General features: G+C 41.4%; 2 protein-coding genes across 2 annotated transcripts; one reads left to right on the plus strand and one right to left on the minus strand.

Annotated features, from left to right (window-relative positions):
* Positions 1 to 15,942: 15,942 nt before the first annotated feature.
* On the plus strand, positions 15,943 to 31,690 carry ASIC5 (acid sensing ion channel subunit family member 5). Its single transcript, XM_072144413.1, has 10 exons — positions 15,943 to 15,979; positions 17,485 to 17,806; positions 18,381 to 18,612; positions 20,070 to 20,192; positions 21,843 to 21,992; positions 23,083 to 23,230; positions 26,533 to 26,589; positions 28,556 to 28,724; positions 29,839 to 29,930; positions 31,366 to 31,690. The coding sequence occupies exons 1-10, from the start codon at positions 15,943 to 15,945 to the stop codon at positions 31,545 to 31,547; spliced, it is 1,512 nt and encodes a 503-aa protein (XP_072000514.1). The 3' UTR covers positions 31,548 to 31,690.
* An 18,066-nt stretch (positions 31,691 to 49,756) lies between these two features.
* On the minus strand, positions 49,757 to 99,623 carry GUCY1B1 (guanylate cyclase 1 soluble subunit beta 1). The gene is made up of 14 exons (XM_072120803.1): positions 99,478 to 99,623; positions 90,537 to 90,610; positions 78,353 to 78,453; positions 74,905 to 75,023; positions 72,977 to 73,174; positions 68,726 to 68,956; positions 66,981 to 67,097; positions 62,328 to 62,461; positions 59,615 to 59,812; positions 59,209 to 59,446; positions 55,986 to 56,126; positions 55,461 to 55,615; positions 51,733 to 51,859; positions 49,757 to 50,792 (listed from the first exon to the last, which is right to left on the minus strand). Exons 1-14 carry the CDS (start codon positions 99,478 to 99,480, stop codon positions 50,787 to 50,789), a joined length of 1,842 nt encoding a protein of 613 aa, XP_071976904.1. The 5' UTR covers positions 99,481 to 99,623; the 3' UTR covers positions 49,757 to 50,786.
* Positions 99,624 to 144,179: the final 44,556 nt, after the last annotated feature.

Here is a 144,179-nt window from a genome sequence, read left to right on the forward strand (position 1 = left end):
ATGCCCCCAAAATCTATTGTGCACTGAGGTAATCGGAGGAACTCTTATATTTGTTGGTTTTATTTAGACTATCTCCTATAACTCTTTCTAACTAACTGTATATGCCTGAGCGTGTCTTGAAATCTTAGTAACATCTTAATACAGATTAATTCTTTGTAGTATTAATAAGGGAAACCCTACGCAGCTGTTAGATGTCTAAATTAACCCCTTTAATTTCTTCTAAGGGATTGTAATAGTGATTTTGCTCAGTAATATATCAATAAAACCCTTGTGCTGGATGAAAATCCACTGCTGTTAAAGGAAATGTGGTGCACTTTAAAAAGGATGAATGGGACATTATCAGAGCTAAACACCTGAAAATTCTGCCTGACACAGCTCGTTTGATAAGGGGATGATGTGCTGTATTTCCACTCGCACTCCAGCGTCTGGGGTATAGACAATTGAAAGTTGCGCATGGAGACATTGGTGGACGCTGTGGAGGATCGTGGAGGCAAAATGGACAGGAAACAGCAGGGGCAGTATGCATGGATGCCTCTGAGGCTGCCTAATCTTGGGATGGAGCTGGCGCCTGTCCAAGCCGCTGTCTCTCGCCTCCTCCCCACCCGCCTGGGGCCCAGAAGCGTTTACTTTTAAAAAATTATAATTTTCGAAGCAGGCGGGGGCTACAAATAGCACTTCTAAGAACCTTTTGTATAAGATCAAGTGTAGTACTGTTCTTATAAGTAATTGGCTTGGTTATGGCGGGTGAGGTGAATGTAAACAAATGTGCAAGAAGCGCTGAAATAATATCGGTAAATGATAAAAGTTTGGCAGTATATTTTGTGGCTAACACAGCAGGGTGGCGACAAAGTTAACAAGTTTCATGTGGAAGCCATGAAAACAACCCAAAACTCTGTCTGACACAGCTCGTTTGCTAAGGGGATGATGTATGGAGGCAGCTATATGGACGACTTTGGGAAGCAGCTATGGAGATGATGTGTGGAGGTAGCAATGGAAGCAACGTGTGGAGGCAGCTATAAAGACGACGTGTGGAGCCTCCTATGGAGACAATTAAATTTGGATAGTGCCTGTATGTGGCAGTCCAAAAAGTTTTCAAACAAGAGGAGCAGGTAGGTGGTCCTCCAGAAAAATTAAATAGATTGAGTGCCTGTATGTGACAGTCCAAAAAAGTTTTCAAACCAGAGGACCGGGTGGGTGGCCCTCCAGAAAAATTAAATACATAGTGCTGGACAAGCTGCCTGCTTGCCTACTCTCCCTCGCTACTTGTCCCGCAGAAGTACACCCTCTGCCGCTGGCGCTGTCAGAAGGGAAATACTGTTTCAGCTTGTGCACCAGGGCCTGCTGGTATTCATGCATTCTCACACTCCTTTTCTCTCCAGGGATGACAGTGGAAAGATTTTGCTTGTACCGTGGGTCCAGGAGAGTGAATACCCAGTGATCGGTGCTGGAATAAATTCTTTGAACGCTAGGGTCACGGGATAGGCAGCCTAGCATGAAATCTGCCATATGCGCCAGAGTCCCAACTCGCAAGAATTCACTCCCCTCACTGGCCTGACTGTCCTTTTCCTCCTCCACCAACTCCTCCAACTCCTCTTCTTCTGCCCATACATGCTGAACAGTGAAGGACTGAGTAATGCTCCCCTCTTCTGTCTCGCCAACATTCTCCTCCTCTTCCTCCTCATCCTCCTCCACCTCCTCCGATATGCGCTGAGAAACAGACCTGAGGGTGCTTTGGCTATCAACAAGGGAATGTTCTTCCCCCGTCTCTTGTGACAAGTGCAAAGCTTCTGACTTCATGCTGGCCAGAGAGTTTTTCAACAGGCCAAGCAGCGGGATGGTGAGGCTGATGATGGCGGCATCGCCACTGACCATCTGTGTTGACTCCTCAAAGTTACTCGGCACCTGACAGATATCAGACATCCACGTCCACTCCTCATTGTAGACTTGAGGAATCTGACTGACCTGACTACCAGTTCTGGTGGAAGTTGACATCTGGCAGTCTACAATCGCTCTGTGCTGCTAGTAAACTCTGGATAACATGGTTAATGTTGAATTCCACCTCGTGAGCGCGTCGCACAACAGTTGGTGAGCGGGCAGTTGGAGGAGGCGCTGCGCTGCCCTGAGAGTGGCAGCATCTGTGCTGGACTTCCTGAAATGCGCACAGATGCGGCGCACCTTCGTGAGAAAATCAGACAGATTGGGGTATGTCTTGAGGAACCTCTGAACTATGAGATTTAACACATGGGCCAGGCATGGCACATGTGTCAGTCTGCCGAGTTGCAGAGCCGCCACCACGTTACGGCCGTTGTCACACACAACCATGCCTGGCTTCAGGTTCAGCGGTGCCAGGCACAGATCAGTCTGCGCCCTGTAATAGCTCTTAGGCGGTGTGCCTTTATCGCCTAGGCTCAGCAGTTTGAGCACCGCCTGCTGTTGCTTAGCGATGGCACTGCTGCTGTGCCTAGAGCTACCGACTGATGGCGCCATGCCCACGGATGGTAATTCGGAGGAGGAGGTGGAGGAGGAGGAGGCATAGTATGCCTGAGAGACCTGGACCGAGGTAGGCCCTGGAATCCTCGGCGTTGGCAGTATATGACCAGCCCCAGGGTCAGACTCGGTCCCAGCCTCCACCAAGTTAACCCAATGTGCCGTCAGCGATATATAGTGGCCCTGCCCGGCAGCACTCGTCCACGTGTCCGTGGTCAGGTGGACCTTGTCAGAAACGGCGTTGGTCAGGGCACGGATGATGTTGTCTGACACGTGTTGGTGCAGGGCTGGGACGGCACATCGGGAAAAGTAGTGGCGGCTGGGGACCAAATACCGAGGGGGCGGCCGTCGCCATGAGGTTGCGAAAGGCCTCCGTCTCTATCAGCCTATAGGGCAACATCTCCAGGCTCAGTAATTTGGAGATTGAGGACGTTGAGGGCTTGGGCGTGTGGGTGAGTTGCACTGTATTTCCTCTTGTGCTCCAGCGTCTGGGCTATAGAGAGCTGGACGCTGCACATGGAGACATTGGTGGATGCTGTGGAGGATCGTGGAGGCGAAGGTGTGGTTTTCGCACGGGAGGTGTTTGGGCCGGGGACCTGGGCAGGGGGCTGACTATCAGAGGCAGCAGATGATACAGGGGAAAGAGCAGTGGTGTGAATGGCCTTGGTTCCATTGAGTGGGGTGTTTAGCATTCATATTCCTGCGCATACTGGTGGTGGTTAAGCTGGTAGTGATGGAACCCCTTCTGATCCTGGTGTGGCACAGGTTGCACACCACAGTCCGTCGGTCATCCGGTGTTTCTTTAAAGAACCTCCAGACTTCCGAAAATCTAGCCCTCGCCACGGCAGCTTCACTACGTGAAACATTTGGTGCTGATGCACCAGCTCTGACCCTGACTCTCCGTCTGGCCCCACCACTGCCTCTTCCGACCTGTTCTCATCGAGGACTCGCCTCCATCTCAGAAGCACTGTGTTCACCCGGCCTATCAACCCAGTTTGGGTCTGTCACCTCATCATCCTCCGATCCCTCAGTCTGCTCCCCCCTCGGACTTCCTGCCCTGACAACAACTTCACCACTGTCTGACAACCGTGTCTCCTCATTGTCCGACACCTCTTTACACACTTCTTCCACTACGTCAACAATGTCATCATCACCCACAGAAAACCTGGGCATCGGGAAAGAGCTCAGCAGCAACTGGACAAGGGGTTTGTGACTCTGGGAAGGGTCCAGAAAACAGTTCCTCAGAGTATGCCGGTTCAAATGCCAAATTTTCCTGGGAGGGGGCAGACTGGGGGGAAGGAGGCTGAGGTGGAGGAGCTGGAGGAGTGCTGATTTCGGTGACATGGGTGTACTGCGTGGAAGACTGACTGGTGGACAAATGGCTAGAAGCATTGTCCGCAATCCACGACATCACCTGTTCGCACTGTTCTGGCCTCAACATTGCTCTACCGCGAGTCCCAGTAACTTGAGACGTGAACCTAGGGAGTGTAGCTCTGCGGCGTTCCCCTGCTCCCTCATCAGCAGGTGGTGTCTCACCCCGCCCAGGACCATGGCCTCTGCCCCTGCAGTAGTTGGACACCCAAGCCCTCGTCCTCTACCCCTACCCCTAGCCCTTGGGTTCAACATTTTCAAAATTGAAGTGTGAACAGTAAAAAATGTTTGTGTTTTTTTTGTGTCGTTTTTATTTTTTTTCAAAATGATCAGAAGAAATCACACAGCAACCACAGAAGATGATGATGATTGCTATGGCTAGTTTCTAACCTACACTGACGGCACACAACAGTATTTTGTGCTGTGCCTGTGATGACTTTCAGTTTAAAAAAAAAAATAGCGTCAGACTGTGCCTAATTCAATCAAACCCCTAATAAATTGTCCCACTTAGGTGTTTGAGATGGATATGTGTGTCACTAAGAGCTAAATAGAACGTTCGCAAGTCTCCCTGCAAATTCGTCACAATATGGTACTAGCTGCACTACTAGTGCCAGCAAGGCCAGTCACAAGCAAAGAAAAAAAAAAAATATATATATAACGCTATTGTAGCCCTAAGAAAGCCGGTTGGGTTCTTGTATGGCTAGTTTCTAACCTACACTGACAGCACACAACTGGATTTTGTGCTGTGCCTGTCACTTTAAGTTTTGAAAAAAAACCTCGGCAGATTGTGCCTAATTCAATCAAACCCCTAATTAATTGTCCCACTTATGTGTTTGATATGGATATGTGTGTCACTAAGAGCTAAATAGAACGTTCGCAAGTCTCCCTGCAAATCGGTCACAATATGGTACTAGCTGCACTACTAGTGCCAGCAAGCCCAGCCACAAGCAAAAAAAAAAAAAAATATTCTAGCCGTAACAAGGGCTGTTGGGTTCTTGTAAACTCACTCCTGCCTAACAGTAAGCTAATATAACACCCTAATGTTATCCCAGCAGCAGCAGCAGCTCTCTCCCTAACGGCATCCAGACAGAGAATGATGCGAGCAGCGGGGGCAGGGGCTAGTCTATTCCAGGGTCACATGATCAGGCCAGCCAACCACTGCTATTGACATGTAAGTGTACCACGTCATGCTGGGTGGAGTGCAGAGTCTCCTGGCTTGTGATTGGCTCTGTTTCTGGCCGCCAAAAATCAAAAATCATTTTCTCGAGCTGGCGAAGTATTTGTCCGAGCAACGAGCAGTTACGAGTACGCTAATGCTTGAACGAGCATCAAGCTTGGACGAGTGTGTTTGCTCATTTCCAGTTGCAACTTCATATAATTTATAATTGTAGGTTTTCAGATACTTCAATGAACAAGAAGAACTAGACATTGCTGTCTTCTCTCTCCCCTTTTGTTTGTTATGTCTTAATGGCTGATTAGGAACTATAAAACTATAAAGGGGTTTGATTACAGAGGGATTGAAGAAAAATGAATCAATAAACGCAGATGAATTTATGGAGGTATGCTTCAAGGTTGTGATGGATTGGGGAAAATTTACTCTCAATCCAATTGGAGATAAACATATTGAAATGCACGATAAGGTGAAGGAAAGTTTTTAGTATCTAGGGATTTATGTTAATATCTATCACAGTAAATAAAATAAAAAATTTGAATAAAATAGGGCTCTCTAGTGTAGCAAGGAAATGCCCTATAAAATGTTGGTCTTACGCCAGATCTTTTTGCTACTACAGACAACAGGGTTGGGAACAAGATATTTGATTTATTCAATTTATATTAACAGATTAATGTGAAGTAATAAAATTCCAAGAATGAAATGTAGGAGAATAGTCAAAAGTGAGAAGTAAGTGAGGTTGAAACTTGAAGACATTGGGCCACATTTATCACTTGTTTTTTCTGTTGTTTTTGCGCCTTTTCGTTTAGGCGCACCGTTTTTGCGCCATTTTTGCGATTAAACGTCAAATTAGCCGCGCAGCTAAAATAACCACCTTTCCCTCATCTATCTTACCAATCCAGATGTTTTGCTGCGCCTAATGATATTCATCACGTGCGACTTTTGCATTTAGGCGCAAAAACGGGCGCAAAAACACTCCAGCCCGAAGGTGGCGTTATCTGAGAAGAAAGCACTGAGCCCCTTTGCAGAAGAGCTCATTTCTAGCAGCAAAGCTCAGCCAGACACTGGAACATATAATAGATACAATTAGATACATTACAGACAGGAGCTGCAGACTATTTACACTTCATCACCTTCTATTTACAAAATATTCTGCAAAACGCTGAGCTCACAGCAAGAGAGAAGAGAAGTTTGCACAAGTTTGCAGAAGTTTGCAGATACGACATACAAGTGTCCCCCATGTAATTCTGCACAGTGTCTGAGGGGGATACTGTGCAGAATTACAGGGGTGCAGCAGGAGACCAGCACTGGGGGATCCCCTCCAGGAGAAGCCACTGCTGAGGAGGTCACTGGGTGCTGGGTGTCACACACCTGGGTGCTGCTGTGAGTGTTATCTTCATTCTGGGATGTGGGAGAAGCAGAGAGGAGCTTGTAGCAGGATGACATGTAAGTGCCCGAATCTAACATTACGCCTAAACTGCGCCTAAACTGTGTTAAAGTAAAGTGATTAATAAGAGGCAGAAAATATACTTATCACAGATGGTTGTAGCTTGTGATAATTCTGGCAAAACAGTGCGCCCGAATTTAGGCGCAACTACTACACTTAGGCGCACAAAAGTGATAAATGTGGCCCATTATTGCTTATTTTATTGCAGTTCGGTTGAGAAACATTGAATATGATTATACTAGTTTGTGGAAAAGCAAATATGAGGAAAAAGTGTGTGGAGATTTCCTGACAATGTGGGAGGGAGGGGATTAAAAAACTCTGAAGACAGGATGGTCCCATAGAATGATGTATAAAACATGGGAGAATGTAAGGACTTGGTTGGATTTAGAGGGATGCACAATGTCTACTTCACTGTGGAAAAAGGAAGAAATTTGAAAAAATTGTAAAATTGAAAAAACGGTATAAACTCGATTAAGAATTATGGGTATGTGGAGGGGTCATTAAAGGCCTTGTAGTACCTCCATTTAATCCAGAGACAGTACACTATTTTTTACAGTAATGTATGACTCCTGCACAAGTGAGCAGCCTATTACTAAAGGAAGGAAATTTTGTGGATCCAGCACTCGTAGTTCGTTGATTAAAAAGGCATATACTTTATTGGTTACAAAAATGTAAAAATCTAATATTTTGCTTAACGGAAAAAATCATGGAATGCACAAAAGTGCTATGTGCATATTATAGTGCCTGTTAAAAAGTGCATAGTAGCAGACCTACGCGTTTCGGGCGTAACTTAGTCTGTTGCCCTTATTCAGACCATGAATAAGGGCAACAGACTAAGTTACGCCCGAAACGCTTAGGTCTGCTACTATGCACTTTTTAACAGGCACTATAATATGCACATAGCACTTTTGTGCATTCCATGATTTTTTCCGTTAAGCAAAATATTAGATTTTTACATTTTTGTAACCAATAAAGTATATGCCTTTTTAATCAACGAACTACGAGTGCTGGATCCACAAAATTTCCTTCCTTTAGTCCCACACCTGTAGCGGCACAGGTATATTGCTGTCCAAGGACCCGGGCACCGTTCACACGACTCAAGTGGAAATCGCATACAGGACTGCCTCACACAAGAACTTCGGCTGATAAGGTGAGCTGAAAGCTTCTACCCTTTCCAACATCTATATATATTTTTTCTATGTTATGAAGCAGCCTATTACTACCAGGTTACATACCTCCCAACATTTGGGAAAAGGAAAGAGGGACAAAATGGCGGCACGCGTAGCGTGCCGCGGCGAACCCCCTAAGCCACACCCCCAATCACTCCCTGGCCACGCCCCAAATTTTAGCCATATTAAAAATAATAAAAATCATAATTTAAAAAAAAAAAAAATATTATCCTCATTGGGATTTGAACCCAGAACCTGCAGTGTCCATGTACAATAATAACACAGCGCCTCAACCCACTGAGCTATAACCTCTGTGATTAACAAGTGGAGAATTTTGGTAACTAAGAACTATGACTATATACTGCCTTGGTATATAGGGAGGGATCTTCTCAGATTATTGTAATTATTGAGACTATTATTATTATTATTATTATTATTATTATTATTATTATTGAGATGATTATTATTATTTTTACCATTATTAATAATCATCTCCATAATAATAAAATTTATAATAATAATAATAATAATAATAGTCTCAATAATTACAATAATAATCTCTGAGAAGATCCCTCTCTATATATCAGTGCATTAGTCTGTGTCACAGTGTAAATGGCAGATAACATGTCTTACTTACCAGAAATCCTCAGCTCTGTATCACTGGGCTTATAGCTCAGTTAGTTAGGCTCCTGTCTATGGTGCAGAGGGTCCCAGGTTCGAATCTCAGCCTGGCCAAAACTTTATTTAATTTAATTATATAAAGAGCTTGTGTCTGGGGAAGACCTGGAGACCATATATGGACAGATGGTGATCTGAGCTGATGACGTGGTCCCTGCTCTCTCCACTAAGCCGACACTTCTCTGAAAAGGATTCCCTGCCCGATGTCTGCTCTGGGGAACCCTAGGAGATGCAGTGACCATATATGGACAGATCTGAAGCTGATGACGTGGTCCCTGCTCTGCGCTAAGCCCGACACTTCTCTGAAAAGGATTCCCTGCCCGATGTCTGTAGAAGCCATTCTGTACTGTGAGTTCAGACTTTCAAAGTATTTACTATGCGGACACAGCAGCGGGACACAGCGGGACCTGGGGGGAGAATCCGTGACAATATCATAGCTGCCCGTGACGCGGGGCAGAGGTACGAAAAACGGGAAAGTCCCGTCAAAATCGGGACGGTTGGGAGCTATGAGGTTACATCAACTGCAGTTACTACTCCAGTCCCAGCACCAGCAGATAATAGTGCCAGTATTTACCTCCACCAGCAGATAATGGTGCCAGTGTTTTCCTGCACCAAAAGAAGATGAAGTACTGAGGAATTCGGAGCAATGTACCATAGAAATTCAGCCTTCTCGCTGCAGAGAATGAAACTATATTATTTTCTGATTAAGCTACCACAGTCTTACAATATTTATATAACTTTTGATAAGAAACCAGTTTAAGCTATTTGCTTGGCTGCAAGCTGAAAGCTTCTTTATGCACATAAGATGGACTACGATTCTTTGCACTATTCTTTTTTTTTTTAAATTGACTTTATCTAATTTGAACTAGGAACTTCAAGATATACTAGTGGGTATCTATAATTGCTTAAAGGGACTCTATATTGTATGGTAAATGTTGAAAAAATCCTGTTTGTTACCCTACTCTGGGGCTCATTTACTAAGGGCCCTGTGGACCGCACTTTCGTCAGACATCCCTACAATTTCTGTTTTGCACCGCTGGTGACAGAGATTTAAAAGGGGTTTTTGGCGCACGCAATTGGAAGGATTTAACTTCAAAATTGTGTCGCAAGCCAAGCAGTTACATAAAGCGGGAAGAAGAAGGTGAACTCCGGCGGACCTGATTGGGGAAGTGACACATCCACGTTGGAAAGTCCGGATCGGGGATCGCGCAGGGACCCGGTAAGTAAATGTGCCCAATTGAGTCTAATTTCCACTCCTTTGGGTACAACCTACAAAGAATCAGTGAGTACCACGCTTCTTAAAAGGGGAAGTTTGAAGTATGCCACAACCACCTCCTAGCTACTGCAGCGTATACCTTATGGGGTGGCTAAAGGTTTCCACAACATAAATTAATATGAGTGCATTACTTATTGTTTTCTTTGAAACAATTGTACTTGATGATTCCAGGTCTTTCGGTAGCTCTCCACAGGTGGTCCTTTGTTCTTGGATAACTCTGGTGATAATTCTTTTTACAACTCTGTCTAATATTTTATTTTTTTTTATGTCTGGTTCCCTAGTATCATTAGTTAAAAAAACGGAATATTTTTTTGGGCGTACCCATAGACTTCTATAGCATTCCATGATATGTAAGCGTGAACTAAATAGGACAAGTTCTAAAAGAAATTCCCCAGACAATGGATCAGTTGAAAAAAAATGGAAATGTGAAAATACACATAGAAAAGAAAGGTTCAGTAAAGCTTCGATGAAAATCACGGGTGAGAAAAACAATGCCAATGTGATGCAGCCCTAAAGTTACAAAGGTATTGAGAAAGTTCATCATTTACCCATTATGAGATGTTTCCAGTGTGGCACCTTACCATTGAGACACTTTGCTGATATCATTTAACACTTAGTAGCAGACTTGCTGGATATATACTTATAGATTTCAGCTGGCGTCATGACTTGCCATGGCTTTTTGTCCCCCTCTTTCTTCATGGGTGCTACGCTTTTCCCCTGCATAATTTTTTTTAATATTACTCAATTCATGACTATTTATAACTAGATTGCCCTAGCATTGTGTGTCGCTTTGGATGTCAATAGCATCTTTAGAAATATATTTACTTAGAAATATGGTGATTAGTTGGATATTTGTTTCACCCTTTGTATTTCATTCATTGAACTCATTTGGGCATTGTATTTTAGGGGAATAGTTTGAGCTTATCAGAGTCTTCTTGTTTTGTGTCTCCCTTGGCAAATAACAAACTCATTATATTCTTCTTGTTACTGATAATCTTCAAAACATGTATAAGGGCTCAATTTAGGTTCAATTGTAGATTTCTGCCATATAATGTGGACTAGCCAGATTATTCAAGATATCAATGAGACTGTCTGCAATGATATCTATCCTAGGCATTCAAGCTGAGGAGTCTTAGACCGAGGTATTATTTATCTGTCTACAGTACATTCCTACATCACATATATGCAATCTCTTTGTGATGTACATACATGAGCTTTTTAGCTGTTTTTTAGCTGCAGTGAATGATTGGTGCATAACATGTCCATGTTACTAATACTACTTGTGTGTTTGGTGGGTTGTGGGTTTGAGGATAGGAGCAACACCCATTGGATGAATTTTTATTTTTACCAGTCATCTATGACCAACTATTGAATGCAAACTGTAATAGTCTGCAGCTCTGTGTAGATGTTTTATATGCTGTGTTTTGTTCATGTTTCATAACCAGGCTTTAACAGTGTTAGGTAGTGTAAATTTATGTGTAACCATATCTTTGTGTGTGTTAGCATAGCAGGGCTATGAAGAATGTATTTATGTTGCAGGATTTTAGCTGGATTTGCGGCACTGTTAGAGTCTCCTTGGGTTGCACCGATACCATAATCTTGAGTGCAATATGATACTCAGAGTAGGATAACGATACGCAATACCGATACAGTACTTTCAAGTAAAGAAAAAATTATTATCTGAATTCAATGTTAATGGTGCGATCACATGGGACGTTTACATTGCATTTAGAAATGCAATGTAAACATCTGGGGGCTTTGATTATTCTGCCACACTCTGAACACTCAGAAACTGTGTATGGTGTAAAAACACCATATATGGACAGTTCAGGGTATTTTCCTGATTACATGGTCCCTTCTCTACCGCTTAAAAACCTCAATGCTCATGTTTACGCCATGTTTACCTTTATAAACTTTGAAAATTTGTGAAAGATCCAGAGAATGAAGTCGATGTGTGATATGGAAGGCAAAATTAAAGCCATAAAAACAAAGACCATACGAAAATGCTTTTTTCAGCAGTTCCCTCATTTGGAATTTTACTTCAGCATTCTACTACATTTCATGGAATATTAAATAGCGCCACTGGGAAGAGAAATGTGTCCCACATGCCGTTATATGGAAGTCTATGGAAAACTGAAAGCTATGGTTGCCAAACAGTTGACACATGGGTACCATCCATATTTGCCGATCAGTTGCTAATCTGATAATCATGTGACTTCTCAAGTGGTTGAGATAGGGAGTGACATGATTTGCCAGCCTTAGGATTTTTATGGTGGATCTGCAAAAACCAGTGTCATATAACTAACAGATGGAGATGGTACTGAAGACATAAGCAAAGCAAAAACAGAATGCAGTTTTGTTTTGTGTCCCAAGAAAAGCAGATGTGTGTCGTATTGAACAAGTGGTAGAGCTCCGTCTTGTGATCATTTTCAGCATTGCATACATTATCAATTTTCCAGAACTTCAAACTCATGTGTAACTTGTCCAACGCCATGTAACTTTAACTCTCGCTAAGCATCCCTGTTTAGTTCTCCCATCTATGTAACCCCGCTGCCATGAGTGATTCAGTGATATTATTTCTAATATTGGTCTTTGTATAGAGGTTTTTTTTTTTTACTAAGAAACAATAGGTGTTCAGGATCTGTTTGTAATTATTTACTGATACATGATTTTGGAGCAAAATTCTACTGATATGGACCCCACCCACTATTCCCATTTCCCATAAATAAGGCCACACAGCGGCCTCCATCTATTATGAAATAATATTGAAAAGAAATGATTAGAAAACAGGAATTAGGAATCTTTCTCAAGTGTCACTTTAGACTGTTATATCTTGGGTTGTTTAGCACCATTGTTCTGGAATCAGATTGGTTTTGGTTCTGTGAGCTACAGAACTGAAGAAATGTGCAGATAAAGATCAATTTCACGCTTTTTAACTACCTGCATCTCCAGTTCTGTAGTTTATCAATCTGAAAGATAAAATCCTCTCCAATAATCTGATACCTGAACCAAGGTTCTAGCTGCTATAAATGCTAAAGTGACTATCCCCTCCAGCCTCTGAGCCTGACTCATCTCTGACAAAAGATGGCAGTTTTCTGCTTATTATAATGTGATAGTCCAGAATATGTCCCATTGTGTGCACGTTCATGACTTTAATAAAACCTTACTAACCTTAATGTGTTTTTCCAGGAATGCTAGGTAACCAGATAGAAAATGCTCCGACAGGGGGGGGGGGGTGATGGAACACCCTTAGGCCATTGAGTGGCCTCAGCATTAAACCAAGGACGTGACTTGTTCTATGCCACAAGACTCTGGGCAATGCAGAAGTCACTAACTAGTGAAGAGGGTCCCATGTCCCCTGAACTTCCAGCTGGGTCAGAAGTACCAAATACCGGGGAACCACCTTGTCCCTGGAATTTGGTAATCATAGCATGGTAAGTACGCCTGCAGATGAACTTCTAGGTACGTCTTTCGTGCTTCTTTTTTCTTTTCTACGACTCTTTTTTTTGAAGGGCAAGAGGAAGGGCTGTCCTGCTTGATTTTTTTCTTTCTACTACTTTGTGTCAGGCAGCATAGACAGAAGAACACAACTATGATCCTGATTCACTGAGAAGTTATTTTTCTCTAAAATAACAAATGGTTTGGAAACTGCATAATGGTCATTTCGTTTGTTGGTGGGTTGGGGGACTTGGACTTTTATGTTCTGGGTTTCTCAAAAACGAATATAAATGTTTCATTTAAAAAAACAGTCCAATACAATATTGTAGAACTCCCCGCTATATTTTGTTGTAGGGATGTAACTACAGTGGTAGCAGCCATAGCAGCTACTATGGGGCCTGTAGTGTCAGGAGGCCCTGGCACATTGAAGAATGGAGGATGTGCACCATTATATACAAATTTCATTGTACATTGTACAGCATAATATGTATATAACAGTGCACATCTCAGCTAAATCCCCAAACCCCTGATGAAGCCCAAATCTTGGCGAAACATGTTGGGGGGCTTCAGTGTTAGGTTTTAATATGCAGATACCGCCGCTGTGTACAGTGAACAGAAATCCTGTTACAGATACTAGTCAGTGATACTAATTCAAATCAATCAGTGTTGTACAAGGGCCGCACGGAGCTATAGCTAGTGAATGTCACAAACAAATATGAATATTGCCGTTGTCAGAAAGCGAGTACGAGAGAATAGAAGAAATCTGTCGTTGTTAAAGAGGACATTCACCACCCCAAACTGAACATACCATAAAGCAGGCTCTAGCATCCTGATTCTGGGGCACTTTCCTTCTAGCCCAGCAGCAGCGGCTGCGTGCTCCCGGCATCATGTGTCTGCAGTGCCGGGTGCGCTTTAGATTGGAACACAGCGTGATCTTGCGAAATCACGCTGTGTTCGGTGTGCTGCCAGGGACAAGCAGCTGCACTCACTCGGGCACTGCAGACACATGACGCCGGGAGCGTGCAGCCACTGCTCAGCGCACGCTCACCCCAATACAAAGGAGTCTCTTATCTGACACCATCCGATGCTGATTGGATGGTGTCAGAAGATTTTAGCATACTCACACCCCCACCACCACCACCACCCGTGCTGCAGCTCCTCCTTTCTGACGATACAGACCTCGGAATCGTCAGATCCCGGGGGTCATATCTCTGGAATGGAGGGGGTTAGAAGGGAAATTCCAAGTGCCCCAGAATCAGGATGTTAGAGCCTGCTTTATGGGGTCTGGGGTGGGGAAAGGTCCTCTTTAAGAAGGACAGTTAGCCAGCGAGACTATACATGATATTTGGTGACAACCAGTGTATACGCTAGATAACGTGTGTGAATGCGCCTCTAACTGGTTCATGCAGTGGCCAGATGGCCTGTGACCTAGGTGAACACACTTGGGCACTGTCCTTACACTGGACCCTCTATTATAAATAAATGTAGGATCTTTGACAGTTATACCTCTGGAGCTCTTGAATGATAACAGAATGACTTCTATAATGCGACATTAGGTGTAATACAATTCTGTATGTTACTATAGTTGTACTTCTCACTTACCATACATATATATGTTGTCACACTGAGCCAGTAGAATACCACCAATAATATCTATACAAGGTTTTAAATAAAGAAATATACATTTTACTGTGGCCCGTATATTGCCGCAATCTGACTACCATCTGACTCTTAAATATATAAATAGGGGGAGATTTCCTTTGGCATACCAACTCATTGTGATTCATGTCACTGCACAATGGATGAGGGTAATGTGTTTTAAATATGTGTGGACTTCACTAATAAAAAAGAAAAAAATGGTTTATTAATAAACTAGCTGTAGATCCCGGTGCAGCCTGGGATAGTAAATAACTGCTCTTAGCTACAACAAAATAGAATGGGTTAACAAAAGATATTTTATATGTATCTCTCTCTGACTGTCTCTCTTTATCTCTCTCTGTCTCTCTGATTGTGACTGACCATCTCTGTCACTGTCTGTTTTTATCACTGAGCATCTCTTTCTCTGACCTTCTCTGCTTCTGACCGTCTCTCTGAGTGATGGTTTCTCATCGTCTCTTTGAGTCTTTTTCACCGACTGCCTCTGACCGTCTCTTTCAGTGATTGTCTCTCACTGTCTCAGTGAAGGTCTCTCATTGTCACTTTGTCTGGGGAGAGCTGCTGTCGAAAATTTGGTGATTGTTAACGCAACAGTGCAGATTCCTTTAGCGGACATACACACATAAATACACACACATACACTCAGCTTTATATATTAGAAGTTACATTTTAGTACTTGGATTTGGTTAATTTGGGACTGACCAGTCCTTTTTGTATAAAAATAACAGGGCACATCTTCCACAGTACACAGCATGAATCTGCAGCTCTGATAAGAAATGTCAGAGGAGGGAAGGGGACAGCAGAAGACAGGATTAGGGATCCCTCATCTCTAATACCTGCTGTGTACTTCCCCCATGTGATCATAATTAAAATGTTTATATCAGTGCTTAAATATGTGCGCTTGGGTGTATAAATGTATGTATGTGTGTAAGAGTATACAAATATGTATATTTTCTGAGGCGGTAGGGGGCCCCCATTCAGAAGTCTGCTATGGGGCCTTCCTCTACTAGTTATGCTGCTGTTTTGTTGCTTACACTTGCTCATAAGAGAATATTTTATTGACCTTACATAAGTGTTATTAGGCCTGTAATTTTAATATGTGGACTTCAGGTTAGCAACACAGGCAGGTTAGCGACTGGGTTATGCAGAGGCAATAATTTCTCCACCCACACTGAACTTTCCATAAAACCTACTGTATACCTGCTCTATACTTACACATTGCATGGATTCATCATTTTCGTTTAGCAAAATGGATCAACCAAACAAATCGGATATGTCTAAAAGTGGTATGTACACAATTTAAATGTAGACATTTTTTTACATTATATTTATGCAGTGATTATGCCTTGTATGGCTAATCTAGAAGATAGCAACTGTAGATTCTTTCTAGATTTTACATTTTCCCACAGCAGATATATAATATGCACTATAATAATCAGGTCTACTAGTATTTGCATCTGGCATTTGAAGTATACATCAATTGGTTTTAAGGGATTTTTTTTAAATAGTTTTTAGTTGTACTATTTATCCTGCACAATTCCTATTCCCAGCTTGTTTACATGTATTGTTATAATAAGATTGTGTATTTTTATTTGATGAGAAGAATATAGTGTTCTACAAAAAATGTGTAGAGATTTTCTATTATTTTACTATAGCACAAATGTTTGCTCTTACTTTGTGTTACTCTGTGCCCCAATTCTCCAGGGCACTACAGAAACACTTACAGTCCAATATCACTAATACACCCATTGTGTATCTGAGGGTGATGCATGTATTATATTCATTTCAAATACTAAAAACAATATAAGCAAATACTGCCTATGATTTGTATATCTTTACCACAATATATGATAATACCTCCAACTTACTCATGTTCAGAAAGCTCCCAGGGTCCTCTGAGGTTCAGCACTTAGAGTCACAGTGTGCCATGCTCTGATGTCCTTGTATGGTACTATACTTTTCAAGACAAATGCTACAATAATACAGAAGGCTTGGGAAATGTTTACTTGATTTTCTTGGAGCTACACAGATCACTCCTGCACAGGTCTGGACTGGCTTAACAATGTACATGAGAAGACTCAAGCTCTGACACAATAATGAGCCAAAATATTTACGGCGTTGACTGTGAAGTACTTGGATTTCTAAGATTTGGCATTAAAAGTAATTTAATCTGTATGTACAGATATAACAACAAAGATTATGATCCTAGTTTCTTGTAACCTTAAACACCATTCTTGAACATACCATATGTTTCTATTGGGCTCTGGGTTTTTCCATTTACGACTGCAGCCCATATAAAGTCCAAACACTAAAACCCTGCACCTGATCCAAAGGCAGAACATAAGCTGCTGGGCTTGATGCTAAATTAGTACTAGGCCCCCAGAATTAATGTATAATCTTAGTACTGTTCTCTTTAAATTGGTTAATAAAGGGGTAATGATCTGAGGTCCACCCTTGGACCTTCTCAAGTTACTACTCTGACCTCTGACAATTTAAAAATACCAGTTATTGAGTGAAACACCACCTATCCTCAAAGACATTTAAATCAGATGGAATATAAAGGGCATCATCAGCAGTAACCTATTATTGGTCCCGTGCTTTAGCATTTTCAAGTCACAATAAAAATTTGAATATTACATGGAGAGTTAGTGGCCAGAGTATTTTCCTCCAATGAGCCCCAAAACAGTCCTAGTGCAATGCTATGCAGAGCCACCTTTGTGCATTAATCCTGAGTACATCCATATTAACTGACAAATGCTCAGAGTAATGATGATTATCCTTTTTCTTGTAGAATTGTGGTGTAAAATACAATCTTATGTCAGAAAACATACAGCTCCATCCATAGAAGAACGTCGGAAATATAATCACGAGTTTGCTGTTTCTACCTCCTTCCATGGATTACATAACCTTGTGAAAAGCGATACTATTGGAAGAAGCTGCCAAATCCGTCGAGTGTTATGGGGTGTTGTGGTCTCAGTTTTTGTCATTGCAGCCTTTTCACAGGTCTGTATGCGAGTTGTCAATTATTTCAGCTGGCCGACAACCACTTCTGTAATTGTCCAATATGCGGATAAGATTGAATTCCCTTCTGTGACATTTTGTAATTTAAACAGGTAAACATATTTTTTTGTTCATATTTACCTCCTTGTGTCTCTAGCTCCATATAGATTTCAGGAGAAGAACATTGTAGCATGTTCCATGTTATGTTATATTTCATGTGTATTCACCCCATGGGGCATATTTATAAGGGCCTCTGCACCACGTCGGTGGCGTAGAAGCCCTGTAATAATCGAAAATGCTAGCTTAGTGCTGCACTTGTGATTATTTTGCCCTCTCTCCGCTGTGAAGGGCAGGGCATGGCGTAGAATAGACGCTGCGCAGAACCCTGGCAGATACGTCAAGATGCTTCAGCCTCTTGATACTGGTATGCTTCAGCCTCTTGAAGTATCGCGCTGCGAAAATACAGCGGCGGGGCTATCATACGTATGATAAATATCCCCCGATGTGTCAATTTTAAACATATTCCTTATCATTTTATTTTTTGACCATTATGGGCTGTTTCAGCAAAAAAATCTTGCCCTATTACAGAAAATTACTTTTTGTTCAATTTGGACAATTCCTTATCAGCACATCACATCAGCGTATCAGCAATACTTTATTTACCCATATCTCTCTTTGACTTTTTAGGTACCAAACACATGCTGTTAACAATCTGAGTGTTGCTTTTTTCATGTGGAACATTGTATCTACAGTTCTTCATTTTTCAAATTCAAATTCTGATGATTTACAAGAAGTCATTGATTTTTTGCAACTAAACCAAAATTTTAGCATTAAAGAGTTCACCAGAAACTATGGATTTTACATTAATAACAGCACATTATTAAAGTGTGATTTTTTTGGCAATCCATGCTACCCAGAGGTAATATTTTTAATTTTCTATTAGTAATTTATAAAGAAGCAAATAAAGAAATATACGAAACCAATTATGTGGAAGTTTTTATTTAGCAAAAATAACCGAGCATTGTAGATTACAAACATAATAACAAATCAAGAACCTTTTGCAAAATTTGCAGCTCTTATAGCCAGTGACATGAAAAAAATCTGGCTGTGTTATAGGCGAGTTAGCAGAGCTGAGAGTGTCATTGCGTTTTATATCCATCTCATGGATCTCATCATCTCTGTGCTAGATACTGGCAGAATGTTAGGAGGCTAAAAAATAGTATAGATAAACCCTGATAATCTAAGCACATTATCAGCACACAGCATCTCATAGCACACACGAATCATGAAGTGTCTGCTCAGAGAGTTTCCACCCCCACTCTGGAATTTTACACTGACCATCACTGACTGACAAGAGCTAAAACAGCAATAAAAATGAGTAATATTGTAAAGTCAGGGGTTAAAAATTATCTTTCTGGTGTAAACACCACTAGGGGATTAAAATTTGAGAACTTTCTTTCATGGGCAAACCCCTTTAAATTAAATTTGTGTGTAAGTTGTAACTGGCATATATCATAATTGTAAGGCTATATTCACACTAGCGCATGCCCGCTGTACACTTCGGCGCTGGGGAGAGGAGGAGGGGATGACCGCCGCTCAAACCCGCCCCTCTCCGTAGATAAACATGGTTCACGGCGCCGTATTCTGTATTTCCACTGTAATGGGAGCAAGGATTATCAATAAAACTTCATTACAGACACCTTACCACTATACTGGGCTAAAGTAGAGAATATAAAGAGCTTCACCAGAGGTCACAATGGGCAGAGAGCTTTGTCTGTATTTAGGAGTCATCAGTAAGTCGGGTGTCATCTGTATAATGTAATGACAATGTTTTACAATTAGCATGATCTTCTTGTTTGTTGACAGGAGGCATTCTTTTGTCAGCATTCACATACTGATCCCGAGATATCAAATGGGATTTGCAACCAAATTGGAACCAACTTAAAAATCCAAAAACCCAAAAATTACATACTTTGCATAGGATCAATTATACTCAAAGAAAGAAATATATTCTATTATTATATCAAAAATTATATCAAAAATAGATTTTAATACTTCATAATTATACTAAATGAACACATTAAAAAACATCAAATCACTGGACACGTTAAAAACATGACAATGTAAAAATCTTTTTTATTTCAGACAGAATATAATGAAATATGGGGATATATATAAAGAGAACTATGTATATATCACCATATACAAGTACTATTTGTGGGGTAATAAAGAACATTCTATGAGGTTTATAGGAAAGCAGGTAATCTTGTGTCTCAATAGACTATGTTGAATTCTGCAAGGTTTGTTGAAATGCTTGGTAAATGTTAGCATTTGTAAGGGATATTTAAATAATTTCTTTTCATTTTTTTCCTAAAGGACTTTGAACATGTTTTTACAGAATATGGAAACTGCTACACTTTTAATCATAATCCCTCTAATGCATATTCACGAATCAGTTCTTCTGGAAGAGGGTTAAGTGTGCTCTTTGATATAAAACAGGTACTTGTAGTTCAGGATTAACAGTAGGCCAGATTCTTGCACAGTACATAGCACTCAAATATAGCATACTCTCCTTATATATTTTATTTGTGTGCCAAGGTTATTAAAGAGCATTTATGTATCCTAATTAGCATAATAGCGGCTCGGGGATTGTGGGTGGAGTTGTGTGTCTCCTGGAGGCCAATTGTCAACACCTCAACCCCTCCTTTTTTCTGCCTGCCCCATCCTGTTCACCTCTAAAGCAGAGTGACCTGCATCATGCTCTCTGCTGCCCCTCAGTAAAAATGTTCTCCCTTATGTGACCACTGAGGCCACCATGACCACTGACTTCTTCCTGCTCACTCATTTGGCTTTTCCAATGACACTAAAAAAAAGACTTTAAAAGAGGACTTTTTACTACCTTCACCAACCCCACATCTTTGCATATTTTAATAGATGCTGCTGCACTGATTCTTTCATAGTTGGATTTTTCTTCTTCTAGCCCCACTGTTCCCAAGCAAGTAGTGTCAATATACTCAGCTCACTTCGGTCATATATGTGGTGCCAGGCCAGTAAACTCATTTTAATTACAATAATTTAAGGGTGGTTTCAGGATTGTTGTTGATGTGTAGACGTGTCCTGCTAAGAAGTTTCTCAGGAACTATGCTCCTCAGGACTTCTTTTATAAAAACTCTATATGCCATGATTGCAGCAATATAGAGTTCTAAAAATTATGCTAATTGGTCTGGTGTGCTTCAGCTACGTCCCCGGTGAGCCTCAGAGCACTGCGTCTTATAATTTATTCACTCCCCTGATCTGCTAGCAGTTCCGCCCATCCAAAGTGCATAGAGGTGTAAACAATGTCACCACCGCCTTGTACAAGCCATTGGTGAGGGGCATTCCACTTTTCTCTCTTCATCATTTAAAGTTTTCCCTGCATCCATATGGGAATAGAGCACCACATCACAAGAGAAATCACAGCATACTGGTCTAATTCCATTATAAAGCCGAATATTTATGAAAAATAATCAATATTTTAGGTAGCAGCCACTCAGTACCACCTTTATTTCTTACGGTTTCCTATATATAGCAAATTGCGTGGAGCAGCTAATGTGCAGGACCAGGCGGCAGTGCTAGCGGAACAGGGGAGTGAATAAATTATAAGACTAGGAGCTCTGGTGATGTAGCTGTAGCACCCCAGACCCAAAAGCATAAATTCTATAACTCTATATTGATGCAATAGGGGCGGGTATAGAATTATAATGAAAGAAGTCATAAGGACCATGGTCCTCAGGAACTTCTTAGTAGGACCGTCTACTATCACTATACTGATGGTAGATGTGCTTTAATATTATCTGAAAAAAAATGCATCCAGAAAGTGTGTGAACCCTTTGACTTTTCCACATTTTTCACATTGTTATTTTACAGTCACATTATTAATGTGTTACTCTTCTTTACATCACTCGACCTTAGCACAATACTCCATGACAGTGTGAAAGCAAATTTGTCAAACACTAAGAAAAATTAATTATCTTTATATGTTTATGCCAAAGCATATCATCCTTGTAGCACTGTTGTTGATTGATTGTGTGTGTGTAAATATCTATGAACGTGTTAGCTGTAATTTTAATGTACTTCTTGAGATGATGATTTATGCTTCTTTTAAATTAGGCAGAATTCACAGATGACCCATCATTGGGGTTTGTGGATGCTGGGATAACATTTGTGATACACTCTCCTAAGGTTCCTCCTAGATTTGATGGCTTAGGTCTCCACTGTCCTGCAGGGATGCACGCGCACGCTTCTATAAGACATTTCAAGGTACTTACATATTTAATGGAAGAGCAACTAAAGGCACTGATGTTATATTTCATTATGTAAATTTATGATTCCAGCAGAACATTTAACAGCAAGAATGTTTCCTAAGTACATGCATAGTCATTCCTCTAATTAGATTTACATACATAATGTACTATGTTTTAAAGAAAAATCAGCGGAAAAAGCAGCAGGCTATGAAGCCAATAAATGTCAACCTCAAGATATTAGCATCGCTTTGTAGAAAATTATGATGACCCATAGGGATTTAGATATTTTTAGAAGGCTTTTGATTGCTTTTAGGTTTAATTATACAGTAGATTGGTCTGACTAATACCTATACATGTTCTTTAGATGTACTGAAACACTAAGTAAATATTTATAAATTGTATCATATATATATGAATTTCACATCATTGATGATTTGCTGCATGTAGAAACCAGTTCATTGCAGGTTGGAATTCTTAGTGTAATGTAGGATGGGTATCATTAGTTATTGACCCATAATTGTGTGTGTGTGTGTGGGGGGGGTGTTATAATACTGTCTATAGGTATGTTCACATATAGTTTTTGGCAAGGATTTTAAGACTTTCTGCAATTAAATCCTCATAGAAGACTCTAACAAGAAGTCTCCCATTGACCTCACTGGTAAACCACACTGTCTATTCAAACAGTTTAACACCTCCTATCTGATGGCATAGCTCAGAAGGTGTCCCTGAAGTTGTGTATACTTTGCTTTACAATCTAAAACTGTTTCGAAAGTTTTGTATCTCTCTCTATTAGTCAAAAAGTAGAGTAGAGCCAACATGTCCACCCATTCATTTGACTCCACAAAGGGCTGGCACCAGTCAGTCACTGTGGGCTAGAAAATCCCTTGCACATAAACGGTGGCAACGCATTTCCCTCAAATACTGTAAGATAGGCCCTGGGAACAGTCAGATGACACAGACAGTGGGCCCTGATGCTAAACTCAGTCCCCCCTGTCCCTTCCATTTAATTAACCTCAGAAATGATTATTTTTTATCTTTTTCATAATGCAGACTCTCTCCTTTCAGGCCAGTGATTTCAATCACCTTTTTTTTCTTGCAAATTTCAGACCATTACACAGGAATATCCTTGGGGTGAATGTGATCCTAATTTACAGCTGGCATATAATGAAGTCTACAGCACTTATGGATGCCTTCAAGAATGCAAGTCTCATTATATACAAGAAGAATGTGGATGTCTCCCTTTCCTGCTGCCAGGTAAAACAAGAAAACTTTATTATTACATAAGACCCTCTTTAAGATGTCTGTCCCACTATACAGTTCAGATTTCTTGTTTATTTCCACCACATATAATCTGCATAAAAGTAATCTTCTTTGACCACCTTCCTAGAATACCAGTGGTGATCAAAGGCAAACTTTTGGGATATTTGGAACCACTGAACTGCCAACATGTCATTATGTTTCTAGCATGGAAATGTTCTAGTGAGGCCCCTTTCATACTTGTATTTTTATGCAGAACTTGCATTGCACTATGACCCAATGAAGTTTACACTGACCCCCTTTTTTTCAAGCACATACAGGCGGTTTTTTGAATGTGAATTAAAATCTCAGCATGCACTACATTAGCAAATCACACATGTGATAAACTCTCCATACAAGTCTATAGAGATGCATCAAAAATGCATTGCACTCTAAGACACGCGCAAGTGCTATGGAAGATAGACCTCAGTCGTACAGCGCTTTGTGTGCGTGTGAAAAACGCATTGAAAAGTGCATGAAAATCTGAGACGCTGCACAAAAAAAAATTCAAAGCTCACTTATAAACTCACTACTGCCAGTTGTCAGAATCCAGAGATAATCTAGGTGAAAGCTGCCAGGGCTCTGCTACCTTGAATGATTTTTTCTCTCCTGTGCATTTACATTGTACTTGGTAAAGCCATACATATCTCTTCACTTTGCATGAAATGTCCAGAGTATGGACAGACTAGCTTCAGCAAGTACAAAGCATAAGAGCAGAGGGCTGAAGTAGATTCAAGCAAGAGACTCATGTTCCTCCTGAATTTAGGCCTCTTTCACACTTGCATTGCAGATCATGTCAGAAAAATCATGTGTCATGTGTGATAAAACTGATTTTTTGCCTGTATTTTTGGTCAGTTTTTGCAAGGAGTCGTTAGCATTTTTGCATTTTTCATGTGCATTTTTTGTGTGTTTTCAATGCATTTTCAATTTGTTTTTCATGAACAAATGATATGTGTGAAAAAGACTCATGATTGTGGTCTATCTTTTCTATGGCAGCTGATCAGTGATTATAACATTTCACTCGCATTGACACATGTAAATGCAATGCTGTTCCATAGACTTGTATGGTGCATTTTTCATGCGTATGACTTGCAAAAGTAGAACATGCTGAGATTTTAACATGCTTTAAAAAAACGTGTGTGCATGTAAAACAAGGCAGGTCTGACCAAACCCATTGAATACAATGTGAGAAAAGAGAAAAACAGTCCGCTCACCTAATTACGCTTGTATTCCTCCAAGGTGTTGTTTCTGTGTGGTGGTGCACGCAGCCAAATCCGCAGGCTTCCGGCACTCAAAAGACAACCACAGGAATCCATAAAAAAATGTATTTTATTAGCTACATGTGCATCATAGATGGATAAAATAAAGCAAGATCGACGCTTTATTTGAACACACAAATCGCCCAAATTTACTACAGCCCCTGCACCCCTGCCCCTGTCTGACCTTGCACATTCTTTTATGTGTAAACTGCTTCCATATGTATTTAAGAAGTGTCAGAGACACATCTTTGGCGCACGCAACACTATACCAGAAACAACACAAAATTCTGCACTGAAATGGGTGTTCAGGTGAACAGTTGGACCATGCGCCATATTTAGAAGTCCAACAGAATTGTGTTGCACACCCTATGTTAGATGTGCAATTAAAAAAAATTGTGCACTTTGTCGGAGCAGTGCAGGGACACCAGATTCATGAAGAACAATTCCTGAATCTGGAGCCCCCTGAACACTACACAGGAAAACTGCACATAGTACAGATTGCTCTGTTTTTATTAAATGTGGGCCAAGGGGTCAGAGTGCAATGCAAGTTCAGCACGTCATAAACACGCACAGAACATGTGCATGAAAAATGCATGTGTGAAAGGGGCATAATCCATACTTGGGCAATCTCGGACCATAAACCCCAACTGCATTATAGCATGCTTGTGACTTTAGGGCAGTGATGGCTAACCTATGGCACTGGTGCCAGAGGTGGCACTCAGAGCCCTTTCTGTGGGCACTCAAGCCTTCACCAGAGATGATTACAGGTATCTTCCTGCAGTTCCAGACAGCCCAGGACTTGCTGTGCACAGAGCTATTTTAAAGTGACAGCTCTACCTGGGACTATTTTCTGCTTTATGGGTGGCTCAGGCTGCTTGTATCAATGAAAACTGTGACAGAGAAGGGAGTATAAATCACAAATAAAATTTCTGTGTTGGCACTTTTGCGATAAATAAGCGGATCTTTGTTGTAGTTTGGGCACTCGGCCTCTAAAAGGTTTGCCATCACTGCTTTAGGGTCTCAAACTTCCACAGGCCTCTTTCTCACATGCATTTTTCGTGTGTTCATTTGCACTCTTACACATTGGGGCACATTTACTTACCCGGTCCCTGATTGGGTATCACCAAGATCGTGCACCCGTGATCCTGCATGTGTGGCTTCCCCGCTGAGGTCCGCCGGAGTTCACCTTCTTTTTCCTGGTGTATGTGAGTGCATGTCTTGCGGCACAATTTGAGATGTTAAATCCTGCGGGTAGTCCGAATTCGACAGCCCACCAATTTGGGTCGCTTAAAAGCCGGCGCCGATGCGCCAAAATCCGATCATGTGTGCCAAAAACTCCAGTTAAATGCGGTGCAAAACGTAAAGATTTGGGAAACCCGATGGAAATGCGTTCCACGGACCCTTAGTACATGTGCCCCATTGTATTTGGTTTTGTCACACTTTTTTAATGTACACATGTGTGTTTTTTTAACCCCCGCTAAAACTCAGCATGCTCTACTTTTGCAAGTCACGCATCTGAAAAATGCACCATACAAGATACATAGAGATACATCAAAAATGCATTGTACTCTGAGACACTTGCAAGTGCAATGCGGTTTTCACTGATCAATTGCCACAAAAAAGATAGACCGCAGTCATGAGTCTTTTTCACATACGTTGTCTGCACATGAAACATGCATTGAAAATGTACAGAAAACACAAAAGACGCGTGCGAAAAGCTCTGAGACAAACTGACTGAAAACTGATTGAAAAATGGCAGTTTTTACTGACCGAACCCTGATTGCTCTCTGATCAGATTCTGACATAATCTGTTATGGTCACAAATATTGAATCAAATATTATCTACAAAATGAGTAGCTATGACATCCCATCTCTCTTTTTGCTGTGGGAATTTGTGCTGGATTATAGGTAGGATGAGAATCCCAGATTGTATTTTTCGATCAGCATCATTTTTATAAAAAAACAAGTAAAATACATGTTCATGTATGTTCATGTTTACAGGTACAGGCAAAGAATGTGATATTCAACAATTTTATAACTGCGTCTCCCCAGCAATTTGTAAGTATAATACGAGTTTAATATATTTATTTGAATATTATGGTATTTTTATATTCTTACGTGTATGTACCTCCCCTAAAGAGAGGATCTCTTATACATTCATTTCCAGCAAGAGGAACGTTAGTGAAAACGGCAATTCCTCTTTCCCAAAATTGTACTATAGCCTTCTAAGCAAAAGGAAATATGGTATTGCCACAACTATGAAATGTTTTTTTTCATAAAGAAAGTGGTGCTTTTTATCCCATATAAAATTCATATGTATATATAACCAACAAGAAACCGTATAAGAAAACCGGACGGCACTCGTCAATCTTCTTTATTTATTATGTACTTACAAACAGGAGACATGGCATAAAATGGGAAAGGGATGACATGTAGAAGAAGCGCAAATAGCACGAAGTGGCCGTTGCCTCAGTATTGGCACCCAGCACATCCTCCCTTCCCCATTTCATGTCTCCTGTTTGTAGAAAGTAGATAATCAGAAGCTTGGTGAGTGCCACCCGTGTTTCCTATATGGTTTCTTGTTGGTTACACATTCATTTCCAGCAGACAAGTACAAATATTTGGTGTACTAAAAGGGAATTATACAGTAGGTGATGACCAATGATATCACCGGAGCCTCCTAGTAGATCTGGACTTTAGAGTGCTGGTGGGGACGATATTAAGACTGGCATTCAAAACCGATGCAAAGTGGTCAGCTATTCACATAACCTTCTTAAAGGAAATCTACCACTAGCTGGTAGACATATTAAACTACAGGAGCAAACAAGCCAGATGAAGCGCCGAGAGCGCGAAACAGCTGTCCTTTTTGCCTAGTCGTGAGTCCCTACGTCTTTCCCTCCCTTTGACTTGTACCACATGTCGTGTCACGTTGTGAGTATGCATCAATAAATTTTTCAAGGAAGATATCCACTTGGTGAGTGCCATTCCAATTTTTTCTTGTAATTTTTGCCATATTAAACTACAAATACTTACCTACACTCCTCTTAGCTCAACACGCCAGGATCACCTAGAAAAGAACCTTTAATTAGCAGCCTGTAGATATCCAGCACATCGGGCTCCTGCATGACAGATGCCTCCTTCTCCCATGTTTGAGAGGGAGATGATGTCACGCAGGAGGCGTGCATAATTAGCAGCTTATTATAAGTTTCTTTTCTACTCAATCCCAGCATGTCAAGCTTAGAGAAGGACACTGCCAGGATCAACATCAAAAGGAGCATAGTTAAGTATTTGAATTTTAATGTCAACCAGCTTGTGGTAGATTTTTTTTAAATAGAGTCTACCATTTCCTTAAACATTATAATTCCTTATGTTGGTTGTACGTTCTAGAGAAATGCATTATGATTTAAAAAATATCTTTTTAATGAGGCAATTGGTGCACCAAGGTTACCTTTACACCTGGAGCACTGCTATTTCTGTCTGGACCGATCTTGTCAGATAACATCGACATTGGAAAAAGTTGAAAATGATTTAGGCAGGTATAGCAGTGCCCTGGTGCTGAGGACACAATGTTGGTAAATCAACTACCTTATTAGCATATGGAATAAACTAGGAATATCTTGTTAATGACATAATTAAGGTAATTTAATGCAATTACTGCAAGTAGATTATAAGACTTGGTGGAAGTGGTGGACTCCCTTTAACGTTGAAGAGAAATTTATAATGGAAATTTGGGAATGTTTATACTTTTACTCTTTTCATTTATTAGCTTTCATTTCTCAGCAGTATTAATGTTAATTTCTACAATGCAGGGAGGTCCGTGAAAAAGGACAATACATGATCCGTGATTCATAAACTAACCACAGTAGTGTGAACCTGCTCTTTGGAAGAAAATCTCAAAGTAAATCAAAGAGCTGGAGCTGTAGTACATGTTGTGTAGTTAAATAAATGTAATATTGTAAAATGACATCATTTTTCTTATACTTTACCAGTGACTATACTATAGGTTGAGTTTTTGTATCTGCAGATCGAATTGAGAAGGAGATGCTATGTAGTGTAGGAACTTACAATTCTACATGTCCAGTTCCTTGTGAAGAGACAGAGTATCCCGCAGGTCTCTCTTATTCAACGTTTCCAAGTGACAAAGCTGCCGATTATCTCTCTACTAAACTCAACAAAAACGCTTCGTACATGAGGTATAGCTGTACCCAAGTCTGAATTAAAATTCTTCTGTTGTCACCTCAATACTAGCATTTATCCACGTTCTCTTATTGATCATAAAGAAATATCTGAACTCATCTATGACCTTAGATTTTCTCAAGCTGGATTTTATTATTGGCAAACATAGGAAGCCCATGTGACTCTTGTTCAAACATCTTAATGCATAAAACATTGTTCTATCTCTAAGTACTTAAGCAACATAAATCATATACAGCAAGTGACAAAACATCAGCTGCTGTTTTCTAATGAACAGTCTATTGATTTTGAATGTGTAACCTGAGGAAAGAATGCTTTGTACCGCTATTTCCTAGATAAGGAAATGGACCATCCATAAAGGTCTCATTTATAAACAGTTATTGATGACAATATGAACAATAATATAGTTTATGTAATTTTTTTTTGTTTTTGATTTGTTTTTTATTACTGAACCTGCTTACCTAAAGGGTTTTCCCACTAATGACCGCAATATAAGAACAGAGCCAACATGTGCCCCATGTGTATAAAGGGGTGGTGCACATGCTCTCCAATGTTCACAAGCCTCTCATTTGGCACAATCCATTACAGCTTGCTGGAGGCATGCTGTAATCTGTAATAGATTACATGAGAGATCAGACTCCCTAGGGCTCAAACAACCTAAGGGGCCCAAATAGAGGAATAAAACAAAAAAGATTTCAAAATAATAAAATTCTCATTTAGTCTCTCTAGGCTAATGATTTGTTGGCATTTCGGGGCATTTCATTTGTACCTCATATCTATAGGGGATCCAGAGTGATAGAACCAGATTGCTTTGTATTTTTTCATTCATTTTTTAATTCACCTTTTATTGTTTTATAACACTACTGCACAGCATTTATAAAGAGCTAAAACACAATTTCCTTATCAGCATCTATTAAAATGAGTGCTTATGATCCCACAGGAAAACAGAGATAATTGTTCAGACAGTTCCACATTTACATTTGCTTGAGTACAGACACAACAGAATGGTTTCTATAAATATTGTAACTTGTACAAAGGGCATAAAACAATCTGCACTTAGTTTTAATAGTTATAAATCCAGTTGATGCATTTGATCCAATGTTCTCTTTTCAGGAATAATTTGGTGTACATTGACATTAAATACGAGGGGTTGAATTACAAAATAACCAAGCAACAGAAAGCTTTGTCATCCAGTGAACTACTATGTAAGTAGTAAGAAAAAAAAACCCATAAAATTATTCTACAACTAAATAGTGTTCATGTTAAGAACCTTCCTATTGGTATCCTGTATACCTGTTGTTTCAATCGAAATACTTAACTTCTAACAATATTTTCCAAAATGATTTCAATTTGATGTCATTTTGCCACCCCCAGAAGTCTTGCTCTTGGTAGCTCATAATATGTTTTCTTGTATAGTTTGGTGTTTCTTTATCACAAAGCTGCAGTTTTGTTATATTTCCTGGTGATATCTCAAGATAAGATTGTGTAGCAGAGTTTTATTTGTATTCATAAACTGTATATTCACAATTCTGGTGGCCACTTCAGCATGGAGCCACTTAGATGATAGATAATTAGACAGGATGCTAGGCAACCGGCAATAATACACCCAACAGAATAAACTTCACGGAAGAAACATTAACATGCAGTGGAGTGAATGTAACTGAACCTTTAAAAGAAATCTACCATTGAAATTAAGCCTGATAAACCAGGGACACTTACTTATAGATCCAGGCATCATGACTATTGTAATCTTCTTGCATTCGTTATCCATGTCCTCCTTCCAAAATCAACATTTTAAAATCAACCATAAGGGCTCTGGCAGCCATTACCAAAGAGTCTATGTGCTCCCCCAGAGCTTACACACTTCCCCTGCACTTTCTGCACAGTGTAACAAACAAATGAGGTGGGTACCATCTCTACTCAGGGCCGTATTTAAAGGGAATCTGTTGATTTGGGACACTAGGGTGATTTTAAACCACTATAGGTGGTTTGGGTGTACCAAATCGCCCCCTACACCGTTGCACAAAAATAAATATACTTACCTCCTGTTTGGAGCTCCCAGTGCCTGCAACGTTGCCGCTAGTGAAACCAGTGTAGTACAACCAAGAGCAGTACTGCACAAAAGCTGTAGGTACGGTGTGAGCACATTTAACCTTGGATATTGTTACGGATTCACTTCCGGCATGCAACAGGATCTTCTGAAGTGAGTCCGACGTGCCTCCTCAAACTCACTTCCTGGAACGTAAGATTTTTTTTTTTTTAATGAGGCCTTGGAAAGATGATATATAGGTCAATTTGGGACCCTAAACCACTAGTCCACACAGACCTATAGTTGTTTAGGGTCATAATTCGACCTGAAAGGTCAGCTTTAACTTTTAACATAACTATTCACCATAAACAGTAGCTTCCAAAAACATAGGAGTTCTGCCTATATAACTAGAGGTAATGTTATACCCAAACATGTTATGAGTTTTAACACTACATATTCAAAGGCTAGAAAGAAGCACAGTGCATAATACATGATTTTTTGAAATAGATCAAAGTCTGTCGTTTTTAATTTTATGTAGATGTTATAGGGTGATATTTGTATCCTAACATTGAAAGTTATTTCAATAGAGTCTTCCCTTTTGTTTTTTGTAGCTGAAGTAGGTGGACAGTTGGGTCTGTTCTGTGGAGCGAGTATGATTACTGTTATAGAGGTTCTGGAGTTTCTATTTACTAACTTCTTTTGGACATGTGCCTTCCTGATTCTGAAAGTTCCCAGTATCTCACAATGGACTGACAACCAATCAAAATATAAACAGGAGAGACAAGAATGCTGAAGACCCGTTTGTTATGTATCGTAACATCTCTGATGTTATTGTCATGTACATATATTGCTGTGGTAATGTTTGCCAAAATATCAGCTAAGAATTTTTTTAAATTAGAAGTGGTATTTAATAAAAGTGGTATTGTCTAGATATAACTATTTTTCAAGTACTGGTATGTGCCAGATCTTGCAATATAGATGTAAGATAACACGACTGGGAATTCTACATAAATGCAACCTAAGAAGAGTAAACCATGCCATTATTTAATTAAAATACATAAAAAAGCCTTGAAAAACTGAGAAAAACAAGGAACACCCCATGAAACAATGGATTACGAAACCATACCACCAGCAGTAACCGAAAGTAATCGTTTTCTGTTTTACTTATAAGGGTGATGCCACACATGGCGTTTTTGGCCCGTTTTTAAGCATGTGTTTTCAGTTCGCGTTTTTAAAATGCATGCAGTTTTTTACAATTTTTGACTGTTTACCATGCGTTTGGCTGCTTACAACTTGCTTATTGAGATAATTGGGAAAAATGGTCAAAAACGGTCTAAAACGGATCCATTTAAAAACACATGCATTTTTAAACGGAATCAAAATGCATGCTTAATGGACCAAAAAACACCATGTGTGGCATATCCTTAAGGGGTTGTCCACTTTGAGTAAACAATTGTTACTGTTTTTATAATGAAAAGTTATACAATTTTCCAATATACACTCACCGGCCATTTTATTAGGTACACCATGCTAGTAACGGGTTGGACCTCCTTTTGCCTTCAGAACTGCCTCAATTCTTCGTGGCATAGATTCAACAAGGTGCTGGAAGCATTCTTCAGAGATTTTGGTCCATATTGACATGATGGCATCACACAGTTGCCGCAGATTTGTCGGCTGCACATCCATGATGCGAATCTCCCGTTCCACCACATCCCAAAGATGCTCTATTGGATTGAGATCTGGTGACTGTGGAGGCCATTTGAGTACAGTGAACTCATTGTCATGTTCAAGAAACCAGTCTGAGATGATTCCAGCTTTATGACATGGCGCATTATCCTGCTGAAAGTAGCCACCAGATGTTGGGTACATTGTGGTCATAAAGGGATGGACATGGTCAGCAACAATACTCAGGTAGGCTGTGGCGTTGCAGCGATGCTCAATTGGTACCAAGGGGCCCAAAGAGTGCCAAGAAAATATTCCCCACACCATGACTCCACCACCACCAGCCTGAACCGTTGATACAAGACAGGATGGATCCATGCTTTCATGTTGTTGACGCCAAATTCTGACCCTACCATTCGAATGTCGCAGCAGAAATCAAGACTCATCAGACCAGGCAAAATTTTTCCAATCTTCTACTGTCCAATTTCGATGAGCTTGTGCAAATTGTAGCCTCAGTTTCCTGTTCTTAGCTGAAAGGAGTGGCACCCGGTGTGGTCTTCTGCTGCTGTAGCCCATCTGCCTCAAAGTTCGACGTACTGTGCGTTCAGAGATGCTCTTCTGCCTACCTTGATTGTATCGGGTGGCGATTTAAATCATTGTTGCCTTTCTATCAGCTCGAACCAGTCTGCCCATTCTCCTCTAACTTCTGGCATCAACAAGGCATTTCCGCCCACAGAACTGCCGCTCACTGGATGTTTTTTCTTTTTCGGACCATTCTCTGTAAACCCTAGAGATGGTTGTGCGTGAAAATCCCAGTAGATCAGCAGTTTCTGAAATACTCAGACCAGCCCTTCTGGCACCAACAACCATGCCACGTTCAAAGGCACTCAAATCACCTTTCTTCCCCATACTGATGCTCGGTTTGAACTGCAGGAGATTGTCTTGACCATGTCTACATGCCTAAATGCACTGAGTTGCCGCCATGTGATTGGCTGATTAGAAATTAAGTGTGAACGAGCAGTTGGACAGGTGTACCTAATAAAGTGGCCGGTGAGTGTACCTTCTGTATCTATTCTTCACGGTTTTCTAGAACTTTGATTTCTGTCCTTCTATAGGAAGCTTTATGGTTTACTTCTACTAGATAGTAATCTGTCTATGGTCACGTGCACGAACCATTATTATTATTATACACATCTGATGACTCTCTTTGATAATATCGATTTGTGCACCTGTGTGACATCACATGACCAAATTGTTACAGGATATGCTTTTATAGAGTTTGTCACACTTGCTGATAATCAATTGAACAATTCTATATGATAAGCAACACCTGGCTGCTACTTACCCTCTTAATTCACAAGGAAACAGGAAGGATGCACACACGGCTTTTCAATTCCATCCTAGTTTTTTAATAAAGGAATTCATTATATAAATAATATGAAAATCTGTTGTGTGTTATTGTTCATTAGAGGCTCATATTAAGGCCCCTCATAGACGACCACCATAAGAGTGCATTGTGCATGGCACAGTATGATGAGCACACACATGGGTCACTGTGCCGTGGCCAGAAGCTCTATCTTTTGACGTACATACTGCCCGGCAGCACCCCTCCCTAAGTAGAAGGCAGAAGAGAGGATATTTCATCCCTCAACCTCTCCAGTAGAACATATTCAGCAGCCTGTTCCTTTCGCATAAGGTACCGTATTTACTTGAGTATAAGCCAAGTTGTACAGCACCCCTCAGCTTATACTCGGTATATTAAAAAAAATAAACTCTGTACTCAAGCCCCCCCCCCCCAAACAGAGGTTGGTTCTCATACACCTCTGCCCTCTAGTGGACCTCTAGTGCCCGCTATCTTTGGACCCCCTACAGTTTGCTGGTATTGGGGTATCGGGCTGGTATTGGGGTGGATGATGGCATCATCCACCTTGGCATCATTCACCTTCTACATCAAGCTCTTTCTCACCTGAAGAAACCGGGGAACACTGGGCCGTGCACCAGTTTTCTGTCAGACTTTGCACATTCTTTGCAGTGCACACTGCTTGCATAGGTATTTAAGAAGTGTCTGAGAGACATTTCTGGCGCACACAACACAATTGTTAGGCATCATGCAACACAAATTAGGGGGCGTCCTGGAGCTCACTCCGACCGTGCACCAGATTTATTATGCAAAGCCAGACATAAGTGTATCGTAAGCCCTATGTTAACCCCTTAAGGACATAGCCATTTTGTAGTTAAGGCTTAGCCCCATTTTTTACATTCTGACATGCGTTGCTTTCACTGGTTATAGCTTTTAAAAACTGCATTTTAGTGTTACATTTTGGCTGATAAGTTTTGAGTTTTTTACAAAAAGAAAAGATCATAAATTTTTTGAAACATTTGCCATTTTTGCAATTTGAACTAATAGCGCTTTCAGGCAGATAGATTTACCACCTAAATAAGTTGCTGAATAACATTTCCCATATGTTTACATTTTCATGTTGTACTTTGCAACAGTATCATTCTGGAGTAAATATTTTTTTGATCACTCTTTGTTGCATTTTTTGTGCAATTAAATAGGTAAAAAATCATAATTTTTGGCGGGTTTTTGACAGTTTTTTTTACGGCATTCATCTTGCAGGTTCAATAATTATTTATGGGTTTTTACAGACGCAGTGATACTATATATGTGGGGTTTGTGTTATGATTTAGACTTTTTTGTGCATCATATGTCTCTTTATATGTTTTGGGGCTTATGGACATTTTTATTAATTTATTTTTATTGAATAACATTTTTTTCACTTTTTTATTACTTCCACGATGGGACATGAACAAGAAATTGTCTGATTGCTTGTTCATGATAATACTCTACAATACTGATGTATTGCAGGGTGTTACGGTGACATAGACCCTGGAAGGTGCCTGGGAGCACCAGTGGAGGAAATTTTCTATGGGAAGAGTCAGGAAGGAGAAGTCTGTGGACAGGTGGACCTTCTGGACCTCCGCGGGAGATGAAGATGGTGCTAGTTGCAACCGGGACCGGAGTCTAACTGGCACCTGGTCTTCAGCAAAGCCCGCCACAAAGCGGGATGGTCTTGCTGCAGTGGGGTGCCACCAGGTCGTTCCACTGGTGCGACTAGGCCCGCGGTGGCAGCCAGGGAAACAGGGAGTAGCAGGACACAGTCCAAACCTGGGATGACAGCAGGAATGCAGCTTGGAAGGATGAACTGGAACTCACAGCAGGCAAGCAGGCAGGTGCTGGCACAGGACCCAGACATGAAGGTAAGGAGAGGTCCTTGGAGGAGAGCTGGTGCCTAGGAGATGTCTGGGAACGCTGGAAACAGGAGCCACCAGGAGCGTATGGGAATGCTGAAGACGGGAGCGTCTGGAAACGCTGGAGAGACACAGGAAACATGGAGGCGTCTGGAAACGCTGGAGGAACACTGGGAACATGAAGGCATCTGGAAACACTGGAGGACAGGAGCGTCTGGAAACGCTGACGGGCATTCTTCTTCAACAGGTACCACTGTGGAAAGCGAATTCTGGAAACCTTGGAAGTTCCTTGGAAATTCTAAAGATCCGGCCAGGAAGGAAGGGAGGAGCCGAATTATAAGGGCGAGCCGGATTAGCCAACGCCAATCAGGATTTAAATCTTAAAGAACCGTTGCACGCACCCTAGTGAGCGAGGATGTGTGCGGCCTAGTCAGGCAGCAGGAGTGGAGAAGAACCAGGAGCCAGGAGAGGTGAGTACGGGCCGAGGGGACACCGCGCCACATGGAAGGGCACGAGTGTACCCGCAATCCGTTCCGAGGGTCGCGGGTACGGCCGTGACACAGGGTATTAGCAGTGTCAGCCTATGCACATGCAGTAGCTGACAGTATGTCCTTAATATGATGTCATAAACGCCATCTTACTAACACTGCCTACAGGCAGCCCTGGGGTCCTGATCGGAACTCAGGTCAGCCAAAGGAAAGATTGGCGCCCCCGGAAGACGTCATGTGGGGCTGTTCGTAGGGCAGAGACCTCAAGAAAGCAGTTTAAATGCATTAAGGCATTAATGCATTAAATTAAGGCATTTAATGGGTAAGACACCCATGACCGGTGCCCACTCGGACCTCAGGTTTTACTCTGGGGTGTCTGCGTTAGATTACTGCTAACAGTGCAGAGCGCTAAGAGGTTAAAGGTGTACCACAAAAAAGTTGGTGAACTTTGTCGGGCCAGTGCAGGGAAGCGCCAGATATTGGGGAAGCAGCAACTTAGCTAGAGAGAGGAGCAGCCTGGACAAACTGATTAGGAAAGCCAGCTCTGTTCTGGGAGATTTTCCTGACAGAGTGCAGGTGGTAGCTGAGAGGAGGATGCTGTGTGGGGGAAATCTATTCTGGAGAATAGCATCCATCCCACGAATGAGACTGTGATGGCAGTGGGGATCACCTTCCACGACCGACTGCTTCACCCCAAGTGTAAAAGGGAACGTTATCATAGGTCATTCCTCCCCGCTGCCATCAGGCTGCTCAACCAACAAGGCACAGACAGAAGTAAGCTGTGCTCACCACCTAACTATTCCCTGCAGGCCCCATTCACAGACTGAATACCAAACTGCAAATCATTGCTTGTCTTCTTTTTTGTCTTCTCATTTTTTCTTTTGTTACTTTATCCCTAATATTATTGTTCTGTCTATTGTTTATACTGTACTTTCTGTACTATCTCTGCTGCTGTAACGCTGTGAATTTCCCAACTGTGGGGCTAATAAAGGATTATCTTATCTAATATGGCAATAGATTCTTATAAAGTAGGGACTGGTACATGTCTTAATTCATCATAATAGCATTAGTGTAATACCCAGAAAAAGGATATAATTAGAGATGAGCGAGTATACTCGTCCGAGCTTGATGCTCGTTCGAGTATTAGCGAACTCAAAACGGCTTGTTGCTCGGACGAGTATTTCGCCTGCTCGATAATGAGCTTTCACTTAACGAAACACAGTGAAGAACAGTGAAGAACACAGTGAAAACAGGATCATTTAAGTGAAGAACACAGTGAAGAACACATTGCAGATGTTTCCGAACATCTGCTAACTTATCCGAAGACACGAGTGCCGAACGGTGTTCTTCACAATAGTATGTGAAGAATGATATGTGTGAAGAACACGTTGCAGATGCTATTGTGAAGAACACCGTTCTGCACTTGTGTCTTCAGTTAAGTTAGCAGATGTACGGAAACATCTGCAATGTGTTCTTCAGTGAAGAACACATTGCAGATGTTTCCGTACATCTGCTAACTTATCAGACACATTTTATGGCAGAGCCTTGGTCCCCTTGAAAAATGCTTGAGTCTCCCATTGACTTCAATGGGGTTCGTTATTCGAAACGAGCACTCGAGCATCGGGAAAAGTTTGACTCGAGTAACGAGCACTCGAGCATTTTAGTGCTTGCTCATCTCGAGATCTAATCATCTGCAATTGTAATGCACAATATGTTATTATGTGTATGGCGAGTAGAGTACATCCAAGATTGAACAGTTAGATAAAATAACTTTTATCAGTTAAACTTTCTATAAAATGTAGACACATTGGCCCACATGTATCAAAAACAAACTGCACTATATGTGCAGAAGGCGCCGGATTCATGAATCTGGCGTCTCCTGCTCTGATCCAGGAGAGTTCACCAACTTTTTTTGGTGCACCTTTAACATGGGGCGTGCGACACACTTCTGTCCAAATCTGCATGATACATGTGTTTTACGGTTCAACTGTACACCAGAATGCCCCTTTTAGAGCATACATTTGTGTGGCGATGGGAATAGTGCAGCCATGACACATGTGCGAGACATATGTGGCGCGGACACTTCTTTAATACATGTGCAAGCAGTTTGCACATAAAAGAACAAGCAAAGACCGACATAAAACTGGCGCGGGGGCTTTAGTAAATGTGGGCCATTGCCTCAAAATAAAATGCCAAAAACTATATAAAATACCATATACAGTAGTATAAAAGTGACTTGTTTGATGCATCATGTCTGACATGCATTATACAGTTTTTCCAGCAGAGGTCCTTGAAAACCTTTTTTCATTTTTGCCTTACAATAATATTCTATGCTGTTCTGTATGAAATTATCTTTCACATGAAGACAAGGTTGTATAACTAAATCAATGTTTGTCTATATTCACTTCTACATTTGAAAGAATGTTCCCATTTCAACAAATAAATGTTAGGATTGGTGTAATGAAAAGTTACACAATTTTCCAATGTACTTTCTTTATCATGTTCCTTACTGTTTTCCTAGATCTCAGTATTATAGTAGTTATATTCTTGTACATAGGAGCAGTATTATAGTAGTAATATTCTTGTACATAGGGGGCAGTATTATAGTAGTTATATTCTTGTACATAGGGGGCAGTATTATAGTAGTTATATTCTTGTACATAGGGGGCAGTATTATAGCAGTTATATTCTTGTACATAGGGGGCAGTATTATAGCAGTTATATTCTGGTACATAGGGGGCAGTATTATAGTAGTTATATTCTTGTACATAGGAGGCAGTATTATAGTAGTTATATTCTTGTACATAGGGGGCAGTATTATAGTAGTTATATTCTTGTACATAGGGGCAGTATTATAGTAGTTATATTCTTGTACCTAGGGGCAGTATTATAGTAGTTATATTCTTGTACATAGGGGGCAGTATTATAGTAGTTTTATTCTTGTACATAGAAGCAGTATTATAGTATTTATATGCTTGCACATAGGGGGCAGTATTATTGTAGTTATATTCTTGTACATAGGATCAGTATTATAGTAGTTATATTTTTGTACATAGGGGGCAGTATTATAGTAGTTATATTCTTGTACATAGGGGGCAGTATTATAGTAGTTATATTCTTGTACATAGGGGGCAGTATTATAGTAGTTATATTCCTGTACATAGGTGACAGTATTATAGTATTTATATTCTTGTACATAGGGGGCAATATTATTGTAGTTATATTCTTGTACATAGGATCAGTATTATAGTAGTTATATTTTTGTACATAGGGGGCATGTGTTAGCTGAAATCTTATATTGGTGTCCCAACTCTCCTTTAATGGCTAATGTCAGTAGGAAACAAATTGTAACATAGTTTACTCTTTGTTCAGCAAGGTGGTAAGTCCTGGAGGTCGCTGGCAACACAACAGCCACTTCATCCAATTGAGGAAACATACATGCTGAGCAAAATGAATTTTATGGCGATGCTTATCCTAAGGATAGTTTATTTCTAATAATTCATAAGTCAAATTCACGAACATCTGATTAAACTATTATAGTTCAGAAATACTATTCCTGGAAATAATATTTGCTAGGTTATTGGTGAATGATAGCGGAAATTTGGAAATATTTCCATTTAGTTAGATTTTATTTTAACTTTTCCCATAAGCTACACTGAGAAGAGATACCAGACAGTAGAAAGATGCAATGATACAGGCATACAGGAGATTTTACCTGCTTGCACAACCACATTTACAGCTCACAGACTTCACATAGAGGTGACAATAGCTGTGGATGGCTCTAAAATCTGATAAAATCCTATGTGACAGACTAATACATTATTGATTTCTGTCCACTCTGTCCTGTCCTATCTCCCATGGGCTGCCTAGGGTATTGACCCTGAGCACACAGCAGATATTGGAATGCTTTGGAATTTCATTAAAATGGCCACAGAAATGAACAGACAAATAACAACCAAATCATGGGGTGAGTGCTGGCTATCAGACACGGATTATTATCCCCCTAGGCTGATAATCTTATAAAGCAGACTATGTAATGCCATTATATTACAAGACATACACTGACAGTGATAGCAGCTCTAAAATCAAATGTAAAGCAAAATTAGAATAGCCTTCTCTCATACAAACTGTAATATAATAATAATTATAATAATAATCCTTATATATTGCGCCATCATATTCCATAGCGCTTTACAGATTCTGGGGAACATATACATGTAAAATAATACATTATAGTGTGCAAACAGTCATGAAATAGTACAAATGAAGGACCTGCTTGTAAGAATTTCCAGTCTATGAGGAAGAAGGGGGACGATATAAGAGCTTGTATAATGGTCCAGCCATTTTTATAAGAGACTGAATAAAAATAAATTAATAAATAAAAATGCTGCTGCCCGAACCAGCCATAAGCCACCATCTTATATACAAAGTCCAAAAGTTTGACTGCAGAGAAGCCTATAGCTTGGTTCCTGGCAGTTTCTGGATAACAGACAGAGGAAGTACCCAGAATTGATTAAGAAAGAGAGTTGAAGTTGCATGCAGTTAGGGAGTGTGATAGGCTTGCCTAAACAGATGGGTTTTAAGAGCATGTTTGAAGCTTTTGGGGGGTAGGGAATTAGTATGATAAACAGGGGTAGGGCATTCCAGAGAATTGGTGCAGATCGGGAGAAGTTCTGGAGACGTGAGTTGGAGGTTATAATAAGGAAGAGAATAATCTAAGATCATTGGCGGATCGAAAAGCACGGAAAGGGCGATAGACTGAGATAAAAGAGGAGACATAGGGAGGTGCAACATTATGCAGAGCTTCATGGATAAGGGTGATTAATTTAAACTGCATTTGGAAGGAAACAAGCAGCCAGTGCACTGATTGGCACAAACTGGAGGTATCCGTGTAACGTTTGGTCTGAAAGACAAACCTGGCTGCTGCATTGAGTATGGATTGTAGAGGGGAAAGTGGAAGACCGATTAGTAAGGAGTGACAGTAGTCTAACTTAGAGTGAATCAGAGTGACAATTAGTGTGTCAGAGGTCTTAATTGCAAGAAATTGTCAGATTCTAAAAAATGTTTTTCAGGTGTATCAGGCAAGAGCGAGCAACAGATTGAATATACAGTGCAAAGCAGAGGTGGGAGTCCAGCACAACCCCAAGACTTTAGAAAGAGTAGTTTTAGTAGAGTGCATAGTGTGAAAACCAGATCAAGGAGGGAGTTAGGGAGTCATAATATTCTGTATAGATAATGGTACATTCAGTATCTAATCTGCTTTATAGCAAATTAAAATGCATACCCCTTCCTTACATTTCCTTTTAGCTGGACATTTCCATATATTTGTGTAGTAAGATGAGTAGCATTCAAAGGAAGCCTCACGTAAACTAACCTATACTAAGAAAACTGCTAATATATAGCAGTGCAACTATCCCTACATTGTTATTGACCATGCCTGAAAAGTTTCACAGTATCAGGGAGAAAATGACCATAAGAATTTCTGAGGATATTCAATGTCTCTCTCAATCCTCTCATACACCGATCGCTCAGGTATTCTCTACATGGAGTCACCCAGCAAGTGGCTGTTGGCTCAGCTCAGAACATCAATATGCATAGATGCATATGGTAAGTCAAATTTACAAAGGGACTGTGGAACTTTCCTGGCATGGGGAATAACAATAAAGGGGTAATTGTACTGTTGTTTAATTGCAGTTTTCAAATATATGTTTACTTAGTGTGGGTTGCTGGGGAGGGGAGGGGCTGCTGCTCTCTGCTCACAGGGGAGGAGGCCATTTGACAGAGCTCTGTGTTTATGTAGCAGAGCTGAATGTTCGTGATGGAAGTCTTTTAGACATTCGGTGCCCTTCAGATGCCTTTCCCAGTACGGAAAGGTTAAAGAGTAACTGTAAAGGTTTTTTTTTACAGATCAATAGCTCTTGGGATGTAATACAACTTTGCCTATTATTTTTGTTACCTATGTGCAGCAGTTTCTTTGTTTTCCCCTTCAGATTACATCAGTGCTGCAATGGTTCCTCTCCATGTGCTGGTAAGCCCTATGACAATGATGGCGAACCTTTTAGAGCCTGAGTGCCCAAACTTCAACCAAAAGCCACTTATTTATTGCAAAGTGCCAGCACAGCAATTTAAGCAGTAATTTATTTCTCCTTGTTCTTTGACAACTTTCAATTGTTCAGCCTCCTAAAGACACCAACGCAGTTGAAAGGAGGAGGGCAAAGTCGCCTATCATTGTAGGAAGATTCTAAAGGAAGATTCTTTGAGTCCTGTCTGGTGAACTTCATGCTGGGGTGATGGCCTGGGTGCCCACAGAGAGGGCTCCGAGTGCCACTTCTGGCACCAGTGCCATAGGTTCGCCACCGCTGCCCTATGAGAACGTAGCTTGTTTACACTATGTTTCTCAGACGGTTTAATGGGAGGGAAGGAGGTGCTGCTCATAGAGGAGAAGGTCATGTGACAGTGAATGTAGCAGAGCTGGAAGTGTACAGAACAGTGAATACAGAGGTCTCCACCACAGAATAGTGAGGTACAAGATATCCCTGTCCCCTATTAGTCCCTCCATCACAGTCTGTGATGCTACAGAACTTTGTCTCCTGTTCTCATGCTGCTCACTTCCCCTACCTTGTCATCTGTGTATCAGCTCTGTGCAGATAAACTATTACCCTTACTGTTCACACAGCGCAGGCTATAGACCACATGTAACTGGATAACTTTTGATTTCTGCTCCCTATTACATGTTCCCTTCCCCTCCATGTGATGGAAGCAGCAAGGCTGTCACCATATACATCCTGTATGTGCACTCTACAGTGTTCAGTGGATTTATTGCTAAATTATTTTGAAAGAGGACACAAGGCATCATGAGATCTGTGGGAAAGCTAACTGGCCTCAGCTTAATGGCATAGACAGGCAGGGATTAGTCTCCACCCACTTCACCTCTGGTGAGAAAGATTTTTGTCAAACACTTTCAGAACAGAAAATTACTTCTTCAGAGTTGGCACTCCCAATAGGGACATGGTGGCCATTCACCAACCATCCACTACTTGATCGATCTGCACCATCCAGAGTTGAACAATACTCATCAGTAAACAAGACTGTTTGAAAATAAGTCTTCATGTATGTCTGGGCCCGATACAGCTGTTTCTACTTGTGAGCACTGGTTAGGGGTGGCCGATTAATAGGTTTATGCACCACAATAAGTCTTTGAGGGATCCTATGACTTGAGGTTCGTTCGACTCCAGAGGCACCAGCAACTTCAAATATCCGGTTGCTAGTTCGTAATGACATTTTAGCAGCTGCTCTCTTCATCCGATGAACAAACCCGGCAGAAACCTTCCTCAAGGCGACAGCCATTTCGCGCCGTCCGACACTTTCTCTAGCCTCAAAGAAAGTGGCGTCCTCACCTGGCATCTTAATTGAGCTGACTGGGCGTCACTGTTTTGGTAACCTAGCGACAGAGACGCTATTACATATAGCGGAAATGTCGTACATACTCTGGTCAGCAGCGTAATGGCATAAGCAAAAGATACGCATAAAACACATACATGTGTAAAAACAAAGTTATTACAGCAGGACTATTTCAGTTCTTATCCTCTATAATATTTTTATTAAATGACCATTAATCTTCAAGTTTTTGTGAAATCTAATGTTTTCATGCCTTGTTCAAGGCATTGAACTATTGATGCTTTTCAAAAGCAGAGAGATCCTTTTTCCCTGCCAAGTTACTTGAAACCTGTGGACTGCTTAATAATGTGGAACATCCTTCTTATGTAGCCTTACTTTAATTGGGCTCACAGGGTGAAATAATTATCACAGGTATCTGAGGTTTATTTCAGTGATCCAAAGATCCCTTAGCCATTATACCATCTATGAGTTTCATTGAAAAACCAAAACATGTATTTTTATAACACTTAAATCCAATTTGCATAATAATTTGGAACATTGGGGCATATTTACTTACACGGTCCCTTGGAGTTCCCGAAAGTGCATTGTCTGACCGGAATGCATTCTGCTGCGATTCACTAACATTGTGCATGCAATATCCTGCATGTGTCGCTTTCCCGATCAGGTCCACCAGAGTTCACCATCTTCTTCCTGGTGCATGTAAGTGAATTGTATGTGACACTATTTGAATCTTAAAACCTGTGCTTAGTCCGAATCAGTTGGATCGTCCGACGGCCACACCTCCCGATTTCTGTTGCATGAAAGCCAGCGCAGCTGCCCCAAAATCCGGTTGCGTGCGACACATTGTGTAGTGATGTCCTTTGGCCATCAATGTTCTGAAGTCATTTAAAGCAAAGGCCTGTGCACTTCCTACTGAGTGGTGACTGGTGTAACCTTCTGAAAATGTCATTATAATCTTCCTCTGTGCTACAGTCATTGCTGGTCTCTAATTATGATCATCACATGCTTTGCTAAATAAAGGTTTTATATTTATATTCTTTGGTAATTTTGTAAAACACTGTTCTAGTGGCCTGGTGTACGCCTTACAAAAGTCCATCAAATGTTAATCATTGGAGATTACATTATTTCGGGAAAAGTGATCATTCATTTGGCCACATTTATTAAAGCGTTTGCACCTGTTTGTGCCAAAATTACAAAGTGTACAAAGTGCACCAAAAAAAAAAAATGGTGCACACTTTCCGAGCACTGCAGGCGGTGAGAGATGAATGAAGACTGTGCTACAGTTTTGATTATTCTGGCGCCCCCTGCACACTCTGCAGGCAAAGAGCACGTAGTACAGTCTGCACTAGTTTTGATAAATGTGAGTCTGAGTTTTCTAATTTTGATAGCTGTCCTCTGGTAATCTGTGTGAATATGAAAAAGTTGGTAGTCTATTGGTGGGGCAGTTTTATTCACACTGCTGTATTACATGACTACTATACACTCAAATTTTTCTCATCTAATTTTTTTAAAACCGTTTCAGGGTTTCTAACCAGGAACTCCATTGAAATCACATAAATGTTGAAGGAAAACTGCAACAACCATCAATACATTCCAAGCAGTAGCCTCTATGCGTTACTGTAAAAACTTTAAAAAGTTTTTTATCTGTATTTTTTGTTAATAGTAAGCAGTTCATATTAATTATACAATAATACATTAATTATATATTAATACTGGCACAGTAAGTGACCTGAAGCTATGTATATGCAGCAGATTCTTTAGTAGTGCTATTTGACATCCTTGTATTGTTCAGACTGAATGTCTAACTTATACACTACCATGTATGGTGCTCACTAGATAATGTAGCCTAATCACATTACTGAAAGAAATGTAATGGCAGAGATTGTAAAAACTAATCCATGTGTTTCATGACTTAAGCTCCCGGTAATTGACAATTTTCCTTTCATGGGTGATTTACATAAGTGCTGGAGGTGCGTTTATCCAAAGAAGTATAGTCACATGTTGCTACAGCAGAGCAGGGGTGTATTATTATGACAAGACTACTAGAAGACCTTTGGTTAATAATCGTAGTCTAGTTGGTTATAATACTGTATCCATGTCATGTAGTATGCTTATTTATGGCACACTATCTACTATACGTAGTAAACTTGGTTCTGTTTCTATATCTATGTAATTAGCTTGGTTCTGGTACAGTTTTTATGTAGTAAGAATGGTTCGGGTACTGTATTTTTTGCACAAGTAAATATGGATCTTTTGCTGAATCTATTTAGTAAGGTTGCTTCGGTTACCTTACCTTGTCAGTCATACTTTTGTTACAGTATGTATTTAGTAAGTTGGTTCTGGTACTGTATCTATGTACTGTAGTAAATGTGATTCTCTTTCTATATTTATATAGCTTACTTGTTGTGTGAGCAGCTGCAACTCTAAATATGACATTGTATACAATGGTTTAAGGGGACATATGACTATATTCATGTTATATGTCTGGAGTTTTCCATATACAGTGCACTACATTTATGGTCAGATGGATATGTGAATGGGCCAGTAATTTGCTTATAGAACTGCTATTAAAGTGTAGCTTATACATCTTTGCTGGTGGCATTTAAACAGCTAATGCCCACAATCGGTGCCAGCACCAATTACAAGAGATACCGGTGGTTAGTTGAGCCAGATCTGAACCAGACCTCAAGTTCTATTGAAGTTCTATTAAAGTTTAGCATCGGATCCAGTGGACCTGAACCGCCAAAGTTCAGCATGGAGCTGAACATGGCACTTTAGGTTCGCTCAAATGATAAATTGAAATAGTTCACTACTTTCTTTATCATTTCATAACTGTTTGGATTACTTTATTTTGAGTGCCAAGTATTGGATGTATAATTCTGAAATGATTGGGAATTACAGTCTCTATCAAATAGTCAGCCATGACCAGACCTGTACAGTACTGTGGCTGAACCTTGCATTTCTCATTAGGTGTGTAAGCCCTGACTTGTATTTGGGATGATAAGTGAATACAGAAAGGCAGAGATTCCCTTTGTCTCAGCTTTCAATATAGCTAAATAGAGATGGCCAGGTGCCAGTGGGGACTAGGAAGGATCCCAATGTGCTCAACATTTGCCATGGGGAGGGTGAATAGTGAGATCAAAGAGTTCTTCTGTGTTATGGAGGAGAGTAAGTGGAATTATGTATAATGAATTGTTAGGTGTTTTTGTTTGGTGTAATGGGTGCACTTCCAGGTTCAGGCAGGAGTTCAGGTTTTCAGGAGAAGGGATAGTTATTAGGACCATCACACCTAATAATTCCTAATATCCTTATGTATGAGACAGTAATACTTGTGTACTTTACACCAGGATTGATTGTGGTCTGCCCACATAATAGACTGTTGTGGTGGTCAAATGCCCCCATTCCGCCTGTGCTATAAAACCAGCAAGTAGCTTAGTGCATTACAGTTAGATCAGACTGCTGTAATGTAATAGAAACATAGGGGTCATTTATCATACAACGGGATAGTCCCTGCAATTCCAGCACCACTGGATACATCGCGAGGCTCTGGCTTACTGTTGTATTCTGGGCGGTGGCTGTGGCAGTCCACAAATTGCAGCTCAATGCACACCAGGTGTCACCCCCTTCAATGCCTGGCAGTTTGTGTGGCATTGTGAATATTTCAGGAATTGTATGCCATAAAACAGGTGTATAATCTTTATGTTACAAGTTATCTGAACCTGAGTGAAGTTGACCCCTCATCTTGTTCAAATTAAAAAAAAATTGGTGTCAAATGTTTGTGCTATGTTTGTGCTGGTTTGTGCAGCTGAATTTTTTGTCTGTGCCGCTATTGTTTTTAAGATATTAATAAAAGTTTCCAGAGGTAAACCAGCCCCCCCAACACACATTATCCATATCAAACGAAAAATGGTCCCAATCAATTGTGCTACATTTGTGCTGCTTTTGTTTTGAAGATATTAATTAAATTGTAAAGGTCAAAAAGTCAGCCAGCCCCCCCCCCCACACACACACACACATTAAACAAATCAAACAAAACTGGTGTCAAATGTTTGTTCTATGTTTGTGCTGGTTTGTGCAGCAAAAAGTTTTGTTTGTGCTGCTATCATTTTTAATGTATTGATTTTTTTTATTTATTGATTTTTTTTCCAGACGTTAGCATTATTTCCTTCCAAAGTACTATGGAAGTGGCACAAATTAAAATTTCTGCTGCACAAACCAGCACAAACATTTGACACCAATTTTGTTAGATTTGAACAAGGTGGGGGGCAACTTCACTCAGGTGTTATTTGACTATGTATCAAAAGAGTCTCAATATTATGTAGTTGTAAATACTTTTGTTGTAATATTGGGATATATTCCAGTTATTTTGCAGAACAACAATCTAGGCCGGTGCCCGGCACAGCACATGCTGCACAAAATGCAGTTCTTTTTAATAGATCAATGTACTGTTATTTTGACCAGTTCATAAAATAGAGCAGTGATGGCGAACCTTTTAGAGGCCGAGTGCCCAAACTGTAACCCAAAACCCTGCTTATTTATCGCGAGGTGCCAACCAAAATTTAAAGCAGTAACTTATTGCTCCCTTTTCAACAACTTTCAATCATATTGGCCTCCTGAGGACACCAACACAGTAGAAAGATGGAAAATATTCATAATTTTAGCTTCTTTCCAGTTTCCCTCTGTACACAGATAATTCAGCCCTGTCTGATTTTCCCTCTTCCTTCAGTCCCAAGTAGCGAAGTAAGTATCAAAATATGACTGAAAGCGGCATCTTTTAAGTTCCTTGGAACTGCAGGAAGATTCTTTAAGTCTTGTCTGGTGTGCTGGGGCAATGGCCCGGGTGCCCACAGAAAGGGCTCTGAGTGCTGCCTCTGGCACCCGTGCCATAGGTTCGCCACCACTGAAATAGAGCATGTGGAGCCATGTAAAATGGATGCCTGACTAATGCAAATCGTAATTCCTTCATTCAAAGTCTTTGAGTAAATAAAAGTTTGTTTCACTAAATCTTCAATCTATTTTAACCCCTTCCCGACGCGCCCCGTACTAGTACGGTGCGCCGGGTCCCGGTGCATGGAGAGGCAATATGCAGCAAAGGCAAAGGCAATATGCAGCAAAGGCTTACCAGTAACACCCGCATGGGGCGCCGCCATCTTGTCGCGGATCGTCGCTCCCCGATGACGTGTTCCGAATACCCAAGGCTACTTTGTTTTAACCCATGCATTACAATGTGCTAATTGCACATTGTAATGAATGGGGAGTAAAATCCACATATACTGCCATACTGTAGTATGGCGGTATATGATAGGATGAATCAGACTACTTAGGGTTAGAGTACCCTAGGGAGTCTGAAAAATAGTAAAAGTAAAAATAAAAAAAGTTTGAAAAAAAAAATTCTGATAAAAAAACCTAAAAATTCAAATCACCCCCTTTCCCTAGAACTGATATAAATATAAATAAACAGTAAAAATCATAAACACATTAGGTATTGCCAAATCCAAAAATGCCTGATCTATCAAAATATAATAACGGTTTTTCACTGCATTTAACCCCGTAACGGAAAATAGCGTCCAATGGCATTTTTTTGCCATTTTGAAAAATATTAAAAAATTTATAAAAAGTGATCAAAAGGTCGCACAGTTCCAAAAATTATAGCAATGAAAATGCCATCAAAATTCTCACTACCCACAGCTCCGTACACTAAAGTATGAAAAAGTTATTGACGCCAGCAGATGGCAATATAAAAAAAATATATTTTCTACAGGAGGTTTTAATTTTTTTTTAAATGTATGAAAACATTATAAAACCTATACAAATTTGGTATCCACATGATCGTACCGACCCAAAGAATAAAGGAGACATGTCATTTGGGATGCAGAGTTAAAACTGTAAAATCCAAGCCCACAAGAAAATGTCGAAAATGTGGTTTTTCACCATTTTCACTGCATGTGGAATTTTTTTCCCGCTTCCCAGTACACGCCATGGAATACCATCACTATGAAGTGCAATTTGTTACGCAGAAAATAAGCCATAACACAGCTCTTTATGTGGAAAAAGAAAAAAATTATACATTTTTGAAGTTGGTGAGTGAAAAATGGAAGTGAAAAAACTAAAAAAAAAGGCCAAGTCGTTAAGGGGTTAAGATTGGATTTGGGAGGTGGTTCACTCCCTTTAACATGAACACAAGGAAGTATACCAGACAGAGTGTGATGAAAAAATAATTTATTATGGATGTCTTTACAGTACCTGGACAATTTACTCTGTACATATGTGACATGTAAAGATATAGATAAATATAATGAAGCTTCTTATACAAATAGACCAGCACAATACATTCTGTATGTCAACTAGAAGGATAATATTGTCTATAAAGATCCTGAAATTCACTATTATTTGGCACATAGTTAAAATATGACCTTCTATCTATATTTACAAGCATTTGCTTCTGTGTGTCAAAAGTAAAGACTTTTCTTCATGGGTTTATGTCAATGGACAAAAATACCCTCAAAATGACTACTATTAGCTAAAAATACGAAAGCTTTAAACATTACTATCATATACAGTATTGACATATAGCACTGTGACTCCTATCAAGGTACAGCTTATAACATAGAGGTAAAGACAGAAAATGCCACTTTACCTGTGATGAATGCATCTATACTACCAAATATACAGACACCAAGCAGGTTAGAAGCAACTTACACAGTATATAACATAATAAGTTATGTATGTCATTCATTTATTATGTATTATTAGCTAGTTTGGAAGTAGAAGGTTAATAGACATACATTTTGTATAATAAAATATTAAATTTATCTGCACACCCGGTTAATAGGTATACTGTGTAGTAGCCCCTGCCTATTGCCACCTATACATTTCTTTTCTGATCCACAGTACATACATGCGCACAGGTAGTATATGTGTCCATTAAATTAAGTGGTTTTAAACATCACCTCTATATATAGACTAGAATAGAAACTATTTTATTAGAGTGCAACAACCTTTGAACATATTTTCTCACAAATTTGGCATATAGATTACAGGTTATAGATTGCCACCAGGGCAACATACAAAGTACACAAAAGTAAAATTCACAGTAAACATTTACAGCTAGAGTTTATATATTTCTGTGTAACAAAGGAAGGGGTAGGCAACAAAATGACCATTTGCCAAATCAGGCTCACAACATTTCTGTGATTTTCCCTGGATTCTGTTCTTCAATTTTATTACTGTACTTATTCCTGGAAGACAATGAGAGGTACATCATTACATCACAATTATTAAAATATACAAGGAGTATTTCAAGCGAAAACTATAGGGGTTGTAGAAAGCATAAATACCAGGGGGTTTACAAAATAAGAAACAGGGGGCAATCCACAGAAAAAAAAACATAAAAGGGTCACTATAAAAGCAAAACTATTGGGACACTATAAAGAAATACTACAGGGGGCACTATAAAAGCAAAACTATTGGGACACTATAAAGAAATACTACAGGGGGCACTATAAAAGCAAAACTATAGAGGCAATATATAGAAAAACTACAAGGGGGCACTATAAAAGCAAAACTATAGGGCCAATATAAAGAAAAACTACAAGGGGGCACTATAAAAGCAAAACTATAGGGGCACTATAAAGAAATACTACAAGGGGGCACTATAAAAGCAAAACTATAGGGGCAATATAAAAAAAAAAATATAGCGAGTACTATAAAGTTAAAACTATGGCAGGGCACCCTACAGAAAAAAATCCGATAGGGCACTATGGAGACAATCTACAAGCGGGCACTTACAGCAGAGAGGGACCACTATAATAGACAATAAGTGAAGCAAGATGTCAACTGTAAGTCATGAGATTTAATAATAATAATAATAATAATAATAATAATACTTTATTATCCTGAACGGGAACTTAAAGTGTCATTTCATAATGACTTATTGTAATTTTTTTTCTTAAGCTCCAAGTCCTTACTTTGGAAAATACTAAAATGTGTTGGGGCATTTTATCTCAGTCAAAATAAATGTTGATTGTGCAAACAATGTTGAAGAATAGTTGGGCATAACTAGAGAGCAATATTTAGACGTACAAATCATTCTGCTAACTATGATTTATAGCTCCAGATTTAGCTCAACTTAAAAAGACTGTTTGGATAAGAGTAGAGCTCCATGCAGATTAGTCATACCTCTGTTTTTGCATTCTTTCTGGATAAAAACCACACTTGCATTGGGTCCGTTTTCCCCTTCATGCTGATTGGTCCTCTATACTGTAAATGAAACTGGGGGTCGGCATTTTCAGGACTCATAAGACATCTGTAGAATCGAGAATGTTATAAGATGAGTTCCTCTTAATTCCACAATCCATCATAAATGCACAAGCAGGCTTACATAAAAAAAAATGATAGTGGGGGATTATAAAAACAATCTAGCAGGAGTTTCAGGCCCCATTCGCATGGACGTATGCCTGGTTGTAGTCTGACGGGCATGCGCCTGGCACACTGGAGGGGAGGAGGGGTGACCGCTCCCCTCTCCATACGGATGTCCGCTGCAAGTCCATACAAATGGGGAAACATAGGGCATGTGTATATTCATATATACGTCCCATGTACGGTCTTGTGAATGTAGCCTCACCATGAAGCAGTGCACACTTTTTATAATTTTTTTTTTTGTATTTTTTTATATTCCAGGACAAACTCTTTAAGATACATGTTGTCTGTTTGACTGGTATGTTCACAGAAAAGACACCAGGGACCAGATCAGACATTAATGGAAAATTTAGGAACAGGCCATCCTTGTTAAATTTCTCTTTTCCTTGGAGTCTACCACCAATCACGACACAATGATAAAAGGCCCCTCACACAAATTACGCAGCGCTGCACAGAGCTTGCCAAATCTGTCCCTGTCCCCAATGGGGCTCACAATCTATTCTACCTACCAGTATGTTTTTGGAGTGTGGGAATAAGCCAGAGGAAACTCACACAAACACGGAGAAAACATATAAACTCTTTGCAGATGTTACATATCACACTCATATATACATATTATATACATATTATACTGTACAATGTGCAGCATATAATGTATATAATGGTGCACATCCTCTATTCTTTAGTGTCAGGTGGGATGATGAGGCCCCCTTTCAATGCGGCCCCATAGCAGATGTTATGGCTGCCACCACTGTAGTTACACCTCTGATTACAGTGAGGTTTACCAGCACCGCCTGATGTAGAGACAACTATGTGCCCGGGACTATTACCAGAGTCTCTACTGTATTTGCATTTGTTTTCTTTATACATAAGATATTGAAATCTATGAAAATGATATAATGATATTTTAATAAATATTGCTGCCCTGAGTTACATGGCTTGGAGTACTGTAGGTTTCTTGTTTTGACTGTTCCTTATTATCTCCTGTAACCTTGCCAATTCATTTTTGGAATGTCAGAATCTCCAGCTTTTAAATCATATGTGCTCAGTCGTTCAGATGAACGGTGTCGCCACTCATTTTACCACACACATATTCATTTTACTGCATAATTGTGCAATTCTCCATTCCATAGCTGGTTAAGCTCCATCTCTGCCATAAATACCATAAATCAATCATGATGAGCTTAGTATCTAGTTACATGTGTCCCTATACTCTCCAGCTGTAGCAGACGAGAAGTAAATCTTTTCATTCAGAGATTTCTGCACTTAAGATATAACACTCTATTAAGTTTTTATTGTGCATTCCTTTCCTTTAATCTAGATAGGTGCTAGACATCACTGACTGTCCGATTGAGAGTCCTCAAATGTCTGACTCATATATGAAAGACTAGAGATTTCTGCTTTATAATTCTATTCAGTATTTTTTATTCGTTATCTAGTTGTATCAAATATCATTTGATCTCTATGCAAATAAAAATATATCCCATAAACTTCCGATTCAGTGCGGTGAGTATTATGAAAACTTGTAAACTGATCAATCACAAAACACAATTGAAAATAGAAAAATGCAGAAAGCATAGATGATGTAAGTGAAGATGAGATTCAGACAGCCACAAGTCCAGAACATACATGTAAGAGTAGTTTCTACTTGTAGAGTGAGATTAATCGATTGTATTATCATGTAATTACAGCTTACAACTAACTTCTATCATACATGGAGCCTGTAAGTACCTGAGAAAATAAATCCTCCCCAGATCTGATGATCCATAAGCCTTATATAAAAAAAAGCAGTGGTGCAAAAAATGTGTATCCACAACCTTTAAGAGCTTCAATAGTGAACTGCTACAGCTTTCCACAGGACCCAAGTGGACATTACACCTGATACCTGATAAAGATTTGGGTACATGTTGTATTTCTAAATAACAGTCCATTCAAGTTCTATAGAAAATGTCCTATTTCCACTTGTGTCCCGCTGGGTCTTTCTCCTCAATGCATAATCATTATAAGATTAACCTTTTTTAGCAGTTTTTCTCTCTGCTGGCAGTCTCCTTTTTTCAGTCTTTCCTGAGCTGTTGGTTGGATACATAAATGTCATCCAGCTCTTGCTCACTGCAACTCCTTCCTCTCCGTATATTTCTTTATAATTTTTAAGTCTAGTATATTTTTTATCTAGACATCATGTTAGTTTAAGAGTGAGGGGAGTGGAAAAAAGAAACTAAGGGGGTCATTTATCTTATCCCTGTTTGTTTTGGCTAGTTTTTGGTAATTTATCAATCTCACTTTTTCCTTGTATTAAATTGGTTTCTTTTTTCAGATCACTTTTTGAGACATTTGTTACAAATGTCTGAAAAATGTTGCACAAATGTCTCAAGTCACTTCTTTCCATTTTCTATGTTTTCCTTAAGTATGGTTTGGTCTGGAGTTTTTTGTGCCCAAAAATGTCACAAATTTGAGACAATTGGAAATGATAAATGTCATTTGCGACATTTAGCACATCTGGAATATAAGATAAATGTGCCTTACTGACGAAAAACAAATGTCCGGTTGACATTTCAAAATGTCCACAAAAAGGCTAAAAAATTGTGATGCACCAAAAAAATGTCTAAAAAAATACAGAAAAAACAGGAAGAAAAATAAAGATAAATGACCCCCTAAGACTAGTAGGGACGAACGATTTGTCTTGAAAAGTTAGTGATCATTTAAAAAACTGCTGCCTCCTTAAAAGTATCATACAGCGTATTACTCCAAAACATACTGGTAGGTTGATTAGATTGTGAGCCCCATGGGGACAGGGACCAATGTGACAAGCTCTGTGCAGCGCTGTGTAATCTGTGTGCGCTATATAAATAAAGAATAAATATTATTATTAATGAAGATCTTGTTATAGCACGGATAGACCGCTACTCCAGTGGTGGAAATACTGCCCTTGTCTGCAGAAATCAGACCCTTGATCTTGCTTTAATAGACTTTTACTTTTTTAAAAATTGGTTAAAAATGTAAAAAATAGCAATTTTACCCCAGCCTGTAATTGAGCATAGACTGTGTCCAGATTTATTAAATCCCCTTGCGCCAGTTTTCTCTCAGACTTTGCATGTTCTTTTATGTGCAAACTGCTTGCACACGTACATCGCACTTTTTTGGTGCACAGTCAGACCTTGAGGCACTTTTATCATGCAGAGTCCAACAGAAATGTGTTGCACGCCCCATTTTTAAAGGTGCACCAAAAATAAGTTGTAGTAGAAGTGCAGGAGGAGCCAGATTCATTAAGTACAGGCACCACAATTGATGAATCTGGCGCACCCTGAACGCTACACAGGAAAACTGAACATAATGCAGTTTGCACTGTTTTTGAGAAATGTGAGTGAGTATTTCTTCTTTTACTTTTTTTTAGCCAAAATGACCATGTATTCTTTCTGCTAGAAACCCCATTTATTGTCATTTACCTGAAATATTTCATTAATATCTACTGTAGTAAATCATTGACTTACCTGTATGTATATTCAGAAACATTTATCTTCCCCTTCTCTCCAGTTGTCTCTGTTCTACTCGTCAAATTGACAGTATTTCCAAACAGGCAGTAGCGTGGCATTCTTTGACCTATAACCCCTGTCACCACTTCTCCTGTATGTATGCCAATAGTAATCTAGGAAGATAGGAAGAAGTGATTGTTAACTAATCAAATGACAGCTTTAGTCTGTAGATGGCCATGGAGTCCACTAATATCTATAATTCATTCCACTGCTTATAGACAAATCTTCAGGCATAGGTAAGGTGCTTCAAGTTCAATGCATTGTAAAGTACTCTTTACTCAACAAGTCAATGTTAATAGGCTATAGTAAGAGAAGTAGACAGATCATAGCATTAACTGTGCTGACTGACTCCATAGATCACATAGATGGAATATTGATGGCCCAGGTAAAGGGAATTAGAAATCACATAAGTCCATCAAATTTGCACCATTACTAATCAATTCTTATTTGTCAATATAACATATTCTGAATTATTTTTTGTACCTGTACAGATTCTCCATCTACTTGCACTTGTCCAGCAATCTCCATCATGTCTAAAGCCAAGTCACATATTGACCTTGCATGGTGAACACATGGTTCTGGGAGGCCACTCACTGTCATGTACTTGTCTCCAACTGTTTCAACCTTAAAATGTAATAATAGTACATTATTCTTAGCTGTGAAAAGAGGAAACTAAACTGTACACAAAATGAACAGTTACACTAACTCTCATTACACAACTGAAAAGATTTCCAGATTACACAGGGCACCAACCTACTGGGACTAGTTCACACCACAATTATCCCACCCAGAACTGGAAGGACTGTTTTTTCAATCCAATGTAACAGTAAAGGGGAAAATAGCTCCCAATTCTAAAGGATTCCAATGCCACTTGAAGATAAAATGCTCCATAACATCAAATAGTCTCTTAATTTATTAAACCTTAATTTGTTACATAAACTGAGTAGAGATTTTAAGCGTATAAAGCTGGATAGAAAGTCTGGTGAAGTTTAAGACTATCTAGTATACAGGGGCATAACCAGGAGAGGCAGGGCCCCATAGAAGACTTCAGAATGGGGCTCCCTTATGGCTTAAAAATATACATATTACATTCATATATGCACACACATTAATATACATAAACCTACAGTTTTTCACTCATACACACACATTTATACACTCATACACACATATATACACTCTAACACACATACAGGGGGACATGTATCATAGTTTTTTCTTTCTCTGGTGAATTCTTGAGGCATTTGTGAAGACATTAACATCGCGTTAATGCATGTATTTGTTAATTCAATGTTAACAATGTGTTAACACAATTGTTAACAGCTGTTTAATTAGGCAAATCTCAGCTCTTGCAATGCGTTTTTAAACACATGCGTTAAACATAACATGTGACTGCACCCTCCGAAGTAACCAATACATTTTTAAAAAATGTCAATGCAAAAATTTCTGAATTAAAAAAAAAAACAGGTTACTGTGCAAAATGTTAAAAAGCATGTGAAATAATTCCAATTTACATGTTAAAACAGGGTCCATGAAAAAAATCCTTCCTTCGCACCTGCCCTGGACCAGGTGCAGATTTACGCCTGAAAAGTCACAAAAATAAGCAAAAAAAGTGATGAATAAGTGAAAAGTCACACAGAACATCTGGAAAACAATAATATATAAAGCACTGCAGAAGGTCCAGACCAAGGTGTACTTGAAAAACAACAAGTCACAAAAACTACAAAAATGGCAAAAATGAGATATTTTGTCTAGCAGAAATAATGATACATGTTCGCCACAGTGTCATATACAGATATACAGCATATATACACACAAACAGTATATACACACATGTAGAGCATATATACATCAGATACTTGTTATATACAATGAGTTTGTACAATGTGCAGTATAATATGTATATATTGCTGTACATCCTACATTCTTTAGTGCCATGTTGAAAACACACAGCTCAGGCAACTTTCGGAGGGGACAGGTACCATATATATTCAGGATCACACAGCACTGGCTGAGGACATAACAGAGGATGCACATGCTTGCCCTTTAAGAGACAGTAGGAGGTTTCCAAATCATTCCCTGTCCCCATGGGGCTCACAATCTTATCAACCTACCAGTATGTTTTTTGGAGTGTCAGAGGAAACTGGAGGAAACCCGCGTAAACGCGGAGAGAACATACAAACTCTTTGCAGATGTTGACCTGGGTGGAACTTGAACCCAGGACCCCAGCGATGCAAGACTATAGTGCTATCCACTCAGCCACCATGCTGCCCATCAATGTCCTATAGGCCAGGGAGATATAGAAACCATAAGCTCAGTGTCTCTTGGCCTATAGCCCTGTAGTGCCTTACGAGAGGCAGGATAGGAGAGTTTTGCTGTGCATGGTAGGAAAGTGGGACTCCTACAGGCATAGGCCTCTGGAATGACAGCGAGTCGAATTACTGAATATTAGAGACATACAAATTGGTTTTTCCAGTTCCTTATAATATGGCAATGTTGTACAATAATGGAAAAAGCTGGTAATTCTCTATTTATAAAGTTTATGATGACACATGCAGAATCTTCTCAGCCAACACCATGTTATGTCAACTCCTTGTACATTGATCATAAATATATCTTCATTTTTATTTCACTTCCAGTCATCCAACTGAGACTTCATTTGATACTACAATTCCTAAAGTAGAGCTAGCCTGGGCACAGCAGGCATGTGATGATTTCACGCACAGGAATGTGTCTACAATTTGTGTTACATAACACGTAATGGAACTTCCATTACCCATTATCATGCATATCATTTAGATGTGAGGCTAAAGTATGATACATTAACTGCAAGAGAAATACTTCTTATGGAATAGACGTGCTTCTACTTAAAGAGACATTCATATAAAATGTATATAGTTAGAAGTAGAAGTAGTTATTTAAAGAGGTTGTACCAAGTCTTATTGTTATCCTCTATTTTTGCACTCCTTTTCGTTGTCTGTAGGAGTGCCGGAGATAGCTGAGCGCTGTACTCAACAATTTTGAAGAACACTCTTTAAGTATTCATCTGTCTCTTCTCCTGGCATAGTACAACACAACACAGAGTTTGAGAAGTAGGTATTTTAGACGGTTGTACCAAGTATCATTGTTATCCTTTATCTCAGCACTCCTGTTTCCTGTCTATGGAAGCGCCGGAGATAGCTGAGCGCTGTACTCAGCAATTTTCTACACTCCTTTAGTATTCAAAAGAGTGCAGATCACGTGGTCAAAGTGTGGCTCCATTTTATAAGTGAGAATTACACAGCAGAAAGTGTAGTAGAGCTCAGGAAGGAACAGTAGTTTCAGTGCAGGGCAAATTAAAAACCGTAAAATTATATATCTGGGTATGGTATTATTTCATAATGAAATCACTGTGAAGTAATACCCTCCAATCAGGGCTAAAACGTCCTGATAAGATATGAAAACATGAACAGCGTGAAAAACAACCACAACAAAACAACAAAAACCACAAAAAAGGAAAGAGGAGGGGAAGGGGGAGGACGAGAATGGAAGGAGATTTGTTATCTGTTTTACTGAGCTGGAAGGAAAAACCATCAGAACCATTTACAGATTGATCAGTCAGGACATCAAACATGTTAGATATTTCTAGCTTCTGTAGGATGAAGTAAAATATTGATACTAAAACAAATTTCTCCATTGTTTTGCTAATTTTGCAATAAATATTTACCTTATAGACGAAAGGATTTTTTCGCGAGTCAGTTAAAATATCAAATCTTGTGTAAATGTCATTCAAAAGATTGACAATCTTCATGGCTCCTTCCCCAGAAGCGTGTTTGCTGCAGAACGCATTAAACCCCACAATGCCACTGAACAGAATTGTGACATTGTCATATCGCTTGGCTGCAACAGGGCGCTTATGTCTGAGCTCATTAGCGACAGAAGGTGGAAGTACGGAGTAGAGTAAGCTGCAAACAGAAGGAAAATGTTATATTAAAATATGTTAGTGAGTAACCGGTATTGAGATTTTTATTTATTATGAGGTGACATAGGAAAAAAATGGCCGACCAATGGTTAAAAGGCACATCACGGATTTCATCATGGCTCATATTATAGAATGTGAAAGCATCTCTTACGTATCAGTCTTTTTCTTCTCATCTTCCAGGGCCCTTAGGGTGTGCTGCAGCTTGTCCGTCAGTATCTCCAGTTCCTGAGTCAACTTATATTCTTCTCTAAACTGTTCCCCAAGGAGTACAAGGTCACGGGTTGCATCATGGAGGGGTATGTCACTGAGATACAGTCCTCTTCTCGTTAAGTCATCCAAGTTCATTACACTGTAGTTAAGTAAATCCTTAGTGATAATTCTATATTGCATATTGCTTACAAACCAATTTATATGTACAGGAAAATTCATAATTTTTACAGATTTATTCGCTAATCTACTGGCTCAAGTTTACAACGCTCAAGCTATATACTGTATATCATGCATGTAGGGTGCGATTTTAGTTTATGTGGTATATTCATTTTCAACAGTATTTTCTGTTAAAAACTTTTGAAGGATTTTCCCGGTTGCAAAATGGTCCAACCCAAGCAAAAATCATAACAAGAGGCATATATTTGGTACCAGTTTAGCCCACTGATTTCAGTACTGTGACAAGGATGTTCTTGGCTGCTGCCACGACATGAACCTTTGAACCTTTTTCTTCAGTCAGGAAAAAATATAGCGCATGAAGAAATATTGTTTTAAAGGAATCAAATAAATATCATTCTTAGAGAAGACCCCAAAAAGAAAAAGCCCCATAAAAAAGGCAAGGCAAAAGGAATTACTATGTGGGGATTACTGGTATTAAGTCTTCTAATTACCTGTATCTGCTAAGAGGCTCTAGCGCAATCTCCAAGAGGTCGCACCTAAGACCAGGTCTGATCTGGCGGAGATGTCTGCTAAAGTCTCTGCCGGATTATATTAATAGTAGACTATAGTAAATATGGTGGTCCAAAAGCACACTCCTTTCCCGCCATCCCTCTCTATTCCCAAAGTGGGGTATGGGTTGGAAGGATGGGGAGATTTATTTGGCTTTTCTGGCTGAAAACTGTGGGAGAAGGCACAATCAATCTACCCCTATGTGTGCAATTTTTAAAGAGAAAGAAACCAGCGGCACATAAAAATGTGTAGGAAGTCAGGGAGGATGGGAGCGAGGGATGTCAACAAGAGCCACAGCAGTTAGGTGGCACACAAGTGCTTTTGGAGCTAGTAATAGGGTTTATATAGCATAAAACATGGTAACTTACCTACATACTAGGATGTGTGTGCCTCTGGTTTCTTTCCTGTAGAGGGTTATTTGCCGACTCATTCATATTGGTTATGGCGGTGCAACTTTTTTTTGCAACACACTTGTGTCAGACACTGCACGATAAATGTGGCACAAGGTCCCACTGTGCGCCTGAAAACCCGTTTCAGAGCAGAATTTTGTATCATGTTGGGTATAGTGCAGCCGCGACACAGATGACTTTAAAAATACATGTGCGATCAGTTTGCACTGAAAACATCAGACAGAATTGTGTAGCTCGCCCCATGTTAAAGGTTCACCAACAAAAGGTTGGTGCACTCTGTTGGAGCTGTGCAGGGAGCACCAGATTAATTCAAGATTCTGCCACACACCCCGTACACTTCACAGGCAAATGTTTTTGATATATATTCGACAATTTAATTGAACAGTGTAGTCCTGCTGCTGCTTCCGCTTCCACCTTGCTAAATGTTCTATATTACACTGCAGCTGCTGTCACCATAGCTGCCACTACTTCAACCATACAGCTGGTTATCTCCTGCCTTCTTCATCAGGCTCCATACTGTACAGCTCCTGGGATCGGGGGGAAGTATAGCTTAAACTGCATCTGCTTTCAAAGTGGAACCATATTTTGACTATTTTTTAATTATTGAAGCTATAAAAAATCCTCAATAAATTGTGGACCAGAGAGAAATCTAGGAAGTTCTGTATATCTCTAGTTATGACATTTTCCAGGGGCAATTCTTAAGTAGTTAGGAAAATTACATAAAAGTACAATTATACTACATAAACTGAAATACATAGTGGGGGTCATTTACTAAGGGCCCGATGTGTTACCCGAATATTTCTGATTTGCGCCGATTTTCCCTGAATTGCCCCATAATTTCCCCTGAATTGCCCAGGTTTTTGGCGCATGCGATCGGATTGTGGCGCATCGGCGCTGGCGTGCACGCGACAGAAAAGAGGGGGGCGTGGCCGAACGAAAACCCGACGGATTTGTGGGAACCCGCCGCATTTTTTTAAAAAAAGTGTCGCTGGGCATGCGCTTACCTTCACCAGGAATAGGATTGTGAACTCCGGCGGACCTTGCCGGACTTCAGCGCAGCAGCGACACCTGGTGGACGTCGGAGGAACTGCCTTAGTGAATCGCCATAAGACCCGAATCCACCGCAGAGAACGCGTCACTGGATCGCGAATGGACTGAGTAAGTAAATCTGCCCCGATGTGTCTATCCATAGCCCTACACTTAACATACATACAATGACTGGAATTCTAGAAAACATGTATCCCAACCTATAGAAGAAATAAGGGACTGCGAGTGTGCTGGAAGTGATAGCAAATGCAAACAATCTGAAGTGGAACAAAGTACAAGTTAACTGGTACACACATTTAGGAAATTAGATTAGTAGCCATTATGTTAATTTTGCTAACCTTCTACAATTACTACCTTATATAGTATCACAAGGGTAGCTTATAGTTTAGTGATATTATGTTCCCAGCTTCCTTCAGACAGCCATAATGTTACAGAACATTAAATGGTTCAGCATTCTGTATGTCTCATTACCTTGGAGAGCAGAGAAAAAGAATGTTGTCGGCTTCCGGCAAATAGATCATCTGTCCTTTCAAGCGCAGACAACTTATTTCAGTTAGAGTCAATTCATCTTCAGTCTCAGATTTTTCCACATCAAGCAAACCTTCCTTGTATTAAATAACATTATGTTAATAAAATAATTCAGTCACCTTAGCTATACAGATTGTATGACATAGAAAGGAAGTAGAGATTATAACAGGGAAATTATAACAAGCAAGTGACAACAGTATCACTTGCCCCCTATGTGTAGCATACCTACTACAGGCAGGTCCTGGGGTACGTACAAGATAGTTTACAAAAATTTGAATTTGTATGTAAGTCTGTAAGTCGGAACTGTATATTTTATAATTGTAGATCCAGACTAAAAAAAAAAATTTTCCCCAGTGACAATTGGAGTTTCAACATTTTTTGCTGTAATTGGACCAAGGATTATCCGTATAACTTCACTACAGACACCTTACAGCTGATCATTGCAGTCTGGGACTATAGTTACATCCAGAGAGCTTCACCAGAGGTCACAGTGGGCAGAGGGGTTGTCTTTAACTAGGGGTAGTCTGTAAGTCCGTTGTTCTTAAGTAGGGGACCACCTGTATATGTGTCATAACAAATCCCCTTTTTACAAGATAGGTGCAGGACCATATCTATGATGATGTCCATCTAACTGTAGAAAAAATGTAGCATTTAGCATAACTACAACTCAGTAGTGAGAAAACTTGACTTGGATGAAAGCCGTTCTCTGCAGAGTTTGCCTACTGAGGCTCATAAAAGGGTTGTACTGAATATATTCTCCTTTAAAGAGGACCTGTCACCCCCGAAAAATACCCCCACCAAATTAGTTCCCCCTAATCCTGTCCCGAACCCCTTTATATTTATTGAATTTTTATTAAAATTTGTGTTTTTAAACAATCTGACCTCTTGTCAAATAAGAGGTCGGATTGTCATACAGGTCCCCTAGCAGTCAGCCGTATTCATGAGGGGGCCTGCTGACACACCCCCTCACGCCCCTGTCAGTCAGGGAACTGTAAGAATCGGCGTCAGTAGCGCATGTATTGCAGAATTGCTACCGGCTCTATGCAATGCGGCGCGCTGACAGCGGCTGCCGAACATTTAACCAGCCCTGTGAATAAGCCCTCTGCGGCCACTGTTAGCCCGCCGCATCTCATAGAGCCGGCAGCATGTATTGCGCAAACGCTGCCGGCTCTATGCAATGCAGCGCGCTAACAGCGGCTGCCGAACATTCAACCGGCGCTGTGCTTACAGCGGCCGCAGAGGGGCTTATTCACAGTGCCGGCTGAACATTCAACCAGCGCTGTGTTAGCACATCGCATAGAGCCGGCAATACATGCGCTGCTGCCAGTGATTCATACATGTCCCTGACTGACAGGGGCGTTGAGGGGATGTGTCGGCCGGCCCCCTCATGCGACTGCCCGGGGACCTGTACGACGATCCGACCTCTTATTTGATAAGAGGTCGGATCGTTTAAAACTAAGTATGCACACACACACATTTTAATATAAATTCAATAAATATAAAGAAGCTGGGGACAGGATTAGGTGGAACTAATTTGGTGGGGGTATTTTTCGGGGGTGACAGGTCTTCTTTAAACAAAGTAAAAGATTGAATGCTGTCCTTTTTACACTTTTCTTTAAATCTTTTTCTTTAAAAACTTTGAGAAATGTTTTTTTGGAATCACCATATATTGACACTTGTAAAAAAATTTCCATGGTGCTGTGTAATGGTGATATTTTTGTGCAGAAGCTTCCAGCTGCCATCAAAATGGAACAATTCACCCCTTCGCAACACAAGGAAGCCTTTTTGGGGGACTTTTTGGGTGTGAAGAGCGGTCTGCCCAGTGGCAGAGTGACTCGGAGTTGGGCCCTGTGCATGTATCCTTGTTATAGCCTGGGTACATTCACCACAAGTTCATATGGAAATAATTAAATCTCTATTGACCAGCGGTGGAAGGGTGCAGGGCAAATACTTCATCTCTTTATTTACCCTGCATTTTTCGGATTATAAGGCTCACAAAAAAATCGATTTTCTCAGCAATCAAAGGTGCGCCTTATATATGAACCGTACTTACAGACAACAGCTGCCTTGAACTGCTGGTCATTCATCCTTATAATCAGGTGCGCCTTATAATCCGATGCACCTTATAAATAAACCTAGACATTTTAGCAGGCATTTATTGATGGCGCGCCTTATAATCCGGTGCGCCTTATAGTCCGAAAAATCTCACTTCACATTTGTAAAATCTAGATGTTTTTTGCACTGCATTAAATATTTTTTTTTAAATAAGGAAAGAAAGAGTTAACTTGTGGTGACTTGGGGAGTAGAGAACTTTCTCTGAAAAGAGCTTAACTGAGCTGTCAACACTATGTTGGAGATCTTATGTATCATGTAGAAAACTGATATTAAAAGAAAGTGAGCAATGAAACATCTGACCATCACAATAAAAGGAAGGGACACTTCATTAAGCCTGCTTGGCACTATGTGACATATAAACATTGTACGGCAGTCTTGGGTTGCTATGATCCTATGTAGTCCAAATAAAATCTTGCTGTATATTTTAAATGTATTTTCCATTTTGTTTTTCCTGCGCTGAGACATTTAAACTGTGGGTAAACATAACCTTATTAGGAAAGATTTCTCCTTGAAACATAGTATAAATGAGAGCTGGCTGTGAACTAGAGTCATACGTCGAGCCAATCATAAATACTGGTTTCAGATTCCAGAAAGACCGGGCAATGATTTCATTTATTAAAATGTAAATTGCAAAGATTTCCCTTGTGCTTCATAGAAACAAACTTTTTTCTCTGATCGTAAACATTCCTTGTATGTTGCCAACCGGCACATGAGAAATCTCTGCAAAATTGGAGCTCATTGAGAAGTTCACATACATTTACTTAATGAGTTTTTAAGGGATTGGATGAGAGACCTAAAGTTCAGACATCAAGTTTAACATGTTCCATCATCTACTGACCTGTATGTTTGAGTAAATCATTGCATTCTACATGCATGATAAAGCATCTTTTGTTATAATTCAGCTTCTTCAAGCCCTCTGGTATCCCACCCAACATTTCCTGAATAAACTGATGTCTATATGTAACCAGCTTGAGGTATGTTTTTACAATGAAAGTCAACTAGTCTAGCGTACCCGAACCTGAATATTTGGGTTGAACCACAACCGGTAACAACTGCAATCAGTTCTGGCATTTAAATGGCAATAGTGAATGCATGCTAGAATCGTTGCTCCCCAATACCGACAGCATTTGGAGGATCGGTAACATTCAGGGTTCAGCCAGGTCCACTCATCACTAGTGCCAACCTATATTTAGGGTCACATCATCTTTGACAAGAGGAACCATAGCATCCAACTGTCAGTTGGCAATTAATTAAAAATATAGAGGACCACTAAAGGAATAATGGCAGATGCACAAGGATTGCAGTGTTATAGAAAATAGGAATATATATTAACCTATGCTGTACAGCGCAGAACTCTAGGCAGGTCTTCTTAAGATTAAAGCATTCTTTACAAATACTATGACTCTATAGCCACAATAAGGTGTGTATGATGTAAACAGGCTGAACTGCAATGCCAAGCACAGCCATGTTTTACTATTTGAACACTATGGTCTCTTAAAACTCCAAGCTTAGCAGTAAAGATGTTGGGTTAGCAATCCTCACTGGTGAATGACTCAGTTCTCCCTATGAAGGATGCTTCTAGGAGCTGCATCTCAGGTCCTGTCAAAGTTAATAACAGTTACTAGAGCTAGCTGCTTTATGGAGAATAGAACTGGACTTTTGGCTGTGTTTTGGGAACAGCTAATTGTTAGAGGACAAAGTGTCATACACCCGCCAATCCAACTTTATAGAACTATCTGATAGAGTCATTAACAGGAGCATACCACCACCAACATGTTTATCTGGTAGCTGCATGTGGTGTGGTTTTTAAGATACTTTTATAATTTCTGTCTATTATGTAATTTAACATATACCCAGTTTAATCTGTATGCTAATGAGGCAGTTGGTGCACCCAGGTTATGTCTGCTATTCCTACCTAAATCACTTTCCTTTTCATCTAGTTACTCCAAGATAAATCTCCTACTTTTCTGATGGAGAGGGGATTCTCCAGGCAGTAGATGCAGTTGTCCAGGTACTAAGGACACTTGGTGCACCAAAAGCCTCATTAGCATACAGATTAAAATGGGAATTTTTCAGAAGAGCATAATGAAGAGATTCAATAAAGTTATATTTGGAAATATAGTGCATCTCTCTACAACATATTGCCAACAGATTATAATTCGTAATGGAGCTTGGTATTTAAGTATGTTAAATATGCCCCATGAATTGCAAAATAGTTTGCAATTGAACTGTTCTGTATATCTCCCCTGACAGTTAAATAGCAGACTACAAGCCTGCGTGTGTATGTATGGTAGAGGATAGTTCAAACATACTTCCAGATGTGGGGTCTAAGAACAAACAGGAAGTCTCCTCGCATTGTTTTTCATGTATCCTCATATTTTCCCATGCTACACTGTGATATATTCCCATCCTTTTACTTCAGTATTCTAAAAATTCTGAATCTTTATTTCACTGGGAAATTCAGTACTTAGTATCCATTACCTTACTTCTCAGGACAAACACAGTGTTGATATGAGATAGGATTCCATGGAAGCTAATGTCAATATGGGGTCGTACCAAGGAGAACACTGACAGCAGGTTACAGTTTCCAGGCTGGAGCTATAAATGTGTGAAGAAAGGAAAACAATAGAAAATATAACAAATTAACTCAAAGTAATAAATGTTAACACATAAAACTACTAGCCAAGATTTACAAAATGTTCCTAAAACTAAGAAGTAAAAATGTTTATCATATAATGCATGGATATACAAGTCTTCTGATTTTACCCATACTTCTCCTCAATGAAAGTAACAACATGTTGAATATTCTTTTCTTGAGGTAGTACAGGTTTGTTTTTAAGTTGAGTTTGTATGTAAGTCGGAACTGAAGATTTTATCATTCTAACCCAAGGCCGAATTTTTTTGGTTTTTGTAACAATTGGATTTTAAAAATGTTGGATTGTCATAAGAACCAGGATTAAACCTTAACCTAAACCTTAATTGCAGACACCTCTGATAACTGTTACAGCTGATTATTATAGCCTAGGGCTAAAGTACAGAAAATTACCAAAATCAATAGGTCTGTTTGTAACTAGGGGTTGTCTATAAGTCGGGTGTTCTTAAGTAGGGGACCGCCTGAATTGTACTCAACTGAAACAGAAAAACTGAAATTTCTCTGGGGAGGAATCAGTCATAGCATTCAGGAATACGGATAGCGATAGACCCACATTGACTATAATAGGATCTGTTGGGTTTCTGTAGCTTAGTGCTTACCGTATAATTACAGATTTCTTATCTTTTTCAGTAAATTTCCCTTCATTATGCATTGTTTTTATCCAATGTGAACCAAACAAATCTTCAAAATGCTGTAGCGACACTGATGCTGAAACATAACATTTGTTTAATCCCTGAACTGAGTGGTTTTGCTCAAAAAAACACATTACTTCCACATGCACTGGAGCTTCCTGTACTGTCCAGACAGGACTAATCAACCTGAGCAGGATGACTTTCTTCTGGCTGTCAGGGACAGTGATTACTATTCTCGGCTTATGCTATGCTGGGTGGGACAAGGTTAAAGCAGTGTATAATTAGGGTGAGGAGAAGCGCCAGAGCAGCCACAGAAGCGACAGAGCCTCATTATCCTAATTTTACAATTTTTTTTCCCAGCAAAACCTCTCAGTTCATGGATTAAACAAGATATGTTTCTGCATCAGTGTGCATACAGCATTCCTCAAGGTATGTTTGGTTGATAATGCATAAACACAAATGATAGATTTCCTTTAAACTTTGTTAATATTTGTGGCAGAATGAAGTGTGTCATTACAGCACTATTCACAATGGAAAAGTTACCAATTAAGTCAAAATGATTAATAATGTTGACATCTAGTGTAGGTTTTATAGGTGAAATGTAACTTCCAATTAGAATGTGACAGCAAGACCCATGGCTTTTACCTTACTAGAAAAGTTTTCATTTGGTAAAAAGCTGTATTTAACTAGTCACAGGAAGTGATTCTAGCAGAGGGGGCATGGGAAACATTCCCAAAGGAAAAGTTTGAGAATGTTCTTCTTTTAACTTTTTACCATTTTCAGTTAAAACCGAAATTTGCCATTAAAATGAACATGTGTAATGCACAAGTTATTACTGCTTGACAATGTCACTAGATAGACAGAGTTGATAGATTTTAGACTTTATAACAGATAACTACAGATGGTAGATAAATGGATTAGATAAGGATAGATAGATTTACCTGAGGAAGAACTCTGTAGATAGCATTTCCGCATTGTGTAACAACAAGATCTCTATCGAACATTATATGAAAAGGGAACGCCTTGCAGAATGTGTAAGGACTGATACGGGACTCTTGAGTTCCATTTTCCTCAAATCTGTCCAGGTCTTCATAAAAATCTTCTTCTCTAGAGTCCTTTTCTTCTATCAAGAATTGTGTGTGGTCACACTCCTCATTTCTTTGTTGAATGACCTTAGCAAAGCATAAAGAAGCAAAGACATCTTCTGTTTTTTCATATCACCCAAGCACATCATCCACTATTTGGAAATGTTTTAATTCCAGACGATGGATTCCAAGAAACATGTACGTTTACACATTCTATCTGTCATTCCTTGCAGCTATTTTAGCAGTGCTCCTTTCCTGAATTTAGAGACCATTATCTAATATATATAGCTGAGTGTGGTTTTCTGTTAACGGAATCTGCACTTTCGTATTTACAATCACCAAATTTTGCTAAACCAGTCTCTATGACCCAGGGAAAGTCATAGACTATGTTTAGAGCTGAAAGTTTAAATCCACACTTTCCAAAATACACTTATTAACCACCATTTACAAGAGCTATTGTCTGCTACTGCTGCTGTGACAATTATAATTTTATAAACAGCTGTGCGAAAATGAAACTTGAGACAGACAGTGTAAGAGACAGAGACAGTCAGAGACTGAGACTGACAAGTCAAAGACAGTCACAGTCAGACACAGACTGAGACAGTCAGAGAAAGTCGGAGACAGTAAAAGACAGAAGTGTAAGACACAGAGACAGTCAGAGACGGAGACAGTCTGAGAAAGTCAGAATCAGAGACAGAGACAGAGTGTGTGTGTGTATATATATATATATATATATATATATATATATATATATATAGTGTGTGTGTATATATATATAGTGTGTGTGTGTATATATATATATATATATATATATAGTGTGTGTGTGTGTGTGTATATATATATATATATATATATATATATATATATATATATTATTAGCATCCACAATATAATAAAGCAAGACAGTACTGCTCATTAAACAGTCTCAGTAAGGTGCAAGCAACCTGTTGATCCTAGTCCAGAGAATCCCTCAAAGTCATCCCATGGGAACTATCACTAGTTTCCAGGTAGCTTTTATTTGCTAATAATTAAATAGGGGGTACAGCCTGGCAATAAGTGGTTATCATCTACCAGTGCTAGGAACCACTGTGCACATGAACCATAGGGCCTGTGATGTTCATGCTTAAAGGGAACGTGTCATCAGAATTTGACATTTTCCCCTAATGACATCTCCCTGCCAGCAAAGAGGATCTAGTCATGGAGGTGTCTGTTATAATCCTGTGTCATCACAGCTCTACCAGTTCTCCCTCCTTCCCTGTTCCCACATGCAGACTTTAGCTGACCCAGTTCAGAGCTTTAATGGTCCCTCCATGACTCTATCCCCTTTAATGGGGCCAGGTATATATACTTTTAAAACTGAATGGAACTGAATATTAATTAGTATTAAAAATCATATGGGAACATTGGGAACCTATTATAATGTCAAAATGTGAAATCTGGATGACAGGTTTCCCTTAAAGGGAACCTACCATCACATATCTACCTAGTAAAGGCAGATAGGTTGGTAGGTACATCTATAGGACGTGAGGACTAATACTCACGTCCCCACAATCTTTTGCTAACTCTTATTTGTCAAATATGTAAATTTTATTAAGCGGCTACTGAGACGTGGAGTAGCTGGAGCTGAGGGTACACGGCGTGGCTACTCCACGCCCCAGTAGCCTCTTTGTTGCTCCTACCAAAAATCTTTGGCGTGCAGCTCCTCATAGCCGAGAATCCTGCCGTCTGCGCATGTGCAGTGGCTCCGGCTTCTAGCAGTGACCGCGCAGCCGAAGGCCTGCTGTTCTCGAATGAGGGCGCACAGCTACAAGGAGCTGCGTGACAAAGATTTTTGTTAGGAGGAACAAGGAGGCTACTGGGGCGTGGAGTAGCCCTTAAAAGCGCTATCCTCACGTCCTTTGGATGTACCAACCACCCAATCTACCTTTATAGGTAGATATGTGGTGGTAGGTTCCCTTTAAATGGAGATGATTGCACCCACAATTTTGCTGGTTGATTTATCAACCTAGACAACAGGCAGACATTACCAGTAACCTCAGGACAGTAGAAACAAATTCTTTATATCAACAGAAGTTACACCTGAAAAAAGCATTCAATTCTAATAATAACAAAACAGCAACAAGATGATCCCATACTGAAAAGTATCACATCTCAAAAAAGTGACAAATCAACAGTCGAAAACATCTGCCGTTGGTGAGCACTTCAATTGCATGTTTGTCCTTCTTGTGTTGATACTCATCATGCTGATAATTTCTGAGATTTAGCTCCATTGGGCATTGTGATTTTAAGCAAAGGTTTTTCTAATTAATAATTTCCTAAGAAGCAGCAATTCTGTACTAACAGACTTGATTTTAGGCTTTAACCAAGGGACCAGGTCAACTATCAAATTTTAAGCAATTAATTTGACGAAATTAATTTGAGTATGTTGAAAAACGCTACGGTAATTCCATATAAATAGATATATATTGCTTCCATCTGCCAAGATGAGTGACTGCTGAAGGGATAAGCGCACAGGAATAGTAATGAACTAATAAAAGTTTGATGGATGGTAAATAACACAGATGTCCAAGTATTTCTAAAAATGTTTTCATTAATTGCAGTGTAAATTGTAGATTTTATGAAGAGCTTTTTAATTCAGGAGAAGCTCAGTCACACATAATGAGAAAATTATTAGCTCGTGAAATCTAAATTCTTAAAACTATTCCAAGCTGATCTTAAAGAGTCCTCCCTGTTATGAGATGCAGCCCCTAATCATGAAGGAAGAAGCTGCAGTTCTAATGTATTAAGTTTACAGAAGGCATTGCTGTCTAGTGCATAGCTCTGCTAGATGCCATCACGTGGCCACAATCGTAACATATGTAACATAGACAGGAAGACTTGAGGATCGTCCTGTAGAGGGGTGATGTTGCTACACAGTAGTTCTACTTCTATGTAATAGCCATGACAGCCTGGATAGTCTAAAGGTTATACTATACAAATTTATAAAAACACAGGGGTAGATCTATTTTATTTTTTGCCTAGTATGTTAAAAAAGTCACAACCTTTTGAGCAATGAGAAATTTGCACAAATGGTTGCGACTTTTCAGTAGTTTCACTTAAAGTGAACCTGCCATTGAAATTAACCAACCCAAAAGAAATACAGGTTACGCACAAGATAAGTTCCGTAGGTTTGTTCTTAAGTTGAATTTGTATGTTAGTCGGAACTGTATATTTTATGATTGTAACCCGAGCCAAAATTTTTTTGGTCTCTGTGACAATTGGATTTTAAAAAATGTTAGATTGCCATAAGAACCAGGATTAATAATAAAGCTTAATGCATACACCTTTAATAACTGTTATAGCTGTTTATTGTAGCCTTAAGCTAAAGTACAGTAAATTACTAACATCCAGAGGTCCGTTTGTAACTAGGGGTCGTATGTAAGTCAGGTGTTAAGTAGGGGACCACCTGTACTTCATTAAAGGGAACCTACCACCACGAATCTACCTATAAAGGTAGATCGGGTGGTAGGTGGATCAATAGGACGTGAGGTTAGCCTCATGTCCCTACACCTTTTTGGATAACTTTTATTAGCCAGATATGTCCATTTTGTTATGCGGCTACTGGGGCGTGGAGTAGCCGCAGCTGAGGTTACACGGGGCGGCTACTCCACGCCCTAGTACCTCTTTCCTCCCACCCAAACTCTTTGGCGTGCAACTCCTCATAGCTGTGTGCCCTCATCTGACGAACGGCTTAGGCTAAGATACAAGACAAAAAAGAAACAATAAAGAGAATGACGGGAAAACTAGAAAGAGAAGATAAGTCTCCTCCATAGTTTTCACATAACATATTGGGGGCAATAAATGAAGTCCTACACTCCCCAACTCTGGCTTCAAAACTGTAAAAATAATTGATTTGTTACTTTGTTCCTCTCTTGTTAGAAATATAGTTTGTGAAAAAAATTCACAATTTCACTCCAGTAAGGGGGAGTGTTGGAAATGAGGTAGGTAGACATTCATGGCACTTATGCATGCAGCAACTGTTGCAAATTAAACTCCAACAAAACACAACTTTCATAAAAAATACATTTTGTGAATTATTGCCGTTCGCATTGGTAATTGAAAAGTTACCTTCATGTCTATTTCTGTTCCATGGATCTGCTGTGCCACTGTCTTGATAATCCCAATAACAATATCTTGCAGTCCTTCTCTCTCTGAATAGTAGTGTAATATAAGACCTTTCCCCTTCTCAGCATCTGTACATCTAAACGATGGAGCACGCATACCTGGATAGATGGTACCCAAGTGATCATGCAGAGCATCTAGGTTCTGAAAATAGAACAAGAATGGCTAAAGGTGATTTGTCAAAAGAACCCGTCTCTTTCCATAGTACATAATGCAACAAAACGGGTGGATTACAATACAGTCATCTCCTCTTTTCATCCTATGACAGCAAGTACTTTTTAAGTAAAAGATAGGAAACTTAATGTAATATTATAAACTAACAAAATGTCTCATATTATATAACCTGTTTTTCTGGGCAGCCAGGTACCTCAAAAAACAAAATGATCTATTTGGAGGTATTTTTCAAATATAATTATTTGACATAAATATTTTTCAATGTTTTTTAAGAAACATTCAATGGTAGACATTTATCACATGCCAGGCCTCCTGCACCATTGGACAATACTACACCAAGTCCTGCCTGGCATAGAATTGCAGAATAGCCTGTGAACTTCCAGGCCTGAATGTTGAATGTTGGTTACAGCTAGTGCCCAGGAGCACCCAGGAGTGGACCACCAACACCCGAACACCAATTGCCAACCCACTACACTACTGCATTTTCCCTCTCCATGACCAATTTGGTGTGGAGGTGGCATGAAAGCGGAAATAATCATAATTATTGTTGGTTCACTAGTAAGTGAAATTATTATGTCCCACATTGGCTTTTTATTTGAAAAGCAAAGTTTAAACAAATCTTTTATTGAAATGGTCTTTAGATATAATGATAGGCTCAATCTGGAAGATTTATCAGAAATTTCTGAGAGCAACATTGTTCCGAGCTCAGCTTTTATTTTATAAACGCTGTGGGATGATGAAAGCTGAGCTCTGATTGGTTTCCATGAGCAGGTAGAATTAGCAATAAAGATAACATGTACATAATACAAGATCACACTTTTTAGAATATTTTAAAATCACACAGCTCATAGAGCATGCACCACTCCCTTATAGTCAATGCTACTGATTTATCATGCCCGCTGTGCCAGATTTTTGGTGTACATGACATGAGTTTGTGACTTTTGTGCCACTAAAATCTGTGGGCAGTTAGGGTGGTGAACAGGATGGGGAAGCCCTAGTCAGCTAAATAAACTATACCCTGCCCCTTAAAAACTGTCATAGCTGAAATATATGCCAGGCGTAGATGTTAATTCAGGTACTGTGCTGAAATTACTATTAGGTCAAAACCTCTTAGTAAATCCGTCATGTTGCATGCTGAGTGCATTGGTTATTAAGACTAGATCACAATGCTTTAGTACGAATTCATAATTTCCAATGAGTCTTCTCCAGACCACAGGTTCTTATGATCATATGGCTGCATAGTAGCCGAGGCAAGATAAGGGCCTGCATAACATTGAACATAGAAATAAAGAACAGTAGATGGAATCAGATTGTAAAAGAAAGAATATTCATCTGTATCTAATGTGAGTAAAATATATAGATGATGCATTCCCTTTAAGTGGAATGGAAATCTGCTAAGAATAATCCCACTGCAATCTTCCAACAGCATTTAATTTGCTAGGAGATAGATGATGCAACTATTCATCCCTCTCAAATTTCAGCATAATTGATTTGCAAACCTTAAATGCTCACTTGAGACTGTTTCAATCCCTGTGATTCACTGACTGGCATCTTATTTTCCATAACTGCCATTGATTTTTTTTTAATGTTTAGGTTGTTTAGTTTTTGTGGTCACTATACAGCAAGTGTCTCAAAATATTATCCGCTGTAATTTATGACTTTCTGGTTTCTTGTTCGCGAGCAACAAAACAGGAACTGACCTGTAAGAACTCTCTGACATTGGATCCAAGCACACGAAGAATTGTGTCATATCCAGATTCTTGGCAAAAAACAAAAAACATATTTCCAAACATTTGGAGAATATCACCAGCATTGAGATCTGTAGAACAAGTCAAGAAACACAATTACAATGAGTCTAATTTGTATGCAGGGGAGTTTAGGATTAATAGGAGAAAAATCTGGCAAATAAGTTTATCAATGGAGGTCATTTATCATAGTTGGTACGGTATTTTTCTTTTTTCTCTTTCGTTGCACCTTTTTGCATATTTTGTGCCTTTTTTGCGCCGATTGCATACAGTTTTTTTAAAATTAGAGAGTGTGTTTGTTGGCTTTGCGCATTTCTTGATGCAAATCGGGTAAATCTAGCAAAAAAAGGTGCAAAGCTAAGTCAGGTGCTAACCTTGGCATCAGCAAGTTTCTTTTATGGAAGGAGAAAGAACGCCAAATGAAAAGAAGGAACATAACAGTGAATTGACAGATTTAACGCAGTAAAAAAAACTTTATGATAAATTAGACAAAAAAACAAAACAAGAAAAAAATTAATGAACAAAGAGAACTAACTATGATAAATGACCCCCATTGCGTACTGTATTATAAAGATGTGCAATATGCTAACATGTAGTTAAAAAATTCTTTAAGTGCAAGAATTATTAGGAGGTTCACTTTACCCCTTGACTTAAACGGTAATAACAGATTTGCAGTACTAAAAAAAATATGGCAGAATTAAGACAGAGTTCCAGATCTTATGATTTTTTAAAATTATCTTTGCTGTGACTCACAAGGCAAAGAAGCATAGAGTAAAGGGGGTGTGACTTAAAATCTACTACATTGCTCCAAAAGTGGGGCACAAAGATTAACTCAACCAAGAGGTTGTCTAAAAATAGACACATTTCTAAATATGTGCAAAATATATCATCAAGCATGAGCCACTGTGATGGATTTGTTAAGTATTAAAGGACATCTACCAACAGGATGTAGGATAGTAAACCAAGCACACTGACATACTGGTGTGTGTCTCTTCTGGCAGGATCCGCTCTTCTTAAAGCTTCTTATGCCCTTCTTTTTAAGAAAAAAATGCTTTAATAATTGTATAATGGAGCCTGGAGCCCCTTGTGTTCATTTCCATAATCTTAAAAGCCATTTTTTGTTAAACAAGCATGAGAACCTAAAAGAAAAGCAGATCCTGTCAGAGGGGGCACACACCAGTATGTCAGTGTGCTTGGTTTACCGTCCTTAATCCTGGTGGTATAAATCTGAGATCCAATAAAAGGAACAAAATCCAAAGAAGAACCACATAACCTAAAGATTGATTCATATAAAATATAATAACATAAAAGAAAGTAACAAAGAAAGAAAAGGTTGAGTCTAGCTCCAGGAGAGTCCACAATTAATGGATAATTAAAATCTTCTTTTGTTATCCTTTTAATTTCACAATTGAAAAAAAAAATCAAATACTTGTGTAAGGAGGAAAATAGCAAAAAGAGCTACTTTTTTGGGAAGTAATCCTTACACATGAGCTATTTTTTTCAAAAAATGTCCATGGTATTTAATGTATTCTGTTTCCGCATTGGTGCTTCTAATTTGTATGTGTTTTTAACCTAGCTCTACATACTTTTTGAACGTTAAAAGGACTAATCACCTCAGGTAAGTAGCTATTCCTATTTTAAAACATTTTGTTAATAAACTAATGTCTTAAACTAGCAAAAGGGAAAATATGCAAAATTTCTTTCACATAAACTTCGGGAAAAAAATTGTATACCTTGAACGTGTGATTTTTATGATTTAGACTAAATGCAGAACTACATCATTTTTTATTTATGATGCCCTGAGGCAACACAAAATAGTCTGTATGATTTATGAAATGTGTTAATACAGAGTTAATACAGAGTTACTGATGCGATATCGAAAGCTGCCGGTCCAGCTCCATTGAAACAAAAGCCTGTAGTTCCATTAAATATTTTCTGTCCTGGCTGGGAATGTGCAGTGTTTGTACTGTGTTCATGTTATTGAAAAAGGTTTAGCAATTTACATGGTGCACCCAATAAATCAATGACTTACTCCAGAAAGACTCAAAAAGAACATTAAGGGTACGATTACTCTGCAGTTACGATTCGGTCGTGATGCAGTTATGATGCGGTTAAGAACAAATCAATGCAATATGGAAAAGAGAAAAAATTATACTGAATAAATGTGAAGCTCTATCCACTGAACCCAGTGGTCATGTTTTATTCATGAGTGGCTGACCTTTAGGCCTTTAGGCTATTTTAACCCCTTTTGATGGCCAATGAAGCAGCACATAAGACATTAAGCCCACCCTCACTCTTCTTGGAGTGTAGTTGTTTTTTCCAGATTGCATTGATACAGAGATGAGGCTGATTTATCAGAAATGTCTGAGGTAAAACCGTTCCAGTTGCCCATAGAAACCAAATAGAGATCAGCTGTAATTTTATAAACAGCTGTACAAAAATGAAACTTGAGCTCTGATTGGTTTACATGAGCGACTAGAGAAGTTGTGCTCAAAGACACTTCTGATAAATCTCCCCATAGACAAAGTGACAGTCAGAGACAGTCACTGTTATGAGAGTGTCAGAGACAGAGACTGTCATTGGAATGAGAGTATCAGAGACAAAGACAGTCAATGGAATGAGAGTGTCAGAGACAGAGACAGTCACTGGAATGAGAGTGTCAGAGACAGAGACAGTCACTGGAATGAGAGTGTCAGAGACAGACAGTTGCTGGAATAAGAGTGTCAGAAACAGACAGTTGCTGGAATGAGAGTGTGAGAGACAGTCGCTGGAATGAGTGTGTCAGAGACAGTCACTGGAATGAGAGTGTCAGAGACAGACATTCGCTTAAATGAGAGCATCAGAGACAGACTGAAATGAGAGAGTCGGAGACAGACAGTCACTGGAATGAGAGTGTCATAGACAGAGAGTCACTGGAAGAGACTGTCAAAAAAGTTTATAAAAAAAAGGATGGTCAGCGACAGATGGTCAGTCGCAGTCTGAGACAGTATATAGATAAATTTTAAAATATTTTCTTTACGCTATTCTATTTTGTTGTAGCTAAGAGCAGTTATTTACTATCCTGGGCAACGCCGGGAGCTACAGCTAGTATGAAATATAATGGACAATAAAAGAAGGTTCACATTTCATGTTTTTATATGGCACAGAAAACAAAGTCCTGTCTTACAATGTCCTACAGCTTAGGCTGTTTCTAATATTTAAAAGCTTGTCTTGAAGGAATGCAACAGTCTCTTAGTGTAGGCTCAGTAATAACATCGCATGTTAAACATATTCATTACATAAACCTCAGGTTTATTAAAGAAACACAGAAGTGTAAAAATAGATTAGAAAGCCATGAGCGTGCATTGCCTTCCTTCCAGACTTCCTGCAATAGTTATCACAATTTTACAGAAGTTTTACTTACTGAGCACTTTGCTCGCAGCTGATACAAGGTCGTAGGTTTTGGAGTCATCATAAATTATTCTCACCAAGAACTGACCCTCTTCATCCAACTGGGCTTCCCTCCTAGAAAGTCAACAGAGAGCCGTGATGAAGCATGAAAAACAGAAGTGTAGCATCCTCTAACAATATACGTAGAATGTGATAGTGTTCTTCTTAATCGTGAGGTGGACATCTGGGCATTCCCCAAATTTTCTACAAAAAGTAATGTAGTACAGAAAATTCTGATACATGTGTCTGTTTTCAAATCTCCTCTTGCTGATAGGCCCCATCAGTCCCGAGTATTGAGACAGTGGTTGTATTGATCTAAAGTGACAGTCATCTGGCCGTGTTATACTTTGTTGTTTGGAGAATATCGTTGCAATCATTTATAAACTATTATTCTGATTCACGGTCTATTCAAGGCTCAGCCCTAGTTTAAACAGAAGTAGATAGTTATACTCTGCACAGCCAATAGACAAAAATATCATAGACTAATCAGCCATGTTTTTATGGCCATAAAGCAAATTTAAATTTGCTACCCCCTCCTAAATCACCATCATAGTAAATGCAGAATTATATTAAGACACTTTATAACGTTCCCAAAGATATTAACGGAAATTCTATTTTTATTTTTATGTAAATCAGCTTCATGGTGCATCAGAGGCGGAGCCGTGACAACTGGAGCACTTGTCTTCTTCCTTCTATACCTTTTTTATGCATGGGAAATCAGTCTTTGTGTAAAAGGACAGTTAAAGCCACCGGCACCGGTTGCCGCCCCCCCCCCCCTCCATGCTCCTCTATACCCACTAGGCTCGGAGGTATAAAGGGTAAATAATAGCAATTTTCAGGGGCACGCTAGTATTTGCAATTATTTCAGGGATTGTTTGTCAGAAAGCTGGTGTACAGGTCCTGATAAATCTCCCCCAAAGACTACCTTTAATGTTTAGTACATGGGTCTGTCAGGTCAGACAATGCTTATTAAGTAAGTACCCTCATACCATTTATATCTAGTGCAGCATTGACAATTAAATGGGCTCTCCAACCTATTAGATTGATGGCCAAAACATTGTACTGTATATCAGATGGGGGATCCTAGCCGGCCCTGATAATAAGTTAATAGAGGGACAGCAATTCATTTCCAGGGTCAGACACTACACAGAGCAAAGATCTATAGATAGATATAGTTTGATTTGTATGTACTGTATATCATACATATAGTTCATGCCCTTGATCTTTTTTGTTACTGCATATTTCACATGTGCCTTTCTCTCATGTAGTCCAGGTTTTAGGACTATATATGGTTTGACACATTCGGAAACTGAGCACATTTTTCTGCCATGATTCAACTTCTATAAATCAAAGCAGAAAACTAAGCTAATTATTTTTAGAATTTTTTGTCTCACAAACGTGTCCTTTTATCAGTGTAATAAGTTAATGTGATGTTTTGCATAAACTGGGGTTTTCCAATCTCACTATCTCACTCAAGGATTTGCAGAAGGTCATGGAAGTGTCTGGCTGTGGCTGCCTAGATGACCTATGTGACATGTCAACTAAAAACAATGAGATGAGGAAGATCAAGGCCAAAGAGACGGAGGGATGTTTTTAGACAGTGAGATTATTAATTTGACACATTTTAACTGAGAGATTAGTTTGGGATTGTAGTTAGGTGACGTTAAACCTTATGAAGCAGAACAGAAAATATAACTTCAATAAGCCTTCAAGCTCTCCATTGTAATTGGCAAGTTGTACAGCGCTAGTCCTAACTATAAGGACTGTGCCATATACTGATAGTCTCAAACGTATTACATAGTGATGTAAATGAATAATTTTTGCATCATGATTTTTGTATTTTATTATCTGAAATATTATAGATGCTTGAGCATCTGAAATTTTAACAGTTTTTTTTCCTGCTTTATATCAGTCTGGATGTGGATGAACTTTACATATAAGGTGAGCTGATACTGATTTGGGTCTGAAATGTATCCTTTCATAAAATTGAAGTTATTCTCTCTTTTTAATAACTATTTGGGAAACATCACCACAAATTAAGGCTTCATTCACATCTGCATTGCAGCTTCCATTGTTCTCCATTATAAGAGCGGAACAATGAAAATATTGAAAGGACTAAATGGAAATCTGCACCAAGAGAGCCAATAATTACTGCAAACTTTCATAGGATTTATTTTGTTTTCTGTTTGAGTATCAATAATTTTTGACCTGTGATTTTTGATGGCATCTGCAAAAGAGGCACCTTTTGGGGTGAACTTCCCCAAGGGGCCTAAATTCATTTCTAGTTAATTTAATGAAATGGAAAGATAAGTCTGACATTTCAGTAAAGAGACCACTGCCTAATCTACTGTACATGTAATACTGCAGCATGTATGATACTATTCACAATCGCATTGTTACTTTTGGGTGTAGCTTGATGGACCTTCTAGGCCCCTTTAACTCTGAAAAATACTTGCAACTTTTACGGATATCACTTCATTTTCTAGTGAAGTTATTCAAGAAGGAGTTAATCTTTCTTTGAGCTCAGAAAATACATTATCATGAGCCTGAAGAAGCACATGTTGTACATGTCTTGGTCATGCCTGTTACATAGCACCTATGTATAAATTTCACGTGTTCCATCATAAATAAGAGTCTCTGCAGCAAAAACGGATGTTCTTTAAAGAAATGTCCTCAGTCCCTTTTAATGAGGTGCTGCTGCTTGCCAACATTGCATATATGTCCACCTTACAGTTTATGCCCCCTACTTAAGAAATCCCGACTTACAGACGACCCCTAGTTACAAAGGGACCTCTGGATGTTGCTAATTTACTGTACTTTAGCCCTAGGCTACAATAAACAGCTCCAAATGTTATCAAAGGTGTCTGCAATGAAGCTTTATTGTCAATCCTGGTTCTGATGAAAATCCAACATTTTTAAAATTGAATTGTCACAGAGACCAAAAAAATGTGGCTGGGGTTACAATTATAAAATATACAGTTCCAAATTACATACAAATTCAACTTAAGAACAAGAACATTGCCTGTATACAAGACACTCATCCATGGGACAAACATGATTTTTATTGGATGCAATGGTCACATTTTTTAGCAACCATTATATTATACTGCCCTCATATTCTACAAAACCAAGAGGTTAGATTAACAACTAAATTTCTGCATTGGGCGACTCCTTAAAATAAACACAGGGAATCACAGTGGATAATACTGAATTTAGAACTGGTAAACACAGGTCCAAAAGAGAGCAAACAGATGGCCAACATATTATCATCGCTTCCAGATATAATAACATGATTTCAATGGGAAGATGCTCACATATTTCCACCATTTATACATTATTAGTGTTTTCCCATCCCTATACACCCTGCAGAGAGGACATCACCCACACAAAGCCATTCATAGCCAGAAAACTTTTTCGTTTCTTTGTTTTTCTAAGCAAATGATCATCTCAAATACAGTACAATGTGTAATGCAATCTATTGTCAACATACAGAGCGCTGAGGAAGAAGAAATGATAGCAACAAGGAAGTGTGACCTGGCTGCAGGGATATGTTTAAAGGGAATTTATCACAATTTTTCTTTTTAAAACCAGAAACCTATTATTTTTTCTGTTTTCATTATCTAAATATAGATTTTTTTTTTGTATTCCATTTTCTGTGCATGACTATGTGGGATGCCATAATCTTTGAGCTTTATAGCTGAATTTTGGGTACCCAGGTGTTATTAGGCTTACTGAACACAGTGAAAACTGAAGGATTTTAGGCCATAATTTTTTATTAATTCTTCAAAAACTCTATGTTTAAAAAAAGGTTATTTTCCAGTGACTTCACATCTATATCTATGCCAAAAAAAACGGATGTAGAAGCCCTGAAATTGCCTTTGGAACCGCCAGACATTGGGGGTCATTTACTAAGGGCCCGATTCGCGTTTTCCCGACGTGTTACCCGAATATTTCCGATTTGCGCCGATTGTACCTGAATTGCCCTGGGTTTTTGGCGCACGCGATCGGATTGTGGCGCATCGGGGCCGGCATGCGCGCGACAGAAATGGGGGGGGCGTGGCCGAACGAAAACCCGACGTATTCGGAAAAACCGCCGCATTTAAAAACCGAAAATGTGTCGCTTGGGGAGCGCTCACCTTCACCTTCTATGGGATGGTGCATTCCGGGGCGTTAAGATTATTTTCGGCGCTGCAGCGCCACCTGGTGGACGGCGGAGGAACTACCATCTTAAATCCCAGCCGGACCCGAATCCTGTGCAGAGAACGCGCCGCTGGATCGCGAATGGGCCGGGTAAGTAAATGTGCCCCATTGTGTTTATTATTAGAGGAATGTGGCCAGTGATGAGGACCTGTCCCACCCCTGTGCACTATCTAGACCATGTGAATTTTCACCTCCGATATTCACATGGTTTTTGCGCCAGCTTTGGCCACCGGCACAAGTGAAGTCCATAACATTCATTTAAGGTCTCTTGGACCAATTAAACTATTTTATTAAAGGGGTTTGCCCATGAAAGAAAATTCTCACATTTCAATCCCCTAGTGGTATTAACACAATAAAGATAATTTTAATCCTTTACTGAACAATTTTACTTAGTTTTATTGCTGTTTTATCTCATGTCACTCAATGATGGTCAGTGTAAGATTCCAGAGTGTGGGCGGAGACTCTCTAAGGAGACTCTCTAGTTCTGTTAACTGAAAATGTGGTTAGATTATCAGGATAAAGGATTTATATACACTTTCATTTACATGAACATTGTGCTAGTATCTGACACATAGAAAGAGAGATTAGAAAGATCTGAGATGAGATGATGAGATCCGTGAGATGTCTATTACAAACAATGACACAGTAAGCTATGCCACATCTCTTCTCTATCACACCATCAGATCTGATATACCTTCCCCCCCCCCCCCCGTTCCCCGGATAAAGAACTTATCTGCCTGTAGCTCACAATGTAATTTGTTTGCCAGCAGGAAGTCAGTGAGTGTGAGCTTGTCCTCGAATGCTGGGGGAGTGGTCTAAAGGCAGAGAAGAGCTCAGCTCCACAGCGTCAGACAGAAAAACCAGGGGCAACTGAAATTGAAATTGTGTACACAAGGACTGCCAGAAACAGGTTGGAATTATGTGTGAAATGTGGTGTATTTTTGTTAATAACAGTAAATTAATGAATGTGTTATTTTGTTATCCTGAATACATTTAATGAACTTGTCTTTGTGGCAATATCCCTTTAAAATTAATAAAATAATAGTTTGCAATTTATGTATTAATAATGAAACTGGAGCTCAAATAGCAGGAGAATAAATGCCAACATGCATTTTGACTTCATTGGTCTTCGTTATGTTTATATTATACTATAGCGTGGCGCTTGCCAATTTCCGTCATCTCCATTGAGACGTATGCTCCAATGGAGAACCTTGTTTTTGTGATCTGTGGGGATCTCATCACTGAGAGCCCCACCGATTAGCAATTTAGGCCCTATCCTGTGGAAAACCCCTTTAACAGTCTGTAAAGCCATATAACAGAGGGGCTTTGAAAGGTTCATTAGCATCAATAAAATAAAAGTTGATTTTAAAAGAAAGGAGGCCATGGATAAGAAGACTAGGACATGTCACGGTGGCTAGATCTACAAAAAGTATTCAGACCCCTTTACATTTTTTACTCTTTGCTTCATTGCAGCCAATTGGTAAGATCAAAAAAGTTATTGCAACTGAAAAACACCCCCATAGCATGATGCTGCCACCACCATGTTTCACTGTTGGGATTGTATTTGGCAGGTAATGAGCACTTAGAATAAACACCAAAAAGCTCAATATTTGTATCATCAGACCAGAGTCCTTCATTTGTTTTTTGCAAACTGTATGTGGCATCATACGTCTTGCACTCAGGAGTGGCTTCTTTCGGCAGACTCTGACATAAAGGCCCGATTGGTGGAGGGTTGCAGTGATATCTGAGTTTGTAAAATCTTTCTCCCATCTCTGGAGCTTAGCCACAGGCTCTTCTCCTACAATTGCTTATTAAAGCTGGATGGCCAGGTTAAGGAAGAGTAGTGGTCATCCCAAACTACTTCCATTTAAGGATTATGGAGGTCATTGTGCTCTTAGCGCTACTAAAAATTCTTTTGCAACCAGATCTGTGCCTTGCCACAATTATGTCTCTGAGTTCCTTGGGCAGTTCCTTAGACCTCATGATTTCATGTGCTCTGACATGTACTGGGTGCTGTGAGGTCTTATATAGACAGGAGCATGCCTTTCATAATAAGTTCAATCAGTTTAATTAAACACAACTGGACCCCAGTGAAGGAGTAGAACCATCTCAAGGAGGATCAGAAGGATGGACAGCATGTGAGTTAAATATGACACAGCAAAAAGCAAAAATATATATAGTTCAGTGTTTTTCTGTCAAGATGGGGTGCAGATAGTACATTAATGAGCAAAAAAAGAAATATTGATCTTACCAATTGGCTGCAATTAATAATAATATTAATTTCTTTATTTATATAGCGCACCAAGATTCTGCAGCGCTGCTGCCAGATCAGTCCAATTATAAAAAGAGTGAAAAATTTAACGGAGTCTGAATAATTTCCATACCCACTCTATACATATATTTTTTTTTATTTCTGGACAACCCCTTTAAGTTTATAAACAATCATTTTGGTGCTTATTCATAACTTCTGACATTCAACTTATGTAACATTTTTCTTAAGTCCATAAAATTAGAGGGTTTTTAACTACTGAAAAACTGAACTGGCATACGGAAACAATATAGTAGTGTACATAAATACACATAAAGTAAATCATATAATGCTACTGTGTGTAAAACCGGGTTAGGCGATAAAGCTTTCCTTATAAGGAAACAGCAGGGGAAGTATATATAACAATAACAAGTCAATGCACAGGATAACTTTCCACTTCAGCAAAAGCAGAAAGAACTTTTACACTTACATTGAATGTCATATGAGGTTTAATGAAAAGGCTTATACTAGGTGAGAACGTCAAGTGGTGTGCATTAACATTCTTTGTACAGACAAGTCTGTATTGCACACAATCTTATCTCCATAAAACATTGTGTAATAAAGCAGACCACCAAAATTGAAACCAAGTCACTTTACATCTTTTTTCAATGATTTCGTCTATAAGGCACTTCATTTATCAGTATCTGGGATCTTTACCAGGGCTGGGTTTACATTGTTTCCCTCAATGCCCAACAATACATTTAGATTCCCTTACCACCCAATGCTAGATTTATAGATTTACTCAGTATTCTGATGAACATTTAAGTATATATGCAACTGCCAGTGAACCCGAAAATGGAGCCAGAAGAACAGCTCAGTGTAGGTCAAGTGCTGTCCACCTGACATGGTACAGTTACTGTGCCCAACCACTACTCAAGGAACACAACTGCTCTTTAGGTTCTCTTAGGTACCTCCACTGACCTGGCACTAATGACCTTTCCAATGGATCTAAACTGGAAAAATCCTTTAATGTCAAATAAAGAAAAAAGAGAAAAGGACAGTGCTTCACTTGCAGAGTTCTCACATGCAGTGGTATTCTTCTGCGCTCACCCTAATGAGTTGTGCAGAATCAGCACAACTTGCTTGTAGCTTATAATATAGGTTCTCTGCTCCGACAGGGTTCCTCCATACACCAGAGCACTGGTATTTGGTGCAGAACTAAAAAAGCGCAGAAAACTATTGTTCTAAAATATTTATTTCCTCAAGATACAAAAATATAAATAATGTAAAATTAGTGCAAGACGCGTTTCTAGTCTGGAATGGACTCATCCTCACTTGCGGTATGTCTCATTGGGGGACATGTATCATAGTTTTTTCTTTCTTTGGTGTATTTTTGAGACTTTTTTCGCCTTATTTTTGCATATTTACAAAACACATAGCAAACGTGATGTTAACGTAAGCAATAACTTAATGTTTACATTGCGTTTTGTAAATGCACATGTTAACAGTAACTTAATTAGGCTAATCACCTCTCCTCAGCTGTTGTAATGCATTTCAAAACGCCACGTGTGACCTCACCCTTAGAAGTAACCAATACATTTTGAAAAAAATTTAAATGCAAAAATTTATGAATTTTCAAAAAACAGGTTAATGTGCAAAATTTTAAACATTTAAAGCATGTGAAATTATTTACATGTCAAAACAGGGTCCATGAAAAATATCCTTCCTTTGCACCTGCCCTGGACCAGGTGCAGACTTGCATCTAAAAATTTGCAAAAAAGCGATAAGTGAAAAGTTGCACGGAACATCTGGAAAATAAAGATACTTAAGGCACTGCACAAGGTGCAGTCCAAGGTGTACTTGAAAAACGACAACAATAGTCGCAGTGAAACATCGCAAAAATGACAAAGTCGCAAAAGATAGATCATTTGACTAGCAGAAATAAAACCAAATGTCCCCCACTATTCTCACGTCTTCTCAACTGTTCTCTGCGGTCCGCACTATTGTCGGAATACCCGACGATTTCCGTTTGGTGCTGCATTTAGAAGGGGTTTTTGGCACCCGAGATTAGATTTTGGCGCCGACTTTCATGCAACAGAAATGGGGGGGGCGGGCCGGCGGAAGATCTGACGGATTCGGACAACGCGCGGGATTTAACATTCAAAATTGTGGCGCAAGCCATGCACTTAAATGCATCAGGAAGAAGATGGGGAACTCTGGGGGACCTGAGGGGGGAAGCGACACATGCAGGATATCAGGTGCACAATCTTAGTGAATCGCGGCACCTCCAAATCCTCATCGGAAAATGCACCTCGGGGATCGCAACAGGACAGGTAAGTAAATGTGTCCCAATATGTTCATTCATAAAAAAAAATCACAATTGTAATTTGAGTTGAATATTGAAGTTAGCATATAAAACATATAAAACTAAATTTCAAAATGAGTCACTGTAACCAAATATATATTTGGAGCAATATGCAGCAAATACTTACCGGCTATGGAGAGGGCTCAGCCCGTGAGCCCTCTCCATGCATCCGCACCTGACGGACGCCCTCGGGAAGGTGTTAAATACCGTCCCTATGAAGTGCGATTTCTAATGCACTTAAAAAAGTTATAGATTCTTGAAAAAACAAAACAGGGTATTAGTTGTGGCGGAATAACTAAGCCCCTCGTCCACACCCCAAACAGTGATGTCTACAGTTGGGAATCTGTCCAAATGGAATAGATATGACACTTTTTGTAATGCAAACAATATTAGTTATTTGGATAAGTGGACAACCCCTTTAAAATAATTGCGTCATAAAAACGAAAAATCTGCAAATACAACATTCATGCATGCAAAACAAATATAATCATGAGTCATGATGATTGACAGTTTGTGGTTAAATTATCTGTATATCTGGGGTTAGCATCTGTTGGCCATGGCTTCAACTGAACTTTTAGCATATTTATGCACCTTTATTTTCTAAATAAATTTTGCATGAATTGAGTACGGCAGGTTTCACATGTCCATCTGAGCTTTCTCTTTTTTACCTTATAGAACAATAAAACAGGTTGGGAACAGATCAATTTCATGATGCACACAACACCTCATTGACTGTAATGGATGTTTTAAAGAGAACCTGTAGCCTGGTTTTACCAGAATAAACTTTTAACCCCACCAGGTAAAGTATAAAATGTATTTTCTACAATTCCCTCTTTTATGTTAAACCTTACCAGTTTACCTATAAAAATTCTTCACCCAAATAAGGCAGATATGACTCTTCTTACCTCATTCTCACATGAGATGAGTCAAGTTTAGTGGTTGCAGGTGTAGTGTCACTTCAGAAGCCCCTATATTCTGTTATACAGTAACTAGAAAAATGTTTTTGTGTCATATTAAAGACAAGGATATAATCTTTCAGAAATTATGCTTATGGTACTGTGCGCTACAGAGCGAAAGATACAGGCTCCTAAAGACATAACTCGAAATGCAAGCAGCAGTTAAAGATCCAGTTTCTGCCTATTATTTAACTGTCTGTATGTGCAGTTCTATAGTTCACATAACCATAATGGAACCTGAAATGTTAGGTTGTTATCTGACGCAGAACATGATGCAAAACGCATGTTTCAAGGTCCTATAGAAACAAAGATAGTGGCTTCTAAAGTGAAACTATCACTGCACCATTAAACTTGACTCATCTACAGTCATGGCCAAAAGTTTTGAGAATGATACAAATATTAATTTTTACGTCTACTGCATCAGGTTTAATAATGGCAATTTGCATATACTCCAGAGTGTTACAAAGAGTGATCAGCTTAACAGAAATTGATTGCAAAGTGAATATTTCCTAGAAAATGAACTTTTTTCCCCAAAAACACATTTCAACTTCATTGCAGGCCTGCCTTAAAAGGAGCAGCTAACAATTGTTTCAGTGATTGCTCCATTAACACAGGTGTGGGTGTTGATGAGGACAGGGCTGGAGATCAATCTGTCATGATTAAGTAAGAATCACACCACTGGACTCTTTAAAAGGAGGCTTGTGCTTGGCATCATTGTTTCTCTTCTGTTCACTATGGTTATTTCTAAAGAAACACATGCAGTCATCATTGGCCATCAAAACTGGCCTAACAGGAAAGAGTATCGCAGCTAGAAAGATTGCACCTCAGTCAACAATCTATCGCATCATCAAGGAATTCAAGGAGAGAGGTTCCATTGTTGCCAAAAAGGCTCCAGGGCGCCCAAGAAGGACCAGTAAGTGCCAGGACCATCTCTTAAAAGTGTTTAAACTTCGGGATCAGGCTACCAGCAGTGCAGAGCTTGCTCAGGAATGACAGCAGGCAGGTGTGAGTGCATCTGAATGCACTGTAAGGCGGAGATTCTTGGAGCAAGGCCTGGTGTCAAGGAGGGCAGCAAAGAAGCCACTTCTTTCCAGAAAAAACATCAGGGAGGGACTGATATTCTGCAAAAGTTACAGGGAGTGGACTGCTGAGGACTGGGGAAAAGTCATTTTCTCTGATGAATCCCCTTTCTGATTGTTTGGAACATCTGGAACATCCAGGTTTTGCGATTATTTCCATTTTGCCCCGGGTTTATGGCGCACGCGATTGGTGGACCTCGGCGCAGAAGCGACGGATGCAGGAACTCGGGTGTACGATGTTAGTGAATTGCGCCATCTCCAAATCCTCGTTGGAGGATCCTCGTCGGGATTGCGACAGGACCGGGTAAGTAAATCTGCCCCATTGTGACACAATGCAAGCATTGATTGTGCAAGAATGGACTGCTATCAGTCAGGATTTGGTCCAGAAGGTGATTGAGAGCTGCCAGGGAGAATTGCAGAGGTCCTGAAGAAGAAGGGTCAACACTGCAAATATTGACTTGCTGCAGTAACTCATTCTAACTGTCAATAAAAGCTTTTGTTACTCATAATATGATTGCACTTGTATTTCTGCATATGATATAAACATCTGACAAACACACATAAAACCAGAGGGCAACAGATCATGTGAAAATATGATATTTGTGTCATTCTCAAAACTTTTGGCCATGACTGTAATGTGAAAATTTTCCTGATTTAATAGGGATTTTTTATAGGTAAAAGGTTGAGATTTCACATAAAAGAGGTAGTTCTGAAAAGGGCATTCCATACCCTACATGAAGGGCTAGTAACTTAGTGGGATAAAGCGGCACATGTTATATGGGCAACTTATGCAAAAGAATGGACAATCCCTTTAAACAATATACATTGCTTATTTCTTATTTACTACCCTTGTTTACTCTTCATCAAGTGATAACATTAGCCTGCTACATTCGTAAATCACACACATTTTACAATACAGGCAGTCCCCGGGTTACATACAAGATAGGGTCTGTAGGTCTGTTCTTAAGTTGAGTTTGTATGTAAGTCGGAACTGTATATTTTATCATTGTAATCCCAGCCAGAACTTTTTTGGTGTCTGTGACAATTGGATTTGAAAAATGTTGGGTTGTCATAAGAATCAAGATTAACACTAAAGCTTCATTGCAGACACCTATGATAACTGTTACAGCTGATCATTGTAGCCTAGGACTAAAGTACAATAAATTACCAATATCCAGAGGTCCGTTTGTAACTAGGGGTCGTATGTAAGTCGAGTGTTCTTAAGTAGGGGACCGCCTGTACAAACAAAATCTAAAAATAAATTATTAACACGGCAAGTATAGGGAATGAAGTTCCTGTCAGCAACTTACTTGATGTCTTCCCATACTTCTTCTCCATAGTTCCTAATAACCAGCAGCTCCAAGGCATGGTTGACGAATCCATACTACAAATATAAATAATGAAACATATAGAATTAAATAAATCATTAATCATTAAACAGAAAGCTCACCCATGATGTCGGGTGCTATGACATGTACACATATTTGATCAATTGTTGTCAAATCAGTACAATCTCAATGTGAATTGGTTTGTGTAAATGGCCAAGTGATGTCAGGTGACAGACAAGGGTTCTGGTGTAAAAGTCGGCTAATCTCAATTTTGTTTTGAGAAAACACACAGAAGAAGGTTATATGGACGTGTGTTATCCTAAACTAATATCTGTGTGTGTAAATGGCTAATCAGTTATCATCAACTGAACAATGAGACACATATTTTTTTTCTTTTTTTAATAGACACAAAAATACATAATTCTATTTTCCAATAACAATAAATACACGGTATTTACAAAAAGCAAATACATAAGTAAATCAATATACCCGCTTCCCACCATAAGGAGTTTCAGCTTAGTACAAAATGTATTCTCTACAATACACATTAAAGTGTTATGTGTGGCAATATACTCCAGCACCTTTCACTTCAGTGGAGCTGAGTTGCAATACTGGAAACATCCAATGCACAGGTGTGGCGCTGTTTATAGAGGAGAATAACCATGTACTTCTTATCCTAGTACATGTTTCCTTATAGAAGATAAATCCTTTAATAACTTCTTCTTCTCTTGACTTAAAGATGTATTCCAAGAAGAAGCATAATTCATATTCAAATGGGTAATTAAAATTGAAGCTAATATGTAATTAGTGCTCCCCTTAGCAGAAAATTAATATTTAAAGTGCTACTGGCTCTTTAATTAGTCTTGTGTCTTTGTCCCAATGTAGGAGGTCCAGGACTGAAGATAACAGCATGCTGAGCTAGTCACATGACCTGAAACAGCCTGGACAGGTCATGTGATCATCGCTGTGTTTGGCTGTAGTTGGTGGCTTGCAGTGGGTTTGATGCCAGATAGGGGGTTGGGCCTATCATGATTAGGGGGCGAGGCCATCCTAAAGGAGCAAAGAAGTCTCAGTTATGTGTGTTGAGAGGTCAATTCATGGAGGAGAGAAGTAATGGTGAGTGAGGCAGAACAGGAATGGTGGTGCCATAGGGAGGTCATTTATTAGGGATGGAAAGACCAGAGGGGTGTAATTACATGGAGCTGCATTTTAGGGACTGAAGGGATGTAGTAACATGACACTGCAGTTAGAAGGCTGAAAGGGCATGAGGGATTTATGTACATATTCGGAGGCAGGGAGGGACATGACGAGTGCATTTACATGGGTAGGATTCAGGTAGTTTCTTATAGCACCTGTTGGGCAGGTGATTTTTAAAAAAATTTAGTTTGTTGGTGGATTTAACCCCTTAACACCGCAGCCCTTTTTCGTTTTTGCGTTTTCATTTTTCACTCACCACCTTCAAAAATATGTAACTTTTTTATTTTTCCATGTACAGAGCTGTGTGACAGCTTATTTTCTGCGTAACAAATTACACTTCAAAATGTTGGTATTTAATATTCCATGGCGTGTACTGGGAAGCACGAAAAAAATTCCAAATGCAGTGAAATTGGTAAAAAAAAGGCATTTGTGCCGTATTCTTGTGGGCTTGGATTTTACGGATTTCACTGTATGCCCCAAATGACATGTCTACTTAATTTACGAGACAATTACGGGGATAACAAATTAATATAGGTTTTATAATGTTTTCATACATTTAAAAACATTAAAACCATCTTCTGGGGCTAATAACTTTTTATACTTTGGTGTATGGAGTTGTGGGTGGTGTAGTTTTTTGCAAATTTCGATGACGTTTACAATGTTATCATTTTTAGGACTGTGCGGCCTTTTGATCACTTTTTATAGAATTTTTAATTTTTTTTAAATTGTCAAAAAAGTGCCATTTTTTACTTTGGCCGCGATTTTCCGTTACGGGGTTAAACGCAGTGAAAATCCGTTATCATATTTTGATAGATTGCGCATTTTTGGACGCGGCGATACCTAATGTTTTTATGATTTTTACTGTTTATTTATATTTATATCAGTTCTAGGGAAAGGGGGGGGTGATTTGAGTTTTTAGGGGGGGGGGTTTCCGGCCTGCAAGTCCTCTCTATGTACCGGGACCCGGCATGTGACGTAATACTACGTCACATGTCGGTAAGGGGTTAAAAGGAATGTATCCGATTTAAAAAACATGTCTGCTTCCTTCCGTAAACATTCATTTTACTACAGCTGAGCTCCAATACCATCACAAACTGTAGGGGTGGGGCTGTCTGTGAAAGAATGCAGCTATGCCAAATGCCAGACAGAAGTGAGAAGAGTGTGTTTTTTTAAATGGGGCTGTGTGTGGGAGGGGATGGTTTTTACATGTAGGGGACTTGATGGATGTATCACATACTGGTGCATGGTACTCAAGTAAAGACCAGTGAGACATCATCTTAGTGTGGCTATGATGGCAGTAATAGCAGTGATACACACAGATATAGGAGATGAGAGAACCATGTAGATTATTAGTTGCCATTACTGTGGTAACAGAACAGGCAAGTCTGTTATATCATCACCTCAGAGGTCACTGGCAGCAGAGCATGAGAGGGAGGGGCTGTTACTGAGAACTTAGGGCTCATGGGAGTTGTGGTATCATGCATCAGCCCTCTTGAAGATAACTCTGCCTACTTTGGTAAGTGAAAGCAAACTATTTAAAGGGAACCTGTCACCAGATTTGCACATATACAGCCAGTGACAGGCTCCTATAGAGCCCTAGGGACTGACACCCATCTTTTAGCTAAAAATTGTTTAGCTTACATACACATAAATCACCTTTTATCTGATATTACCTGGCATCAGATGGGCATGTCCTGCTTGACCAGCCCCTCACATCTAATCCTCCCCATGCCTTATGCCTCCTTAAGCCTCTTCATAATAGCAAACTGTACCCCATGCATGTATCTGACCACATGAAGTCACATCAGCCTCCATAGACTTCTATCCTCTCCATCCTCCATGGAGGCTGCTGTGACTTCATGTGATCCCATATATAGTGCAACTTGCTATTGTCAGAAGGCTGAGAGACCTGCGATGACGTCACTGGTCACATGTCATGAATGTAACACAAGGCACGGTGTAAAAAAATTGACAGAATATTTCCCATCTGTACATAGAGCTTTATATGTTTGTAGTTGAAATTTAGCAGACAGTCACTAAGTGCAAAAAGACAGAGCAGGGCTTTGAAGAAACACAGAGCAATCAGTCAGAATAATGGGGCATAGAGAGAGAGAAGAGTCAGAAAGACCAGACATGAGTCAAAAAGCTAATTTGGATATCAGAAAAGATCTGTAATTAAGGTACAGTGCCTCACTGGCAACTAATTTTGGTGAAATGGGGAGGCATTGTTAGTAAGGGTGGGTAAAATCTGGTGATGGGCCCTCTTTAAGCTCAATTTTGGGATTACTGAAATTGAGTTTTGTTTTCATTTATTTATAGCATTAAATGTATCAGATCTTCATAAGGCCATTTAAATATAGGTTCTGCTGGCACCAGTGCTATACCTTCAGGTTCAAAGACTATGGGGTCATTGTCTGCCCCTTATGTCTTGTACTCAACACTTTTATAGATGTTGAATATTTCCATAGGTATCTGCATTCATCTCCCACTTATCTCACATCAGCAGCAGTGTCTTAATAAATAATTGTATCCTAACCCCCTTGAAATTTTCTGAATATTTTCTATACTGTTTACCACGTTTCTAAGGCTGAGGCTGTGTTTCCACCATAAAACATTCAAAAAGTCTACTACACTGTTCTTTTTCATCTTTTACATTAGAACCGTACAATGATTTATGCTAATACTACCATATAAGTCATCAGTTGGGGGAACAGGTTAAAGATATCAAAGATATATGTCCCATAAATATGTTTATGTGTTTTAACATTATACGTTAAAATGAGACATAATTGTGCGACAAAGTAATAAGACAATTCCGCTATTATAATTTTATACCAAAATTGTAGGATGACATATATCCCTACCTCCTTTGAAGTGCTAAATTAATAGCACAACCCCCCCCCCCCCAGATAACAACACATTGTATGACAATGTATGATATTTCCCCTATGGGGACAATAAAGTTTTCTATTCTGAAAACCTTCCTTAGCTGTGCTAACTCTACCTTCAGAAGGAACTTATACAATCTTTGGGTTGATCCTACTATCCACATTACATATAGTTTATAAGGTTTTCCTTTTAAATTGAAGATCTACGCATTATAGTTTAAATATTCCTTCTTCTTTTCAATGTATATGAATCCACAAGGCAGATTCTTATCTGCATCAGACACAAGTATGGAGAATAAGTGACCCTGACACTATATGATTATGCCTTACTCAGCGGGCCACTCCCCTTTACTCTTCCACATGCTTCCTTACCATTCAGCACTTCATGTTATATGACCAGAGTGATGTCATCTAAGGTCCTTTAACCATAACATTTGCAAAGACTTCTACTCCTCCCCATCCTCCATGGAGGCATGTTGTAATTTCATGTGATCAGATACAGACATGGGGTAGATTTTTTAAAATGTTACAGGGTGAAGAAAGGATCTTACATAACGTCATTCTGGTCACATGACATGAAGGGCTCAATAATTTAACAGAAATTTGACACAACTTTTTATATATATATATATATATATATATATATATACACACTCACCGGCCACTTTATTAGGTACACCTGTCCAACTGCTCGTTAACACTTAATTTCTAATCAGCCAATCACATGGCGGCAACTCAGTGCATTTAGGCATGTAGACATGGTCAAGACAATCTCCTGCAGTTCAAACCAAGCATCAGTATGGGGAAGAAAGGTGATTTGAGTGCCTTTGAACGTGGCATGGTTGTTGGTGCCAGAAGGGCTGGTCTGAGTATTTCAGAAACTGCTGATCTACTGGGATTTTCACGCACAACCATCTCTAGGGTTTACAGAGAATGGTCCGAAAAAGAAAAAACATCCAGTGAGCGGCAGTTCTGTGGGCGGAAATGCCTTGTTGATGCCAGAGGTCAGAGGAGAATGGGCAGACTGGTTCAAGCTGATAGAAAGGCAACAGTGACTCAAATCACCACCCGTTGCAACCAAGGTAGGCAGAAGAGCATCTCTGAACGCACAGTACGTCGAACTTTGAGGCAGATGGGCTACAGCAGCAGAAGACCACACCGGGTGCCACTCCTTTCAGCTAAGAACAGGAAACTGAGGCTACAATTTGCACAAGCTCATCGAAATTGGACATTAGAAGATTGGAAAAACGTTGCCTGGTCTGATGAGTCTCGATTTCTGCTGCGACATCCGAATGGTAAGGTCAGAATTTGGCGTCAACAACATGAAAGCATGGATCCATCCTGCCTTGTATCAATAGTTGAGGCTGGTGGTGGTGGTGTCATGGTGTGGGGAATATTTTCTTGGCACTCTTTGGGCCCCTTGGTACCAATTGAGCATCGTTGCAACGCCACAGCCTACCTGAGTATTGTTGCTGACCATGTCCATCCCTTTATGACCACAATGTACCCAACATCTGATGGCTACTTTCAGCAGGATAATGCGCCATGTCATAAAGCTGGAATCATCTCAGACTGGTTTCTTGAACATGACAATGAGTTCACTGTACTCAAATGGCCTCCACAGTCACCAGATCTCAATCCAATAGAGCATCTTTGGGATGTGGTGGAACGGGAGATTCGCATCATGGATGTGCAGCCGACAAATCTGCAGCAACTGTGTGATGCCATCATGTCAATATGGACCAAAATCTCTGAGGAATTCTCCAGCACCTTGTTGAATCTATGCCACGAAGAATTGAGGCAGTTCTGAAGGCAAAAGGGGGTCCAACCCGTTACTAGCATGGTGTACCTAATAAAGTGGCCGGTGAGTGTATATATATATATATATATATATATATTATATATTATAAGTACACAGAGCAGACATTCCTTAATTCCTCATTTCATTCAGTAGCATGCTCTAGCAGTAAGACCTGTCAACAAGAAGGCAGGACAATTCAAGTAAAATTTTATATGTAGGACCCCATTTGTATCTTGGACTCACCTCAGGTGAGTTGCATATAAGGTTATATAACCATTTAGTGATAAGGACAATCCTTATTAATCATAGTTTTTTTTATGAAGTATTTATTTTAGGTGGGTTAATTTAAATGCCAGGTTCCATTTAATCCTGACTTTCAGCACAAGGATTTTCCATTTTAGATGCTCATTTAAAGGAGCTTCCCGAACTTTTACAATAATGGCCTATTTTCCTGCCACCTCCACCGGTCTGCTCATCAAATGTGCCTTCTTCATTGTTTACTAGCCACAGTTCTCTACATATTTAAGCAGCTATATCTATGTATCGCAGGTTCCCTTAACTTGAATGGCGATGCTACAATAGTAGGTACAATGTTGTCCCTGGTAAACAGATTGGTGTTTCCTGCTGCGAATGTTGGTACCTCCCTTTGATTATTTCATATGTAAAATCTTGGTGTGTGCAGAAACTTACTCGTGGGGTCTCTTCTAGACTATGTTTTGTGGCGCTACAAATTATAATAACTACCCAAGTAATTGTACCTGTGCTACTACATGGAAGAACCTTAAATAGAGTTTGGACATGCCTGGTTCCCGTAGGACTGCTGATGCGATAAGCAGATGCTCCGACCGAGGTTAAAACAGGTAATGTAATTGTGGGGTTGCAACATCGACTCTCAACAGTATTAAAATCTGCTAAAGGGAAGGCAATGTACAGTACTTAAAGAGGAGCTGTCAGCTTTTCTGGGAATTGTGTTGTATCAAACTCTTGGAGTCTCTGTAGAATAACATAGACAGGGGCTTTCAATAGTCTGCATTGGGTGGATCCCTGTAATTTAGTGGGGAAATGTATGCTGTAAATAAATTGACAGGTGGGTTTTACTAACTCTCCCTTTTAGGGGTGGTCTGATTGTACCATGTCAGTTTAGAGGCACACTCCCAAAAGGTGACACCCAGTTGTCTATTTAGTCATTAAAGGAAATCTTCCATCAAAATCAAGCCTGATGAACCAGGGACACTTACTCAAAGATCCAGGCACCGTGACTGTGGTAACCTTCTTATATATTTGTTATCCATGGCCTCCTTCCTTCTAAAATCAAATTTTGAATTATGCTAAAGAGCCAAAGTGGTTCCTGGGAGTGTAACCAGTGGCCCTCTGTGCTGCAGATTCACAGGCTCTTACACTTCCTCCCTGCTGAAACTTCATCTGCCTTAGTCAGATTACATAAGGCAGATGAAGGGGGAACGTGCTGAGGAAACAGGGGGGGTGTGAGACAGAGGGTTTCTGCACAGTCCTTCAAATTTATTAGCATAATTTTAAAAGTTGATTTTAGAAGGAAGGAGGACATGGATAACACATATAAGAAGATTACCAAGCGTCCTTGGTTTATCATGCTTGATTTTGATAGTAGTTTTCCTAGAAGGAATTTGTAGCAGGAATAACAAGAAATGGTGCAACACGAAACTATGAAGATGCTGCTTTATAATTACTAAACTATTCAAATATTTTTAATTAAATATTATTATTTCTTTCATGCATACAGTCATGGCACATTATATGTAGTCCAGTAGACTACACTCTGAGGCTACAGTCGGCTTTATTTATTTCTTTGCAGTTAATTCTCATGAAACAACTAGAATCCTTCATTCATGTTTTTTTAATATGTGAGCTCACAGTAAAAAATGTGAATGTTCTCTTTCAATATTCTTGAGCAAATTGCTCAATGTAAATTAGGGTCTACAAAACACAAAACAGAAGTTTAGTCTTTTATTTGCTGTCTAGTATGTTGCATTGAACTCGTAGGTCACTATCCAGCGGTCGGCTGACTTCTCTTTGCTTTTTACTGCTGGGTGATAAATGGTCCAATATCTCCTCTATTGAGACTTTAATCACTTTTGTGTGTATTATGAGTGTCTAATCCATGTACTATTACTGACTCCATGTACTGACTGTCAAATACATCAGAAACAAATTTGCCAACAGTTTTCATAAAATCATAAACCACATAACTATATTCTGTACATGATCAGTGTAAACCATTCCTTTTCTGTATTTATAAGCTAGTCCGTTATTAATATTCTGATCTAAATGATGTCAACATCTAAACGTATGGATGACAACCAGCAAAGGCATGTGAAACATGTAGTGCAGCCTGTCACTCGGGAACAAGACGGATTTGAATTCAGTCCAGGGCCTTCTCTAAAATGACAATGCAGCTGATGTCCTGACGTAAACTATCATCGCAATGTCCTCTCTTATTTACGCTGGAGGTTACATCTCAGACATTTTCGTAGAGATTTCTTCATTAGGAGCATCAGTGGATGTTCTGTTATATGTCTTTGTTCACATAATTTGGCAGGAATACAATTTATGACAATGGTGTTATGCAGTTTTGAGGTCAGCGTCTGTGCTTTGGTGTAGAGTCGAAAAATGGTGAAAATGGTGCCAACACGAGACAAGCAACAAGCTCATTTAGGAATCCAGCTGCAGTAACTACACAATACAGGATAATAATGCCATTAATTGGTATGCAATACGTGCTATTGTAGAAAAACAGGATGCGCTTTAACTGATGGTGTAAAAGACGTCCACCCACACATATTACTAAGCAATCACTGATCTTATACAAGCCAAGACATAACGCTTATTGTATGATATGTACCTAAACCTAGGACATATGTCCACAATATATATATATAAATAAATAAATATATATATATATATATATATATATATGTGTGTACACAAACCGCTACATTCTATATACCTACTTATTTAAGGCATAATTTACTACGGTATTAAAAAATAATGAAGCACCTACCATTCTGCCAGAGGTTTGCCTTTCCCCCTTTCAAGAAGACAATGGTACGTAAAGAGTTACTTAGTGACAGCCTCTGCAGCTCTAATGAAGCTGAGCACAGCAGCAGAGCATAGTCCACACTAAATACCGCCCCCTGGTGATAAGCAGGCAGCCGCAGCCAATAGGAGCTGAGGATATGAGCCCCCCTCCTCTTCAGCCCGGAGCAGAGGATGCCTGGCAGAGAAGAAGGAGCCATCCTCGTCTCTTGTTGCTCCAGCAACAGCAAAGTCACAGTCAAGGCGCATCTTAGCAATGTCTTATTGCTGCCTTTTTGTGGGGAGGAGAAGGTTAAAGTTTCAGTTCTGCTAGGATGATACAAAATAACAATATATACGCTACAAGTGCTGAAATATAAATCATAATCAAGATGTATACTGATACCTTAGATGCAAACTGTTACTTTAATATTATTAATACTTTTAAATATTATTATAATAGTTATTCATGATGAAGTCCCTGACAGATGCCTGAACCGTTAGCAGCAGGTTATAACGCAGGAGAAGCTTTATACTTCTTATTTTATTTACATAGTGTCTTATCTACAGGTAGCATGTTAAAGCAGGAGCCGCAGAGTAGAGTGTACATAATTTATCATTTGCTAGCAATATGTTATAGAGCAGGAGGAGCGGTGCAATTTGTACATACTGTCCTAGCTGCAGGCAGCATACTATAGAGCAGATTAATAATAATAATTTCTGTAATTATACAGAACACACAGATTACTCAGCGCTGCACAGAGCTTGCCAAATTGGTCCCTGTCCCCAATGGGGCTCAAGATGTAATCAACCTACCATATTGTACATAAAGTCCTATCTGCAGGCAGCATGTTATAGAGCAGATTAATAATAATAATTTCTTTATTTGTATAGCGCACACAGATTACACAGCGCTGCACAGAGCTTGTCACATTGGTCCCTGCCCCAGTGGGGCTCACATATTGTACATAAAGTCCTATCTGCTGGCAGCATGTTATAGAGCAGAAGTAGATGTACAGATTGTACATGTTGTCCTACCTGCAGACACCATTTCATATAGCTTGAGGGTTTTTAGCAAATAAACTGCAGGCTACATGTCATACAGCAGGACTTGCTCAGCTGATTGTACCTTGTGTACTATCTGCAGGTAATGTGTTATAGAGCAGGAGTAGTTGAATAAATTGTACATCTGCACACAGGGGAATTAACATTGGCTCAGATATATTGTTGTGTCTGTGCTGCTTTTTGTCTATTTGCTCCCAAAAAGGGTGTTTTGAGTAATTTTTGTGTGTCAGTAGGACTTTGTCCGACACTTTCAAAAACTGTGCACCTAAAGAGGCGTGGTAATACCTAGTGGAAGATTGGGACACATTTATTACTGCAATTCCACACAATTCAAGGCAACACTATTGGATTATCTGTCGCAGACTGCACATTAGTGAGGAAAACTGCACAAATTTCAGATTGCACCCGTTTTCATATATTTGGGACAAAAGCGTGTGGATCTATGTAAAGGGATTATAAGGAATGGTTAGACCCAATACTGTAGTTTTAGGATGTGGTTCTGTCTGAGATCAGCTACTGGTTGGCATTGTTGGGGGGTGATTTTGGTTGTGTTTTTTTCAGTAATTTGGCATACTCACGTCTGCCAGTGATGGTTGTCAGCTCCTGTCTCTTTCTAATTCTGTGAGGCTGGTGGTGTTTAGGTTTATGTCGTGCCAGTTTTAACCCCTTAATGCTCTGCGCCGTAGCTCTACGGCGCAGAGGTACAGGGAATGTATGAAGAGGGCTCACAGGCTGAGTCCTCTTCATACAAGGGTAGGGGTTGTTGTATATTGCTTGCACCCAGGGGCGGACTGGCCATAGACTTTACCGGGAGACTTCCCGGTGGGCCGGTGCCCTGAGCAGCTGATGGGGCCGGTCCCTTCCTCCGCTTGGCCCCTCCTCCTCTCCCTCACTACATGTGTCGAGCTGTCGGGCACATCACTTCCTATGCTCAGGCTCCTGCACTGCCCTCCCTCCCTGATGCATCCATATGATAAATTAACCTTATGATATGGATGCACAGCAGGGGTGGCAGTGCAGGAGCCTGTTCTCCCCTGCAGATGTCAGCCCTAGCGCTGGGCTCCTCACAGGCCCAGCCCTGCACATTACACAGGAGACCACGCCCCCACAGCACAGCCCGGGCCTGGCAGCATGGAGGAAGAGGTGAGTGCTGGAGGGGTGGAAGGGGGGATGGTGCCTGCTGTGTGTGTGTGTGGGAGATGGGGCTGGTGCATGCTGTGTATGTGTATGAGAGATGGGGCTGGTGCATGCTGTGTATGTGTATGAGAGATGGGGCTGGTGCATGCTGTGTGTGTGCATGAGAGATGATGCTGGTGCTTGCTGCTGTGTGTATGGGAGATGGTGCTGGTGCATGCTGTGTATGGGAGATGGGGCTGGTGCATGCTGTGTATGGGAGATGGGGCTGGTGCCTGCTGTGTATGGGAGATGGGGCTGGTGCCTGCTGTGTATGGGAGATGGGGCTGGTGCCTGCTGTGTATGGGAGATGGGGCTGGTGCCTGCTGTGTATGGGAGATGGGGCTGGTGCCTGCTGTGTATGGGAGATGGGGCTGGTGCCTGCTGTGTGTGTGTATGGGAGATGGGGCTGGTGCATGCTGTGTATGTGTATGAGAGATGATGCTGGTGCTTGCTGCTGTGTGTATGGGAGATGGTGCTGGTGCATGCTGTGTATGGGAGATGGGGCTGGTGCCTGCTGTGTGTGTGTATGGGAGATGGGGCTGGTGCATGCTGTGTATGTGTATGGGAGATGGGGCTGGCGCATGCTGTGTATGTGTATGGGGAGATGGCGCTGGTGCATGCTGTGTATGTGTATGGGAGATGGGGCTGGTGCCTGCTGTGTGTGTGTATGAGAGATGATGCTGGTGCTTGCTGCTGTGTGTATGGGAGATGGTGCTGGTGCATGCTGTGTATGGGAGATGGGGCTGGTGCCTGCTGTGTGTGTGTATGGGAGATGGGGCTGGTGCATGCTGTGTATGTGTATGGGAGATGGGGCTGGTGCCTGCTGTGTATGTGTATGGGAGATGGGGCTGGTGTATGCTGTGTATGTGTATGGGAGATGGGACTGGTGCATGCTGTGTATGTGTATGGGAGATGGGGCTGGCGCATGCTGTGTATGTGTATGGGGAGATGGCGCTGGTGCATGCTGTGTATGTGTATGGGAGATGGGGCTGGCGCATGCTGTGTATGTGTATGGGAGATGGCGCTGGTGCATGCTGTGTATGTGTATGGGAGATGGCGCTGGTGCATGCTGTGTATGGGAGATGGGGCTGGTGTATGCTGTGTATGTGTATGGGAGGTGGTGCTGGTGCATGCTGTGTATGTGTATGGGAGATGGGGCTGGTGTATGCTGTGTGTGTGTATGGGAGATGGGGCTGGTGCATGCTGTGTATGTGTATGGGAGATGGGGCTGGTGCCTGCTGTGTATGTGTATGGGAGGTGGTGCTGGTGCATGCTGTGTATGTGTATGGGAGATGGCGCTGGTGCATGCTGTGTATGTGTATGGGAGATGGCGCTGGTGCATGCTGTGTATGTGTATGGGAGATGGGGCTGGTGTATGCTGTGTGTGTGTATGGGAGATGGGGCTGGTGCATGCTGTGTATGTGTATGGGAGATGGGGCTGGTGTATGCTGTGTGTGTGTATGGGAGATGGGGCTGGTGCATGCTGTGTATGTGTATGGGAGATGGCGCTGGTGCATGCTGTGTATGTGTATGGGAGATGGGGCTGGTGTATGCTGTGTGTGTGTATGGGAGATGGGGCTGGTGCATGCTGTGTATGTGTATGGGAGATGGAGCTGGTGCATGCTGTGTATGTGTATGGGAGATGATGCTGGTGCATGCTGTGTATGTGTGTGGGAGATGGGGCTGGTGCCTGCTGTGTATGTGTATGGGAGGTGGTGCTGGTGCATGCTGTGTATGTGTATGGGAGATGGAGCTGGCGCATGCTGTGTATGTGTATGGGAGATGGTGCTGGTGCATGCTGTGTATGTGTATGGGAGATGGAGCTGGTGCATGCTGTGTATGTGTATGGGAGATGGTGCTGGTGCATGCTGTGTATGTGTATGGGAGATGGCGCTGGTGCATGCTGTGTATGTGTATGGGAGATGGTGCTGGTGCATGCTGTGTATGTGTATGGGAGATGGGGCTGGCGCATGCTGTGTATGGGAGATGGGGCTGGTGCATGCTGTGTATGTGTATGGGAGATGGGGCTGGTGCATGCTGTGTATGTGTATGGGAGATGGAGCTGGCGCATGCTGTGTATGTGTATGGGAGATGGAGCTGGCGCATGCTGTGTATGTGTATGGGAGATGGGGCTGGTGCATGATGTGTATGTGTATGGGAGATGGGGCTGGTGCATGCTGTGTATGTGTATGGGAGATGGGGCTGGTGCATGCTGTGTATGTGTATGGGAGATGGGGCTGGTGCCTGCTGTGTGTGTGTGGGGAGATGGGGCTGGTGCCTGCTGTGTGTGTGTGAGGAGATGGGGCTGGTGCCTGCTGTGTGTGTGTGTGTGTGTGAGTGAGGAGAGATGGTGCTGGTGCCTGCTGTGTGTGTGTGTGGGGAGATGGTGCTGGTGCCTGTTGTGTGTGTGTGTGTGTGGGGAGATGGTGCTGGTGCCTGCTGTGTGTGTGTGTGTGTGGGGAGATGGTGCTGGTGCCTGCTGTGTGTGTGTATGGGAGATGGTGCTGGTGCATGCTGTGTATGTGTATGGGAGATGGGGCTGGCGCATGCTGTGTATGTGTATCGGGCTGGCACATGCTGTGTGTGTGTGTGTGTGAGGAGAGATGGTGCTGATGCCTGCTGTGTGTGTGTGTGTGTGTGGAGATGGGGCTGGTGTGTGTGTGTGTGGGGGGGGGGGGGGGAGATGGTGCTGGTGCCTGCTGTGGGGGGGGGGGGGGATGGTGCTGGTGCCTGCTGTGTGTGTGTGTAAGGAGAGATGGTGCTTGTGTGTGTGTGTGTGTGGAGATGGTGCTGGTGCCTGCTGTGTGTGTGTGTGGGGGGGGAGATGGTGCTGGTGCCTGCTGTGTGTGTGGGGAGATGGTGCTGGTGCCTGCTGTGTGGGGAGATGGTGCTAGTGCCTGCTGTGTGTGTGTGTGTGTGTGTGTGTGTGTGTGTGTGTGTGTGGAGATGGTGCTGGTGCCTGCTGTGTGTGTGTGTGTGGAGATGGTGCTGGTGCCTGCTGTGTGTGTGGGGAGATGGTGCTGGTGCCTGCTGTGTGGGGAGATGGTGCTAGTGCCTGGTGTGTGTGTGTGTGTGTGTGTGTGTGGGGAGATGGTGCTGGTGCCTGCTGTGTGTGTGTGTGTGGGGAGATGGTGCTGGTGCCTGCTGTGTGTGTGTGTGTGGGGAGATGGTGCTGGTGCCTGCTGTGTGTGTGTGTGTGGGGAGATGGTGCTGGTGCCTGCTGTGTGTGTGTGTGTGTGGGGAGATGGTGCTGGTGCCTGCTGTGTGTGTGTGTGTGTGGGGAGATGGTGCTGGTGCCTGCTGTGTGGGGAGATGGTGCTGGTGCCTGCTGTGTGTGTGTGTGTGTGTGTGTGTGTGTGTGTGTGTGTGGGGAGATGGTGCTGGTGCCTGCTGTGTGTGTGTGTGTGTGGGGAGATGGTGCTGGTGCCTGCTGTGTGGGGAGATGGTGCTGGTGCCTGCTGTGTGTGTGTGTGGGGAGATGGTGCTAGTGCCTGCTGTGTGTGTGTGTGTGTGTGTGTGTGTGTGTGTGTGGAGATGGTGCTGGTGCCTGCTGTGTGTGTGTGTGGGGGGGAGATGGTGCTGGTGCCTGCTGTGTGTGTGGGGAGATGGTGCTGGTGCCTGCTGTGTGGGGAGATGGTGCTAGTGCCTGCTGTGTGTGTGTGTGTGTGTGTGTGTGTGTGTGTGTGTGTGTGTGTGTGTGTAGATGGTGCTGGTGCCTGCTGTGTGTGTGTGTGTGTGGAGATGGTGCTGGTGCCTGCTGTGTGTGTGGGGAGATGGTGCTGGTGCCTGCTGTGTGGGGAGATGGTGCTAGTGCCTGGTGTGTGTGTGTGTGTGTGTGTGTGTGTGTGTGTGTGTGTGTGTGTGTGTGGGGAGATGGTGCTGGTGCCTGCTGTGTGTGTGTGTGTGGGGAGATGGTGCTGGTGCCTGCTGTGTGTGTGTGTGTGGGGAGATGGTGCTGGTGCCTGCTGTGTGTGTGTGTGGGGAGATGGTGCTGGTGCCTGCTGTGTGTGTGTGTGTGTGGGGAGATGGTGCTGGTGCCTGCTGTGTGTGTGTGTGTGTGGGGAGATGGTGCTGGTGCCTGCTGTGTGGGGAGATGGTGCTGGTGCCTGCTGTGTGTGTGTGTGTGTGTGTGTGTGTGTGTGGAGATGGTGCTGGTGCCTGCTGTGTGTGTGTGTGGGGAGATGGTGCTGGTGCCTGCTGTGTGTGTGTGTGTGTGGGGAGATGGTGCTGGTGCCTGCTGTGTGTGTGTGTGTGTGTGGGGAGATGGTGCTGGTGCCTGCTGTGTGTGTGTGTGTGTGGGGAGATGGTGCTGGTGCCTGCTGTGTGGGGAGATGGTGCTGGTGCCTGCTGTGTGTGTGTGTGGGGAGATGGTGCTAGTGCCTGCTGTGTGTGTGTGTGTGTGTGTGTGTGTGTGTGTGGAGATGGTGCTGGTGCCTGCTGTGTGTGTGTGTGGGAAGATGGTGCTGGTGCCTGCTGTGTGTGTGTGTGTGTGGGGAGATGGTGCTGGTGCCTGCTGTGTGGGGAGATGGTGCTGGTGCCTGCTGTGTGTGTGTGTGGGGAGATGGTGCTAGTGCCTGGTGTGTGTGTGTGTGTGTGTGTGTGTGTGTGGGGAGATGGTGCTGGTGCCTGCTGTGTGTGTGTGTGTGGGGAGATGGTGCTGGTGCCTGCTGTGTGTGTGTGTGTGGGGAGATGGTGCTGGTGCCTGCTGTGTGTGTGTGTGGGGAGATGGTGCTGGTGCCTGCTGTGTGTGTGTGTGTGTGGGGAGATGGTGCTGGTGCCTGCTGTGTGTGTGTGTGTGTGGGGAGATGGTGCTGGTGCCTGCTGTGTGGGGAGATGGTGCTGGTGCCTGCTGTGTGTGTGTGTGTGTGTGTGTGTGTGTGTGTGTGGAGATGGTGCTGGTGCCTGCTGTGTGTGTGTGTGGGGAGATGGTGCTGGTGCCTGCTGTGTGTGTGTGTGTGTGGGGAGATGGTGCTGGTGCCTGCTGTGTGTGTGTGTGTGTGGGGAGATGGTGCTGGTGCCTGCTGTGTGTGTGTGTGTGTGGGGAGATGGTGCTGGTGCCTGCTGTGTGGGGAGATGGTGCTGGTGCCTGCTGTGTGTGTGTGTGGGGAGATGGTGCTAGTGCCTGCTGTGTGTGTGTGTGTGTGTGTGTGTGTGTGTGTGGAGATGGTGCTGGTGCCTGCTGTGTGTGTGTGTGGGGAGATGGTGCTGGTGCCTGCTGTGTGTGTGTGTGTGTGGGGAGATGGTGCTGGTGCCTGCTGTGTGGGGAGATGGTGCTGGTGCCTGCTGTGTGTGTGTGTGGGGAGATGGTGCTAGTGCCTGGTGTGTGTGTGTGTGTGTGTGTGTGTGTGTGTGTGTGTGTGTGTGTTTGTGTGGAGATGGTGCTGGTGCCTGCTGTGTGTGTGTGTGGGGAGATGGTGCTGGTGCCTGCTGTGTGTGTGTGGGGGGGGGGTCACATGTTGTGTGTTGGCCTGGGTTTTCATTGTGTTTGAAACACAGTAATGTAATTAGGCAAATCACCTCTCAGCTGTTGTAATGCATTTCAAACACAATGAAAACCCAGGCCAACACGCAACGTGTGAACGCGCCCTTAGCGTTTTGATTCCGTTTTGTAACCGAATCAAAACGCATCGTGGCGGGCCACGGCCGATCGCATATGCGTTTCTATGCAAACGTATGTGATTGGCAATCAGCGCATATTGTGTAAATGTGGGACACCGGGCGCTCATTGTGATGCATGCATTTACGTACAAACACATATGCGATCCACCCCAGTGATCTTGATTCAGTTACAAAACGGAATCAAAACACTAATGTGTGGCATCACCCTTATTGTCACTTATGGTTAGTTGACTCCGCCTACTTGTGATGGCCACGCCTAAAGTAAATTGGCCCTGCCTATATCATGGGGCCGCTTTTAATCTTTTTCCAGGGCCACTTTAAATTCCCAGTCCGCCCCTGCTTGCACCGATCGCGGCTATTAACCCTTTGATTGCGTGGGCGTGGGTGTCGCCATCTTTATTCCGATCGCCGCGCCCCCGAATGTCATCGGGGGCGGCGATAGGTTGCCATGGTAGCCTTGGGTCTTCATTTGACAGTGCCCCCTCGTCTTTTGATTTGATTTAATCTGGAACAACTTACCACCATATTTTTTGTATGAAGCATTCATATGTTTATATAAATTAATCATGTCCCCCTGTTGTCATCTCTTTTCCAGACTATATAAATCTAGTTGTTTTTATCTTTGTTCATAACTGAGAACCTCCATACCCCTTATCATTTTTGTGGCTCTTTGTTGTAACCTCTCCAGCTCCAGGGCCTCCTTTTTATGGACCGGATCAGAGAACTGGACAGCATATTCCAGGTGAGGCCGAACCAATGCCTTGTACAGTGGTAATATTACATCCCTATCACTAGAGTTCACTTTTGTTACATGATAAGAGCTTGCTGGCTTTAGAGGAAGATGATTGACATTGCATGCTGTTATTTAATCTATGATCTACTAGTCACCCAGGTCCTTCTCAACAAGGGACTCTCCCAGATTTACTCCCCCAAGGACATATGTTGCCTGTGCATTATTAGCCTTCAGGTGCATAACCTTACATTTATCCACATTAAACCTCATTTGCCAAGTGGATGACCAAACATTCAGTTTGTCCAAGTCACCCTGCAGCCTATGAACATCCTCCATAGACTCTATTACACAACACAGCTTGGTGCCATCTGCAAAAGTAGACACAATGCTAATTATTTCTACCTCTATATCATTCATAAATATATTAAATAATAGTGGGCCAAGCCCAGAACCCTGGGAACTCATAACTGGTGACCATTCCGAGTAGGAATCATTGACCACAACTCTTTGGATACGATCCTTATGCCAGTTTTCAATCCAATTGCAAATCATTCCTACAAAACCAATAGGCCTTATTTTACCCATCATGTGTCTATGAGGGACAGTGTCAAAAGCCTTTGTAAAGTCCGAGAACACAATATCCACAGCAGTTCCTCCATCCAGGCATCTGCGCAATGTAATTATTGACTGAATTTGGTCTAAACTGTGCAACAGAATGTAGGCTGCTCATATGACACTGCTTAGAAGTTCTATAGATAAGAAGATATATTTACCGTGGCATGTTCTCTTGAAAGATGACCTATCAAATTTGCTGACATGTATATATTTGTATGAATTTGCATTCCATGTAAAATACCAATACTAGAGCATTTTGATATTTCTGTATTGTTACTAAAAATCATGTACAATTGTAGTGATTCCCGATATAGTCAACACTGATTGAAAAATTTCACAGTATACACCCCACAAGTGGTAACACATGTTTCAGGGATATGAAAAGGAATAACAAAGGAATGGCTTAGCTATGACCATATATGCTCAGCAGAGACCATAATAGCTTATGAGGGACAGGTGCAACAGTATTGCATCCATCTCCGGCCACCACTAAGCATATACTCTGTGATGTCCCCATCACTGGCTTCTGCCATTGTTCCCTCCTCCTTTATATAGGGGGCGGACCCAAAAACATATCCCATTGTAGGGGAATACAGTGAGATATGTTGTATCCATCCTGTAAGGACACGTCAGGAATCTGCCCAGGGTATCCTGTCAAGGGAGGGATACAATGTGGTTTGAATGTAGCCTTAACTATACATATAGGCAACATAACCTATCTAGGCAGGGCTGGACTTGCCCTCCAGAGTACTAGAGAGTAGCTTCATAGGCCCACATTCTGACATAAAATAAGTCTAAAAAGCATGGCAATTTCTACCTCCCTGTATAGACAATCACCAGGGTTTGTTTTGAATTGGTTCTTTTAAAAATACCTAATAGACCTTATGAAGACAATTGGATGAAAAGCAAACCCTCAACATGCCGGTGACCTTACGAACCCCAGTTTAATCCTTTTCCTGGAAGGTGTTACTGGAAATATGTTGCTTTATTGGCAATGTACAAATAAATCTGAAATTACAAGAATTACAGAATTGCATTAGGATTTTATAGACATAGGCACCTTCAAGCAATTTTGATTAGAAGTTTAACGTTTTATTAAAAAAATGACTTTTATGACACATGAATAAATCATCATAAAATAACTAAAAGTGAAGTAACCAAAAATCAGCTAGTGATGTTAAGACAGTCACCTATACATTTTTTGAAAGAAGACAACCTGACAAATGCATTTGTTTTGATTAATAGTTGGCAGCCAGGTCCACCATCATGCAAGTTTGTGACAAACACAAATTATTTAAAAAAATGCATTGAAAATGTAATGAAAACATGCTGTATGTTTTTACATAAAACTCACATTAAAGCAGAGATTTAGGGATAAATAGGAATGTAAAAATAATAAGTCCAAGTGAGTAGATTTACTCACTTTTTAAACTGTATGACCAAAGCTGCTTTGGCACAGGGAGGTACGCGCTTGGCGCACCATGCGCGCGACCGTGCACGCGGCTACATAGGAAGTGAAGGAGAGCCGCGGGCACGGTCGCGCGCATGGTGTGCCGAGCGCGCACCTTCCTGCACCGAAGCAGCTCCGGCAATAAAGTTTAAAAAGTGTTTTAAACCGCGATACTGCGGTTTAAAACACTAACAAAAATAAGCTCCGGCACCAGCTCACCCTGAGCTGGTGCTCGGTAGTTCCCTCTTATACCTGCCACTTCAAGTGGTAGGTTTCCTTTAAATACTAACTGTAACTCTGATTCATATGTATGGAAGCTGATCTGTAGTAACCTGCTCTGAACACACTGAGAACAGTGCATTTTCTGTCTAATTTGATCAGCAGATCTTTGTGGGTTCTCGCTGATGGTCTCCCACCAATCTAATGACCTATTCTAAGATAAGCCCATCAATGGTTTTAGCCTGGAAATGTTTAGCCTCTACGACAGAGAATAGGTCCAGTCATGCACATAGTTTTTAATTAGTAGATAATATAAAAGAACATATCAGAATAGCTAACAAATAATAATTATATTGTACAGCGTTTCCATCAACTTTAAAATGAAAAGAGAACCAACCGTGGTAGATAAATAAAGGTCCAGTGTTTGTAAGGAAATGACGATTAGGATGAGGATAGAGCCAAAACAAATAAATGCTAGATCAATAGTGCAAGGCACAAAATAAAAAATGGAGTCATCATAAAGAAAGCAGCATGAAGCAAAGGGAACTGGGCTGAGAATAATTATAGATTAGATCTTCTAAAAAAAAGTTCTCTCAGACCATAGAACTGATTGTTTAATGCTCAAATAGGACATAAATATAAGACCAGATGCGGTCCTAGTCCCAGCATAGGGATAGGGAATACATCAATAATTGGTAACCGTCTGAACACTTCATGACTAACACATGGCTACACTACTAGTCACTTTAACCAACACAATCATGAGAACAGGGGTCCTGCATCATTAACGTTGATGGGATTACTGGAGATGGGGCTCAGCAACTCTCTGAGCTTTCTTATAGTGAACATTCGGAGTGGCCGGTCATACACGTGTGGCTGCTTTATTCACTTTTATAGGATTGCATCTCCCAGTGTTCAGCTGTCTCTGGCAGTGCCATGGAGAAATAATTGGGTTGTTGGTCCTGCATATGAGGCTGCTTCATTTTGATGGGTTTGCTGATGATACTGCGAGGCTGTATCATAAAAATAAAATAAATTTATTAAATTTATTTATAAAATAAATGGAATGTCTGTGCATGTTTTCCCAGCTATTCCGTTCATTCAAGGGTGCACCACTTATAAATTTCTTTGGTTACCAGAACTCCATGAGCATATTACACATAGGCAACAAATATTTTGTAAAATGTGTCCTTTATGATTTCCTCTTCAATGAACCAGGGAAAAAATGCTCTAATATTTGGGCTTAGCTATAAGTTAGAATAAAATCCAAAAATGAAGCAGCGCTCCAAATCCAACAGGTAAAAGTGATGTAGAGTTTATTCGAAAATTGGTGACGATTCGACGTGTTACCAACTTTCTCAAGGAATGTGTACTCCACAGTGAACAAGTATAAATATCAAATGTGGGAGTGTCTTATAATTAACTCTTGATGAGCCACGATAATATATTCATATTAAAAGATATTGAAAAAATACAGTTGATGAGTTGTCAATGATGACAAATCCATGAAATATGCCAAATAAATATAAAGTGCAAGTGCTAAATAATTGTACATATCGCGGATTGCTGTTTGATACAGGGTTGTGCCACCCTGCCACCTAATGCTTATGCCATTCTTCATTCTCTGAGTAACGCCGCACACTGTACATTACCTAGTACGTGCAGTGTCGGCTCCAGGATCACAGGAGCACTGCACATGCACAAGATCTCGGATTGCTGGAGAATGACATGAGCATTAAGTGGTAGGCACCCGGGGTATGAAAATACAGGGTTAACTTTAGTATCATCGGATAGCTTTTTCAGAAATAATTGTCAAATTTTTTTTGATTCAATATGTATTTCTTGGGATATCTCCATTTTCAATAATTTTTTACCCATTTTGATTGTCAGCTATTACAAAGCCATCTGTCTGTGAAAATTACTTGAAACGTTGATTGAATCAATGTAATTTTTCCAGGGGTATACGAATGTGTAATAAAAATGGGGGTTCCCGGGCGTGGCTAAGCGGCCGACGAGAGCAGTCGCATGTAAGAGCAGCTCCGCACTTACCCAGCGTTACTTACCTAATCCTGCAGACATCCTGCTGTCAAGATTCCGGGCAACAAGGTCAAACGTGGCTCCGGCCTTGGCCAGCGGAGAATGAGCAAGGCCAGAACCTCCGGGGCTGCTGCAAAACTGCGGGAATATGCATGGCGTGGCTCACAAGATGGCGCCGGCCCTTCAGAACCAGCGATTCCCGCCATTCTCCCCGCACCTGGTGATCAGGAGCAGGATTTCGAATCTGATTTAGAGTACGCCGACCTTACCCTCAAGGAGGTTTCTAGCCAACTGCTGACGGCCATACAGACCTCAACCACGTCCCTCACCTCTAAGATAGACGAGGTAAGAGTGGATGTAGGCCTAATTCGGCAGGACCTGCAGAGACTCAGAGATCGGGTCAAGGAAACCGAAACCCGCATATCGCAAGTGGAGGACCTGACAGCTCCTATGCCGGAACGCCTGCAGTCTCTGGAGAAGGCGGCGGCCCTTTGGGCCCTCAAGTCGGATGACCTAGAGAACCGTCTCAGACGCAATAATGTGCGTATATTGGGCCTCCCTGAAAGGTCGGAAGGGAACGACCCAGTCGCCTTCATAGAAAAATGGTTCAAAGATGTCATACCCACTGCAACACTGTCTCCAGCCTATGCGGTCGAGCGAGCCCATCGCGTTCCCGCTAAACCTCCGCCTCCGGGTGCGAGACCTCGGCCATTCTTGGTTCGCCTGATGTGCAGTAAGGATCGCGATGCCATCTTACAGGCCTCAAGACGCATGGGGTCCATCTCATATCAAAGTGCGGACATTTCTCTGTTTCCAGATTTCTCTGCAGCGCTGCAGAAGACCAGAGCATCCTTCCTAGGAGTCAAGAAAAGGCTGCGGGAACAACAAGTGGCTTACTCCATGCTATTTCCAGCATGACTACGTGTGGTGTATGAAGACCGCACCATTTTCTTTGAGACGCCACAAGAAGCGGACGACTGGCTTAATACCAGGAGAAGGCATCCTCGACGTTGAGACCCCCGCTAGCACCTGGGACTCAGTTCTCTAAAGGGACTGGTGTGATAAGTACCCAACATTTGTGATTTTATGTCCTCTTTTTGTTTTTGGGCCTGGCCCCATACTCTGTTTAGCAGAAGGTCTTCTGCCATTACATATATATATGTTACTAGCAGGCCAAACGGCCATAGAGGCGCACGAATTAGTCTATGCCATCAATAGTTTGCCCCGGATGACAGCCGTTATCCGAGCGCTGGGTGTTCGGCGCATAGGTCTGTAGTTTTCCACCAAACTTACACAGACCTTCCCCGTTTCTAGACATGTTTTATTGGGTGGTCTCTCCCCGGGGCTCTCGCCACTGTCTCCGGAGCAAAGAGAGGCACGACGGGTGCGCCGAGGTGCACACGACCCACAGACCTGGGCTGTCCACAGTGTGTACTGGACAGACCTAGTATATAAATATCTTGTATTCTATCTGTTTTGTTTTGTGGTAGTTAGTTAGTTAGTTAGTTAATTGGTAACACTCAAATGGCTTTGTCTGTATTAACGTGGAACGTCAGGGGTATAAGAGACACCCGCAAACGCAATATTATATTTTCTTCCATAAGAGCTCAGAACCCCCATTTAGTATGTCTGCTGGAAACTCATATAGCCTCCGGCCAATCTACTAGAATAGATCGCCCCTGGGTCCAGTGGTCGGCACATGCGATGCTATCAACACATTCAAGAGGAGTGTCTCTACTGGTTCACAGAATGGTTAGGTGGGAGGTGGGAGCTGTATTAGTGGACCCGGAAGGGAGATACCTGTTTACCCAAGCCTGGATAAACTGTGTGTCATACGTCATCCTGTGCCTATATATTCCCCCCTCTTCAGGCTTATCGCTTCTATACGAGGCTGCCCGATTCGCTTCTAATTACCCTGGATCCTTGACCATTTGTATGGGGGACTGGAATACCACATTAGACCCATCTATAGATAGATTACATGGACCAAATCCCACCACACAGAGTAATCGTCCCACACCTCTGGCCAAGTTTCTTGGTGAGATGCGATGGTCGGATCTTTGGCGAACTAGTCACCCAGAGACTAAAGAATATACATGTTACACCCCGAGAAGGGAAGCTTTGTCTCGTATAGATTATGTCTGTGGAAACGATAAGGCATGTCTGGCACTAATATCAGTGGATCATCTCCCCCGTGGTCCCTCGGATCACTCACCAATACTTGCAACATTTCAGCTTTCAGATCAACCAACAGGGGGGGCTAAGCGCAAAATACACCCGTTTTGGTTAGGTGTGATAGGCGACCAGGATCGCACTCCTGCGCTTCTAAACGATTATATTCTGTATAATAGTCCTAACAATGATTACAGTTATTATTGGGATGCACTTAAATCATACTTGAGAGGTTGCCTACAGTCTGCTATCTCACATATCAAACGCTCAGCGGCCAGGGAGGAAGAGGCGCTGGCACTGAGCTGTAGCAGTTTGGAGGCAACATTTGTAGCTTCTCCCTCTGAAGAAAACAGAAGGGCATGGCTCCACCAGAGGAGAAAATACTTAAACTGTCTTTATGAGAAAAGCAAGAGGCGTTTATTCTTTACCCAACAAAGATATTACGAGCTGGGTAACCAATCCAGCAGCCTTCTAGCACATCTAATACATCGCAACACAGCCTCCCCAGCTATTCTTAAAATAATGAATGAAACAGGTACGGTGGTTAATACGACCAGAGACATTCTTTCAGCATTCTTGTCATTTTATAAAGACTTATATAGTTCCAAGGTAAATAGGACCCCACATCAAATAGATGACTACTTAGCTAATATTTCCTGCAAGACGCTAGATGCTGCACAGAGAGACTCATTAGATGCCCCAATAAGTTTAGAGGAGTTACAGGAAGCCCTTTCCAGTATGTCTAAAGGTAAGGCCTCAGGGCCAGATGGCCTTCCTCTGGAGGCAGTAATAAAATACCAGGAATCACTACTCCCGGCCCTGCTTCAGGTTCTTAATGGTTCATTTAAGGAGGGCTGTCTGCCGCCATCCTTTTATGAAGCGGTCATAGTCATATTGCTCAAGCCAGATAAAGACCCCATGGACTGCGGATCGTATCGCCCTATCTCACTGCTCAACGCAGATTATAAAATTCTTACCAAGGTACTAGCTAACCGGTTGAACCGGGTGGTGGCATCAGTAGTCCATGGGGATCAGACTGGATTTATTCCTGGGCGCTGCACCACAGATAACCTCCGAAGAGTTCAGACCATGCTACAGATAGGGGTCGAGACCGGAGAGGATTGGGCCTTGGCCTCGCTGGATGCGGCCAAGGCCTTTGATTCCATTGAGTGGCCGTTTCTGCAAGGGGTCCTCCGGGCAATGGGCTTCGGCCCAGTCTTTCAGAAGTGGGTATCCATTTTGTACAAAGCTCCCAAAGCCTGTATATCTCTGAACGGGACCTGTTCCGATCAATTCCAACTGGCAAGGGGCACACGCCAGGGGTGCCCGCTGTCACCGCTTCTTTTTGCGCTGGCAGTGGAGCCACTGGCGGTGATGATCCGGAGTGACCAGCTATATAGGGGCATCACATACAAGTCCCGTGAGGAAAGGCTGGGGCTATATGCAGACGACCTCCTCCTCTTTTTGTCTGATCCTGAACAGTCCCTCAATAGGGCAGTGGATCTTATCGACGAATTTGGAAGTTACTCTGGCTTAACCATAAATTGGACTAAATCATGTGTTATGTACCTACAAGATAGACCGATTATGGGCCTCTCAGTTGCTAGTCAGGCACTGGAAAGGGTGCCTACTTTCAAATACCTGGGGATCCACATATCTAGGTCACCATCAAAGATGTTAGCTAAGAATATTTGGCCCTTGATTGCTCATTTCAAATCCAAATTTGAAATCTGGTCCAAACTTCCTCATTCAGTGGCAGGGCATATAAACCTCATCAAGATGGTCGTGCAGCCTAAATGTTTATACATGACTACTAATGTCTTTGTTCCCATCCCCAAAGCATTTTTTAAAGACATGGAATCTATGTTTATCCCCTTCATTTGGGGGTCAGGTCGGTCCAAATTGAAATTGTCCAGCCTACAGAGTCCAAAATCCATGGCAGGGATGGCCTTACCAGACATATACTTGTACTTTCTAGCGGGGCAATTAAAGCACTTGGGACCCTGGGTGGAAGATGGGATTCCTAGTACAACTGACTCACACCTAGCAACATACTTAGATTTAAAACAGCTTTGGCACCTTCTACATGCCCCTTGCTGGACAGGTAAAAAGCTTCTTCCAATACACAAAGTGGCTAGACTCGCGTGGCGGGAGGGTAGACGTCTTACCAGTTATAAAGACATCCCCCTGGAAACACCTATTTGGGAAAATCCTAGTCTATCACATTTTTCTTCGAAACAAGGCTCGAATTTTTGGAGCTCTCACAGGGTGCACAGAATATCTGATGTTATGCAGGACAATGTTTTTATGTCATTTGAACAATTTTCCACTAAATACCAACTACACAAACACGATTTATACCGCTACTTCCAGCTCAGGCATGCCTTTCAGTCCCAATTTCCAGCAACCGCTAACCATATTTTCTCATCCTGTCCCTTGATAGGGGTGGTAAGGTCCCAGGGACCGGCGGGTTTGATTTCCACGATTTACTCTTTTCTTATTCAGGCCAAAGCCGATGTCAATCAGGGCAAGGCACTCTCGGATTGGAAGATCTTGATTCCCACCTTAAGCGAGGAGGACTTTGCGGATCTACTCGAGTCGCACCGCTTTGTTTCCCCTTCCATTAATAACAAACTTATTCAACTTTATATAATCCACCAATGCTACCTCACTCCGATACGGTTGTACAAGATGGGCCGCATTACTGCCCCAAGCTGCCATAGGTGTAACCATTCACCTGCCAACTTTTGGCACATGATTTGGGCATGCCCATTTCTACAGACCTTTTGGAAAGAGATAATTGACACCTTGATAGATATAGTCGAGACACCGATTGACATTTCCCCGACTATATGTCTGTTTGGGCTCTTAAACGAAGAGCAATGGCCCCATCACACTAGAACTTTCCTTCGAGAGGCATTGTTTATGGCCCGTAAGGCAGTGGCGCTCCGTTGGATGGACCCTCGTCCACCCAGATGCTCTCGTTGGAAAGCATTGGTTAATAACATAATTCCATATGAGAAAATAGTATTCTTGCATAGGAATCACCCTGAAAAATTCACTAAGTATGGTATAATTTGAGGGATTTTTTAAAAATATTTCACACATATATTTTTAGTTTCTGAATTTCTGTATTTTGCAACATATTCCACTGTCCCAACCTTTTTGTTACACCCTGTATAGACTGTTCAAGTGAGAAATATTTCCAATATTTAAAAAAATAATAATTAATGTGAAAATAAGAGGCATCTGGTCATATTTTTAGTACATAATTTTAGTAATAATTCCCTCAATAGTAGACAGACTTCTATACGTGCCTATTTATATTCACTTTCTAACCTCACAGGCTCAAAGTACTTAGCTCCTCTTGGATTAATGCAATTTATTATCTCTGTCTGCAAGCTGTTTCAAAATTTCAAAGTCCCAGTAGAATCTTTTTTTTGCCAGCCAAAGTGTGAAACATTTTTTCCTATCTTGACTTCTGAACATCAGCCAATTGTCAGCAGAGCAGGCGGCTGGGATGCATAACATGACAAGGGCTTTATCAGGCATTGGCATGACTTTCTCAAAAGCCAGGGCAGTGAGGCTCTGATACCAAATCCGTCTTCATCTCCCATTGATATAACAGTCAGTATTGTGTAGTAATTCTCGTTCCATGGCTATAATATACTGTATAACAAAATACCCCTTAAGGCCTCAGTCTGTAAGATGTAAGGGTTGGATGTGCTGGTGAAATGTATTATTGGCAGAGGATTTATGTACATATAATATGGTCAACACTAACAGCTATACCTGTTTATAGACAGCGAAAAATTACAGATTATTTGGAAGCCCTCATTTATGGATAATTACTCTAGAAAGCTGCATATTGCAGCAAACACCCACCTGTTACACCCATCACCGATTGCAGTTAACCATTTGACTGTAAAGCAGCCGATGGGAGTCAAAAGTCAATGAAGCTTGTGCGCCACTGTATTGGATTTGATTGAGGTTCTCCATGACATCATCAGAGAGCTAAGATAAGTTAATCAATAATAAAATCAGCCCCCTGCCCCTTAGTATATAGCCAGCCTCCTGCCCCTTAGTATATAGCCGGCAGTACTCTTGTATATAGCCAGGGCCTGCCCCATTGTATATAGCCAGTGTCTGCTCCCATGTATGTAGCCAGTGCCTACTCCCCTGTATATAGCCAGTGCCTGCCACCCAGTATATAGCCAGTGCCTGCCACCCAGTATATAGCCAGTGCCCGCCCCCTTAGTATAAAGCCAGTGCCTGCCCCCTTAGTATATAGCCAGAAGCCCCCTTCCCAGCCCCCCTAAAAAAAAACTGTATGAAAATCTATGAGAAAAAAAACCTCTGTACTCACCTTTCTGACGCCCCCACAGGTCCTATTCTGTCTTCAGCTCCAGCTTCCCAATAAAGGAGATGTGTCAATTGGAGTAGACAGTGTAAACCGTAAAAACCAAGTATACAAGAAAATGGAGCAAATGTGTTTTTTTCACAGAATTTTTTTTTTTTTTTCCCCTTCTTCCCTGTACTCAACATGTACTGCCAAAAAGCATCAAGAAACAATGGCAACTTGAATCAGTCTAAGCAGAGCAAGGTAGCATTGGTATATAAAATAAAGTTGTATAAATGTATTATTTATTGCAGGTGAATGTGCAGTGTGGCTCTGATAGCTTGGAAAAATTCACACTCACTTGGGAAAGGAATAAGAACTTTTCCAGTCCTCTAATGTCTAATATCCTCTGATTGGCCTGAATAATGAAAGAATGTTGAAGATGATAAGTAACCCTGGGACTGAATAATGCCAATCAATGGACAGTAGTAGAAGGTATTGGAGGCTCGGGGAATTGTGGTTGCAGCACAGATGTCAAATAGAGAAACCTATAGAAACCTTTTTAGGGTATATGGTATTCTACCTTTACTTTGGTAGATAGTTGCTCAAAGAAGAAAGTCAAATGGTCAACCCAAATACCCTTATACAATTCCAAATGAAAAAAAGAGAGAAATACTGTGCACTCACTATAAAAACAAAACTTTATTAAGGCCATGCAGGGAGCAAAAAGACATGCCAAACACTTAGTGAATGATGGACCTTTGTGCGCGACACAAGCTTCATCTGGTTGACCAGAGAAAACTTTTGCACACAAAACTGTCCGTCGTTCCCATGTCTTTTTGCTTCCTGCATGGCCTGAATAAAGTTTTGTTTTTATGGTCAGTGCACAGGATTTCTCTCTTCTTTTTTACATTTAACAAATTACAGATTTGCTACCTGTTGCGCCGCCGAATGTAGACTTTCTGTTCTGCAACCTGTGGTACTCCAAGTGGAGGAACGCCATGTTTCTCCATAATAGATTGAAAGTGCCAGTCCTGTTTTTGTTTTTTCGATGGACCTTTGAAGAAGATGGTAGTGGAGCCACTATACATAACCAGGTGGATTTCTGGGGACTCCAGCATACATGATCTAGAGACCTAGACAACATAATTTCCTGCCCTGGTAATTAAAAAAAAAGTCAGGAAGGGCCATACCTGGCAATGATTTAGGTAGTTGTCATTTAGCTAATTGAAGCTTGGAGCAACCTGAGCATTTAATAAATGGGTCCATCAAAGAGTCTATGGATTTGAAGAAAGACTTTGGTATGAGAGCAACTGCATGGGCCATAACATACAGGCACTTGGACTGAACCACCTTTTTTATGAGATTAATGCACCCCATGACAGACAGAGGGAGTTTTGCCAAAATATCAAATAAAGACTTAAAGGGATACAGTAACAGCAACGCTAAAGTATTATCTTTAATGTTGTTTACTATTTAAACATATTCTAAATACCGACAGTTCCCACGTTACATAAATGATTCGCTCTGTAGATATGTTTTAAGGTATATTTTGTGTGTACAAATTTTCTTTTGTCCTTGTGGCAATTAGATTTTTTACATTTTTGGGTCATTTGGTAAACAAGGATGAGCAATAAAGCTGTTTCCTAGACAACTTTCATAACCCTTATATTGATAGTTGCACCGTAGGTACAGTAAATTATCAGCATCCTGAGTGGTCACAGTGAACCTAGAGGTCTGTCTGTATCTAAGAGTGGTCTGTAATTCAGGTTTCCTTAAGTTTGGAACTGCATGTACTCTTTTTTTTACACATATTCCCCTTTAAATTTACTAGACAGTTCAGTTCTAATAAAACAGAGCTGAAGCTATCATGAAAGAACCGGCTTAGTTTTTCTTTAATACCCAAAACAAGAATTGCTAATAAAATGAGACTTACCAAGACACTAAGCAGTGACAGTCTGTTTATTTTTCATAAAAAAATCTAAGAAATTAAGGCAGATCAAGGAGTATTGCTACACAGTATGTGTAGTACTGTGTTTTAGATCATCTGCCTTAGATAAGAATCATGGAAATATGAGTTTGTGTAGTCAGATCAAAAATAATTAATAACAGCAAAACATGAACTAAACTTAGTCAGTGAAAGACTGGTAAAACCCATAAGATAAAAGGGCCCCATTTTTCATTATTAGATACAGTTAATTAATTCAAGTCATCCGCTTACAGAAAGTGCTGAATCTGCCTGGAACTTTAGTCTTTGTATATAAAGAATGAAGCAACATCATAGTATCATAGTATCATAGTATATAAGGCTGGAAAAAGACGCAAGTCCATCAAGTCCAACCTTTAATAATTAAATAAATGTTTTATCCCCATAACCCGTGATATTTTTTCTCTCCAGAAAGGCATCCAGGCCTCTCTTGAACATGTACATAGAGTCGGCCATAACAACCTCCTGTGGCAGAGAGTTCCACAGTCTCACTGCTCGTACAGTAAAGAACGTTTGTCTATGTTGATGGTAAAATCGCCTCTCCTCTAGGCGCAGAGGATGCCCCCTTGTCCTGGTCACAGGCCTAGGTATAAAAAGATCTTTGGAGAGATCCTTGTACTGTCCGTTCAGGTATTTGTACATTGTAATGAGGTCTCCCCTCAGTCGTCTTTTTTCTAAACTGAATAATCCCAAATTTTGTAATCTGTCAGTGTATTCTAGTCCCCCCATTCCCCTAATAATCCTGGTTGCTCTCCTCTGCACCCGTTCCAGCTCTATTATATCCTTTTTATACACTGGTGCCCAAAACTGTACACAATATTCCATGTGTGGTCTGACCAGGGATTTGTATAAGGACAAAACTATGTCTTTATCATGAGAATCTATTCCTCTCTTGATACATCCCATAATTTTATTTGCTTTAGCAGCAGCCGCTTGGCTCTGGTCCCTAAAATTAAGTTTACCATCCACCAATACAGTAATTGACTGTTTAGAACATAATTATATTTTTTGTTTCCATGGCCCAAGTGCATAACTTTACATTTATCTACATTAAACCTCATCAAACATTTCTCTGCCCACTCCTCAAGCTTCCACAAATCCCTCTGTAATGCTAAACTATCGCCCTCAGTATTTATTACTTTACACAGCTTAGTATCATCTGCAAATATTGAAACTTGACTGTGTAAACCCACTACAAGGCCATTAATAAAAATATTAAAAAGAAGTGGCCCCAATACTGACCCCTGTGGCACTCCACTGGTAACGTCAACCCAATCTGAGAATTTGCCATTAATGACGACCCTCTGTTTTCTATCACTAAGCCAATTACTTACCCAAATACAAATATTTTCCCCTATTCCCAGCAGTCTCATTTTATATACCAACCTTTTATGTGGCACGGTGTCAAAAGCCTTTGAAAAGTCCAGATATACAACATCCACAGCGTCCCCCAGATCCAGTCTTGAACTTACCTCCTTGTAGAGACCAATCAGATTAGTCTGACAGGACCGATTTCTCATAAACCCATGCTGACGCTGGGTTATAAGGTTGTGCACAGTGAGATACTCTAGGATAGCATCTCTAACAAACCCCTCAAATATTTTCCCCACCACAGAAGTTAGACTCACGGGTCTGTAGTTTCCAGGATCGCTATTTGATCCTTTTTTGTATATTGGTACCACATTTGCTATGCGCCAGTCCTGTGGAACATAACCAGTCCTCAGTGAATCTTCAAATATTAAAAATAACGGTCTGTCTATCACGGTACATAGTTCATGCAGAACCCGGGGGTGTATGCCATCTGGCCCCGGTGATTTATCTATCTTTGTGGTTGCGAGGCGGCGCTGTACCTCTTCCTGGGTTAAACTGTTGACATTCCAAAAAGAATTTACATTATTCCTCATTGTGTCTTCCACCAGGGGATTTTCCATGAGGAATACTATGACTTGAAAACTGTGGGGGGATATCATGGCTTGTATGACTGAACACTAGCGTACAAGCCATACATTAGTCGCAATTCCTGACATGGGGCATTGAATTGCAACTAATTTCCCCTCTACGCCCCTTTGATGGGGAGGGACGGTTGCTGGGGGCCATTTCAAAACACAGCTTATAGCGCAATTCTACAACAGGCAGGACCTTGCGAAGAACCGTGCTGGGCACACGACGTGTGATAAAGATGAAATAAAGCTACATGTTTGGATTTATTATCTAATAGCATATAATAAGTAAAGTATATATAATGGAGGAAGAAATAAATTATCGGGAAATAAAAACAGGTTAGAATATAGTAAAAAGTTTAAATTGTAATACATTACTTTACAGTTAGTAAGATGCTTATGTATGAAAGCCATCATATCCCCAAGTCAAATTTTTTTATCAAGACAACAATTAGTTGCATAGCCTTGATGTAAAAACATAGGAATGTCTTTAGAATTGATGAAGTAGAGGCAGAGGGTAAGACAATGTATTACTACACAGATAGCTAGTATCAGATAGAAAAATATGTAGCAGAGTGAGAGGCGTAATATTCCCATGAAAAGCAAAGATTCTCTTGTAATAAGGCCAGAAATGAAAGCAAGTCATGGAAGTCAAACAGAATGTACAACCATATTATTTATAGTGAAGCTTCTGGCAAAAGGTCAAAGAAGTGAAAGCAGAGCATAAATCTGCGAAAAAGTCTCATGCTCATTATATTAGTAAAAGATTCCAGTGGTGAGCCCCAATCCAAAGGTCAGGCAAAAAAATCTGCTTTGTAGCAGTGTAAACATTTCATTGAAGTTTCAAAGAAAATGATATTTTCACATTGTTGCATTCTATGAAATACACTATTTTATCTGCACTTTAATGAATCAAGGTGCAGTAAGTAAATGATGTGAAAATACAACACATATTTCTAAACAGTATATACAAGTATACAAGTGCTGTATACCATGATAGTCCTTATATGATCAACCTTACGCTGGGATGTTTAGGGCTCACCTGTAAAAGCCGATCTTGGGGCCCACTGTGGTACAGAACAAAGAAATTCCTTCAACATTAGTGAAACAAATTTCCTTCAGTAGTAGCTTGCCTCCTAGCCCTTGCCTTGGACTGCTATTGTCCTAGTGTCCTATCAGTAACCTACTGATTGGCTCTTGCCTTGAACTTAGGCCCCGTGAGCCAATCATAAATGTGTACACAACAAAAGGCAGCAGGCAACAAATTGCTGCCCCCAGTATGCAGCCACCTCGCCCCTAGTATATAGTCAATAGATGTCCCCTAGTATATAGTATATAGCTCCCAATATATAGTATATAGTGGACCCTCATATCCCCTTCATATAGTGGACCTTCATCTTACCCTCATATTGTGGCCTCTCATCTCCCCCTGATATTGTGATCTCTCATTTCCTGCTCATATTGTGGCTTCTCTGATTTCCTCTTCATATTTTGACTTCTCTTTCCTCCCCCTTATATTGTGTCCACTCATTCCCTTCTCATACTGTGGTCCCTCATCCCTCCCTTATATTGTGGGTTCATCTCATCTCCCTCGCATATTGTGGCCTCTCATCTCTCTCATATTGTCACCTCTCATCTCCCCCTCACATTGTGACCCCTCATCTCCGCCTCATATTGTGGCCTCTCATCTCCCCCTCATGTTGTGGCCTCTCATCCCCCCCTCATATTATGATCCCTCATCCTCATATTATGGCCCCTCAACTCCCCCTCAAATTATGACCTCTCAACTCCCCCTCATATTGTGGCTTCTCATCTTCCCCTCATATTGTTGTTTCTTATCTCCCCCTCATATTGTAGCCCCCTATCATACCACCCATAATGTGGCCCCCCTCAAAATCCCTCCCATATGAGGGACCCCTCTCATATCCCCCCCATTGTGTAGGCTTTTTTCCCCTCATATTGTGGAACCCTCTTATACCCCCCCACTCTCATATGCCACCATAATGTGCGCCCCCTCTTATATCCCTTCCATAATGTGGGCCCACTCTCATATCCTCCCTATAATGTTGGCCCCCTCTCATATTCCCCTATATTGTGGGCCTCTCCGCCATATAGTGGGCCCACTCTCATATCCCACCATATTGTGGGTCCCCTCTTATACCAGAGCCCATATTGTGGGCCCCTTCTCATATCCCACAATATTGTGGGCCCTCTCTCATACCTCCCATATTGTAGACCACCCATTTGTCCTCTTTTCCTTGTTTCAAATGAATTTTAAGAAAAATAAACACCACATAATCACCTCTCCCTGTTCCCCAGCAGCTCTCCTCTTCTTATCTTCCCCTGTAGCTGTGATGCTGACAACTGATGACATCATCACTCTATGCCTACCTGTATAACAGACACAGGGTAACAGCCCCTAGTATATAGCCAGTCCCCTGTATATAGCCAGTCTCTGCTTCCCAGTATATAACCAGTACCCTGCCCCCGAGTATATAGTTAGCCAGACCTACCGTTCCCAAAAGCAAGAATAGGATCTGCAGAGGGCTTTGAAAAGGTGAGCTTTGACTTTTATGTTGAGTTCAGCACATTTTTTTTTTGCTGAAAAACTCTGCTTATACTCCAGTGTATACAGTATTTCTATTTTGAATCCTATGTTCTGTTCGCTCCATTATTTGTGACCTTATCCCTTCTTGGTTAAAATTTAAAAAAAAACACACACACATTCTTTTTTTGTACTTTATTACTTTAATGTTTTACATTTTTTTAGAATTCTATATTTTTTCTTTTGCTACAGTAATAATAATAATAATCTTTATATAGCGCCATCAAATTCCATAGCATTTTACAAATCAACAGTACTGTGTCCTTTTAATGGAGGAGGCTGCAGTTCTTTTTGATAAGAAAATGTGTGGATGTCTTGCATGATAGTGTGAAGAAGCCCTTAAGGTGAAGTTTTATATAGTATTTGACAGTAGGTTTTATCTGACTTTGTGATATCTATAGCTAATAAGGTTGGTTACAATGATGATGTTATGTATTTGATTCTGGTGGTGTAGTTATGTGCTGAGCTTGGTTTTGGTTCTGTGTTTTTGTAATAAAGCTGGTTCTTGTGCTGTATTTATGTACTGACATTAATGTCACATGACACAGATACTACACCCAATGTTCTCCTACAGCAGAGGTGTACAACCTGTGGACCCGCAAGTACAAGAGTGGAGAAAAGTGATGAAGATTCTGTGACTGTGCAGCAGATAATAAGTATGAATACCTGGCTGGCCCCTTTCAAAAGAACATTATTTCTCCAGTCCTGTAATCCAATGCCATATGAATCGGTATATACATGACGTTTTTCATCCATATGTGCATGTATGTTACAGAGGGCTGGTAAATGATGGCTGGCTGCCAGAATTTACCTTCCGGTGGTTCTGGTCTCTGTGGATACTGCACCTAGATACGGCAGCATACGTTGCACAACCTTATATATATCTTTTATGGTACGATACAATATGGTTGACAATCCGTATGAAATGAATGTGGCATGGGTAGTATATGATTGTTTTCATACGTTGTGTGAAAGGGGCACTATGTTGATATAATACACCAGAACAATCACATATAAAATGACCACTAAGAGTACAACAAAATAATATAAAATAACTAATACAGGTGAGGATCAACACTAGTATTGCACATCAAAAGTCATAACATAATTGGAAATTCTATGTAATAATGAATAACCACAATCCAATCCAAAACCTATTAGGCAGCCTCACAAAAAAGTTTAACAGACAAAAGGCAATAAGTAAGTAAATGAGTAAAGGGGACACAATGTCATACATAAAATAGAGACCCATAATGACCCTTAATGTGTAAATAATGTGTAAACTCAGGATCAACCACCACCACAGCAACCCAATGCGCATTTCGCCGTACACTTCCTCCTGTGTAATAGCCAGCTCTGGCAGGGAGGATCTCCTCTATTATATTCAGCTCTGAGTTGGGTTTCCTGTATTGTAGTCAGCTCTGGGGAGGAGGGGTCTTGTATTGCAGTCAGATCTTGGGGGGGGCTCCAGTATTATACTCTGCTCTGGGAATCTCCATTATTACAAAAAAATGCCCACAGATCTCCATTATTATACGTCTGCTCTGTGGTCTCCAGTATTATTAGTGCTCCCCCCTCAGGGGGGGGGGTTCCATTTATATGATCTGCTTTGGACGCTTTCCATTATTATTACTGTCTGGTTTGGGCACTGTATTTGTACTCTGCTCTGGGGTTATTGTACAGATGCAGTATTTGGTTCTTGGGATGGCATTTTGTGCTGTACTGTTGTTGTTGGCGCATCTAGGATGTGAGTCACTAGTGCAGCCCCCTGAAGTTGAGCACTCTGACAATGCAGCCCACTGACCAATAAAGGTTGTGCGCCTCTATCCTATAGCATCTAGAAAATGTAAGGCACTGTAGAGGAGGTAAGACAAAAGCCATGTGCTTTTACACAAACGCCCTTATATTACCTTTTTCTATAGAGTTTTATCTTTGTAGAGATCCTTTTGTTGCTGTCCATTTTAAATTACATAGTATAGATACCTTTTTCTAAAAGTCAGATTATTTAACCCTTTAGACACCGGAACCCATGTTAAACAGAATATAGTATACATTTTGGACAGCAATTAAATTGGTTGTCCGAGAGTTCTGGAAAAAAAACTAAAGGTGCCCTCCGGTATCCAGCGCTGCTGTCGCTCCGGTCCGGGCGCCATGTAAACAAACATGGCCGCCGGAGCAGTGCTGGGCTCAGCTTCCGGCGGACCCGACAACCTTCCGGCCCCCATACACAATGCTGTGTATTGGGACGAATAGGCGTGCCCGGCCACGGCTGGCCTGAAGCCGAGTCCTGCTCTGCTACGGCGGCCATGTTTGTTTACATGCGCCCGGAGCGGAGCGACAGCAGCGCTGGATACCGGAGGGCACCAGAAGGTAAGTAGGACTTTATTTTTTTAAGCAGCCCTCTACCGGCCACCTTTAGTTTTTTTTCCAGAACTCTGACAACCCCTTTAATAACAATAACAATGGTATAACATTTACATTTGCAGATTAACCTTTATGAAATCATGACAGATTAAGCTTCCTGACATTTGCCAAGAAGCCTCTCCCACCTATAATCTAGCTCTGGATGACACGTTGTGTTATATTTATTTTTTTGCTCTTGCCATGCATATTAATGTGTGAAAAATATGTATGCTCAGCTTGATACTGTTGTAAAAATGAATCCCGCCTTTAAAAATAATAATTGTCTCAATACTTTTCTAAAAATATGTTTTTATTGTTTAGCTAAATTGCAAAATTGGCAGTAAAAGAGCTGTTAACTGAAAAAATATCTACACCAACTGCAGACTACACCAGTGTGGTCTGTTGTTGTCTCCAATGTTTCTTTTGGCAAAAGCAATTCTATGGGGGTCATTTACTAAAGGCCCGATTCGCGTTTTCCCGACGTGTTACGCGAATATTTCCGATTTGCGCCGATTGTACCTGAATTGCCCCGGGATTGTGGCACACGCATCGGATTGTGGCGCATCGGCGCCGGCATGCGCGCGACGGAAATCGGGGGGCGTGGCCGAACGAAAACCCGACGTATTCGGAAAAACCGCCACATTTAAAAACCGAAAAAGTGTCGCTTGGGGAGCGCTTACCTTCACTTGGTCCGAGGTTGTGAATTCCGGCGCGATGAGATGACTTTCAGCGCAGCAGCGCCACCTGGTGGACGGCGGAAGAACTACATTCATAAATCCCGGCCGGACCCGAATGCAGAGCAGAGAACACGCCGCTGGATCGCGACTGGACCGGGTAAGTAAATGTGCCCCTATATCTCTGAAGGTGAAAGATTTTCCTTTTGTGGTCAGTTTATTTTGGGTTTTTCTAAATTTCTCTTGGATCAATTAATATGTGTCTAAAGTGTCCATGTCTGCTAAATATTAAGGACCAAAGCCAGTGAAGGTAAACCTTTTAGTGACCAAGTGCCCAAACTACCATCAAAATCCAATTATTTATCGCTAAGTGCCAACATGGCAATTTAATCAGTAGCTTATTGACCGCGGCACACACAGCTGTCAATCATATCAGCATCCTGAAGAGAATACAGTAGCTTGGGATGAAGAATTCCAGGGACTTGGAGAAGGAGCTGCAGTAATAGTCCAGTGATAGTCAACACTTCCTTCCTCCTTCTGTAGTCCCAGGCAGCCTAGGATGGGCCACTTTAAAATAATGCAGAACATCCTGTTCTTCCTTGGTTCTATTTGGCGAATTTTGTGCTTGGCGCAACAGCCTAAGTGCCCAAAAAGAGGGCTCCAAGTGCCACCACTGGCACCCATGCCATATGTTTACCACCACTAACCAAAGCCATGAAATAAAGCTCATTAAAATACTTAAATAACATATAAATAAAGTTAGTGAGGTTATCCAATAACGGTTTTTAACCCAGAAGAAACATAGAAATCAATACAGAAAATCAACACTGATATATACCTTTTTCTAAAAGTCAGATAATTTAACCCTTTAGACACCGGAACCCATGCTATACAGAAAATAGTATACATTTTGGACAGCAATTAAACAGTGGCAGCCAAGGTCGAGGTACCTTAGCAGAAGACAGTCTTGTGGTCAAGTCCAGGCTCAGGGTCAGGGCAGGTGGCAGAGATGCAAGGTCAAGTCAAAATCCGGGGTCAGCAATGGGAGGTCCAGGTAGGTGGGAACGGAACACAGGCACACGGACACATCAACACGGAGGAACTTGGGTAACACACAGGAATGCAGGAATACACAGGAACGCAGGAATACACAGGAACGCAGGAATAATCACCAGGAAGCTTTCTCTCAGGCTGTAAGGCACAAAGATCTGGCAGGGCTTGCAGGAAGAAGCAGGCTTATGTAGAATTAGGCAATATGGCCAGCGCGCCATTAATTGTGGATTTGCTATTTAAATCTGGAGAAGCTTCCACGTGCGCTATGGGTCGCAGGACCACCCGTGACAATATATATGCTAAAGGAATCTGCACTGTCATGTTTACAATCCCCAAATTTTGCACAGCCACTCTCTGTGACTCAGAGAACATCATAAAGTTGGTTTTGAGCCAAATTTTTAACCCCACACTTTCCAAAATACACTTATTAACCACCATATACAGGAGCCATTTTCTGCTGCTGCTGTGGCAGTTAAAAGCTGAGCTGTGATTGGTTTCTGTTCTGCCACCGGTCATTAACATGAGCTCTGAGTTTTGATTGTTTACTATATGCAATGAGTACAAGACAGCATATGTGTGATGTAAGATACATAGATAGGGGGAGATATATCCTGAGGTAAAACTGTTCTAGTTGCCCATGGAAACAAATCAGAGATAAGCTGTAATTTTATAACCAGCTGTGCAAAAATTAAACTAGAGCCATAGCCAGGTAGAGCAATTTTGATCTCAGACACTTCTGATAAATCTCCCCAGACAAAGTGACAATCATAGGCAGTCACTGAAAGAGACGGTCAGAGACAGAGACAGTCAGTGATAGTCAGAGACACAAAGAAAGTCAGAGATAGAGACAGTCAAAGATAGAGTTATACATATAAAATATTTTTTTCCTAACCCCTTCTTTTATCAATTGCATTAATCTGACCAGGCTTTATTTATGAGAAATCAGCTTAACACAGGAACATTTTTTTTATAACATCCAATTGAAGAAATGTTTACATATGGCAAATGAATTGAACTAAATTTAAATGCCCAGATGGGAATACCCCTTTAAGAGCAGTTATATCCTATCCCGGGCAGTGCCAGGATCTACTGCTAGCATATATAATGTATATCTTTTTTTTCTGTTGTCCAGTTTCTTTAGCAATCATTATATGTGCTTTGTTATTGTGATCTATGGAAAAAAGAACTACTAAAAGAACACTGCTTGCGGCATTATAGCCACTCAGTAAGTGAAATGTTACAGTTCATGTTCCCACACAATGAAAAAAAACTAGGCCTCCAATAAACAATCAACATCAGTCCATTTGAGATGTGGGATTTGACAGGGATTGTATATTACAAGATTATACGAGGTCACTGCACATGTTGTACTATGCCATACCAGATTCTAAGGACAAATTGAGGTGACACCAAACAAAATACCATCTATTTGTGAATGATCAAAGGGCAGGATCACAGGATAGGATAGTAGTAGAGAGAAAATCCTAAAATAGCCAATTCACTGATTTTAGTAGCGAGAGTATAATTTGTCGTTAAAACATAACCTTTATTATTTAAATGTTAAAATAAAGTAGAAACCATAGCTGTAATAATCGCATGCCCCTCTGCCACAATAAAATGTTGTGTAGCATAAACTGTCACTTGTCTTAGATATTTCTATCTTCAACCTGTGACAGCCTGCAACATGTAACACATGGTAGCGTATGCCTGCATAGATGTGATTGGCAATTGCCCGCGAGGGACCCTGAGCTTATAATAATAATAATTCTTTATTTATATAGCACACACAGATTATGCATCGCTGCACAGAGCATGTCAGATTGGACACTGTCCCCACGGGGTTCACAATTTAATCAAACTAACAGTATGTTTTGGAGTGTGGGAGGAAACCGGAGGACCCAGAGGAAACCCACGCAAACACAGAGAGAACATACAAACTCTTTGCAGATGTTGACCTGGGTGGGACTCGAACCCAGGACCCCAGTGCTGCAAGGCAGAAGTGCTACTCACTCAGCCACCGTGCCACCCTATATAAAAGAAGAGCGCACCCTCCTGAGTGGGGTAACAGTGCAGACAGACCAAACAGGGTAAGCAAGGCGGTTGAGCCTCCCCTAATTCCCTGCTGCATCACAGCTGTTTAGCGAATGGTTAATAAGGAGGGAGAGCAAGAACTTCATCAGAGCAGTAAGAACAAAGCATCACTAACGCAGCCCCCACAGGATCCATTGGAAAGTGTCGCTCATCTGAACTCAGGGGACAATGGCTACACCAAGATGTATTGATATTGGAGGGTGAGGAGACACCCATATACGTAGTTGTTATAGAACGGGGAAGAAAAAAAGGGACCCATCACACTGAAGTCCTTGCCGGGTAGTCATTTATCAATCACAAATAAGCCAAGTATGTAGCACCTTGTAGAGGATGCTAGAGATCACCTCACACTAGTCACATCATACTAGTTGTTTTAAGCCCAAGGGGATGCACAGGCAGAGAGAAAACATTCTACCTAGACTATGTGACAAACATTATATACGTGATAAGATGTATGGTAATTCGAGGGTACAGACTAGGATGGGATGACAACTTCCTATAGCAGTGTTGGCGAACCTATGGCACGGGTGCCAGAGGCGGCACTCAGAGCCCTTTTTGTGGGCACCCGCTCCATCGCCCCTAGAAAACCAGACAGGACTCAAAGAATCTTCCTGCAGTTCCAAGCAACTTAAAATATGCTGCTTTCAGTCATATTTTGATACTTACTTTGCTACTTGGGACTGTAGGAAGAGGGATAATTAGACTGGATCGGATTATTTTTGGAGGACCTCCTGCTGGCCCCAGAGGGCACCTGGAAAGAAGCTAAAATGATGAAAATTTTCCATCTTTCTACTGTCTCCTGCTGGCCCCAGAGGGCACCTGGAAAGAAGCTAAAATGATGAAAATTTTCCATCTTTCTACTGTGTTGCCATCTGCGCAGCGTTTTTCCTACGCCAGGCAGGGCCTGGCGTAGAAAAAAACGCAACCGGCGACTTTTCACGTATGAAAAGTCGCCGGCAGCAGCGAGTGCGCAGGCGCGGGGACAGCAGCTCGCCGGCAGCCGCTCGGCCGGCCGCGCCCCCCCCCCCCCCTTCACGCCCCTTCAAGCCCCAAGGTGGCGGATAGTGAAAAATAATCGCAAAAGCTAGCAATAAGCTAGCATTTGCGATTATTTCAGGGCCTCTGCGCCACTGGCGGTGCGCAGAGGTCCTGATAAATATGCCCCTTTGAATCAGATGTGTCTAAACGTTTGGTCTGTACTGTACATATAGTTATGTCATAAGATTTTGATGACAGTATAGGTTAAATATATGGACCATCAACAGAACTGCCATGTAACTATGTATTTAATTGTTGTAGAGAAAGAAGAACTGTAAAATAATACGCTAAAAAGACTACACAGCAAACAAATTATATCAATATGGATAGTCCACCCAAGACAATCAGTGTAGTTGATCACTTTCAGAATCTCACTGGTGGTCAACCTTGTTCCCATTAAATAAATGGCAGCGTATCATAATATATGATTGGATTGTGTCTTTTAGACAGGAGATGTAGGAATATGCACAAGAGTCGTCCTCACGTGGGAAACCCTTTAAGGATCATTTCTCTAACAGAATGTTTAAAATTAAAAATACATCGAAATACAGTTTTATCGCTACAAAGAAATAAAACCATGTAGAGTTTCTTCTACTTTTGATGATCTGAATATGAAGTTCTATTTAACCACATCTTCCCCAAAATATCCTTCACTGTTCTTTCTTTAAAAGGGAAGTACCATTGTATCTTAAATAATTATTGACCTTTTAAAAACTTTGCATAAATGAATAGCACATGCAAATAGAAGATACTTTGTATTATATGTTATCAGAGAAAAATGCTTCTTTATTCACCTATCAACCTCCCCATCATTTGCTCAACTACTACCAGGCTGCTACTGGGCCTGAATCACTAATGTCATCACACTGTTTGCCGCATTCATTGGGGAAATGCTGTAAGTGCTTTATACACATCATGTACTTTCAGCATATATATATATATATATATATATATATATATATATATATATATATATACACTTTTCTTTATGGTGCTGCTTAGAGCCAACTCATATTAAAGGTGGAGCCATCAGAGGGGGGCTGCTATAAAAGAAGCATACAAGTCATATAATGGTCACAAATAGTGTTATTCTTCATGCAATTATTCAGAAAAGTCCCCTGAGCTAATATAACACATAGTTACACATGTTGTGAGAAAAGGAAAGTATTTACATGAATTATTATTTTAAGACTAGAGATGAGCGAGCACTAAAATGCTCGGGTACTCGTTATTCGAGACGAACTTTTGCCGATGCTCGAGTGCTCGTCTCGAATAACGAGCCCCATTGAAGTCAATGGGAGACTCGAGCATTTTTCAAGGGGACCAAGGCTCTGCACAGGGAAGCTTGGCCAAACACCTGGGAACCTCAGAAAAGGATGGAAACACCACGGAAATGGACAGGAAACAGCAGGGGCAGCATGCATGGATGCCTCTGAGGCTGCTTAATCGCACCATTATGCCAAAATTATGGGCAACAGCATGGCCATGACAGAGTGACAGAATGAAGCTAGATAGCATCTAAAACATCCAATAATTGACCCTGACACTATAGGGGACGGCATGCAGAGGCAGCGGCAGCAGCGGCAGGCTAGAGAGTGGCATGGCGACATACCCTAAATGGACTCAGGCTTCAAACCAATGGGTGGCAGAGAGGAACCAAAGGAGGTGAGCAAGAAGCGCTCAAATAATATCGGTACATGATAAAAGTTTGCCAGTATATTTTGTGGATTACACAGCAGGGTGGCGACAAAGTTAACATGGAAGCCATGAAAACAACCCAAAATTCTGCCTGACACAGCTCGTTTGATAAGGGGACCATGTATGGAGGCAGTGAACTAGTAGTAGATTAAAGGTGCTGCAGTTAAAACTATGTTAGTTGGATCTTGGCATGGAGCCGGCGCTCCGCTGCCAGGCGAGCTTTCGCCAATCCAAGCCCCCAGGGCCGGATTATAGGCGGGGCTCACGGGGCTCGAGCCCCGGGGCCCCCACCATCTTGCCCCCCCTAGGGGCCCCCACCAGATCGCACCTCCCGGGCCACCCGTCTGAGATGTCCGCTCCCAGACTCAGGTGACCGCCTCCCCGCTCATCTCCCTGCACTACAGAGACGCCCCCGTCAAAGGTGACACCGCCTCCACCTCCAAGGCCGCCCCCCTCTGCACAGGTTACAGCCCTCCCGCCCGCCAATCCCCATGCATGCGTGGCCCAGCAACAACCCCGGCCGGCCCGCCTGAACGATTGCCCCGCCCCCCGCTCCCGCTCGAACAGGCACCCACCGCCCCCCTTCACATCCCCGGCCGAACAAGAGAGCCCCGGCACAGGTGACCCCCTGCCGGCCCGCCCAACCCCCGCCATGCCTGGCCGTAACATCCCCCCCCCCGGCTCGAGCAAGGACCCCCCCCCCCCTGCACTCCGCTCCCTGCTTGAAAAAGCACCTGGCGCCCTGCTCCCTGTCTGATCAATCGTCGCCCCCCCCCCCCCCCCCGCATGAAAAAGCACCCGGCGCCCCCCCTCCCCGTCCGAACAAACGACACCCCGACGCCCCCCCCCCCCGCGTGAGCAAGCACCGCCGACCCCCTCGCAGCTGAACAACAACCGAAAGAACCCCCAACCCGCCTGAACACCCACCTGAAGCCAGGGCCGATCACCCTAAAAGGTAAGTATATGCATATGTATTTATTTGTGTGTATATATGTATATACTGTGTATATATATATGTATATACTGTGTATATATATATGTATATACTGTGTATATATGTATATACTGTTTATTACTGTGTATATATGTATATACTGTTTATTTATGTGTATATATGTATATACTGTTTATTTATGTGTATATATGTATATACTGTTTATTTATGTGTATATATGTATATACTGTTTATTTATGTGTATATACTGTTTATTTATGTGTATATATGTATATACTGTTTATTTATGTGTATATATGTATATACTGTTTATTTATGTATATATACTGTTTATTTATGTGTATATATGTATATACTGTTTATTTATGTGTATATATGTATATACTGTTTATTTATGTGTATATATGTATATACTGTTTATGTGTATATATGTGTATATGTATTTATGTGTATATATGTATATACTGTTTATGTGTATATATGTATATACTGTTTATGTGTATATATGTGTATATATGTATATACTGTTTATGTGTATATACTGTTTATGTGTATATGTGTATATACTGTTTATGTGTATATGTGTATATACTGTTTATGTGTATATATGTATATACTGTTTATTTATGTGTATATATGTGTCTGCTGTGTATATACTGTTTATTTATGGGTATATATGCGTCTGCTGTGTATATACTGTTTATTTATGGGTATATATGCGTCTGCTGTGTATATACTGTTTATTTATGGGTATATATGCGTCTGCTGTGTATATACTGTTTATTTATGGGTATATATGCGTCTGCTGTGTATATACTGTTTATTTATGGGTATATATGCGTCTGCTGTGTATATACTGTTTATTTATGGGTATATATGCGTCTGCTGTGTATATACTGTTTATTTATGGGTATATATGCGTCTGCTGTGTATATACTGTTTATTTATGGGTATATATGCGTCTGCTGTGTATATACTGTTTATTTATGGATATATATGCGTCTGCTGTGTATATACTGTTTATTTATGGGTATATATGCGTCTGCTGTGTATATACTGTTTATTTATGGGTATATATGCGTCTGCTGTGTATATACTATTTATTTATGGGTATATATGCGTCTGCTGTGTATATACTGTTTATTTATGGGTATATATGCGTCTGCTGTGTATATACTGTTTATTTATGGGTATATATGCGTCTGCTGTGTATATACTGTTTATTTATGGGTATATATGCGTCTGCTGTGTATATACTGTTTATTTATGGGTATATATGCGTCTGCTGTGTATATACTGTTTATTTATGGGTATATATGCGTCTGCTGTGTATATACTGTTTATTTATGGGTATATATGTGTCTGCTGTGTATATACTGTTTATTTATGGGTATATATGCGTCTGCTGTGTATATACTGTTTATTTATGGGTATATATGCGTCTGCTGTGTATAGTTGCATAAGATGCATATACTGTATTTATACATGCATATATGTGTGTACATTTAAATTATATTTATATATTATGCTGGGTATATGGTATGTATGTATATGCTCTATATACTATGTGTGTATTTGCTGTATGTGTGTATATACTTTATGAGTTTGTATATACTCTGTGTATTAGTGTATAAATGTATATGAGTGCATAAATGTGTGTGTATATATGGGTGCAGGTATATGCGTGTAGATCTTTATCTGTGTGTATATAAGTATATAAAGGTGTGTATATATCAGTCTGGGGGTGAGGCAGCTGTATGTAGCTGTGTTACTGGGGGCGAGACGGCTGTATGTAGCTGTGTTACTGGGGGCTAGGTGGCTGTATGTAGCTGTGTTACTGGGGGCGAGGCGGCTGTATGTAGCGGTGTTACTGGGGGCCAGGCGGCTGTATGTAGCTGTGTTACTGGGGGCCAGGCGGCTGTATGTAGCTGTGTTACTGGGGGTGAGGCGGCTATATGCAACTGTGTTACTGGGGGCAAGGCGGCTGTATGTAGCTGTGTTACTGGGGGCCAGGCGGCTGTATGTAGCTGTGTTACTGGGTGTGGGGCGGCTGTATGTAGCTGTGTTACTGGGGGCGAGACGGCTGTATGTAGCTGTGTTACTGGGGATGAGTCGGCTGTATGTAGCTGTGTTACTGGGGATGAGGCGGCTGTATGTAGCTGTGTTACTGGGGGTGAGGAGGCTGTATGTAGCTGTGTTACTGGGGGTGAGTAGGCTGTATGTAGCTGTGTTACTGGGGGCCAGGCGGATGTATGTAGCTGTGTTACTGGGTGTGGGGCGGCTGTATGTAGCTGTGTTACTGGGGGCGAGACGGCTGTATGTAGCTGTGTTACTGAGGATGAGGCGGCTGTATGTAGCTGTGTTACTGGGGATGAGGCGGCTGTATGTAGCTGTGTTACTGGGGGTGAGGAGGCTGTATGTAGCTGTGTTACTGGGGGTGAGTAGGCTGTGTGTAGCTGTGTTACTGGGGGCCAGGCGGCTGTATGTAGCTGTGTTACTGGGGGGGGGGAGGCGGCTGTGTGTAGCTGTGTTACTGGGGGGGAGGCAGCTGTATGTAGCTGTGTTACTAGGGATGAGGCGGCTGTATGTAGCTGTGTTACTGGGGATGAGGCGGCTGTATGTAGCTGTGTTACTGGGGATGAGGCGGCTGTATGTAGCTGTGTTACTGGGGATGAGGCGGCTGTATGTAGCTGTGTTACTGGGGGCCAGGCGACTGTATGTAGCGGTGTTACTGGGGATGAGGCGGCTGTATGTAGCTGTGTTACTGGGGGCCAGGCGGCTGTATGTAGTTATGTTACTGGGGGCCAGGCGGCTGTATGTTGCTGTGTTACTGGGGGCCAGGCGGCTGTATGTAGCTGTGTTACTGGGGATGCGGCGGCTGTATGTAGCTGTGTTACTGGGGGCCAGGCGGCTGTATGTAGCTGTGTTACTGGGGATGAGGCGGCTGTATGTAGCTGTGTTACTGGGGGCCAGGCGGCTGTATGTAGCTGTGTTACTGGGGGCCAGGCGGCTGTATGTAGCTGTGTTACTGGGGGCCAGGCGGCTGTATGTAGTTGTGTTACTGGGGGCCAGGCGGCTGTATGTAGCTGTGTTACTGGGGGCCAGGCGGCTGTATATAGCTGTGTTACTGCTGGGATAGTGGAAAGGAAGCAGGTGGACGTGTATGCACGCTGCACTCAGTGGGGGCCTCCACCAGATTTTGCGCCCAGGGGCCCCCACCAACCTTAATCCGGCCCTGCAAGCCCCTGTCTCTAGGCTACTCCCCAAACAGCACTTCTAAGAACCTTTTGTATAAGATCAAGTGTAATAGCGTTCTTATAAGTTTAGGATATGGCGGGTGAGGGGAATGGAAACAGATGCGCAAGAAGCGCTGAAATAATATTGGTAAATGATAAAAGTTTGCCAGTATATTTTGTGGATTACACAGCAGGGTGGCGACAAAGTTAACAAGTTTGTTGTGGAAGCCATGAAAACAACCCAAAATTCTGCCTGACAAAGCTCGTTTGATAAGGGGACCATGTATGGAGGCAGTGAACTAGTAGTAGATTAAAGGTGCTGCAGTTAAAACTATGTTAGTTGGATCTTGGCATGGAGCTGGCGCTCCGCTGCCAGGCGAGTTTTCGCCAATCCAAGCCCGTGTCTCTCGGCTACTCCCCAAACAGCACTTCTAAGAACCTTTTGTATAAGATCAAGTGTAGTAGCGTTCTTATAAGTTTAGGATATGGCGGGTGAGGGGAATGTAAACAGAAGCGCAAGAAGCGCTGAAATAATATTGGTAAATGATAAAAGTTTGCCAGTATATTTTGTGGATAACACAGCTGGGTGGCGACAAAGTTAACAACTTTGATGTGGAATCCATGAAAACAACCCAAATTTCTGCCTGACACACCTCGTTTGATAAAGGGACGATGTATGGAGGCAGCTATATGGACGACTTTTGGAGGTAGCAATGGAGACAACGTGTGGAGGCTGCTATGGAGACAATTTAATTTGGATAGTGCCTGTATGTGGCAGTCCAAAAAAGTTTTCAAACCAGAGGAGCAGGTAGGTGGCCCTCCAGAAAAATGGAATAGATTGAGTGCCTGTATGTGGCAGTCCAAAAAAGTTTTCAAACCAGAGGAGCAGGTAGGTGGCCCTCCAGAAAAATGTAATAGATTGAGTGCCTGTATGTGGCAGTCCAAAAAAGTTTTCAAACCAGAGGAGCAGGTAGGTGGCCCTCCAGAAAAATGGAATAGATTGAGTGCCTGTATGTGGCAGTCCAAAAAAGTTTTCAAACCAGAGGAGCAGGTAGGTGGCCCTCCAGAAAAATGGAATAGATTGAGTGCCTGTATGTGGCAGTCCCAAAAAGTTTTCAAACCAGAGGAGCAGGTAGGTGGCCCTCCAGAAAAATGGAATAGATTGAGTGCCTGTATGTGGCAGTCCAAAAAAGTTTTCAAATCAGAGGAGCAGGTAGGTGGCCCTCCAGAAAAATTGAATAGATTGAGTGCCTGTATGTGGCACTCACAAAAATTGTTTAAAACAGAGGACCGGGTCGGTGGCCCTCCAGAAAAATTAAATGCATAAAGTACTATAGCTAGAGCCAGTGGGCCCTGTCAAAAAATAGCCAGTTTCCTCTGCTTTACTGTACAAAGAGGAGGAGAAGGAGGAAAATGAGGAGGAGGAGGAGTGGATAAATTATTCAGGTTGAGCTTCCTTCACCTGGTGGAGATTGGAAATTATGAGAAATCCAGGCTTTATTCATCTTAATAAGCGTCAGCCTGTCAGCGCTGTCAGTCGACAGGCGTGTACGCTTATCGGTGATGATGCCACCAGCTGCACTGAAAACCCGCTCGGACAAGACGCTAGCGGCAGGGCAGGCAAGAACCTCCAAGGCGTACAGCGCCAGTTCGTGCCACATGTCCAGCTTTGAAACCCAGTAGTTGTAGGGAGCTGTGTGATCATTTAGGACGATGGTATGGTCAGCTACGTACTCCCTCACCATCTTTCTGTAAAGATCAGCCCTACTCTGCCGAGACTGGGGACAGGTGACAGTGTCTTGCTGGGGTGACATAAAGCTGGCAAAAGCCTTGTAAAGCGTACCCTTGCCAGTGCTGGACAAGCTGCCTGCTCGCCTACTCTCCTTCGCTACTTGTCCCGCAGAACTACGCACTCTGCCGCTAGCGCTGTCAGAAGGGAAATACTGTTTCAGCTTGTGCACCAGGGCCTGCTGGTATTCATGCATTCTCACACTCCTTTCCTCTCCAGGGATGAGAGTGGAAAGATTTTGCTTGTACCGTGGGTCCAGGAGAGTGAACACCCAGTAATCGGTGCTGGAATAAATTCTTTGAACGCGAGGGTCACGGGATAGGCAGCCTAGCATGAAATCTGCCATATGCGCCAGAGTACCAACGCGTAAGAATTCACTCCCCTCACTGGCCTGACTGTCCATTTCCTCCTCCTCCAACTCCTCCAACTCCTCTTCTTCTGCCCATACACGCTGAACAGTGAAGGACTCAACAATGGTCCCCTCTTGTGTCTCGCCAACATTCTCCTCCTCTTCCTCCTCATCCTCCTCCACCTCCACCTCCTCCGATATGCGCTGAGAAACAGACCTAAGGGTGCTTTGGCTATCAACAAGGGAATCTTCTTCCCCCGTCTCTTGTGACGAGCGCAAAGCTTCCGACTTCATACTGATCAGAGATTTTTTCAACAGGCCAAGCAGCGGGATGGTGAGGCTGATGATGGCGGCATCGCCACTGACCATCTGTGTTGACTCCTCAAAGTTACTCAGCACCTGACAGATATCAGACATCCACGTCCACTCCTCATTGTAGACTTGAGGAAGCTGACTGACCTGACTACCAGTTCTGGTGGAAGTTGACATCTGGCAGTCTACAATCGCTCTGCGCTGCTGGTAAACTCTGGATAACATGGTCAGTGTTGAATTCCACCTCGTGGGCACGTCGCACAACAGTCGGTGAGCGGGCAGTTGGAGGCGGCGCTGCGCTGCCCTGAGAGTGGCAGCATCTGTGCTGGACTTCCTGAAATGCGCACAGATGCGGCGCACCTTCGTGAGCAAATCAGACAGATTGGGGTATGTCTTGAGGAAACGCTGAACTATCAGATTTAACACATGGGCCAGGCATGGCACATGTGTCAGTCTGCCGAGTTGCAGAGCCGCCACCAGGTTACGGCCGTTGTCACACACAACCATGCCTGGCTTCAGGTTCAGCGGTGCCAGCCACAGATCAGTCTGCGCCGTGATGCCCTGTAATAGTTCTTGGGCGGTGTGCCTTTTATCGCCTAGGCTCAGCAGTTTGAGCACCGCCTGCTGTCGCTTAGCGACGGCACTGCTGCTGTGCCTAGAGCTACCGACTGATGGCGCCATGCCCACGGATGGTAGTTCGGAGGAGGAGGTGGAGGAGGGGTGGGAGAAGGAGGAGGCATAGTAGGCCTGAAACACCTGGACCGAGGTAGGCCCCGCAATCCTTGGCGTCGGCAGTATATGACCAGCCGCAGGGTCAGACTCGGTCCCAGCCTCCACCAAGTTAACCCAATGTGCCGTCAGCGATATATAGTGGCCCTGCCCGGCAGCACTCGTCCACGTGTCCGTGGTCAGGTGGACCTTGTCAGAAACGGCGTTGGTCAGGGCACGGATGGTGTTGTCTGACACGTGCTGGTGCAGGGCTGGGACGGCACATCGGGAAAAGTAGTGGCGGCTGGGGACCGAATACCGAGGGGCGGCCGCCGCCATGAGGTTGCGAAAGGCCTCGGTCTCTACTAGCCTATAGGGCAGCATCTCCAGGCTGAGCAATCTGGAGATGTGGACATTAAGGGCTTGGGCGTGCGGGTGGGTTGCACTATATTTGCGTTTCCGCTCCAGCGTCTGGGGTATGGAGAGCTGAACGCTGGTGGATGCTGTGGAGGATCGTGGAGGCGACGATGGGGTTTTTGTGGCAGGGTCCTGGGCAGGGGGCTGACTATCAGCTGACACAGGGGAAGGAGCAGTGGTGTGCACGGCCGGAGGTGAACGGGCTTGTTGCCACTGAGTGGGGTGTTTAGCATTCATATGCCTGCGCATACTGGTGGTAGTTAAGCTATTAGTGGTGGAACCCCTGCTGATCCTGGTTTGGCAAATGTTGCACACCACAGTCCGTCGGTCATCCGGTGTTTCCTTAAAGAACCTCCAGACTTCTGAAAATCTAGCCCTCGCCGCAGGAGCTCTCGCCACGGGAGCTTCACTAGTTGACACATTTGGCGCTGATGCACCAGGTCTGGCCCTGCCTCTCCGTCTGGCCCCACCACTGCCTCTTCCAACCTGTTCTGGTCGAGGACTCTCCTCCGTCTCAGAAGCACTGTGTTCACCCGGCCTATCAACCCAGCTTGGGTCTGTCACCTCATCATCCTCCGATCCCTCAGTCTGCTCCCGCCTCGGACTTCCTGCCCTGACAACAACTTCCCCACTGTCTGACAACCGTGTCTCCTCATCGTCGGACACCTCTTTACACACTTCTTCCACTACGTCAAGAAGGTCATCATCACCCACAGACTGCGACTGGTGGAAAACCTGGGCATCGGAAAATTGCTCAGCAGCAACCGGACAAGTGGTTTGTGACTGTGGGAAGGGTCCAGAAAACAGTTCCTCAGAGTATGCCGGTTCAAATGCCAAATTTTCCTGGGAGGCGGCAGACTGGGGGGGAGGAGGCTGAGGTGCAGGAGCTGGAGGAGTGCCGATTTCGGTGACATGGGTGGACTGCGTGGAAGACTGACTGGTGGACAAATTGCTCGAAGCATTGTCGGCAATCCACGACATCACCTGTTCGCACTGTTCTGGCCTCAACAGTGCTCTACCACGAGTCCCAGTAACTTCAGACATGAACCTAGGGAGTGTAGCTCTGCGGCGTTCCCCTGCTCCCTCATCAGCAGGTGGTGTCTCACCCCGCCCAGGACCACGGCCTCTGATTCCTGCAGTAGTTGGACGCCCACGTCCCCGCCCTCGTCCTCTACCCCTAGCCCTCGGGTTAAACATTTTGAAAATGAAAGTTATAACTTAAATTTTTTTTTTACTTTTTTTTGTGTTTTTTTGTGTTTTTTAGTTTTTTTTTGTGTTTTTTAGTTTTTAAAACCAAACAATGCTATCCTATTGCTATGGCTATTTTCTAGCCAAGTATGAAAGCACACTGCTATGCCAGATGAGATGACGCTGAGTTATTAAAAAAATAAACGTAAAATAAAAAAGGAAATGGCAGACTGTGCCTAATTGAAATCCAACCCCTAATAAATTTTCCCACTTCGGTCTTTGCGATGGATATGTGCGTCACTAAGCGCAAAACACAGCGGTCGCAACTCTCACTACAAATTGCTCACAATTTGCTAGTAGATGCACTGCAGCAAGGACAGCCACCAGCAGATCAACCAGAAATCAAATATATATAACGCTACTGTAGGCGTAAGTAAGCCGTTTGGATTCTCCTATGGCTATTTTCTAGCCAAGTATGAAAGCACACTGCTATGCCAGATGAGATGACGCTGAGTTATTAAAAAAATAAACGTAAAATAAAAAAGGAAATGGCAGACTGTGCCTAATTGAAATCCAACCCCTAATAAATTTTCCCACTTCGGTCTTTGCGATGGATATGTGCGTCACTAAGCGCAAAACACAGCGGTCGCAACTCTCACTACAAATTGCTCACAATTTGCTAGTAGATGCACTGCAGCAAGGACAGCCACCAGCAGATCAACCAGAAATCAAATATATATAACGCTACTGTAGGCGTAAGTAAGCCGTTTGGATTCTCCTATGGCTATTTTCTAGCCAAGTATGAAAGCACACTGATGAG

This window comes from Engystomops pustulosus, chromosome 1, assembly GCF_040894005.1.
Source record: "Engystomops pustulosus chromosome 1, aEngPut4.maternal, whole genome shotgun sequence".
Classification (NCBI taxonomy): domain Eukaryota; kingdom Metazoa; phylum Chordata; class Amphibia; order Anura; family Leptodactylidae; genus Engystomops; species Engystomops pustulosus.

Bases quoted from the DNA above. Each gene is read 5' to 3' on its own strand.
- ASIC5 (XM_072144413.1), top strand. From the start codon at position 15,943: ATGGATCAACCAAACAAATCGGATATGTCTAAAAGTG. The intron at 23,231-26,532 runs GTAAAACAAGAA...TCATGTTTACAG, and splicing joins TCTCCCTTTCCTGCTGCCAG to GTACAGGCAAAGAATGTGAT. The intron at 28,725-29,838 runs GTATAGCTGTAC...TTCTCTTTTCAG, and splicing joins AAAAACGCTTCGTACATGAG to GAATAATTTGGTGTACATTG.
- GUCY1B1 (XM_072120803.1), bottom strand. The intron at 78,454-90,536 runs GTAAGTTGCTGA...TTGACTTTCTAG, and splicing joins GAAGTATGGGAAGACATCAA to GAGGGAAGCCCAGTTGGATG. The intron at 56,127-59,208 runs GTAAATATTTAT...TTACATTTTAAG, and splicing joins AAAATCCTTTCGTCTATAAG to GTTGAAACAGTTGGAGACAA.